General features: G+C 36.3%; 1 protein-coding gene across 5 annotated transcripts; it reads left to right on the forward strand.

The window, feature by feature from the left end:
- Window positions 1–752: 752 nt before the first annotated feature.
- Window positions 753–121663, forward strand: LOC149776048 (vigilin-like). 5 transcript variants are annotated; one of them, XM_089942289.1, is made up of 19 exons: window positions 753–924; window positions 1815–1928; window positions 12098–12205; window positions 26933–27037; window positions 51129–51207; window positions 51987–52126; window positions 53396–53614; window positions 59918–59996; window positions 60568–60707; window positions 60866–61087; window positions 64331–64409; window positions 64981–65120; window positions 67958–68179; window positions 74825–74944; window positions 84854–84911; window positions 93589–93672; window positions 96060–96128; window positions 114737–114806; window positions 120969–121657. In XM_089942289.1, exons 2-19 carry the CDS (start codon window positions 1908–1910, stop codon window positions 121147–121149), a joined length of 2136 nt encoding a protein of 711 aa, XP_089798415.1. In that variant the 5' UTR covers window positions 753–924; window positions 1815–1907; the 3' UTR covers window positions 121150–121657. The 5 variants fall into 5 exon arrangements, with proteins under 5 accessions (XP_089798415.1, XP_089798416.1, XP_089798418.1 ...); XM_089942290.1 differs by lacking the exon at window positions 12098–12205 and having other exon boundaries at window positions 120969–121658; XM_089942292.1 differs by lacking the exons at window positions 12098–12205; window positions 51987–52126 and having other exon boundaries at window positions 120969–121660.
- The last annotated feature ends 1576 nt before the right edge of the window (window positions 121664–123239 follow it).

Raw genomic sequence — 123239 nt, forward strand, 5'->3', positions numbered from 1 at the left:
TGTCGCGTGTTTTTGAAGAAAAAAACAAAAGGAATCTTGTTTGGTGGTGTATCAACAGTAAGTCTAGTTCCCTGGCCTGCGGACTTCCGATTTGACAGGATAATATTAAGGTCTCAATGGATAGTTTCGTATTTTGACCCCCCCCTCCAATTTTTAAGGTAGAAGGCATGAGTCTAATAATCACAATCCTAGTATTTATAAATTCACACAGAAGCTAAATCTGCAATGTGGTTTAGATTTACTTTGAGTTAGGCTTGAAAATAGGTTGGCTTATTGGTGACTGCATGTCACATTATGACGAGCACTGGAGATCAAATGCGTAACTTGGGCTGCAAATGAGTAGCCAACTTGGCTTACGTATTTACATGTATCTGCTATAGAGGTAAATATGTAAAACTCTAGATGGTTGAGGGTAGACCAACAAGTTGTTCTCCACCTTTTTTTTGTTTGTTTGACTGGCGGCTAATTTGTTATAGTACTAGTGAACTTTATTCATGTATAAGGCACATACTGATTCTTTTAGCTGCCTTGTCACAGGAAAATGTTCAAAATAGCTTTTTTCTGTCAAAAATGAAAGTAAAAATGAGGGGTTGGTGGTAGTGTTGGTTCTGTATAAAAGCCACCAGTTGCAAAAGGAATTAACCTTAACACCTCAGTCAGAATCTTAGAAGCATCCTTTTAACAAAAATCATTAGTTAGTTTTTGTTTGTATCTTTAATGTAATATTATTATTATTTTTCTGCAATAGGTCATCGTCGGAGGAAAATATGCCCCCCCCCCCCCCCGAAAAGCTGTCAAGTGAGACATCAACACCACTATGGGAACCAGACTCATCATGAAAACAAAAAGCAGTGACGTAATACACATATTGTTTTACGCGTGCAAGTGATGACAGTTGAAACCAGTTGGAACCAATTTTCATAGGTTGGACATTTTGAAAATAAATGCTACTTAAACAGATTAACGAACATCTTCAGTAGAAAAAGCGCGTTATTAAAAATTATTATCGACATGATTGTAAAATGAGGATTTAATTAATAAACAGCCAAGTTCCCTAACGCCGCCCCACTCCTCCCATTTTCTCGATGTCGAAGCGATTTTTGTTTCAATTTTTGGAGGTCCCTCAGTATCTCGCGCCTCGCTTATAGTGCTGTCAATGTTTGTGGACCCGGCTGTGCGCGAGTTATCGAGGGAGAGGTGTACATTTATGAAGAAAAGAATTTGTTAAAAGTGCACGAGTATTGATGCACAGTTTCCACAATTTATTTGAACAAGCATTTAGGTCCTGTCCCTTGTATAGTTTTCAAGCTGAATGATCCCAAGCCCCCAGGGAAACATCTTGGGGTTAGTCCTACAATGTATGACATATGACTGATTATGACATATGACTGATATTGTTTTTTTCAGGGTGGACCCTGGCATCATAAATATTAGTACTAATATTAGTACCCTTACTCGTACCTCGTCAACCACAACAAATCAAGTTGAGGCTACGACATCGTAGCTACATAAATATAGGATGTCTTACATTGTATTATTATGTGTTAGGAATACATAAAATAGAACTATAATAATCCATTTTTCATAGGTATTATTGTTCACCATTTTTGTGATGCCACTTTTCTATCATGTCAGTTTACTTAAGGCCAATTATATTTAATTGGTTCTGAATGAAAATGATTTGACCACCAACATAAAAGCAGACTTGAGTTACAGGTCAGACTAGCTTGTATTTTTGTACTTAATTGCACTTATGAACAGCAATAGTACATGCACTGGGCCCTTTGAAGAGTTCTTGTAATAATATATTTTAGGAGTGAGCATAAAGGTGAACTTGTATGGACACAAGGGTCTGACTAGTGGTCACTGGTAAAGAAGATCCGGTAAAGAAAGCTAAGCGTGATGTCATGGCACATTTACAAAAACAGGTATGTCATCATATCTATTATGTTATGTGAAGTTTTCAGTATTAGCACAGGTTTGCAAGAAGACACGAGCAGGAATTTAAATAACATGATTGTTATTGCAAAAGGTTTAAAAATACACACATTTTGCTATTGCCATCAACTGCCAATTCAAGTCTTCTTTATGAAGCATGAAGATTCATGTTCAAAGTTAATTAAATTGTCAAAAAACATATTCCTAATTACTGTGTATGCATAGAGGGTATAGATAAAGCACAAAGTTCTGTAGTTGTCAGAAGAACAAATAATATTTCACAGTATTTTTCATTATGCTTTTTGTTGTAGAAGGGGCATTCAGTGCTATTCATGTCCATTTCCCCATTTGTATGAAACAATGTTTCCACAGAAGTACTTTAAACAGACATAATGGAATTTAACAAAAATTGGTATGTTGACGATTAAGAAGATAAAGATTAAGTTTGATTCTGTTTTTCTGTAAAAGTTGATATAGTTATTGGCCCTTTTAGTGAAGTTCTTCTTCTTCATTTGTAGCATATTTGTGGGTAAATTTTTCCACTGGACACATTTTTGGATGCTCTTGTTTTTTATGTCATTTTTATCTTGTCACTTATGTTACATGGTCCATTATATGGTTGTGGAGTTTATTTCTAAAAAAAAGTCACATTGAATAGTCAGTGTGCAGAAATTGCTTTTGATCCCTCTCATATTTAGAAAATTAACACCCACCCCAATGTACTCTGCACTGGATGTGGGGGTGGGGGCTGTTGCAAAGGTGGCGCTATACAGTTTCGCATTTTGCATAGGGTTAGGATTTTAAAGAAAAAGAATTTCCCCGGCTTTCCTCACTGGTTATACTGGCTATTTAAAAAAGACCTTGTATATCTTAGGTATAATGCAAAGAACCTTTAATTCCCTTTATTTTGGTGTATGATTGATGGGTGTAATTTGGGTTATAGAGTATACAGCTTGGCCTTACTTCAAATGTGCACCTTTCAAAAAAGTGCTAGCTCTACTTGGTCATTTTCACTTCCTGAACTTCAGAGGTAAATTGTGTAAAAAAGAGCCGATAACTTTTTTTTACATTTTATATATTTGGTAATTCATTCATTGCACTTTCAGAAGCTGGCATTGTCTAGTCTGGCAAAATTAATTTTCCCTATTTTAATAGCTGCTATGTATAGTGTACTTTAGACTAATTCAGACTGATTTTTTAACACAAGGGAGCAGTCATTTTAGTTAGCAGAGTGCTTAAATCATGTAAAATTTCCAAAAGTACAATATCCAAAAGAAATATCATCCACATTACATTAATGTAGCATAGAGGTATGCAAACATTTTCTCCACTGTGCATGTTTTAAATGTGAACTACTTCACCTTACGTACGTCACTCTCTCAAAAGTACATATTATCTGGTGAGCGCCACCAAAGCTATTCCAGCTTGTATATTAATTGTGTCAGTCCATCCAGTAGCCTTGCATCAAAACTCTAGTTACGGATTTTATATATGTATTTTTTTCACACATTGTTGCTCATTGAGTCACCGAAGTTGGTCTATAGATGTGTAATGCTGAGTTCTTTAAGATTTAGTAAATCATATGTCACTGTGACCTGCATTTCATGGTTCAGCAAGTTTGACTTAATCACTATATACCTGTAAGAAGCCTAAACCAGGTCTTTTGCCCAATAAGTGGTCATTGGGCACCATTTACTCTGATTTGATCTTTAAACACAGGGGATGTTGTGTATGTGTGTGTGTGATTAGGATTTTTAATCTAGCTTTAAAACAATTTCAGTCATATTGCTATGATGTCTGCAGTGTGGCAATTTATAGTCATGTCTAGCATTGGGGCATCATGCCGCAAATATGTAGCATGATGTCCCACCCAGTCACATTATCCTGAAACCAGGTCGACAGTCCTATTACTAACCTCTTAATGCTGAACGCCTAGCGAGGCAACTGTTAGTACCATTTTTGCAAGTCTTTGGTATGACTTGGCTGGGGATCAAACCCATGACCTCCCTGCTTCCGAGGCAGATGCTCTAACCACAACGCCACTGGAGCGGTCAAGGGGGATGTTGTGATATTTATCAATTGTTAGCAGTATTTATTGTAATGTAACTTTGAGGCTCGGCAAATTATGTTGATAATTTGTATTGTATTTTCAGAATTATGAACTTGGTAACATCACATTTCTATACATACTGCAATATTGTCATTTATGTCACAGTTTATCCCCCAAAATCTAGCGGGCAATACTTACCATGGTTAACTTTTTTTCACAGCACAGTGAATTGTTTAATCTTTATGTTTAACTCTGTTTCTCAGATATTGCTGTCAGAGATGTTGTATAGCTTTTTATGTAGATGATTCCTGAGAAGTACTACACTTGTCAATTTAGACTTGCCACTGCGAATAATATTTCACACTGCAGCGACCCATATTAACCCTGCATTGATATGTTGTGCTGCAGTGATGTAACTTGATATATAGGATTAGTGATCATTAGTTCAAGACTGATTTACTAGTGATCATTAGTTCATGACTATGATTTATTAGTAATCATTAGTTAATGACTATGATTTATTAGTTATCATTAGTTCATGACTATGATTTACTAGAGACCATTAGTTCATGACTGATTTACTAGTGATCATTAGTTCATGACTATGATTTACTAGTGATCATTAGTTCATGACTAAGATTTATTAGTGATCATTAGTTTCTGACTATGATTTATTAGTGATCATTAGTTCATGACTATGATTTATTAGTGATCATTAGTTAATGACTGATTTATTAGTGATCATTAGTTAATGACTGATTTATTAGTGATCATTAGTTCATGACTATGATTTATTAGTGATCATTAGTTCATGACTGATTTATTAGTGATCATTAGTTCATGACTATGATTTACTAGTACTCATTAGTTCATGACTGATTTATTAGTGATCATTAATTTGTGACTATGATTTATTAGTGATCATTGGTTCATGACCAATTTACTAGTGATCATTCATGACTGATTTACTAGTGATCATTAGTTCATGACTAATTTACTAGTGATCATTATTAGTTCATGACTATGATTTACTAGTGATCATTAGTTCATAACTATGATTTACTAGTGATCATTAGTTCTGACATTGATTCTACATCCATACCACATGAGCCCTTACATAGATAAAAGTTATCGCTTTCTTCATTGCAATAATTTCGAGAAAACAATATTCTTAATATTGCATTTTTTCCCAAAAAGCTAGTACCACTGAAAACTGAAACAACTTTATGATTTCAGATTTCAATTTTTACACTAACGAGAGACATTCCCATGCAACTGAAGCTCTCTTAAAACTTGGTAATGTATAGCTGCTAAATTTCACAAAATATTGATATTTATGGTCCTTTAATAGCCTGTGGTGATGCATTTTGGAAAGCACTTGCAGGACAAGATTATGTTTGGCTAACAAATGTAGGCATTGACAATCACTGCTAAATGACTGATTTACTAGTGATCATTAGTTCATGACTGATTTACTAGTGATCATTAGTTCATGACTGATTTACTAATGATCATTAGCTCATGACTATGATTTACTAGTGATCATTATGTTTGGCTAACAAATGTAGGCATTACCAATCACCCATAAATGTTCTAAGGGCACTGAAAGTAAAAACAATACTCAACACATATGCTGATACAGATTAGGCTGATAAAAGCTAATCTGAATGATGGACATCTGAATGATGGACATTTGATGATGGACATCTGAATGATGGACATTTGATGATGGACATCTGAATGATGGACATCTGAATGATGGAAACCTGAATGATGGACATCTAAATGATGGACATTTGAATGATGGACAGCTGATGATGGACATCTGAATGGTGGACATCTGAATGATGGACATCTGAATGATGGAAACCTGAATGATGGACATTTGAATGATGGACAGCTGATGATGGACATCTGAATGGTGGACATCTGAATGGTGGACGTCTGAATGGTGGACATCTGAATGATGGACATTTGAATGATGGACAGCTGATGATGGACATCTGATGATGGACATCTGAATGATAGACATCTGATGATGGACATTTGATTGATGGACATCTGAATGATGGACACTGAATGATGGACATCTGATGATGGACATCTGAATGATGGACATCTGATGATGGACATTTGAATGATGGACATTTGAATGGTGGACATCTGAATGATGGACATCTGAATGGTGGGCATTTGAATGATGGACATCTGAATGATGGACATTTGAATGATGGACATCTGAATGATGGACTTCTGAAGTCTGGGCATTTGAATGATGGACATCTGAATGATGGACATCTGATGATGGACATCTGAATGATGGACATCTGAAGTCTGGGCATTTGAATGATGGACATCTGAATGATGGACATCTGATGATGGACATCTGAATGATGGACATCTGAAGTCTGGGCATTTGAATGATGGACATCTGAATGATGGACATCTGATGATGGACGTTTCAAACATTTCATCATGTATGATCGAGTACCTTGCCAATCTTTTATTGGCAGTGTTTACTCAAATTTTCTCATTTGCTTTGTGTTTTGTCTACTTGGAGCCAGTTTTGGCAGGTATGTGCTTCTGATGAATCACATATGATCATATTATACATGTACTTGCATTAATATCAAGGTGCAAAATAATTGATGACCTATCCAAATGTGTTTGTTTCATACATTTAAATTCTTTTTATGGCCATTTTAGAATTATATATTGTAAAAGATGTTTGAGTTTAAAATACAAATGATTCATATGGTAAGATTTGCTCTTGTACCATTCTCCTTTGAATATATTTCCCGATCAGAGTTACATTAGGAATATAACCCCTTCCTCCTGAATCCAGCTCTCCCAAAGATGAAAAATGATCTTTTTGGTCTATGTTTTATAGATAAAGGGCAATAGCTCTTGCACATATTGTGACCTACATGTGGTACCAGTTTTAAGCTTTTGCTTTGGACTGAAAACGTAATTCACATTGCCTACTGAAATCCATTGGAAATTGGTGCTACTTTTCATCCCGATTCCATTGAGGATTTTGTTATTTTCAGATGTATTAAGGATTATTTATAGGTTATATGCATTATGTTTTGAATTTTGACCATATTTATGTGAGTTTTTTCACCTATGCAGGTGTAGTGTCTGCACTCTCTGACCACAGGGCTTTGCATGGCTTCTTTGTAACAGAACATGTTGAATGTGTATGTGCACACTTTATATTTATTTATCACCCCTGGGATGGCAGGTGTCTCTGGCATTTTTAACACAGTTATGTATTTCTTTTATGTTTCTTTCCTTACTTTGTCATTTCAGAATTAACTATGACAACTTAATATGCTAAATACATGAATTCAAAACCCCAGGAAATCTAACTTAGGTCTTGTGTGCACAAAGTGTAGAATGTTTGTTATGTGCAGCATGTGCACCAGTTTATCAGAGAATAAATGGTCTACAGTTTTAAGGAAAACTGCAAGAAACAGGGAGCGATATGGAAAATCAAAGGACCAATAATACTGATGTTTTGAACACTAAGCTTGTACTGAGTCTTTGGACAGCCTGGTGGTTGATGCCATTACGTCTTGGGTAGGGGGAATGGATGAAGCTGTGACTTTTTCTTCACCATCTACACTGTATTTGGTTAACAGATGTGTTGTTTTGTTACACCAAGCAGCAAGAGAGGTGGTTAGTTCTGGCGAATTTTTCTGTCCTTCCATCTTTGTCTGGGCATGACCTTTGGGGTCGTTAAGTCCAGCTTTATAGAGTATACAAATGAAGTGAAAGCGCTATGCCACCTAGCTGCATCTCAGTTTTGATGCCTACTCACCCGCTGATCATATTGTCCAGTCCTCGATCCATAAAATCTAGTTGCACCTCAGTTTTGATGCCATTTCAGCTGTTGAGCATACTTTTTAGCCATCTCGTTCTTGATCCATGCAGTTCATTGATTTCGGTAACTTATCATCCTATGCCTTATCAGATAGAGGCATGGAATGTTAACATTACTTGGAGTCTTAATTATACAGCCATCTGTACTGCCATCTGTATGCCCAGCACCCAGGCTGGCTCTCTTTGTTTTTGACAGGCTATCTGTATCAGTTTTATGACTACATCCTGTGGATGTAGCTAGCCACTCATGGCTTACCCTCTTGGATGTTACTGTGGCAGTCTTATAACTACATCCTGTGGATGTGTTTGCCTTTTTACTCATGGCTTACCCTCTTGGATGTTACTGTGGCAGTCTTGTGACTACATCCTGTGGATGTGGCTAGCCTTTTTACTCGTGGCTTACCCCCTTGGATGTTACTGTGGCAGTCTTATGACTACATCCTGTGGATGTGGCTATCCTTTTTACTCATGGCTTACCGTCGTGGATGTTACTGTGGCAGTCTTATGACTACATCCTGTGGATGTGGCTAGCCTTTTCACTCATGGCTTACCCTCTTGGATGTTACTGTGGCAGTCTTATGACTACATCCTGTGGATGTGGCTAGCCTTTTTACTCATGGCTTACCCTCCTGGATGTTACTGTGGCAGTCTTATGACTACATCCTGTGGATGTGGCTAGTCTTTTTACTCATGGCTTACCCCCTTGGATGTTACTGTGGCAGTCTTATGACTACATCCTGTGGATGTGGCTAGCCTTTTTACTCATGGCTTACCCTCTTGGATGTTACTGTGGCAGTCTTATGACTACATCCTGTGGATGTGGCTAGCCTTTTTACTCATGGCTTACCCTCTTGGATGTTACTGTGGCAGTCTGATGACTACATCCTGTGGATGTGGCTAGCCTTTTTACTCATGGCTTACCCCCTTGGATGTTACTGTGGCAGTCTGATGACTACGTCCTGTGGATGTGGCTAGCCTTTTTACTCGTGGCTTACCCTCTTGGATGTTACTGTGGCAGTCTTATGACTACGTCCTGTGGATGTGGCTAGCCTTTTTACTCATGGCTTACCCCCTTGGATGTTACTGTGGCAGTCTTATGACTACATCCTGTGGATGTGGCTGGTCTTTTTACTCATGGCTTACCCTCTTGGATGTTACTGTGGCAGTCTTATGACTACATCCTGTGGATGTGGCTAGCCTTTTTACTCATGGCTTACCCTCTTGGATGTTACTGTGGCAGTCTTATGACTACATCCTGTGGATGTGGCTAGCCTTTTTACTCATGGCTTACCCTCTTGGATGTTACTGTGGCAGTCTTATGACTACATCCTGTGGATGTGGCTAGCCTTTTTACTCATGGCTTACCCTCTTGGATGTTACTGTGGCAGTCTTATGACTACATCCTGTGGATGTGGCTAGCCTTTTTACTCATGGCTTACCCTCTTGGATGTTACTGTGGCAGTCTTATGACTACATCCTGTGGATGTGGCTAGCCTTTTTACTCATGGCTTACCCTCTTGGATGTTACTGTGGCAGCCTTATGACTACATCCTGTGGATGTGGCTAGCCTTTTTACTCATGGCTTACCCTTTTGGATGTTATTGTGGCAGCCTTATGACTACATCCTGTGGATGTTGCTAGCCTTTGTACTCATGGCTTACCCTCTTGGATGTTACTGTGGCAGTCTGATGACTACATCCTGTGAATGTGGCTAGCCCTTTTACTCATGGCTTGGATGTTACTGTGGCAGTTTTAGATATGATGGCCACCCCTCGTCTGTGCCTCAGGGAATGTTATATATGGATATTGATCTTAATCTTGACCAGGATGACCTGTACACTGAGTCTTAGGATAAGCCTGATAATGATTCATGATCAGATTCCAAAATAGAATTCATTATTTCTTTAAGGTGGTAATAGAGGAATTTATGGGGTGTTGCCAAACTCCCTTCTTCTACACTGGCATGCAGGTTGAAGGCCTCATGTTTTTGATGAGGAGGAAGTTGGCTCTTCCTTCCATCTTCCTGCAGAAAATCAAGGAAATTGCAGAGTGTCAGTCTGCGAAGAGCAGTGATGCAGCCTTTCTATTTTTGTGAGTCAGCTTACAGCATTCTTTGCAGTATTGAGATACCTTCTTTGCAGATCTCTTTGTGTTGGACAACAACTAACCTGTGGTCAGTCTGACTACACCTGGTTCTGTATGGTAGATAAACACATTTTGCACATCACTTTGAAGCTCATTTGCAATATTGTGACTAGAACTTTGTTATTGGATTTGTGATAACAGGAGACAAGTAATATAGAATCATTTGCTGCACAAACCCCAAAACCAGCCATGATCAAATATAATACATGTAGACAATTTGCTAATTAGTTTGGGAGGCAATTGTATCAAGGGGATAGGAAACAAACTTTTCCTACCCAAATGCATTTGCTCTCTTACCATTGACTTGGACATTCATTGAGAAGCAGGTGGTGAAGATTGTTTGGAATCCACGTTCTCCAGAGGTTTTCTCCTAGTTTTTTTTTGGTCAGGACAGTTAATGGCATTTAAGACAGCAAAATCAATCTGCCTCTCCATCTGTCCAGATAATTTTGCCATCTGTCTTGATCTGATGGATGCATATTCATGTTCCCATTAATCTGTCTTTATGGAAATTTTGTGGTTTACATATGAGGAAATTGTTTCAGTTTGTGATCTCTCCCAGCTTGAACATAAGTCCATGGGCTTTTACAAAAGTTCTCCACCTTGCTGTATCCATGTTCCATTTGACTGCATCTACTTCCTCAGTGGAGTATTTTTCAGAAACGTATGATCATTTCCATTATAGACAAAAAAAATTAGTCTGATTTCCCTTTTATACCATCTAGATTTTCATATCAATTTGGGAAGTCTCTTTGTCCAGCCCATCAGTTCATCCCTTTGGGTATGGATTTTCTCACTCATCTCAGCCTTGTACTTCTTACCAACCATTGGACTTTCCAAATCTTCTTCCTCACATAATCCATTCCCTAAATGAAATGGGTCACAAATAGGTTCTGCAGATTGTTTGATGCAGGTGCAAGTCTTGTCTCACTGGGTGGTGTCTACATGCACCCGCCGAGTGGTCTAAAGCGCTCACTGTTCCGGATCACTGCCATCTCACCTCTGTCTGCGTGTGTTCGAGTCCAAGGCTCGGCTAGCGTGGGTACGTGGGAAAGCCTGCCAGTAGCTTCTCGTGGGTCAGTGGTTCTTCCCTGGGTTTTTCAGGGTTCTTCCTCCACCAGTTATACTGGCCGCCATATATAGCCTATCTTGTGCTGAAAAATGGCGTTAAACCCTAGAACAACAACAACAACAACTACATGCACCCATGTCAGATGACCTTGTTATGTCAAGAGTGTTCCTCTTCCATGCCGCTCAGTGTAATGGTTAAAATAGTATAATTCCTGGAACAGTGGCACAAATCAGGTTGGCTCAAGATAGGAATACCTCTCAAACAGCTGCAACCGATTTGACCGTGTATGCAGATGAAAGCACCTATATTTGGAGAGTCTATCTTTTACCAGAAATCGACACTGCCAGTGACCTTTGGGGTCCAAATGACATTTTATTTTTGGAGCAATTGTTTTAAGAGCATGGTCATGTGCATCATGTCAGAAACTCAGTGGTAGAAGCATACCTCCTCAGGCAGTGCAGTACCAATTCCACCCAAATTCATTCTGGTCTTGGCATTCCACCATTGGTGTGAACACTGCAACATCAAAATGTGGATCAGACATATTCTTGGCAGACTCATTGACTTGTCCCTCCTTCTGTTGGTCTTTGATCAGATTTGTCAGCTATGTGGGCATCTGATGGTCAATCTTTCTGCAATTGGGTGGAATCACAAACTGTCCACCTTCATTTCAACGGTACTGGATCTCGAGGCTTGGTCCATCTATACTCCTTCTACTCCTTCTTTCAGTTGGGAGGGTCTGTTGGCCTTTGCAGACACCCCCAGCAATATTATTTCCAAAGATGGCACCAAAATAGATATGCCAGAAGTGCAAAATGATTCTGATTTCATCTTTCTGCTGGGGCTTTTCCTGGATCAATGATCTCAAACTAGTGATAGATATATCCAGTAATATCCAAGCCAGGCCATTTCTTTTTCAACAGCCTTGGATGTATACTATTTTTTAAAATAGAAGAATAAATAGGATTTGAAGAAGAAAAAAGGTTATTGTAATTTATACTTTTCAGGCAAATGGTGTAATTCATGCTGATGTTCATGCACCAGAATGGCTGCATAAATTTATCATTGGCAAGAAAGGAGAAAATATTAGCAGAATCATTCAAGACTGTCCAAAGGTAAGAGAAACTTGTACATGTTGCTAAGGTAATGTGGGTCTTTTGGCAAACACCTCTGGTTTATAAGCTGCAAATATTTAGTGGTTTTTTGTGTGTGGTTGTTGAACTTTTGTATGCAGATTAGAGTTCTGGCTAGCACTGCTAGGATCTTGGCCATAAGGTTTGTGACAAACTACTGATATATGATAGCCAAATATCACATTGGTAATGGTGCAATTACAAAACAGTTTCCCATTGTTCTGAGATAATCATGATATTTTGGCAACATGTATGTTCTACTTGTACGCTATTATGCTGAACCATGTTTGACATTAATATTGCCAAGAAAGTCATAGTTTTACAACATAGTAGCCGAGATTTTTAAAAGTTAATAAGTCCTCTTACTAAGGAACCAATCTGATGAAGGTTGCAAATTCTCTTCTTTTCATATTGTAGCATGTGCAAAACATGAGATAATAGCATAGACTACATGCACTTCCAGTGCCACTGGTTTCAAAAGACAAGGGGCATAGATGTGACATCTTTTTTCATATATACATTTTCTAAAGAACAAGTTATACATGTTTACCACTCCTGCTTTTTATCATGCAGTTTACTGTGGACATTGAAAATCTATCAATAAATCAAAGGAAACAAAGTGGAAGGAATAAATAGAAATTCATAATTATTTGCAACAATATTTATCAAAGTTGAACATTCTTTCAAAATAATAATAATACCAATGAGGACTTTGTATAGCGCTTAATCTTTAGAAGCTCTAAGCGCTTTACAACATTAGACAACACCTATAAGATAAAAAACATATAATAATATTATTACAAAAACAAACACCACGAAATTAGAAAAACATTAAAAAATAAAAAACATGCTGAGAATATTTCAGGTAGGAAACATTATTAGGTCTTTAAGATTGTTCTTGCAGTCGAAATAAGTGAGTTTTGAGAGCCCTCTTGAATGTGATCACTGTGTCTTTGTGTCTAAGTTCAGTGGGCAATTCATTCCACGTTGCTGGGCCTTGGTATGCAAAAGAAAGCTGTCCATATGACTTTGTTTTCATAGTGGGAATAATGAGTATACGATTGTCAGAAGAGGAGCGTAAGTATCTTGCTAGTGTGTACACATGGGTGAGATCGGATAGGTATGTTGGACTAGAGTCCGACAGTGAAACGTAGCACAGAGAACAAATTTTGTGTTTGATTCTGGATCAAATGGATAGCCAGTGTAGGGTACAGAGCAGCGGGGAGGTGTGCTCTCATTGTGGTACTCTATGTATGATCCGAGCAGCTGTGTTTGGAACTTTTTGAAGTTTTTGGAGTAGATATTGAAATGAACCAGACAGAATTGAGTTACAATAGTCCAGTCTTGAAAGTACTAATGAACACACAAGTGTTTAGTGGCATCAACTGAAAGACATTTGCGAATTGAGCTGATGCGTATCAGCTGAAGATATGCAACCTTGCATATGTTCATGACATGTTGGTGCAATGTGAGAGTACTGTCCAGAGTAACACCTAGGTTTTGTACTGATTGTGTGAATCTAATGTTGGCATTGCTGATATTTATTGTTTGAGGTAAAGGATGTGACTGAGAAAGTCTTTGTGTTGTGATCAGAATGGCCTCAGTTTTATCATCATTCATCTGCAGCTTGTTCCATGTCATCCATGATTTCACATCAGAAATGCACCTCTCTGCAACTTGGATGGTAGCATCAACTTCAGTTGGGTGGCTAGATTTGTATATTTGGGTGTCATCAGCGTACAATTGGTGAGACACTGGATGATGATCTATGACACTTGAGAGCGGCTGAGTGTACAGAATGAAGCGAACAGGTCCAAGAACAGACCCCTGTGGAACACCACAACATAGTGACTAAAAAGACTATTTGAATTTAGATGAGATACAAGCTGGGATAGAACAACCTTTTCTAAGATTTTATATATGAATGGGAGATTAGAAACTGGGCGGTAGTTCTTTAAATCGTTATGGTCTAGTGTTGGTTTCTTTAGCAGAGGCTTTACAATGGCAGTTTTGAAAAATGATGGGAATTCCCCGGATGAGAGAGAGGTATTAATAACATCAGTTAGTGAAGACAATACTGGATCTGAGCACTCAAGCAGCAGTGATGTTGGAATTGGATCAAGTTCACATGACTTTGGTGCACTCTTCATCAGGATTGTACGTACAAAATCCATAGAGACAGGTTCAAATGCTGCTAATGGTTGCTGCTCAAATTCTGTATCCCAACTGTATGGTGATGACGAGTCAATTGAAATTGTGGTGTCAAGCTTATCTCTAATGGTTTGTACTTTGTCACGGAAGAAATTTGCAAACATGTCTGGAAGGACGACTGGAGAGAAGGCAGTTGGAAGTGGTGTTGATTTGTTCCTTGACATTAGCTTGTTAGTAGTCTCGAAGAGCTCTTTGCAGCTGGAACTTTGCATGATCTTAGTAGTGTAGTGGGCTGATTTCGCTGCATGGACTATATTTGTAACATTCTTCTTAGCAACTTCATAGATTTGCTTATGAATAGTGAGTCTGGTGGAAAGCCAGAACCTCTCAGCTTTACGGCGGTCTCTTTTAGCAGTGCGAAGCTGGTCCCTAACACTGCTATACCATGGAGAACACTTTTGAATTGATACTCTGCACTTGGTAGCTGGGGCATGTTTGTCAAGCAATGAACGCAGACAGTTATTGAGTTGTTCTGCGGTAGGAGGTAAGCAAGTTGTTAGGTTAGCTTGGATGTCGTGCATTAGTTTGGTTCTATTTATCGTACGGAGGTTTCTCTTAGTAGCAGATAAAGGTGGAGGGTTAGGGACTGATACGTCCAGATGGCATATAATGCAGAGGTGATATGATGCAAGGTCATGGGATACCAGGGAGGACCATTGAATGTTATCATCAGGTCTATGAAGAATCCAGTCTAAAATGTGACCATGTATTTGAGTTTCCGGGACAGTCAGAGTGAAAGTTGAAATCTCCAAGAATAATCAGGTTGCTCCAGTGTGAGTGTGGTTTGGACTAGTTCAAATGATGTGTGGTCGAAATTGAATGTTGCGGTGTAGTTAAGACGTTTTATCATGGTATTCTTTGAGATGACAGCAATTCCACCTCCGCGAGAATTACGGGGGAATGACTTGATGGAGTAACCAGTGGGTGTTAGATCCGCACACTTGGGTTTATCGCCTGATGTTTTTAGCCATGTTTCTGTCAAGAAAAATATGTCAACATTTTGGTCGTTGATAAAATTAACTATTTCTGTGCTCTTTTCCAGTGGTCCTACTGACTGGGCATTGAATAATGCAATGTGCAGAGGTATTTCTTGGATAGTTGACACAAAGGTTGATGAATTAATAGGGATTTGAATTAGGTTATCTAAATTAACAGTCTATTTTTTAAAAAAAAATTTAAATTTTTTTAAAATTGTTGAGCTAAAATAAGGGAGGTAACTGGGAATCATCTTCCTGTTCTACGCTGGCAAGCTTTGAAACAACGTTTCTTTTTTCGCTTCTGTTTACATTTAGGTAATGATGAATGTAGTCCTAGTTCATTTAGTCTAGAGCACAATGTAGAGTGGAAAGCCAAGGAGTGATCATTTAAAGCAATTAATGAGGGTCCATTTTAGCATAAACGGGTTGACTGGCGAGTGTCACATGATGGCGGTTTGTTCAAAAACAGTGGAGCAAGACAGCTGAGAAAAAGTCTAATTGCTCTCATTTTCAAAACAAGGAGATGAAAAAACACATACGAATTTAACAGCCAATACATAATGAACAAAATAACGAAGATGAAAACAGGCAACAAGCACAGATATCATGAAAATGGCACTAAAAAACGGAACAGCTGCTTCAAGCCGGTTAAGTGATAGCGGCCATCTTGTTTATATTTAACACAGATATGTAATTATGACAATTAGTGTTTGGCAAAACAGTGTAAGAATTTATTTTTTTGTGTTCAACATTCCAAAATCACTTAACAGTTTTAGACACATATCTAATTGTTTTTCTTGGCCATGCTTTGTTATAAAGATCCTAAATTTAATATTACCTGTTATTTCGGAAGGGCTGTAACATTGTTATGAAATACCTGATATGATGTGTCTGATATGTCATGGACTACCAGATTATCAAGGTGACATTGGGTACACTGTAGTTTTTTATTTCTTAAGTTTACTCTTGTTTTAATGTATGCATGGAAATTAAGATACTCGAGTCGTCTGCCTTGGACATGTGAAGTACCACCCACGTGCATGTTTGGCAATAGGTATAACTGAAGTACAGCACCCAGCTACATGTTTGGCAATAGGTATAACTGTGAAGTACAGCACCCAGCTGCATGTTTGGCAGTAGGTATAACTGTGAAGTGCAGCACCCAGCTACATGTTTGGCAACAGGTATAACTGTGAAGGACAGCACCCAGCTACATGTTTGGCAACAGGTATAACTGTGAAGGACAGCACCCAGCTACATGTTTGGCAATAGGTATAACTGTGAAGTACAGCACCCAGCTGCATGTTTGGCAATATGTATAACTGTGAAGTACAGCACCCAGCTGCATGTTTGGCAATATGTATAACTGCAGCAGATAGTGCAGGAAAGGGTGCAATTTATGCCTAGTCGTCAGATTGTGACTGTCATTAGGGTTGAAGTCTTTCTTCTAGTTCGAGCTATCAAGTTTGGTGGGTTGTGTTTCATATTATTATGTTTGAAATTGGTGGACTTGTTTTCAGTTTCATATTATGCAGCAATGTGCAAGTGTTTTATTCTGAACAATTACTACAGTGTTTTTTTATGTAATGTGGTTATTGTTGATATTTGTGGTTCTATTAGTCATAAATATAGATATGTGCATCTGCAAAACGCAGCTGAATATCATTTAGTTTGTTGTAATGTTAACTAATAATTAATGGGATGTTGTTATATGTATTAGATTTTGAAAATTTCTAATGTTAACTAATACCTAATACTTAATTAGATGTTGTTATGTGTATTAGATTTTGATAATTTCTAACCTGACTGTGACCAGGGTGGCCCTAACACTTGTATCCTCTGCACCTTTTATGCTTAATGGTATTTTCTTACTAACATGTCACCATATTGCATACATTATGGGTGAGTAAATTTTTCTCAGACAATAGAGTGACATAATTCATCCTGTTTGGTAACTGCCGGATTATTCCGTAAATTACCATAATGTTGAGAGTTTAGAGGTATATCTCTTTGCACACATGAACATAGAAATTACACTGCTTGTTAAATCCATGTGAAAGGCAAATTTGTAGTTGTCATTCATTTCCTTTGCTTGATTTGTCATTGTAAATATCGGCAACAGATGACATAGCATTTTCCTTGTACGTACATGTGTAGTCATGCATTTGTCACTTCGCTGAAAATGGACTTGTCCATTTTCTGAAAATGACTTTTGAGCAGGATTGTCTTTTACAATGAATACTTCCATTTGGAATGAAATGCATTGATGACATTGGTGTTAGGGACCCCTAGGCATAATCAGGTTTGAAATTATAAAACAATAAATGTACTAAGTTCTGTGCATCTTTTGTCTCATATGTGCTTTTCATTTTTAAATTGGTAGGGGTACAAACAAACAGGGAGGTATATTCAGACTATAGTGTTTGCCTACTAAAATTTTGCACAGTACTGTTTGACGACATAAGTTTAGCACAGTAGTGGTAGTATTTGACTACTTGAAGCAGTCATTGTAGTATTTGACTACTAAAAATAATCACAGTAGTATTTGACTACTAGAACCATGAATGGTAGTATTTGACTACTAAAACTAATCACAGTAGTATTCGACTACTAGAACCATGCACAGTAGTATTCGACTACTAGAACCATGCACAGTAGTATTTGACTACTAAAACTAATCACAGTAGTATTTGACTAATGAAGCCAGTCACAGTAGTATTTGACTACTAAAGCCAATCACAGTAGTATTTGACTACAAAAGTCACTCATGGTAGTATGACTACTAAAACTAATCACAGGAGTATTTGACTACTAAAGTCAGTCGTGGTAGTATTTGACTACTAAAACTAATTACGATAGTATTTGACTGCTAAATCCAATCACAGTAGTATTTGACTGCTAAATCAAATCACAATAGTATTTGACTACTAGAACCTATCACAGTAGTATTTGACTGCTAAATCCAATCACAATAGTATTTGACCACTAGAACCAATCACAGTAGTATTTGAGTGCTAAATACAATCAAGGTAGTATTTGACTACTAAAACTAATCACAGTAGTATTTGACTGCTAAAGCCAATCACAATATTATTTGACTACTAAAGCCAATCACAGTAGTATTTGAGTGCTAAATCCAATCAAGGTAGTATTTGACTACTAAAACTAATCACAATAGTATTTGACTGCTAAAACTAATCACAGTAGTATTTGACTGCTAAAGCCAATCACAATATTATTTGACTACTAAAGCCAATCACAGTAGTATATGACTGCTAAATCCAATCAAGGTAGTATTTGACTACTAAAACTAATCACAATAGTATTTGACTACTAAAGCCAATCACAGTAGTATTTGAGTGCTAAATCCAGTCAAGGTAGTATTTGACTACTAAAACTAATCACAATAGTATTTGACTGCTAAAACTAATCACAATAGTATTTGACTGCTAAAACTAATCACAGTAGTATTTGATTGCTAAAGCCAATCACAATATTATTTGACTACTAAAGCCAATCACAGTAGTATTTGACTACTAAAGCCAATCACAGTAGTATATGACTGCTAAATCCAATCAAGGTAGTATTTGACTACTAAAACTAATCACGATAGTATTTGACTACTAAAACTAATCACAGTAGTATTTGACTACTAAAGCCAATCACAATATTATTTGACTACTAAAGCCAATCACAGTAGTATATGACTGCTAAATCCAATCAAGGTAGTATTTGACTACTAAAACTAATCACGATGGTATTTGACTACTAAAACTAATCACAGTAGTATTTGACTACTAAAGCCAATCACAATATTTTTTGACTACTAAAGCCAATCACAGTAGTATATGACTGCTAAATCCAATCAAGGTAGTATTTGACTACTAAAACTAATCACAATAGTATTTGACTACTACAGTCTGACACAGTGATATATGATTACTGAAGTTAAACATTGTAGTACTGACTGCTATGTACAAACATCATATTTGTCAAATGTTAAGTACTTTACATTTATTTTAAGAAAAGCAATGAAATTACTCACTTAAGACCTTTGAAAAAGATTCACAACCATTTAAAATAAAATGAAAACAAAATCAGAAGAAAACTTCATTTCCAAGACCTATGAACTTGCTGTAGTTAAAGCTCATTGTAGGAGGACAATTATCTAACATGATATACAATTTCCACTTTTGTGGGAATAATTAGGGATTGATAATTTAATTTTCGGTGTGTGGGAGTAATTAGGGATTGATAATTTAATTTTCGGTGTGTGGGAGTAATTAGGGATTGATAATTTAATTTTTGGTTTGTGGGAGTAATTAGGGATTGATAATTTTATTTTCGGTGTGTGGGTAGGGACTTTTTCAAATGATATGATTGATTTTTTGTTAGACAAATCAGATTAGTGGTATAATATACGTGTTTAGAATGCTGCATTTTTTCTTCTTCAAAGCAGAGTCAAACTACAACCTTCATGCCCCTGCAATGTATGGGATGGGTGCTATTCAAGAACAGGACCCAAAGTCCCAAGTTTGATTATGGATTGGGGGAGCAATCTAAATTTTTTGCATGGGGCCCAAAATTTTGGATTATTGCACTGCTTTAAACGACATGGGAAGATGCCTGCCTTAGAGTAAGTGTGCATAAATGTGCTAAATTCTGTTGTCTGAGACAAAAGCAATGTGCAAAGAGAAACTAGAAAGTAATAACAAACTTGCATGTCATTTGTTTATCTTGTCACTATATTGTTGATAATAGACAACACTATATTGCATTGATAACTGCAGTTTGGCAGGTGGAGCAGTAAATAATACTGATTTGCAGAATGATTGACTTAAGATTATGAGGCTCAACATAATAAGATCATCTTGTTCAGTCATGGGGATGGGGCCAAACTGTACTTCAGCAGTAAAAGGTGCCTGTCTGACACCAGCCTGCACACCAGAAAAGTGAACCACAATCTTTCTTGTAATTCCCAACATGATAACTCCATGACCTTCCTTCACCACAATTATCATCAGGTCACAAGATCAGTATCTGCTCATGTTTTTCTATGGCTTGCAATAAACTTTGCCAAATTAATGAACATAATTGTTACAGATCTTTGTATGCATTGTCCCAAATAATTTATGTGCATATTTCATCATTAGTAAACCAGTCTCCAGGCTGTCAACAAGGGAAACAATCACTCCAGGCTGTCAACAAGGGAAACAATCACTCCTACTATCCACTATTTCATTTTGTTATGTAATTTTATTATTTTTTACAAATTAAATTTGTGTAGCGTACTCATTTATAGAATGTAAGCAGAGAGGGATGAAACTGTCTCGGAGAAAACAAGGATTGTTCCAGGATAGATTAGTAATAATGATAATAATAATAGCATTAACACCTATGGTAATAAAGACAGAGCTAAGTATAACCTGTCTGATTATAAGCAGAAATTGAAGAAGATATTATTAAGAAAAATGGAATTTGATAAGTAATTATTTATTTTGTTTCCCTTTTCTGGTAAAAAACTACTTATTTAAACATTGATAGTAGTTGGAAAACTATATTATTGGAAATAAAATCAGAGGCATTTAATTTTCTTTAATCAGAGTTTATTGCTATCAATATTATTATTATTATCATTATTATTATTACACGTTTTTGATAATTGACCACAATGATAAATTTAATATAAATCTTGTAATAATAATAAATACCTAACAAAATGGAATAACTGTCAAATGATAATATGTTACGTTTAAGGTATTCAGGATTTGCATACATATTTATGGTTCCCACAAACTTACATATATATATATATATATATATATATATATATATATATATATATATATATATATATATATATATATAGTATCAAACTCAGCTTCTGATATGCACTTGTTTCTTAATATCACTTATGATGTTTACACATTTTTTTTACAAACATAAAAGTCTTATTGACAGAAGGAGATGACATAATTTGAAATACTTAAGGTAACAGTTAGAAAAAGTGTCCTAGTATTTATAGATTGTAATGTTTCTTCCATGACTGATAATTTGCAGAGAAAAGAAGTTTTGAGAAATCATGGGAGAGTTGATTGAGGATATATTAGATATCTCCAAGTGAAATCTCTAGATCATGAGCTTTAGACATGTCAGGGTTATTTCATTAGATAAGTCAAGGTTATTTCATTAGATATGTCAGGGTTATTTCATTAGATATGTCAGGGTTATTTCATTAGATGTGTCAGGGTCATTTTCATTAGATATGTCAGGGTTATTTCATTAGGTATGTCAGTCTTATTACATTAGATGTGTCAGGGTTATTTCGTTAGATATGTCAGGGTTATTTCATTAGATGTGTCAGGGTTATTTCATTAGATGTGTCAGGGTTATTTCATTAGATGTGTCAGGGTTATTTCATTAGATGTGTCAGGGTTATTTCATTGGATGTGTCAGGGTTATTTCATTAGATGTGTCAGTGTTATTACATTAGATGTGTCAGGGTTATTTCATTAGATATGTCAAGGTTATTTCATTAGATGTCAGGGTTATTTCATTAGATATGTCAGGGTTATTTCATTAGATGTGTCAGGGTTATTTCATTAGATGTGTCAGGGTTATTTCATTAGATATGTCAGGGTTATTTCATTAGATAAGTATGGGTTATTTCATTAGATATGTCAGGGTTATTTTATTAGATATGTCAGGGTTATTTCAAAGAAACTGCTTAGTATTGAACCAGGATACATCAGGATGTCACAACATAAGACTAGTATCTTTCTTCATGCAATGCCTGGAGATATATTTGTGTTGGGATAAATCACTTGTAAGACTTAGAATTGGTTGATTCTGAAATAGAGACATAAGTGTTTATTGAGCAGACATATTTATTTCTTTTTCAAAAAGGCAATGAATATAAATTAAACTATGAGCAGATTTTATTACAATAGGCAGCTTTTGGTTTTTTGAAGATATTTTTCAATTTGCAGCATCTTTCAAATTTTACATCATAGTGAGTGGAAAAAGTTTAACTGTAGCTTGTGGCAGATTAATTTCTTCCAGATTGAAATCAAAATTGTTTTCAGCATAACTGCACCAAAAATGCAACAGTGCTTAATTTTTCTGCGTCATATGTTCATTCAGATCAGTGTAAATTTAGCATGCTTGCTGTATGTATGCATGATACAGTACACACTGGGACAATGTACTGTAATTTTCCAAGTCTGTTTAGCATGACTGCAGTGAGCAGTTTGAGCAAGCAAAGCAATTCATGCTAGAAATCAGAATTGTTGTGATTTTATTAGGTCATTGTGATTTTATTAGGTCAATTTAGAATGACTGAAGTATGAATATTTAGCATGATAGTAATCCATGCTGGAAGTCAGCTTAGGTGAGCATGTGTGTGATTTAGATTTTTAATGTAGCTCTAACAATTTTAGCCACATCACTGTGATGTCTGCAGTGTGGCATTTTATAGTGATGTCTAGCACTGGGGCATCATGCCACAGACATGTGGCATGATGTCCCACTTAGTCACATTATCTTGACACCAGGTTGAGCAGTCCTAACACTAACCTTTTAATGCTGAGCACTAAGTGAGGCAGCTGCTAGTACTATTCTTATAAGTATTTGGAATGACTTTACAGGGGTTTGAGCCCATGACCTCCCACATGTGAGACAAGTGATCTAACCACTTAAGCCTCTGGAGCAGTCACAGTGTTAATGTAGGAAATGTACTGCAATGTTACAGTATAGATGCAATATTTGACTGGCACAATTACTGTATGTACTGCGCTTTGAGTGCATGCTGCAGTATTTAACTGGCACAATTACCGTATGTACTGCACTTTGAGTGCATGCTGCAGTATTTGACTGGCACAATTACTGTATGTACTGTACTTTGAGTGCATGATGCAGTATTTGACTGGCACAATTACAGTATGTACTGCATTTTGAGTGCATGATGCAGTGTTTGGCACAATTACTGTATGTACTGTACTTTGAGTGCATGCTGCAGTATTTGGCAAAATTACTGTATGTACTGTACTTTGAGTGCATGCTGCAGTATTTGACTGGCACAATGACTGTATGTACTGTACTTTGAGTGCATGCTGCAGTATTTGACTGGCACAATTACCGTATGTACTGCACTTTGCATGCATGCTGCAGTATTTGACTGGCACAATTACAGCATGTACTGTACTTTGAGTGCATGCTGCAGTATTTGACTGGCACAATTACTGTATGTACTGCACTTTGAGTGCATGCTGCAGTATTTGACTGGCACAGTTACTCTATGTACTGCACTTTGAGTGCATGCTGCAGTATTTGACTGGCACAATTACTGTATGTACTGCACTTTGAGTGCATGCTGCAGTATTTGACTGGCACAGTTACCGTATGTACTGCACTTTGAGTGCATGCTGCAGTATTTGACTGGCACAATTACTGTATGTACTGTACTTTGAGTGCATGATGCAGTATTTGACTGGCACAATTACAGTATGTACTGCATTTTGAGTGCATGATGCAGTATTTGACTGGCACAGTTGCAGTATGTACTGCACTTCGAATGCATGCTGCAGTATTTGACTGGCACAGTTACCGTATGTACTGCACTTTGAGTGCATGCTGCAGTATTTGACTGGCACAGTTACAGTATGTACTGCACTTTGAGTGCATGCTGCAGTATTTGACTGGCACAATTACTGTATGTACTGCACTTTGAATGCATGCTGCAGTATTTGACTGGCACAGTTGCAGTATGTACTGCACTTTGAATGCATGCTGCAGTATTTGACTGGCACAGTTACCGTATGTACTGCACTTTGAGTGCATGCTGCAGTATTTGACTGGCACAGTTACCGTATGTACTGCACTTTGAGTGCATGCTGCAGTATTTGACTGGCACAATTACTGTATGTATTGTACTTTGAGTGCATGATGCAGTATTTGACTGGCACAATTACAGTATGTACTGCATTTTGAGTGCATGATGCAGTATTTGACTGGCACAGTTGCAGTATGTACTGCACTTTGAATGCATGCTGCAGTATTTGACTGGCACAGTTACCGTATGTACTGCACTTTGAGTGCATGCTGCAGTATTTGACTGGCACAGTTACAGTATGTACTGCACTTTGAGTGCATGCTGCAGTATTTGACTGGCACAATTACTGTATGTACTGCACTTTGAATGCATGCTGCAGTATTTGACTGGCACAGTTGCAGTATGTACTGCACTTTGAATGCATGCTGCAGTATTTGACTGGCACAGTTACCGTATGTACTGCACTTTGAGTGCATGCTGCAGTATTTGACTGGCACAGTTACCGTATGTACTGTGCTTTGAGTACATGCTGCAGTATTTGACTGGCACAGTTACCGTATGTACTGTGCTTTGAGTGCATGCTGCAGTATTTGACTGGCACAGTTACAGTATGTACTGCACTTTGAGTGCATGCTGCAGTATTTGACTGGCACTGTTACAGTATGTACTGCACTTTGAGTGCATGCTGCAGTATTTGACTGGCACAGTTACCATATGTACTGCACTTTGAGTGCATGCTGCAGTATTTGACTGGCACAATTACTGTATGTACTGCACTTTGAGTGCATGCTGCAGTATTTGACTGGCACAGTTACCGTATGTACTGCACTTTGAGCGTGCTGCAGTATTTGACTGGCACAGTTACCATATGTACTGCACTTTGAGTGTATGCTGCAGTATTTGACTGGCACAGTTACAGTATGTACTGCACTTTGAGTGCATGCTGCAGTATTTGACTGGCACAATTACTGTATGTACTGCACTTAGAATGCATGCTGCAGTATTTGACTGGCACAGTTACAGTATGTACTGCACTTTGAGTGCATGCTGCAGTATTTGACTGGCACAGTTACAGTATGTACTGCACTTTGAATGCATGCTGCAGTATTTGACTGGCACAATTACCATATGTACTGTGCTTTGAGTGCATGCTGCAGTATTTGACTGGCACAGTTACTGTATGTATTGTACTTGGAGTGCATGATGCAGTATTTGACTGGCACAATTACTGTATGTACTGTACTTTGAGTGCATGCTGCAGTATTTGACTGGCACAGTTACTGTATGTACTGTACTTTGAGTGCATGCTGCAGTATTTGACTGGCACAATTACTGTGTGTACTGTACTTTGAGTGTGTGCTGCAGTATTTGACTGGCACAATTACAGTATGTACTGCACTTTGAGTGCATGCTGCAGTATTTGACTGGCACAATTACTGTATGTACTGCACTTTGAGTGCATGATGCAGTATTTGACTGGCACAATTACTGTATGTACTGCACTTTGAGTGCATGCTGCAGTTTTGTAAGGATATACCATGCTGAATGTGGCAATCCACTTATATAAACCTTTTTTATTTATGTATGTCTTAGAGCTGGAGTCCCTAGCCTATAACACTGTTTAAGGCATTTAACTAGATGTATTGTTGTAATAATTTAATTATTGACCAATTACTGAATACTTTAATTTCTTTTTCTTCTTCAAGTACTCTTTATTTTTCATCCAAAACATGTAAGTAATTGATACCAGAAAGGGAAGTAAATTTAATATGATTGGTTAATAATAGTCTTCTGTCATTCATTTTGAATTCAGTATTTCTTTTGGGTATGTTATGGTCATCACATAATGGTTGAAAGAAAATTTAAGAAATTGTTCTGGTTGTGTTGTGGCAAGCTTATATTTGTATTCATTAAGTCTTCAATACAAATTCGTCCAAGTAATGCATCTGGTTGTTAACAGTGCACGATATTATATATAAAATAGACAACAATTATTGGTGCTTTAACTAGTTAACCAATTGATTAACCTTGTATTTCTGATTTGGTTGTGATACACTTTTATTGAAAGAAGGAATTATACTTTAAGAGTTACTTTTCATTTTATTCTGGCTAACACTGCACTTGGGTGTCATTTGCCCGAAGAAAAAATGGTATGTAAAGTATTCAGGCAGACTGAGCAGTGCCAGTGTCATTCAGTCTGTGTGTGCTTTAAAATCTGTTGCCCCTTAAGGTTGTGAAATATACAGTAAAATATGTATTATCCAGATTCATCAAAATACATAGATTTCATCCTGATAATTGATTATCCAGATGATCAAATTTTGCTCAAAATGTAGAACTATCAATGAAACCTTCATAACATAGTTTTGCTATACAGTGATTTCTTCTTTGGTCTTTTGAATACATGTGTCAGATGGTTTTGTTCAAGGTAAACTATATTGACCTATATTCTATCCATGCATTTACCAGTAGGTGAATAACTTTTATCATAATTACATAATTATAATTGCATGATATTATCATAACTTGTTTCTGAGTTACATTCTTTGGTTCTATTTTGACATCTTGATTAGCAAATTTGTTTTATTTTATATAGATGTTTATTGTAATGAGTAAATTTTTACTTTTTGGTAGTGGGAGGCATTCTTTCATATGGTTGCAAATAAAAATCCTTTTAATTTATATTTCTAGGTTCTTTTTGAATTCTTGCAAGGCAAAGACAAAATCCAAGTTGAAGGGCCACAAAATGAAGTCATGCATGCTGTTGCTGCCCTTCAGGATAATATTAATGAGTTGGTGAGTGTGAAATTTTAGTGGAAACCTATTTCTGTTACATGTTAATTTGCAGTGTAAACCATCTCTGCAAATTTTAAAATGTTAATTTAATCCATCTCAGTTATATTTCAATTAGTCTGGATCCAACCCTTCAAAATTATACCCCATTTTTGATATAGGAAAACAATTTTCATGCACATTTACCTTGAACTCAGTGTGGTTTTATCTCTTTAGACCTTGAAATTTAGAACCATTCATTCCTCCGTCTGTGCAAAGTTTTGTTATTTGGAAGAATTAATGTGAACAGCATATGAATTGTAAAATCTGTGCTATTTTATTTAGCTCCCCTGCTATAGTACCAAAAGAATTCTGTAATGGCCCGTTGTCCATTGTCAGTTTGTATGCCAGTTAGCACAAATAATTATTTGCTGTAGTAGAGTCAATAGCTTACAACATGGTGTCATTCTTCACAAATTTGTCCATATTACAGTTGATCTTTTGAGTCTCTGCTATGATAGACTAATGTAGGTCATCAACAACTTTGAATTTTTGTTGGTTTTCATTACTTTGATGATATTATTCATGCAATTTTAAAATTCTTGTTTAAAAAAACTTAAAATGTCAGTTTTCAAGTTTCTGTTGTCTTCCATTATTGACAAGAGGACCATCAGCAGCATAACCGTGTTTTATTTGTTTCTTCTTACAGTACATTATCTTTGCCTTTATTTAAATGTTTCACTTCATCCTTCAGCTTACTGTTTTCCTCATCAAGGATAGGACAGTAAGTCAGTGGATGGCTAAGGTCATATTTTATTGTTTTGTTGGCTTTTTCATTTTTACAGCAATTCAGCTTGACCTTGACATTTGAAAATTGTTCAGTTAGCATGTCAGTCTTTTGCTGACTAGTATTTTGTTTTCAAACATGTTGTTTAGTTCCTTGGACCTTCAGTTTTGCAATTTCCTCAGGCAGTGATTTATTTTCCCTTCATAATGGCTGTAACCTTATCACTGCCCTCAGGAACCCCTGTCAGCAGAGAAGTGTTTTCTGATGGAGCTTCATCTCCTATGCAATGCCTGGTTCAGATTGTAGCTGGTGAAGGGGACATGGTCTCGATGGACTGACTGGCTGGGATTTCAGAACCACAAACTTCCATACCTGAATTCCCAATCAGGAAAATATTTATTTGATCTCCAGTTCACTCAAAATCTATATAAAACAAATACCACTTGATGAACTTCCATACCTGAATTCCCAATCAGGAAGATATTTATTTGATCTCCAGTTCACTGAAAATCTATTTAAAAAAATATCACTTGATGATGTGGAAGACTGGTTTGGGGTGCTACAGTCCTGAAATATATTTTAATTGCTGTCATAGTTACTACCACTTGTTTTAAAATAAATATTTTGAACGAGGAGCTGAAATTCTGTGTTGGTCCAGTCCTTGTAATTTGGTCCCTTGGTAACACAGGTACATCCCAGGCATACTGTATATGTATATGCCTTACTGATTTTGTTAGCTTGGACACTGATTGAGAGCTGATGGTTTATGAACATTGATAGAAAATTTAAATAAAAAAAGCACAAACATTGCTGCAGCAGCAGGGAGGGCTAAAAAAAAATCATTTAGAAAAAAATCTTTCTAGCCAACTGAAATCTTTCTCTAATTGGGTTTGTTTACCTTGTAATGTGAGCGGCTATTTACCTACATATTTTTCCCACACCAAGTGCATCACCATGTGAATCATGTCAAGTGTAGTCAGTCAAGCGGCAACAAAACACCAGCATTCTTAGTGAGTATGTGGATATCAGCTGTGCTAACCAGAAGATTGCAGTTATCTCTGATCACTTTAGGTATTTGTGTAATTAAATCATTATTATATCAATAATGGAATCTCGCACAGCTAAGTTAGGTCAGCAATGACTAGAGGCAATTAAGAACTATCTTACAGTCTGTGATTCTGTAAAACAAAGTTTACAAAAGCATCAGACTCGCAGGTGGAATTTACAGAAGGTGCAGAACAGTTATTTAAACTGGTTACAAAGGCTACCAAAGGAGTTACAAAGGCTACCGAATTTCTTCTTCCCACATTGGGGCAAACCACTAAAGCAACTGGAAAAATAGCAGAAAGAACTAAAAAAAGAAAAGATTCGAAGAGAACTTCCAGGTGAAATAGCTGCTACTCGACCAATGAAAGAAATACTTGAAGTATTGACCAAGCTTGTGCTGAAATAGATGATATAAAGGATCGTATCCAGAACAAAAACCAAAACAAGCGAATTAAAAACGTTAAATTGAGTAGTAGATTTACCAAAGGTGGTATTAACTTCATAAAAGAATTTAAAAACCTAGATGAATTATCTGCGCTTGCCATGGTAAGTTTTAATAATAGAGATAAACTATTAAATAGTAAATATTGCTGCGTATAGTTACGATGAAAGAGAAAAATATGTAAAACCCAAATATGTTAAATCTCTGAAGCATGAAAATTGGATTAAAGATGTATATATTGTCGCTAATAATCTTCAGAATATCAGATATGATGATCAAAAGTTTGCTAAATTCCAACAGAAAGTAAACGAGCATAAAAAACAAATGGAATCAGGCTTTATGTCAGATGATATAGTAGAAGAATATTCAGACATGATTTTTTTCCATTTTAAAGCTAAATCCACTTTTCTTCTGACTTGAATCTGATTTTTCTTGATATTGCCCGTCTTTTTAATCATCTCCGATCTGGTTTTTTTAAAAATGGTCTGTTTGGTCCCATTTCGCAACGACCCTTGTAATGTATTCGTTCCATGTATTAGTTAGCTCACGACTCTCGTTAAGAGTATTCTGATTGGTCAAAAGTTTAAATTCATCCACTGAATCTTCATGTAATGGAAATTGATGGCAATGGAAAGAAGAAGCATGCTTGTAAAAAATGGCATCCCAAGTTGTTGAGAGCAACCCTGACAAAAAGTTTAGATAAAGGTTTCAAAAATGTATGGAATTGGGAATGGATGGAGCGAACTGAACACTGACCTCAGCTGTACCACAGGGGTTCATTACAAAGAAAATTCGCAGTATCTGTCCATGAAACAAGGGATGGGGCTTATAACCTGTAACACTGACGTCCTGTATTTATTTATAACTTATTTTCAGTTGGCCAATGAGAAGATAGTATTCCATTCAGGGCAATGTTTTTGCATATTAAGTGGGCACGATGAGGGCCATGTCAAGCGGTACCATGGGAAAATGACTTGGCATTCCTTAAAGGTATGATATTAAGTCAAACTTTTGATAGGGATACACAGTCAAATGCCTGAGTTAAATATCGGTACCAAATTTATTGAACTACGCAAAGCATAGCTTGAAATATCAGTGTTTATTCTTAAATAGGTCACGCGAGCAAGGAGACAAGTGTCCTCCCTTGTATTAGGGGCCCTGAGTGGCCGAGTGGTCTAAAGCGCTCTCCGTTACGGATAACTGCTATCTCACCTCTGTCTGCATGGGTTTGAGTCTCGGATTTGGCCAAGGTGGATATGTGAAAAAGCTTGCCAGTAGCTTCTCGTGGGTTGGTGGTTCTTTCTGGGGTTTTCCAGGTTCTTCCTCCATCATTAATACTGGCCCCCATGTATAGCCTATTGTGTGCTGAAAAATAGTGTTAAACCCTACAACAACAACAGTCTCTTGTAGTAATTATATAGTACATGTATAACAGATCAATTTTAAGCAACGATACGAGCCCCTGTGGGTTGGAAGAGTTTGGAACAGCACCTACAAAAGAAGCTGCATACAGAAAAAATGAAGCTCAGAATTCATCTGGAAAAAGTGCAGTTAATTACTATAAGAAGAAGATTTCTTGCATGAGAGAACAGATATAGCTCTCTGTCAGAATATGCTCACTGCATGTCGCCAATACAAGCACCAGCTTGAAAGGAAAAAGGCTCTCATTCAGAAGGAAAAGAAATGATTGCACATTGAACCAAAAAAGTCAGTCAGAAAGGAAGGCTAAACAAATCTTTGCCAAAGCCACAAAAAGAGCTCAACTGGCATATCAACAGGTTTTGTCCATTGGATTAAAGACAAGTGAATGTATGGGGTTATTTGTATATAGTTGATATACCTGGATGTTTATTTTACAGATATGAAAAGAGAGAAGTATAATATATTTGCTGCAAAAATTGACAAATTATTGTGATTTAATTACGATATGAACACTGGCATGCACATGAAATAACTTAAGCACCAAAAGTATTGGAGAACAAATTCATGTGACAATAAATATTGTGAAATTATTAAAGTCAAGCTGAAATATTTTTGGTAAGTTTGTTAGTTTTTCAAATGATTATTTTGTTATAAATTATGATCAAAAGTTGCACCAGGAGCAGTTTTTTATGATTGTAAAATGCATTTTTGGCTGGGGGCCTTTGGCCCATTGGACCCCTGGATCAGGGGCATTGCCCCTCAAGACCCTGTTGGGGGAGGCCCCCATACCCCCCCTTTCAAATTGTCAACTTTTTTTGTGGAATATGAAAATCATGTTTGAATATTTTGATATAGAACCTGGTCCCAGTGCCACTGGAAATGGGTTTGCTGCTCAAGGAAGTGGCCTTATTGCTTCATGTCCCAATAACGTCCTTGCTGATGTTGAATGACTAGACATCGAATTGGCGAAAGACATGCTGGTATTCCCCAGAAATCATTAATGAAGCAACTGCTATTTGTCAGAGTTTATTTACAAGCAGTATCATGGACATTAACATTTATCGGTCCATCATCGATGAAATTGTTGATGATTACCACAGTGATTGAGGGTATGCAATTAGGTCAGTGACAAGAAAATAAGATGATCATACATAATGCTCATCATGGGCTGATCATGGTCAGGGTGATAAATTTGCGATTACCAGCTTATAAAGTTACCTACAGAGATAGACTTGGCGATGTTGTTCAGGGTCTATTCAGAAGGATAAAACAATACAATTGCAAAACAATTATCAATGAAAGTTATTGACATTCATGATAAGCTTATTGGTGCTGTTGGTGATGTTGCCAGTAAAGCATTCTCAGCATTAATGGATAGACTAGCATGATTAATAGGGCAAAAATCACAGCCAGTAAAATTACCCAGTGCTGAAGTTATGCCTGCAAATGTCAGTAAAATAATAAATTGAGCTGCAAATCAAAAAATAGCTGAGTTGGATGGTGATCCTCTGTCAGAAAAAGAAAAAAATATAACTGCTAGTCAAATAGCAGGAAGTGGTCTTTGTGTTAGATGATAACAATTATAATAAAATATCCAGACGTGTATCTGATCCAGCATTTGACCTAGATGCACCAGTTCTCAAGGATGAATCGGTGCACGATAATCAATATTATTCTTATGATGCACGAGAGCCAAATCAGCATGGATGAATCGAATTGCAAGTTCAGGATACAAGTAGATATTTCTTACCTGTTGAGGCATTTGTTGAAGTAGAAGTGAAATTTTTAAAACAGATGATACTGAATATGGAGCTGATGTTAGAGTTGGTTTTGTTAATAAGGGCATTATGGCGTTATTCACCACCGCTACATGATTGATGAAAGAAATATTGAAATATGTTAGAATGATGTTGACGTTGCCACAACAATATTGGGTCTAGCAAGATATTGCGAATCAGCTGGTCCAGCAGTGATGTTTGTGAAGGATACTTCTGACCACCCTGACAACAGGCTGTATAATATAAGATGACCAAGAAACTTTGCAGACGCCGCTGACATGGATGTGTGGCCGGTGGTTCATGGTGCTAATCCAGAATTCAACATAGGATTCACACCATGTCGATCAATGCTGAAAGATGGAAGTAGAAGGTTTTCATGTGCAATTCCACTGTCACATCTTTGGATTTTGCATTTCAGAACAGTTAATTTTTGAGCGAAACACAAAGTTATGGAGGGTTATCATAGACTGCACAATGACTCAGGAAACCACTGCTAGCAATGACAGTGATATGGTAAGGAAAAAAGTAGCTGTTTATTAGCAGTCTGACAAAAAATTATACGTGACTTTAATTTTGACTTTAATCTTGATATTGAATTTATCATGACGCTGAAAAAAAAAAGCCAAAATAATCATTGTGCTTGTTGTAACACAGTAATGTTATGCAGTAGTCTCGTAATGACCCATGACAGTTTACCAAGAATAGAATTAATGGTAGTCTTGGTCACACATGCGAAAAAGTGATGTTGATCTGTCTTGAGTGTAATCGATGTAGGGGTGCTGGTGTCCTGCTTTTACAGAAGTGAAGGTGGTGGTAATTGTGTATCTTCAGGAATTACTTGTAATTGTTCATGTACAAATCCATGTTGAGGAGCAGTTGAATCTAGTCTATAGATTGCAGGTCTACCTGTGGATCTTACCATGCTGGAAATTTTGTGTGGTTACACTCCAGGCTGGAACAGTCACTCTTCACTTACCACCTTCAAGTTCACCAGGTTCATATAAATATCTGACAGTCAAACCTAGTAGTAGTAGCAGCAGGGAAGTTCTACAGACCAGACGTTCCAGACCAAATAAAGCCTCCTACGAGAACTTTCTCCGTAGAAGCCTCAGATTTCAAAAATAAGCCTTCCTACGAAAATTAATTTGCGTAAATTCAACCCCGATTGCAATTTTTGTGTGCAAAATCAATGATTCCGGACAAAGAAAAAACGAAGATTTTGGGGGGGGGGGGGAATTTATTCTGGTGTCGATGAAGTTTGCGAAGATTTGGCTGCGAGTCTCATGAATAGATTTGATCAAGACCAATTCGATATCTACTACGCGGATCATGAAGATTAATCGTGATAAAACCATGCGGTGTTGCCTGGGCGCGGCTGAAGAAAATTTTGAATTTGTTTATGTCCATATCGCCGTTGCACCAGGTCTGATGAATATTTCTCAACGTGTGAGTATCGACACCATTGAAAACCGACAAAATGTTACAATTGTCCCTAATTACCTTTGGAATTTGTGTATATCGCTGCGTCACGTAAATCACATCGGTGTTCTTGTGTCGGCCACGCGAGAATATCCTAGCCGGATTAGTTTGCTTATCCAGCATAACATCATCGAATACAACAAGATTATTAACATCGCCGTCTAAATTTTCCACGGATGGAGCTTCATTGATGTCTGTGATGAATTCTATCGTGCCCTCGTCGGTATTGTCGCTAAATTCCCTTAGCACTTGATAACAACGCTGATCATCAACGGACGGTGCAACCAAATACAACTTATCCCATTTTAGCCATCGCATTATCAAATTTAGCAACAATTGCGTCTTTCCAGAACCAGACGGGCCAATAATTATCATCCTAATCGAATTTGGTAACACCGCGTTGTGTTTCACCTGCTCGCGTCGCTTCGTGGCTGAAAAATCAATTACATTCATGTTACTAGAATACATGGATCTATATTGTGTTAAGTGTCGCACTCACACAGCTACGATAAATCCAATCGAAATCGTCACACGCAATAACAGGAACGCAATTGCAGGAGAATGCGAAGTTTGTAAGACACGCAAGTTCAGATTTGTAAAAAAAAAAATAGAAGAACCGGAGGAGACATTACCGCCTCCATGAAAAATCTACCTGGGCTGCCCTGGGCGAAATATCCCGGAGAAAAGCATCTGCCAGGATACAATTACTGCGGACCCGGCACGAGGCTCGATATAAGACTCAACAATAATAATCAACCAAATCCCGGCGAGGATCCAGTAAACGCCATCGATAACGCGTGTTACTATCACGATCTTGCGTATCGCAGCGGAGATTTACAACAAAGGCATCTCGCTGATATTAGGCTAATTCATGCAATAGACGCGATTCCTGACAAAAGTTTCAAAGAGAAATTGGCAACTTGGTTGATAAAAGGCGCGATGAAAGGTAAATTAGTATTCGGCGCTGGTAAATAATAATGGAGCAAATATATTATTCTCCGCGAGGTTTTTGGCGAGGAAAATCAGCAATAGCCAAACTCGCCAAGGCAGCAAAAGTAAAACAGTCCGTTGCTGAATCGTGGCTATCGAAACAGGCAGTCTGGCAAATTTATCTTCCCCCACCTAAGAAAATACCGTACGCGAGTTTCACCGTCAGTGTCCCTAATGAAGTCCATCAGGCTGATTTAATGTTTCTTCCTTACGATACCGTCGACGGAGTCACATATAAATACGTGTTAACGGTTGTTGATATCGCAAGCAGATACAAGGAAGCGGAACCGTTATCGAATAAAACAGCAACGGAGATCGCTAAGGCGTTTAGCGAAATTTATTCACGATCTCCATTAACATGGCCGAAGCTTCTCCAGGTTGATCCAGGTCGAGAATTTCTTGGCGCGGTTACTTCACTGATGAAAAAGAATAATGTTAAAATCCGTCGCGGTATTGTAGGTGTTCATCACAATCAGGCTATCGTTGAGAGATTCAATAAAACTCTCGCGGAACGATTATTCGGATACCAGTACGCGCGTGAATTTATTCAAGATAATCGATCTCATGATTGGGTATCGAGGTTGCCTCATGTGATTAACGCACTAAATAACGAGACAACGAGAACAATAGCAATGAAACCTGCAATTGCAATTACAAAACCAAATATACCCCTAAAGCGAGATTCCACAATTCCGCCTGTGCTAGGTAGCGTCACGGTCAGGTATTTATATAAAGAAGGCGAGGCTGAAGGAGGAAGAAAAAGAGCAACCGATCCAACCTGGAGCGTAACAACACATAAAATATCAGCCGTAACAAGATCATCGGGAAGACCGGCAATTTATTTCCTAGATTCGCTAGCGCCACAACGCGGATTTACCAAGGAGGAATTACAAATAATACCGAAAGATACTCAACTACCGCCAGCGTCATTAATGTGAAACCGAATTCTACCTAACTGAGATAATTTTCTTACTCTTGACACGGCTAAATAAACTAAATTTGACCAGGAAATTCTATCATCGACGATCCAAACTTGACCATCTACGGTCAATCCCTGCGATGAGTGTATCGTTGTTGCGTAGCCTAATTTCCATGGCGATCTTTCTGCGTTTATCGCGTCATTAACAAGATTAATATCAACAAGAATAATATCGTTCAAGACCAGGATCTTTTCCTCTCCGCAGGGTAAAGTAACACTGATATTTTGTTTTCTGGTATCAGCGAGCCTGTAACACAACGGCACCTGCAATGTTGGAAATTTCTCACAATGAAGCTTGAATAACATTTCCTGAATAACATCGCGAACAATTTTCCTACTAGCAACGATCAAAATGATCGGGACGCCACAAATTTAGAAAAATATCCATCGGAGTCTCGTCGATTATTCTTCTCATCACATCGCATTGAATTTTATTCGGTTGTAATCGAATTATTTTCTTAAATTCAGTCAGTAAAATATCATCGGATCTATAATCAGCGTCGATTTCCTCATAATAGTCAACAAAGTTCCTGAGCCATTCGTGAGGAGATTCACCATCAATCGGATCAGGTTGGCCATGATCTCCGCACATTATCACGGCTGTATTTTTCTCCTCCAGCCAGGTTAGGAACGATTTTAATACAACTAAATTTACTGTGCAAATTTCATCAAATATTATAATTCTGTTGATATATTTATTTCCCATGCGAGCCGAATCCCATAATCCACCGCTGTATTTGAAATAACTGTGATACGTACCAGAATCAACGCCGCGTTGCCTTATTTCTCGCGCTAATCTGTGAGTTGGAGTCAATACGATCATATCAGATTTCGCAAATAAATTTATCGCTCGCGTTGTTTTACCGCTACCCCCAGGACCATTTAGGTAAACGAATTTGTTACGTGAAATCGGGTCAAATGCAGATGCAGCCGTCGATATTTCCTCGCATTTATCTCGATGAAATTTATCGCAATCTTCGACATCAGCGTCCTCACAATAATCTAGAATATCCTCGTTTTTTATCCTCCAAGTTCCCCAAGAGCCATCGGAGATTAAATTCTCCAGCCTATACTGATATTTCTTATCGATATAAAACGAGTCCGTTGCGACCCTTACCGCGATATCAGAAAATTTATTTATCATCGACAGTAAATTTATACTCACATAAGCGAGCATCGAAGACCTCAAATGCGTATACTGCGCTGATTCTCCGTCGAGATAACTAATTACGGTACCCAACTTTTCTCCGTCAATGATAATATTCTCTCTGTTGCAGAATATTCCTCGCGACACCGTATCGGCAATAATAAAGTCCATTTCGGCATCGTTGATAAACAACCTAGCGTGTCGGTGTTTGTGATCAACGGATCCTCCTTGAGTAAATTTGCCAATTATTTTTCTTCCGATATCCTTCGCGTTTTCACAATCCGTCGGCAACCACACTTCAGTTTGTTTTCTATACGATATAATCGCCTCGCTAACCGTCAACGATACTAACATTGACGAATCCAGCATATATCTCAACAACACTATAGGGACCCAACGACGCTGCGATAAATGCCGACCAAACCAAATATAACAAATTTTATGTAAATTTTCAGCAAACTCAAATGAAGTTACATAAGCGAATCCGGTCATAACAAAATCTGGCAACGGTCCGTTAATTGCCACTCTTGTCATCTCGCTGGTGGGATGGCCAAATTTAGCAAAATAATCTGCACAATCGCCGTATCCGAGGAAACTTCCAGGATAGCACGCGCTCATGTCAACGGATATCATGTCTTCGAAATAATACTTGGTATTCCATAATCCGCCATGGCCGTATTCGATACAACTAAGTTGAATATCAGCGAGGTATTCGTTCCTTGTAGGTTTCCACGAATTTCTCTCTCTGGCAGCGTGAGCAGCAACAGATGGAACAGTAAAACAATTTGTCAGTAACTGATCAGGATTTGACGAATATTTCACCGCGATATTTTTCATAGATTCATGTAATTTTTCATCACGGTAAATATCTCCTCGCGGCAATATAAACTGATCGTATTTTTCTTCGCTCGAGAATAACCAAACCGATATCGGATCAGATGCGGCTAATATTTTGATATATCTGAACATGGCATCGGCGCCTTCCACGGGATAAAATTTAACAGCGCGATTTCGCGGGAATATCATTACCGATTGCGACCACGCATGTGAATTATGATCAACAATTTCGATTGGAACTCCTCGAGATCTATACGGCGACGAATATAATATTTCTCCCGATAAAGTTTTCACGGTAATAGGAAATTTAAGTTTCTTGCTCAACACAGCAACATCGTCAATCGATGCGCCATCAACAACTGTCTTCGCCCACGCGTTAATTTTATTCAATCTCAACTGAGTCAATCCAGATCCACGACGAGCGTTTTTCATATGCTCGATAACGCGCTCAGCCACGCAGTTTATCATCGGAGATTCTTTCATCGCAGGTAGATTTTTCGCATCCGGGTTGTTATTTAGCCGATAAATTCCATAAATAACAGCGCTAGAAGGATACGCCCTAGCATAATAAGGACCATCGATTCCCAATAATAATCCTGGCTTCGAATTTTTATCAAGAACGACGTTTTTCTTACCGCCACGCACGGGATCTCGTTTATCGCGAATAATCCAAGTGTCGTCAGGCATTTGTGCGATGAATTTTATTCCAAAGATAAATCGTTCTTCCTTGTGTTCGAATTTTATGTGCTCGATTATCTTCTTGGCCCGTTCCAGGTTCATCGTAGCATCAACAGAGTTCGTTTTCCACGTTGACCAAACATGAATCGCTCCATCATCGAGGAATTCTCTCTTGGCACGATCAACCTCAGGAATGATATATTCTGCCTCATCAAGATCAAAAATATCCATTATTATATTTTAGACAAATATTTAAATTATAATATGCAGTGCAAATGGATACCAATCGGATCAACAAAATCATGCGACAAATCCTGCAGAGGTGATTATTGTGGTGCTCACATATATGCGATTCGACGAGGCAGTAAAGGACCACAACGGTGTTTAGTTTGCCAAGTTGGCACTCGAGGAAAGACTCGATTGTGTTTATCCTGCGGAGGGAAAAATTATCGGGAATTACTCAGATATTACAAAAAGAAATCTTCCTCGGTGATAACCTGCGAAGAGGATTATATTAATCGATTCAAGGCAAATTATGATTTAGACAGATAATTATTATATAATGGAAATGAAATCGACGATTCCTGCAATGAAAATCACGCACGAGTATAGATCTTATCCAACTATCGAGGGTTACGAAGCATCATCGGATGGTACCGTCAGAAATATCAAAACAAAGAAAAATGTTGGTTTCGTTTGTAATTCAGGTTATCTCATATTTACTTTTGGTCCAGCAAAGAGAAGAATTGCGTATTCCAATCATAGGTTTGTATACGAGTGTTATTACGGACTAATAAAAATCGGTCTTGTTATCGACCATATCGATGGAAATAAACTTAACAACAAACTATCCAATCTTCGCGCGGTTACACAAAGCGTAAACTGTAGATCCGGTAATTCTGGCAGGCACCCTAAATACGCCAAGGCCGTCAAATCGATAAATCAAGCAACAGGCGAGGAGATGATATTCGAATCGATGACTGCCGCTGCGAAATATTATGAAATTAACTCACAATCGGTGCAATTTGCAGCAGAAAAAAAATATAAAGCAACATTTTCATATAATCTCGGTGAATGGATCAAATTCTCCTATATCCCAATAATATTCGACGAAGAATAATTGAATATTACAAAATTAATATAACATGGATGAACAAACCATAAGCAATATTATCGAAGCTATCGATGATCTAAGGAAAAAAATAAATCTTCCCTCGGAGTTGGACACGAATAAAATTCGATCCGAATTCGAGACGATTGTTCATGGGAAACTTGAATACAAATACACGCTGCCGTCAGAATACAAATTAATAAAGAAAATCCAAATTGCGATGTATCAATCGCTTGCGACTGTCAGCGATGATCGCGTCGAGGATTTTGTTAAATTATCTACGCTGGTAGAAAAAGCTAGATTGATTTTATCCGACGAATATGAATCAAGAAAAATTACAAGTTCACGCATCAGACAGCTGAAAAAACTTGTCGATGAGAGCAAGGCCAAGGAAATCGCAGACTCTTGAATTTTCCTGAATATTTTCGCAAACAAAAAAAAACAAAAATTAAAAAAATCTTCCAATTTTAAAATTTTCCCTGGATTTTATTTATTTTTTTGGCCCATTTTTCCATGGCAGATGGATTTACGATTTCACCAGCAGATTGATACTAACAGTTTCCCCGCGGATATCAAGCAAATTTCCCTTCTGGTCCGTCAGTTTGAAATTTATCCTTGACAACAATCGATTATGACATCGCAGATAAAACGGATTCACCGGCTCCTTTATTATCAAATAACCCGGAGAGGCGCTAGGTGAAAACGAATACAAGATAAATCCCTGCTGCGCTTGATTTGACTCTGACGAATCAACATTGTAACTCCCCTCGACAACATCCGCGTGAAGATAAATCGCGATAACTTCCGTTATATTAACGATACCTGGCGAGATATGCCGCCCCTGCCCGGCGGGATCATTATCGTGTCTGAGAATCGATTCTGATTGTATTTTTTTAGTCCACGCGGCATGTAACTTCGGAAATAAATCATCGATGGTATCAGTGACGGATTTTCTCAATTTATCAACATCATAATCGGGAAATTTGAAATTTGGTAGCGTTTCCTCGGTTAATCCAAATACTCTCATGAATTTTTGTTTTTCTCCTGAATTTCTGATCAACTCGAATTTGCTAATAGGAAGAACATAATCGGCAATTGATATATCGTCGACTATCGCCTGAATAAACATTCCATGATAATATTCAACATCATTCGCGAGTTGATTTAAAATTTTCACGCGTTTGATAATTTCGCTACATGAGCCCGATTTATTTAAGATGCATTCATGAAAGGATTCCCGCAATAAATTTAATTGTATTGTATGTTCTTGAATAAATTCGTCGAGGGTTCTTCTTACCAAGATACCATCTATGGGGGCTATTATCCTGTAAATGTGGGTAGCGTCGAAGATTTTCACACCGGGGGGAATTTTAGGAAGAGGCAACCACGAGAGAATTCTTTCGTTAATAAAAGTAAAAGCGAATATTACCAGGTTAATTTTGTGGTTATTCATGAGGTTGATGGCGCTATCGATCAGAGGTTTGTGTTTGATATCTCCATACCATCCTTCGTCAGTGGTAAAATCAGATTTTTTTGGTTCCGGTAGTTCTGGAGGAGCTTCCTCGTACCAACCTGGAATAATAAAATCTGATTTTTTTGGTTTTGCTAGAGGTGCGATTTCAGGCCAACCTAATATGGTCCTAATCGATGATTGGTAAATATCTACTATGTACGGCGATTTCACCTCTATCATCGATGATAGCGTTGGTTCGTGCGCAGATATCTTTATTCCCGGAGTAGCATCGCCGGTTATATTTGATATTCTGGTGGTAAATTCCTTATCCAGCTGATCAATTTCGTAACTGCCTGTTGGTATGCCAACGACGATCCAATCAGGTGTTCCATCGGGTTTGTTTTTGTTGGCAAAAACAAGCGAATTATTCGATGATAATTTACCCAATGACGTCGATCTAACATTAGGCCAGCTGTTGTAGACACGCAATTGTGTTAACGCAATTTCTTTGACGCTGATTGGTGTTGGAAAATTGATGCTAAATTCTGGCTTAGTTGAGCTTAACGATATTAACGTTGTTGTCGGCGGTGTCGTGTTTGTCACGATCTGGGCTAGTTCGGACATTATTAATATTCATTTGTTCAATCTCCGAGTAAATACTTATCATTACCGAAAATTCTAGATCGGAGATAACGCCATCGTTGAGACTCTCCGAAAGCAACGATGATAATTTCGAATACGCGTCGTTGATCTTGGTTAGTTTGTTTTTGTACAACGATAATTTCTCACTCGTGCACGAGGATATCTTTTTCGCTACGATATTGAGAACACCTGCGATTGTCGTTGTTGACGAGATTATTATCGTTGCAACGATTGGTGCGATTGTTGTTACCGCGGATAAAATTATTCCAGCACCAGCGACTACCGCAGATACCGCGTACACGGCGACGTCAATGATAACTAATCTACGCTGGTATTTCTTTATTTTTGTTTGATATTCGTCTAGTAGTTTTTTTATCGAATCCTGCCATGATCGCGCCTGATTATAACGATAATCCGATGCGGTCATTTATTAGTTATTTATCTAGCCAATTGATTGGGGATTCTCTATCTCGGCAACTTTAAATGGCTCGGGATCCTCCTCTTCGGCAACACTGACCGTCTTGGGGGGATTGGTCACACCCCAACCAAATAAATATTCGAAAATTACAAAATAATGCACTGGTCCCATGTTGGTTCTATCCGATGGCGTTAATTTAAAAGTTTCAGTTTTATTTTCATCTATGGAAATAACGAAAAATCCAGGATGGTATTCATAAATTTCACGAAGAAGAGCCGTCACGTTAAATTTTATTAATGACTTCGAAATAATATATACTCGATATACACCTTGAATTGGCGCGGTAAAGTTAAAAGAATCATTATCGGGTGTCCAGGTAAAATATTCTGACCTCAGCACAAATGGTATATTGAGAAGAAGATTTGCTGTATATACCTCCGGTGGTACCGTAATAAGCCCCAACGCAGTAATATCCAACGGTGACATTTCTACTTTGATTTCGTCGACGCTTGTTGTTACGGCGAGAAGTTTCGCGTTGATTTCTTGAATTTTTCCGTCGCTCACTGATGCATCTAACTTTTGACGCGCTAATTCACGTACCGCGTTAATTTCATCGTTAATTTTAGTAATATCCTCGTCGATTTTTCTTGTTTTCTCATCTGTCGATTCACGTATCGCGTTAAACCCCTTGGTAAATTCGGGAACAACAAGATCGTTGAGTTTATTAATTTCCTTGTTGAGATCGTCGATTGTTGCTCTCTGACCTAACGAGATATTTATTTTGGTAATTTCCTCGTTAATGGATTTTACTCTCTCGCTGAGATCGTTATGTGATGTTCTATCGGTTTTTTGAAATATTAGTGCACGTGCCGATTCAATATCTTTGTTGATTTGGGCGATATCTTCGTTGATTTTTCTTGTTTTCTCGGTAAGATCGTTATGTGATGTTCTATCGGTTTTTTGAAATATTAATACACGTGCCGATTCAATCTCTCTGTTGATTTGGGCGATATCTTCGTTTATTTTCTTTGTTTTCTCGGTAAGATCGTTATGTGATGTTCTATCGATTTTCTGACCCATCGCGGTATTTATTTTGGTAATTTCCTCGTTGATGGATTTTACTTTCTCGCTGAGGTCGTTATGTGATGTTCTATCGGCTTTTTGAAATATTAATGCACGTGCCGATTCAATCTCTCTGTTGATTTGGGCGATATCTTCGTTTATTTTCTTTGTTTTCTCGGTAAGATCGCTGTGTGTAGTTGAGGAGGTTTCGATGAATTTTTTTATATCCTCATCGAGTTTTTTACTGAGATTTTTTGATGTATCGTCTAGTTTTTTAAGATCGTTAGTTAGCTTGGTAAATCTTTTTGTCACTCTGTCCTGAAGATCGTCGTGTAATGCTTTATCAGCCTTCAGAAGCAACGTTGCTGATAACTCCTTGTCGGATTTTTCCACATCCGCGATATTGGCCTTTAGTGGTAATACCGCGATAATATCGGTAATATCAGCAATAGATTTTAATACCATCTCCGATTGACGAGTAAACTGACTGATATGATCGCGGTATTCGTCTCGCTTGATTATATCAGTTATTTTCACGTTGCTGGTTTGTAATCTTCCTTCGGTATTTTGAAAAACAGCAACTTCGCCAGGGTCCACCTCTGACAGCGATAGAAGATTGTTAATATCGCTCTTGGTTGCGAACTTTGATAGATCGACGTCAGTCACTTCTGCCTTTTCCTTCCTGTAGATAAATCTACCGTAAATATCAACCATGATATTTATCTACGGCGTATTCAAATACAATTTTGTGATACGGACCGGATGATTTTGAAATTGCGTCAAGAACATTAATTGACTCTGGACCGCATATTGGCGGATCCGCTAATGTCTGCGTTGGAAGTGTCGAATACCAAACCGGAAGTTTCAGCGAAGACACATAGTTGATAAATTCATTTGGCGGTGCTAATCCGTACGAATCAAAATAAACGACTTCGCGAGGATTAATTGCGTAGGCAACCCAGTGCGTGCCAGGGCCGGTATTTTTATCGAGATTAATTATTCCCGTCTCGGTAGGGTTTGGTTTGTTTGGTAGTTGATCTCGCATAAATACGCCTCTGAAAAATTTTATTTTTTTTTCTTTGCTTCGCTAAGTAAATCTAAATTTGAATAGGCCGTGCTAATCTTAGGCCTGATCCGTATGGGGGCCGTCTTAGATAAAGGCCTGATCCTTTTTGTTGTTTTTGCAACATTTTCGCGATTAAGGGAGAGAGGACGGGAAGTAACCCTCCCTTTTTTTTACTGTATCTCCCTCCCACCACCTTCTCTCCTAATTTGGAACCTATGCCCGAGAGCGCGCCTAATCCTATTGTCTTTCCAATAATCGGAAGGGCCATTTTTATCAGGGGAAGAAAAGGAAGAAATCCGCTTGTTTTGACCATGTCTCTGATTGCGCCTATTGAGAGATTCACATGAACACCGGAATTCGCTGATTTGGCTCTGGTAAATCGCTCACGTTGACTTCTAGTTAGCGATAGTTTGTTAGGTCCACCATGAATTTGATCGTTTTTCAGGGTTAAATTCAAACCGCTTCGCTTTGATATCGCTGATTGGAGCTTTTTTATCTGACCCGGGGTCAGAGTTACACTGACGTGTTCGTATGGCATATTAATAATCGCGTAATCTAAATTTGGAATTTGTCACATGTTCTCGACAGGAGCATCGATGACTCTCATTCTGCCGCTGATTCCTTCCAAGATCATTGTTCTATCACTGAGGATTACCGCGATGGCTCTTGCTGCTCCGGCTGTGTTAATTCTAGCTTTGAAATGAATATCGACGACGGATTGTTTTACCAAGTCGAGATGTTCCAGGGAAAAGTAATAGATAGGATAGCGAGTATTAAAATCCAACTGTGATATTTGCAATCCGGTATCGATATTTTGATCGCGGCCCATGAAACTTAGCAAGCGATGATATGCGCGGGCAGTCGAATAGTTGGCAAAATCGATGGCTATTTCCTCTGATGGTTCTTGCTGGCCGTTTATTCTCAATGAAACGTTTGTTGCCGCGAATTGATCGAATATCATATGACTGTGTTCTTGATCGTATCTGTTTGCATTTTGGAGAGCAACAAAGATGTGTCTAGGTGCCGAAGCGCCCTGTTGTGACGCAATTCTCCAGGTAAATATTCCGTTAATATTAACATCGCAGGAGTCGGTCATCGTTGTCAACCAGGACATGACGGATTTTCCGCCTTGATTCATGAATGATAATAATTTTTCTTCCTCGAGCATCGATGGAACTATCGCTGGCATCCACAAGGTAAATTTTTCAAGGACAACTTTACCGACATTAGCGGCATCCATGCTCACTTCTCGCCAGATGGCTTTGTCACTGCCAGCAGCGTCTCGAACGAAAGTTATCGTGTGTTTTGCTCCGTAAATAACTTTTCTGAAATGCCTGCAAAATCCAAAAATGTGAGATAACGGAATTGCACAGGAAAATCTTCGTTCATCTCCCTTTAGCATAGCTCTTCTCGTGGCAAATCCAAGGTTATAATTGGAATTGGCGTTAATAATCATATCTTCGACGTCAGCAGCAGCAGTTTTGGCGTTATTTTGCGGTCTCCTGACGTCATACTGGACATGATCAGCGTGATCAGAATTATCCTTGGCGAACATCATGCTAGGGCCAGCTGACCTGGTAAAATCATCCGAGTATCTCGCTAGTCCTATTATCGTTGTTGCTATATCAACATTGTCGGTAATTGATTCGATCTCTCTTCCATCGATCATGTAAGTGGCGCTCTTGAATAAAGCCATAATGCCGTTATTGACGAATCCGACCTTAAAATTTGCTCCAAAGTTGGTATCGTTTGTCCTAATAATTCTCCCAACAACCTCGATATATGCCTCAGATGGAAGAAAATATCTCGTTGTATCGTGAACTTGAATTTCCAAGCGATTATTTGTATTTGGGTCAACCGCATCGTACGAGAAATACTGGAAATCCCGCACGGATGTGTCTCTGCCTACAGGCTCGTCCATGTCGAACACTTCATTTGACACTTGTGCAAACATTTATTATTAAGAATATCATCTAAAACGAAGACCACTGCCTGAAATGAAGCTTGTATTTGCTAGATTTGTCTTAGCAATTTCCTTTGCTAGATTTGTCTTAGCGACTTCCTGCGCTAAATTTGTCTTAGCGACTTCCTGCGCTAAATTTGTCTTAGCGACTTCCTGCGCTAGATCATTTATTTTTTTATTTGCTGCGTCGTTTATGGCTTTACTGATTTCGGGCGGCATTTCTCTGGTGATGGGTAATTTGACGAGTTGTTTTTTGCGCACTAAATTTAATATTTTACTTTTGACAGCATTGAAGCCTTTACTGGCCAAATTACCGATACCAGAAATGGCAGTCTCGCCGATTTTTCCTATTGCTTTTGACGCGAATTGTTTGATCGTGGGTCCAATTTTAGGTATTATTCGCGTAACGAGACTTCCAATGATATCGCCGAATCCATTGCCGTGTATATATTTGTATACCGGCAATCTAGAGTTTACTATGCGGACCTGTTTGGGTCTGCGCTGATGTTTGTGAACAATCATGTTATTTCAATTGTGTTGTTTTAATCGATGAGCTCATCGACAAGTTCCTTGTAAATGTGAGAGTCGATGACACCACCGCGGAATAATCGCTGACAAATATCCGAGGCTTCGTTGATTATTTCACGGGAGTTATTTCCAGCTCGTTTTCCTCCGATTAATACCTCAAGGCGAGATACATCGTTGACAACACTGTCAGGACAAACGGTATATCCGCTTCCTGTCTTTGGTTTTGAAAATGACGATGGCGCGTCCTCGAATTCCTCTTCTTCTTCGCTAAATTCTCTCACAGCCTTTTGAAATTTTTTGAATCCAGGTTTATCAGGATCGATTTTCTCTCTCCATGAAGCAAAATACACAGCGGGAACCCATTCCTCGGGGGTATATTTTTCAAAGGCTGCGGGACGTAAATATTTGCTTTTTTCGTTGTAACCGTATTTTGCAATTTTGACCAGGTCGCCTTCATTTAATTTTTGAATTCCAACATTCGTAAAATCTTCCTCGGGTCTTCTTCCAGCGATATTAGAAAATTCCATCGGTCCAGTAATTTGAGTAGATGCAAATTTCTCAAAATGAACAAAATTCACATCATCCACCCTGGCCTGAGATTTGCCAAATTTTAATCGGTATATTGCCTTATACCAAGAAAGTCGTGAACTATAAAAATTTGATCCCACATCCGTTAAATATTGATGTCGATCATCAAAGCTGCGCCTCGCAAAATATCCGAGCTCATCAAGATTATTAGGATTAATTTTGTCTAATTCCAAATTCATTTTGATAATACCATCTTCTTTAAATTTATCCTTTATATTTGCAACAGGATCGGTTCTTTTTTCCTTCTTTTCTTTTTTTTCTTCCTTTGGTGTTTCTTCTTGTCCTTCTTCTTCTTCTAGTTCTTCTTCTTCTTGCGCTTGTTCTTCTTCCTCCTCTTTTATTCGTTCTCGTTGTGCCCGTCTCCTTTGTTGTTCTTCCCTTAATTTCTCCACATACCGCTCCTTCTCATCTTCTTGTTGCGCTTGTTCTTGTTGTAATTTTTTATCTTCATCTAATTTTTCAATAAGTTGACTCATCCTCAATTCTGCTTGTGTTTTCTGTAATTGTTCTCGTAGCGCTTGCTCTTGTTCTCGTTGCGCTCGTGTTTGTGCTTGTTCTTGTTGTGCTTGTGCTTGTGCTTGTGCTCGTGCTCGTGCTTGTGCTTGTGCTTGTGCTCGTGTTTGTGTTTGTACTATTCGCTCTGGTAATAATCGAGTGTGTTGCTCAATGTCTCTCGTCATGGGAATAAGCCCCTTCTTCCTAAGTTCCTTATCTTCCTTTTTGTCGCCGTATGCAACCTGTTCGATCGCTTCAGTGACTGGACTCAACAACTTTGACGATATCTCAGTAATTCCATATTGCGAGTCTTCGTAATCACGAACCTTTGTCTTAAATAATTGTTTAGCCGGAATAAGTTTCTTTACTGCCGCTAATTGCTCTCGCGCTAATTTGGCAGAATGAGGTTCTCCAACTCTACTAGCTTTCCGACTCATATTATTTTCAACTATATTGTTTTAATGCGAGGTAAAATTAGGATCAGCAGCCAAATCTTCGCAAACTTCGTCGACACCAGAATAAATTTCCCCCCCCCCCTTTTTTACTTGTCCAGAATCATTGATTTTGCACACAAAAAATTGCAATCGGGAACGAATTTACGCAAATTAATTCTCGCAGGAAGGCTTATTTTTGAAATCTGAGGCTTCTACGGAGAAAGTTCTCGTAGGAAGGCTTATTTGGTCTGGAACGTCTGGTCTGTACAACTTCCCTGCTGCTAGTAGTTGTTTTGAGAGATATTCATTTTGCTAAAACTGTATGTGTTTTTTTGTGATTACATTAATAGGTTTCATAGAAATTTCACTTGTAATTTCATTATTTAATGCAGCAATCACACTTGGTAGTCTTGCAATGTATTCATAAGATCTCATGTCTCTCTGAACTTTATTTAGGGATATTTCTTTCACGTTTTGGTATCCAAACAGTGGCTCAGCAAGTGCTTAATGATTGTTTATCACGATGAATTGAGGTGTGTTCTCGCCTAATTTTGATGTTATGTTGTTTTTTCATCAGAGATGTTATTAAACCAAGAAATTCTTTGCCAGGATCAACATGTAGCACCTGTGGCCATCGTAGACCACCTTGTGCTTTGTGTCCTCGTTGGTAAATTCGTTCTAATGCTGATGCAACTTCAGTTGCTGCCTTTGTTGATAGTGGTTCTGCTTCTTTATATCCACTTGCAATGTCAACGACAGTCAATGTGTATTTGTATGTGCATGATTGACATCAACATATTTTAATAGTATCATGTGGTAAAAACAAAATATCTGCTTGATGAACTTCATTGGGAATACTGACATCAGAATGTACGTACTGAATTTTTGTTAGGTGGTGGAAGATGAAATTGCCATATTGTCTGTCATGCTAACCAGTTTGCAGCAATAGAACGTGCAACACCTGCTGCATCAGCAAGTTTACTGATCGCTTCTCTACCTCTCCAATATCCTCTTGGGCTGTAATAAATCGATTCCATAAAATAGTTATCTATGATTAATTACCAGCCCCTAACACTAGTTTACCTTTCATCGCAGATCTTACCAGCCAATTAGATAGTGATTTTCAGAGATTTTTTTTTTATACATGCTTTAATGATGTATCAAATTCACATTTATATATGCGATCTCATGAATGTAACACACTTGATCAATTACATTTATTGGATCTTCTTCCAATTTTGGAATATTTTTTCATCAAGTTGGGTTCCAGGACCACAATAATTATATCCAGGAAGATGTTTTTCTCCTGGGCATTTTGTCCATGGTGCTCTCGGTAATTTTTCCAGTGAAGCAGCATTATCTCCTCCTGATTTATAGAGATAAATCTGTATTTGCTTGTACCACATTTCACACACTTGTCTGCAAGTACACGCTTTTTTTTTGTTCTTGTTATTGTTGTTATTCCACTGGTGGCTCTGCATCGAACACAATATAAATTAATATTATTTATTATATTTCTACAACATGGATATAATTGATTTCTCAGTGGCACCATCTGTAGATGAGCAGTGATGTGCTTCAAGATTTTAATGAAGAACCTAAGTTGTGGGATGAAGACGGTAATGATATTATCACCAATATTGATGATGCACCATTTGTAGATGACCTCAATGGATTAATAATCTCATATATGATGATGTGATGCTGGACAAACAATCAAATCCAGCTCGGACATTTTCCTGAGGCAGACACAAAAACAGATACTATATATGTTACTCAGCGATATACACAAATACCTAAAGTGATCAGAGATAAATGCTATCTTCTGTTTGTCTTTAGCAGAGTTGATACCCACACACTAAGAAACATCCATCAGACTTGGTGTTCAGGAGACATGGATATGATTAAGTTTAAAAATTCTTCTCGCACGTGCAAGCTACCCCACTGGATTTATCACAATAAATTTACATGATCCCAGATTGAGGTTTTGCATTGGTCTCTATCAACACAATATCACACATATTTGTTAAGACTGCATATGTTTTGTCCCCGCTTGACTGACTGCACTTGATCTGATTTGCATGGTGATACACTTGGCGTGGGAAAAATATACAGGTAATGGACCACTCATGGTACAAGATAAATAAACCCAATTAGAGAAAGAGTTTGGTCAGCTAGAGAGATATTTCTCTAATTGAAAAATGTGTACTATTTGCCCTCCCTGCTGATGCTGCATTTATGGCAGAACCTGTCTTGAAAGACCACCTTTTTTGCCAAAAAATTATGGTGTCTCAGGACAGATGGTCTCTTATAACAGGTCACAATGCAACATAATAAGATTGTGCATCAAGAATGTGGTCTCTCAAGACAGGTGGTCTCACATAGCTGAGGTCTTTCAATACAGGTTTTACTGTATTTCCAAATTTTCATACAGGGAGTTAAAACTCAGCTGGCTGGCTTTTCAACCAGTTTCTATTAAAACTATGGCATCTTGAACATGAGACATGATTATTTTAGTGAAGTGAACAATGAAATTGTAGAAAACTGTGCTGTGATCAGACCATACTACGACTGATGCAAGGTTTATAATGCTGGAAAAGTGAATATTGTAGGAATGAATAAATCCATGATGTGAATGACTGTGATATGTGTTTGATTTTCTTCAGTAAACAAAAAACAGGTTAGGATATCTTTTTAAAAAATATTTTATCCATTGTTTTCATTTTTGAAATGAATGCAGGTAGCAAGTTGTTCAACTTTTATTTTCAGGAAAGTCGTATGGATTTTGCAGAAGTTGAAATTGAACAGCAATTTCACAAACACATCATTGGAAAAGCAGGTGCTGATAGTAAGTATTGAGGGCAGTTGGTTCCATTGTATTGGCTGAATAACATGATTTGCTGAACATGTTGACAATCAGTTTTGTTCTAAAAAGTGCTATCACACTCCTCATATCTTACATTATTCATACAACCATACAAGGTGGGGGCCCTGAGTGGCCAAGTGGTCTAAAGCGCTGACCGTTCTGGATCGCTGCCATCTCACCTCTGTCTGCGTGGGTTCGAGTCCAAGGCTCGGCTAGCGTGGGTACGTGGGAAAGCCTGCCAGTAGCTTCTCATGGGTCGGTGGTTCTTCCCTGGGTTTTCCAGTGTTCTTCCTCCACCTGTTATACTGGCCGCCATGTATAGCCTATCTGTGCTGAAAAATGGCGTTAAACCCTAGAACAACAACAACAACCATACAAGGTTCCTATTTAAATAGCATGCTATAACTGAGGCTTATGCTATGTATTTCCTTTTTGCCTTATGTCCATCTCTTTGTCCATGGGTTTTTTTCTATATCGTTGCAGTACTTTTGTTTCAGTTCCAAGTTGATTGTGCTAAAACTTGTTTGATATGATGATTATTGGACCCACATATGGTGCAGTTGTTTATTATGATCTGATAGATTTGTCAAGATTAATGTACCATTTAAAGCAAGTGCCATCAGTCTTTTTTGAAATCATTTCTAGGTTTAGACATCAGCATATTGAGTGGAAATTCTTGTAGTACAGGCACATTTCTGGATCTTGTAAAACAAGTGAAGAAGGCCACAAGAAAGCTGACTTGTTTTGATTTCTTTACTTAGTTAGAAGGATCAGGGATGAGACTGGTGTGGTGATTCTTATTCCCATGGACGCAGACAATAGCAACATTATCCGCATTGAAGGAGATCGAAAGGGAGTCGAGAGGGCAAAGCAACAGGTCATGGAAATTGCATCAAGGATGGTATGTTTACTGGCTGCAGTGTAAGCACATTTTGTGTACCAATTGTGTGTTCTTAGGTGGGGTTTTTTGGTGGGTTTGACAAGCAAGCTTTCTTATATGCCAATGTTATTCAAGATGAGACTTGAACTCACTTGGACAGAGGTGAGATGCTTGAGTGATATGTTAAGGCAAGTGCCTGAGACTGCTTGTCAACCTGTGGCCCTGTGTTTTCTTAGTATATGATTAGAATTTTATGTATATCTGTATTGTGTTTAACTTTTGTCCATGGTTGTAGATTGGTAAGGTTCATTTGTAAACAACATATTATAGAGCTACTTTTTGTCCATGATGGTAGCTTGTACTTGAAGACAATATTTGTAAACATCTTTATCTGGATTTTTGACCTGAGAAAGTCCTGGAAGTGAACTTGTAACCCACATCCTGGTTATCATATTGTATCTTAGGTTTTGTATAGAAGGTTGTCATCAAAATGATAAATACCTAAGGCAAGTGCTTTAGCCTGCTTGTCAACCTGTAGCCCTATGTTTTCTTAGCATGTGATGTCGAAAGGGAGCCGTAACACATCACTCAAGCATCTCACCTCATGGAATCACTTTTAGTTGTTTTCAGATATAATTTAAGAGGAATTATTTATTTAAATTACTCATCGGAATTGCAAAGTGCTCACTGACCTATTGGGATTATTGTGAATTGATTCATAGACATTCTAGATTATATAATTGTAATACAGCAAGATTATTGGTACATCAGCACATTCAAGATTGGAATTCATTTGGAACATTCCTTTCTTTGTTATAAAACATTTAGGATTATCTTTGATGTAATTTTCAGTACTGTAAGTGCACTTTTAATTTTCACTTTTTAACTTAGATAATTAATTTATATGTTGAATTTGAAAAAAACTTGTTCGTTTTTGCTTTGTCTGTTACTTAGTTTAAGACCACATAGTTGTTACAATAGGTGCATTACAATTCACAGTACAGGTGCTTCACTGGAGTTTCTTTTATCCTTATTCTACGCAAGTGTTTGGTCATCCATATCTAAAGGGATAGAGTTTGTAAGTACTGATTTTGAGAATTCAGCTTCTTAGTGCATTTAATCAATGAAGCACATGATCGAAAGGAAATATGACCTTTGGAATGGCTTTGGTTAGATGTTTATCACCATATTTTGGAGGCATCAGAGTTGTCATTGTTATCATCATGCTGAGCTTCTGTCATACAGGTACTTTAATAAGCAACAGTCATGTTATCTAGTTTCTCTCCACAGGAAAAAAACACAAAGCAAGAGGTCATCATTGATCAGCGCTTCCACAAATTTTTTATTGATGCCAAAGGAAATACTATTCAGGGAATCCAACAGCAGTTTAATCAAGTACAAATCACTTTCCCTGATCCAGGAAAGAGGAGTGACATTGTAACCTTAAGAGGTCCAAAGAGTGATGTTGATAAGTGTGCTGTATACCTTGACAAGACAGCTAAAGAACTAGTAAGTAAACCTTTCTTGCTGCTGGTAAGCAACATTCCATGTATAATCAATCAATATTTTGCTTTATACAATTTCAGAGTTTGGAAAGTTTAATGATAATTGAAGTAAATTAGATGACAAAAAGTTAACAAAAAAAAATTAAAATATTAGAGTAAGTGCAAAGATCATGCATATAAATTTTTTTGCATCTTTGAGTCGAAACTTTAGACAGATTTACAAAAGTAATGTTGCAAGGCACAATTTAGTGTTACATGTTAACTCATTAACCCCTGGAGGTTTTTGTCATTTTCACCTGAAAGGTGAGTAGGAAACACATTTTGGGGGCTATTTCTAAATACATCCTAATACATTTACTTCCAAGAGATTTCCCATTAGCCTAATGCCTAGTTCTGTTAGAAACATTGTTTTCCATTGGTTATTTTGCTCACACATGAGCAGAAGGGTAAAAGGTGGAATTCTTATTTTGTTGTTGTATGGAGACCACTCTTTATTCTAAAATGCCCACTCTATCCTACTTTTTGCAAAGGTTCACCTGTCTGTGTGCAGTTCAGACCAGTCTGTCTTAGATCTGATGCCAAAAATTCTAAAATGTGGACACAAAATCAGATTCTGACCAGAAGCGAATTTTGGGTGAAAAAAAAAGAATGGGTCTAAAAAATTAGGTTTTTTCCTCTTTATTTTGTAGTGCAACCCGATTAATTAGTATCATTGTAGAGCTACATCTGTCTACCTTTCTATAATACCACCCACTTTAGTGTATGACCTTGACGCTGCAGAGCTTGGCAGTAGGCTACTGCCTTCTTCCACGTAAATGTGGTACCAGGGGTTAATGATTTAAGGTTGTCAGCAGTTACCAGGCCCAAGTTCATGTTTTTAAGGACTTCCACAGGAACATTATTGGAAAAAATGGTAGAACCATCATGGGGTAAATCATAATCAGTGCAAAATTTCTGTCTCCAAATATTACATTGAAATCTGCTTGTAATGCTCACCAGTATGCTGTTATGTTCTGTTAACATTTTCATTCACCAGTGAAATTACAGCATTCATATTTCTAAAATTAAAGAACATCATTTGGAACATATTGTTCCTTACACTAATTCCTAGCATGAAATGCAAAGCTTGGGCTGATAGGCAACTAAATGTAATTGGACCAGGAATGTTAGTAAATTTGTATGTTAACATTAAATTGTTTTAAACAATAAAATAAAGATTGTTTAGAGCAGTATGTTTACAATTATAGTAAAAAGATCCCTGAATAGCAGTATCTCTGGAATTGTATTTCTGGATTTGATCTTGTGTAATTAGTATTACTCCAATCCATCAGTGTTGTCAATACTTTGATTACAGTCATTTGACTAAAACTGGCTACATTTGGCATAGGAATACCAATCCTCTCTGTCAAATACATTACCCAGTCATATTAATGTTACAGATTACTTCTGCTACCTATAGAATACAGCCTTCTGATAGAATTTAAAAAAATCTCGATGTCTTGTTTAGACAAACGAGAGTACTTCTTACATACTATGTGGTACACTGTAAGTGAGATGTGGCCAGTTAAAACTTTCGCTTTAACATTTCAGCATGTCTGTGAATCCATTGTAATTTTGATATTAAACATCCAGTATTTCTTTTTAGTGGTATGAATTGTCCTGAATTAGATGCAAAAGATTGAGAGAATCTTCCATGTTATGTAAAGTAACCAACTGACTAAGTTGAGTAAGTAAAGTTCATGATTAGTATGTTTTGAATTTATAATCCATTCTGATTCATTTAGGAATGATGGTTAGGAGACTAGTTATTAGGTTCCACTGTAACTATAGTCCAAGATAGTGGAGTGTTGGCACTGTTATTGCCAGGAATCATAATCAGCATTGAACTGTTATGCAAGACATAAATAGAATATTGTACAAACACATAGTAATTGACAGTCTGATTGTAGGGTTCATATAATTTGAAAGTTTCTTGTACACTAAACCTGCCAATGGGCTATATGTAATTGAACACAATGACAAAGATAATCCATTTTGAATCCAACTGTTCATGTCTTGATGTTAACATTGCTTAAAAAATAAAATAATACTAACAGTCATTGAGTCTGAAATGTTAGAGAGATGGTGGACGATTATTCCTTGAAGTTTGAATTGAATACACCTCCACACTGATGAGTAAAACAGAATATCCATAGAACAAAAGAATCACAGTCTGACATGTTGAATCTGACTGCTGGATGAGGAAATGTTCACATCACAAAATAATTCTTGCATATCGCATTCACTGAGAAAAATAATGTCAGTGATTCATAAAAAGCGACACAATGTAGCAGATTTTCCTGGATTGTAACGGTTGCCTTCATTTCATCTGAGTAAAACTGATAAACTGTCAAGGAGCTCCAATGAATCTTGCTTCTTTTCTCTCTTTTTCTGAATATTTAGTAAACCTCTTGAATGATAATAAAATGTTTACTGCACTGTATTGTACTTGATAAAACTCTGATCATTTCTCCTTAACTGCTGTGAGGATTGCCATGAACCCATTATACATAAACACTCATACAAAGGTTTAGTTGGTCCTAAATGTTCATTGTGCCCCTTGAATATGCATTGTGTTGGCAATTTTTAAATTGTTTCGCTTCTTCTCCTGAATGGATTGTTGTATTGACATGGGGTTTTCACTAAAAGGCATCTTATGATGTCTAGTTGCTTCCAATGAAAATGGTGCTTGTCAGACATCCAGTGTCTTGGTCATGTTGGCCAACTGAAAATCCTGCTATTGCTACCTTCCAGACAATCTTTGATGCTTTTTGAGATTCAGAATTTGTGTTTGAGTGTACATGACCTAAGAAAGCAACCTCATACAGTGTTATCAAGTTCTGCTTCTTGGAAGCATTGAATTTACTTTCAGGTAGAAATTAGTTGGTAGACTTGCTATTGTCAAATAACGTCACCATATATAATAGACATAATAACAAAGTTTCTGTCTTTAAAATCCATGGGACAGTCAAATACTGTCTTATGTAACTAGATTGCAAACATAGTCGTAGTAGTTAAGTGGCATTTGGGATGTGACACAAGTGTCTCAGTGTTCATCTTTTGCACTCATTAGGTACTAGATGGTACTGTTATTCAGATGTGTCCAAATATCTTGTTACATTTTTCTTGGCGTGGAAAATATTCTTTGCATTACTGTGAAGGAGTGTCAAACATGCAGCAGCCACACTGTCAGATCTTGGTTTTTATGAAGGTAGATGACAGATGCCTATTTCTGCCCATAGATAGCTCAGGTAAATTGTTTCATTGTCAAAGTGTTTTAGCTCAGGTAAGTTGTATAACTGTCACTGTTGTAGCTCAAGAGGTGAGATATGTAGTCTTCAGTCTTTAGTCCACTCCAACCAAGAAGCTTGTTTGTCTGCTGATGTACCCCAAACTTAACAGCCATATCTACAAAAGAATAGTATCGGTATCACTAAAAATGTGAAAAGGAACTTTTGTTTCAGATAAAGTGGCTTATTTGATTTGGTTAAAATGTAATTATGCATACAGAGTATTTAATTAACATGATTTAAGTCAGTACATTTTAGAAATTAAAGATCTGTAATTCATGTTTTTGTTGCTAAGTAAGTGTCTTTTATAGATATTATTAAAATTGTAATTTTTTTCTTATTTTGTAAAGTTTAGTTTAAAAATTGTTCCGCATTCTTACTGCTGTAAATATTAGAAATATATTACTAAGCTGCATCTGTGCGTATGACAGTCTTTTGTTAGTTACTGTTGGGATTAAGTGCTGCATTCGTGTACTGTCCCAAGGTTGTAAGTTTTGCAGTGTCAGCAGATGTCACACCATAAAATGAGTAATGTTGATATTGTGTTCACATTATATACAAAGAATAACATAATGCCCCTTGCTGCTGTGCTTCACAAACTCAACCTTAATGAACAATGAATTTTGAAATTTTTGCTAAGTTTTGCTTGCTTTACAGATGGGTTATCGTTCCCTGAGTCACAGTTGTGTTTCAGCAGTTTGCCATAAAAAGTGAATCACGCTTCTACACTGTTCCATAGCTACATTTCCTATCAAGATCACCACTCTGAGTTATATCTGTGCAGGGTATGATCAATATAGACTTCTCTGCCCAGTTGGGTTTTTACCTTTGAAAAGGAGAAGAATGGATTGTGGCATCTCTTCCCATCTATTATGGGCTCCACTGATATTTCAGTATCCACAGTTTCCAGTGGATTGTGTAGGTATTTATTATTCACGTGAATCAAGTCCATTAAGTTAGGGCTATCACTTCTTTGGAGATGTTATGTGAGCCACATTTTGGTGGTCACATATTACTTTCTCATCCTTTTACATTTGGTCATTGTTTCACCAGAGCAAAAACATATTTTCTTTGGGCCAAGTAGTCATGACACAAAAAGATGTTTAATCTGCTGGCAATTAACATTTGTATGAGGCTGAGGATATAAATTTTATACCAGTTTCTTGAGGCCATCAGTCTTCTTCGGAACTGGCAAGCTGTGGAAGGTAGTAATGAAATGTATTCTACTACTGCTATTAAAATGTTGTGTGTGTGTGTATGTGCGTGTTGGGAAGAGGTAAAACTAATTTATGTAATACTTGCCCGTTACTATTGCAACACTCCCCCTCCCAGACCACTCTGATGTCCTGAAGTGTAGTCTAGGTCCAAGTAAAAGGTATCCCACATGGGCCTGTGGATGTCAGTCAGGGTCTGTGTTCTCTTTGTTTAGGATATTCTGGAATTTTCAGTCAGATGGGAGGATGGAATTATGATCTTGGACAAAGGTACTTTTGGTCCTGGAAAAGGTAACCAATACAATTACGACAGGTAAGTATCACATAATTAAAATTAGTCTCCAGTGCCCTGCACTGGCAATACATTTTCCTAAATTGCCTATAATTTTCCTTTCCAGAAACAAATTAGATAACTTGTACAATTTCCCGTTTTTCACAGTAATTCTTTGTTATGATTATTCTATTAATGGAAGGAAATATATTACATGGTTTATTTTAGGCTTTGCCCTCATGTCAATTTTTCTCATCATTGGTGCAAGAAAGTTGCTTCTCTCTCACCATCAGGAAAAAAAGACCCATGCAAATTAAGATAAAAGATGATTTTCATTTTAGATTGTGTTGTGTGTATTCCGCTCATACTAAAACAAAGTGTTCTGAGCCATAGAAGCATAAGACAATCAATTTCATTGGCTGACAAAACTGTCATACTGATTTTGTTTGCTTGGTCATCAGTTGAGAGCTTATGGTGTATGATCTTTGATATAAAATATAAATAATAGAAGCACAAACACTGCTGCTTTTGTCTCCAAACTGGCATACATTGAGTTAGAATGTAGACTTGTATATCCAAAATAAATTATAGAGCACAACGATTACTTGAGCATCAGGAATTCAAGTCCTAGTATGGAGGGCTTATGACAGGGGAGGCTGATTATGGATGCAGGGGGTCTGGTAAATGATTTAACAATTTCTGCAATAAATATGAACTTTACCATTACATATTTTGACAGTGTCAATGAGTCAGACAATAGCGTGGATTTCTACAATTTCATGTCCACTAAAGGTATTGCATCCATAATATGGACATGATTATTTTAGTGGACACTTAAATTGTAGAAAAAACTGCTGTAATCAGACCATATCATATCTGGTGCAAGGCATATAATGCTGGATAAGTGAATATTGCAGAAATGAATAAATCCACGATGTGAATGCCAGTGATGATAAGTGTTTGAATTTCTTAAGTAGAAAAGAAATGGGTTAGGTTTTTTGCAGCCACCATTTTTTGTCTTCTAAATGACTCTGTATTTTCCATTTCTGAAATGACTGTGTGTATGAGTGTGTGACTTGGATTTTTAATGTAGTTTTAACAATTTTCTGTCATATCACTACGAGGTATGCAATGTGACAGTTTATAGTGATGTCTAGCACTGGGGCATCATGCTGCAGACACGTAGCATGATGTCCCACCCAGTGACATTATCGTGACACCAGGCCGACCAGTCCTAACACTAACCTCTTAATGCTGAGCGGCAAGCAAGGCAGCTGTTAGTATCATTTTTGTAAGTCTTTGGTATGACTTGGCCAGGGATCGAACCCATGACCTCCTTCATCTGAGGCATACCCTCTAACCACTAGGTCACTTGAGCAGTCTGAAATGAACATGCGTAGAAAGTTGTAAAAAAATGTAGAACATGCCTTTGGGTAGAATGTTGTACAATTTCAAATTGCCTTTGGGTAAAATATTGTACAATTTATTTCCAGGAATGTGAAATGGATTTTGCAGAAATTGAAATTGAACAGCAGTTTCACAAACACATTATTGGAAAAGCAGGAACTGAAAGTAAGTATTGAGGGCCGTTGGTTCCCATCTGCTAGCTGAATAATATTATTTGCTGAACATGTGAAAAATAAGTTTAAAAGCATGCTGTTACACTACTATGTTACTGTATTCATCCATCGATACAAAATTACTATTTCAGCAGCATGCTATAACTCTGGCTTAGGGCTATATATTTCCTTTTTGCCTGGGCCATAATGCATTAAATGATAGACTACCCATTAGTTATTATGTCCATCTCATAGTTCATGATTTTATTTATTTTTGTGCCAGATTTTTGTTACAGCTTAAGTTGATTTTGCTAAAGTTTAATTGATATGATGATTATTGGATCCACACATACTTAAATTGTTTGTTATGATCTGATAGAATTTTTGAAGAGTAATATCCCCTTTAAAGCAAGTTTTATCAGAGTTTTTGTGAGGTCATTCCTTGGTTTACTTGACCAACATAACTGATGTCATATTTGAGAGGAAAGCACATTTTTAGACCTTGTGATCAATTTATATGGATAAGTGAAGAAGCTAGACCACAAGAATGCTAACTTGGTTAATACTTTGATTTCTTTATTCAGTTAGAAGAATCATAAATGAGACTGGTGTGATGATTCATATCCCCCCAGATGCAGAAAACAATCCAATTATCCTCATTGAAGGAGAATCAAAAGGAGTTGAGAGGGCAAAGCAGCAGCTCATGGAAATGGCATCAAGAATGGTATGTTTACTAAACATCAATCCCCTTCTCTGCGCTAGCAGATAATGAGACATTGTTTAATGTTGTGACTTACAGTGGCAGCTCTGTAGGCACATTTTGTGTACCAACTGCAGGTACTTTAATAAGCAACAGTCATGTTATATAGTTTCTCTCCACAGGAAAAGAAAAAGACAAAACAAGAGGTCACCATTGATCAACGCTTCCACAAATTTTTTATTGATGCCAAAGGAAACACTATTCAGGGAATTCAACGCCAGTTTAATCAAGTACAAATCACTTTCCCTGATCAAGGAAAGAGGAGTGACATTGTAACATTAAGAGGACCAAAGAGTGATGTTGATAAGTGTGCTGTATATCTTGACAAGACAGCTAAAGAACTAGTAAGTAAACCTTTCTTGCTGCTGGTAAGCAACATTCCATGTATAATCAATCAATATTTCGCTTTATAAAATTTCAGGGTTTGGACAGTTTAAAGATAATTGAAGTAAATTATATGAGAAAAAGTTAATGAAAAGAATTAAAATATTAGAGTAATTGCAAAGATCATGGATAGCAATTGTTTTTGCATCTTTGAATCTAAACTTTAGACAAATTTACAGAAGTAATGTTCCAAGGCACAAATTAGTTTTACATGTTAACTTATTATGCCATGGAAGTTTTTGTCGTTTTTGCCTGAAAGGCGAGTAGGAAACACATTTTGGGGGCTATTTCTGAATTCATCCTAATACATCAACTTCCAAGAGATTTTCCATTAGCCTAAGGCTTAGTTGTGTTAGAAACATCATTTTCCATTGGTTATTTTGCTCGCATGAGCAGAAGGGTAAATGGAGTTCTTTTTTTTTTGTAGCTTAATGGACCCATTATTTTCTTATCGAGACCACTCTTTATTCCAAATGCCCACCTTATCCTAGTTTTTGCAAAGGTTGACCTCTATGTGCAGTTCAGACTGGTCTGCCTTAGATGTGAGGCCCAAAAAGTCTAAAATCCGGATACAAAATCAGATTCTGGCTGCAGGCAAATTTTGGGTGAAAAAAAAAACGGGTGCAGAAAATTAGGTTTTTCTCTCTTTATTTTGTAGTGCAACTAGAATGTCCAGATTATTTGGTATCATTTTAGAGCTACATCTGTCTGCCCTTCTACTTTAGTGTATCATACATGACTTTGACACTACAGAACTCGGCAGTAGGCTACTACCTCCTGCCACGTAAATGCGGCACCAGGGGTAATGAGTGTAGGTTGTCAGCAGTTACCAGGCCTAAATTCACATTTTTAAGGACATTCACAAGAACATTATTGGGACAAATGTAGAATCATCAGGGGGTATATCATAATCAGTGCAGAATTTCTGTCTGCAAAATATTACATCAGAAATCTGCTTGTAATGCTCACCAGTATGGTATTATGTTCTGTTTACATTTTCATTCACCAATAAAATTACAGCTTTCATATTTCTAAAATTATTGAACATCATTTGGAACATATTGTTCCTAACACTAATTCCTAGCATGAAATGCAAAGCTTGGGCTGATAGGCAACTAAATGTAATTGGACCAGGAATGTTAGTAAATTTGTATGTTAACATTAAATTGTTTTAAACAATAAAATAAAGATTGTTTAGAGCAGTATGTTTACAATTACAGCAAAAAGATCCATGAATAGCAATATCTCTTGAATTGTGTTTGTTGATTTGATCTTGTGTAATTAGTATTACTCCAACCCATCAGTGTTGTCAATAATTTGATTACAGTCATTTGACTAAAACTGGCTACATTTGGCATATGAATACCAATCCTCTCTGTCAAATACATTACCCAATCATATTAATGTTACAGATAACTTCTGCTACCTATAGAATACAGCCTTCTGATAGAATTTAAAAAAAATCTCGATGTCTTGTTTAGACAAACGAGAGTACTTCTTACATACTAGATGGTACACTGTAAGTGAGATATGGCCAGTTCAAACTTTCGCTTTAATATTTAAGCATGTCTGTGAATCCATTGTAATTTTGATATTAAACATCCAGTATTTCTTTTTAGTGGTATGAATTGTCCTGAATTAGATACAAAAGAGTGAGAGAATCTTCCATGTTATGTAAAGTAACCAACTGACTAAGTTGAGTAAGCAAAGTTCTAAATTAGTATGTTTTGAATTTATAATCCATTCTGATTCATTTAGGAATGATGGTTAGGAGACTAGTTATTAGGTTCCACTGTAACTATAGTCCAAGATAGTGGAGTGTTGGCACTGTTATTGCCAGGAATCATAATCAGCATTGAACTGTTATGCAAGACATAAATAGAATATTGTACAAACACATAGTAATTGACAGTCTGATTGTAGGGTTCATATAATTTGAAAGTTTCTTGTACACTAAACCTGCCAATGGGCTATATGTAATTGAACACAATGACAAAGATAATCCATTTTGAATCCAACTGTTCATGTCTTGATGTTAACATTGCTTAAAAAATAAAATAATACTAACAGTCATTGAGTCTGAATGTTTAGATAGATGGTGGACGATCATTCCTTGAAGTTTGAATTGAATACACCTCCACACTGATGAGTAAAACTGAATATCCATTGAACAAAAGAACCACAGTCTGCCATGTTGAATCTGGCTGCTGGATGAGGAAATGTTCACATCACAAAATAATTCTTGCATATAGCATTCAGTGAGGAAAATAATGTCAGTGATTCATAAAAAGCGACACAATGTAGCAGATTTTCCTGGATTGTAACGGTTGCCTTCATTTCATCTGAGTAAAACTGATAAACTGTTAAGGAGCTCCAATGAATCTCTAATACCTTTGAATCCTGCTTCTTTTCTGTCTTTTTTGAATATTTAGTAAACCTCTTGAATGATGATAAAATTGTTTACTGCACTATATTGTTCTTGATAAAACTCTGATCATTTCTCCTTAACTGCTGGGAGGATTGCCATGAACCCATTATACATAAACACTGATACAGTGCCCTGCCCTGGCAATAATAATATATAATAATAATAATAATAATAATGACCTGATTTAAAGAGGGTAACACAGTTAGCTAAGTACTACCTTGAGGCCCTCATACAAAGGAATTTATTTATTTTAGCAGCATCTCCGAAGCCACTGGATATATTGTGTTTGGAAGAAGGAAATAAAGAGTGGGCATTTCTAATCTCAACTGGAATACTATTCCAGAGCAGAGTTCCAGAGTATTGGAAACTTTTTTAAAATAACTCCTTATTTGGTTTGGGAATTTTATACTGTTTGGTAGACATGGATCGCAGGTGGGGAGTATTACCAGGTAGCCTATACTGAATAGTGATTGTAAATATTCAGGAGCACTATTATGAGATATCCTGTACATTAATTTGGCTTTTCTCAAACAGATTCGGTCTTTAATAGGTAATATTTTTAACCTACTAGCTTAAATCTTTGTTATGACTTGGCCAGGGATCGAACCCATGAACTCCCAGATCCGAGGCGGATGCTCAAACCACTAGGCCACTGGTGCAGTCTGAAATGAACATGGGTAGAATGTTGTAAAATATGTAGAACATGCCTTTGGGTAGAATGTTGTACAATTTAGAACATGCCTTTGGGCAGAATGTTGTACAATTTTTTTTTCAGGAACGTCAAATGCACTTTGCAGAAATTGAAATTGAACAGCAGTTTCACAAACACATTATTGGAAAAGCAGGTGCTGAAAGTAAGTATTGAGGGCAGTTGGTTCCCATCTGCTAGCTGAATAACATTATTTGCTGAACATGTTGAAAATAAGTTTAAAAGCATACTGTCACACTACTGTGTTATTGTGCTCATCCATTAATACAAGATTACTATTTCAGTAGCATATTTGCTATACCTCTGGTTTAGGGCTATATATTTCCTTTTTGCCTGGGCCATAATGTATTAAATGATAGACTATTAGTTATTATTTCCGTCTCATAGTTCATGATTTTATTTATTTTTGTGGCAAATTTTTGTTACAGCTTAAGTTGATTTTGCTAAAGCATAATTGATATGATGATTATTGGATCCACACATAGTTCAATTGTTTGTTATGATCTGATATAATTTTTCAAGAGTAATATCCCCTTTAAAGGAAGTTTTATCAGTGTTATTGTGAGGTCATTCCTTGATTTAGATGACCAACATAACTTATGTCATAGTTGAGATGAAAGCATATTTCTAGACCTTGTGATAAATTTATATGGATAAGTGAAGAAGCTGGACCACAAGATTGCTAACTTGGTTAATACTTTGATTTCTTTATTCAGTTAGAAGAATCATAAATGAGACTGGTGTGATGATTCATATCCCCCCAGATACAGAAAACAACCCAATTATCCTCATTGAAGGAGAATCAAAGGGAGTTGAGAGGGCAAAGCAGCAGCTCATGGAAATGGCATCAAGAATGGTATGTTTACTAAACATCAATCCTCTTCTCTGTGCTAGCAGATAACAAGACATTGTTTAATGTTGTGGCTTACAGTGGCAGCTGTGTAGGCAATGTTGTTGAAGATGAGACTTAAATTCACTCAGACAGAGGTGAGATGTTTGAGTAAAGTGTTAAGGCAAGGGCCTTAGACAGCTCATCTGTCTGGGGCCCTGTGTGTTCTTATTATGTCATAGGTGTTTTATATATATATATATATATATATATATATATATATATATATATATATATATATATATATATATATATATATATATAGTATGTTTAACCTTTGTTCATGATTGTAGTTTGTATGGGTCATTTGTAAACAACATATTACATTATATACCTTTTGTCCATGATTTTAGGTTGTACTTGAAGATAATATTTGTAATGATGTTTACATGGATTTTTGACCTTAGAAAGTTCACAAAGCAAACTTAGAAGCCACATCCTGATGATCTTATTGGTTTTTATATTAGGCTGTTGTGATCAAGATTATTCATTCATATTTTAGTATCAGTCTTTGTGGAATGACAGTTGCATTCAAATCTAATTTGAGAGGAATTATTTATTTAAATTATTCATTCAAATTACAAAGTGCTCATTGATATTCTGGACTATATCATTCCTTTGGGATTATTGTGAATTCATTCAAGGACATTCTAGATTATATTATTGTGATGCAGCATGACTACTTGTACATTGACACATTCAAGACTATTGATACATTGGTACATTCAAGATTGAAGTTTATTTGGAACATTCTATACTTTGGGTTTTGTAATAAAACGTTTAGGAATTTTGGGGATTTAATTAACAACACTGTAAGTTCCTCTTGAAATTTTTGACTTTGTAACTTAGAAAATTGATTTATTTGTTGAATTTACAAAACTTGTTGGTTTTGTTTTTTTCTGTTACTTAGTTTTAAGACCAGAGAGTTGTAAGAATAGGTGCGTTACCAATTCACAGAATAATTGCTTCATTGGAGTTTCTTATATGCTTGTTGGATTGCTTGTATTTTCTTCACAAGTTTTTGGTTGTCCATATCTGAATGTGTAGATTTAGCATGTACAGACTTTGTTAATTCAACTTATTACTGAACTTAATCAATGAAGCACATGATCAAAAGCAAACGTGACCATTGGAAAGACTTTTGTCATGATGTTTGTCACCAGACTTTGGGCTGAGCTTGTGAATTGCAGTAGAGAAAGGTATGAGTTGGGTTGCATCAATGTTATCATCAACAATGTAACCTTTTATGTTTTTGATAGTTGTTCATGTAGATTGTATGTATTGTTTTCCTTATTGTATGTACAGTTTCATATATTTTATATCATCACACATTAAAGTATCACTTTATGTGATTCTGATGGTCCAAATAATTTATGTCCATGAAATTATTGTGCATTATTCTTTTTACTGATTGGCTGCAATTGTTAGAAAACTTTTGGAATTTTTGTTCTCAAATGATCATTTTTGCTCACCATTTTTCGAATTGACTTGTGAAAGGAAATTGGGGAAAAATGGCTATGTCTGTTTCAATATTGCTAATTTGCCCCAATTTGTTATGTCAGGTATAATACATCATAACACGAAAAATGACAAAAACAATAACAACAACAAGTAAAACTACAATTATTGCTTGTGTGTGGTGGGTGTTGAGGGAGGTGGTATATCTGTAGCATGGAATCCACCCTATATACAAGCGTGGTTTAAATATTAACTTATAGAAGTAAATAAACTCACCCTTAGTCACAGAAGAATGTGGACATAAACCGGTCTCCAAACTGAAAAGAAGTTATCCAACTGCTGAATATTCATGTGGTAATTATGTGATGCAATTCAAAGTCAAAAGGAAATTAGTTTGCATATTCTGTAGTCCACTGTTCCAAATCAAACACTCAAATATCTGGTCAAAATACATAACAGTAACTATGGGAATTTCTACATCCAGTAAACAGTCTTTCACATGAATATTGCAATATCAACTTAATGTTTAGTTGTGAAAGTGACACTTTAAGGTTTTATAAACATGGATTGTCAGTTGTATTGGTAGTGCATCAAATAATGTGATATCAAACACATTAGGCATTTTATGTAGAAAAATGATTTTCGCTGCGTAAAATGTTCTGTTGGAAGGACGCTTGTTTTTTAATTTATAGTTTGTAAGAAAAGTTTAATCTACTTTTAAATGTCAATACTAGTTCAACTTGGGTTAGGACTATTTTTTATGCACAACAAATGAAATGTGCAACGTCTGTCAGAATGAATGAAATTCTTCGTTCTTCTTTCCATTTAAATAATTTGGGCTGAAATAAAAACTATGTGATAAAAAGAACCTCAAATGGGTAATGATCTAATATTAAATTTATGAAACTCATTTAATAATGTCCAGCCTTTGCTCACCAAGGCTTGCAAAAGCTGGACATTATTCAACTCATTTCCTCTATATCTGATGGTATTCATTTCAAACTTCTAACTGATCTGCTGAAACTCGTGTCTTACTTAGGCTTGACACCACATGTCTTGCTTTGGCTTGACACCACATTCAACAGCACAATTGTCATTGTTTAAATTTGAAACATAATAAGATCAAGAGTTAGAGACTTATTAAAAGTTTGGAAAGAATTAAAAATTTACAAGAGACCCCTTTTTTGTTAAGTCTGCATTTTATTTAACCAAGTTGACCATGAAAGTTAATGAAGGGTGGTGATGGGCTTACATGCCTATAGAGGCCAAAGTGGTCACTGTATTGAGCTTCTGCCATAGAGGTACTTTAATAAGCAACAGTCTTGTTATCTAGTTTCTGTCCACAGGAAAAGAAAAAGACAAAACAAGAGGTCACCATTGATCAGCGCCTCCACAAATTTTTTATTGATGCCAAAGGAAAAACTATTCAGGGAATTCGACGCCAGTTTAATCAAGTACAAATCACTTTCCCTGATCAAGGAAAGAGGAGCGACATTGTAACATTAAGAGGACCAAAGAGTGATGTTGATAAGTGTGCTGTATACCTTGACAAGACAGCTAAAGAACTAGTAAGTAAACCTTTCTTGCTGCTGGTAAGCAACATTCCATGTATAATCAATCATTTCTTTGTTTTATAAAATTTCAGAGCTTGGGAAGTTGAACAATCATAAAAACTAAATTATGTGAGAAAAAAATTGACAAAGAAGCATTATTAGAGTAAGTGCAAAGATCGGGTTTTCGGCAGATACATACTCATCCTGAGGTTTAACATTTACTGGCATCTCTTCGAGTCTGCCCTTAGTAATTTTCCAATTCATGATTGGTTTAACATGTTCAGGTTGTCATCAGTTACCAGGCTGAAGCTCACATTTCCTCCACAAGAAAATTATCGGAAAAAATGGTAGAACCATCAGACAGCTGGTTTACATAACAATCACTGCTAAGTTCATGTCTGCAGTAATTAAAATTAGAAATCTGCTTGTGATACTCATCTGCATGTGGTCATGTTCTGTTAACATTTTTATTCACCAATTAAATTGCAGCTTTCATTTTTCTAAAAGTTAAGGATGTCATTTGGAATGTATTGTTGCTAACAATACCTTTTGGCATGAAATTCAAGGTTTGGACTAAAGGAAAAGGAATTATAAGGTCACCGGGTCATAAACTTTTTTTTTAGCAAGTCTGAAGTCTAGATGTTTTGAGATTGTTCCTGTATCATATCCAAGGAATCATTTTCCATGTTGTTCTTTTGTTTTGGAAATTCATGATGTTTCTATGTGTCTGTTGCTAGTCTGGTTTCTGCACAGTAACTCAAGTTGTCCTCCAAAGTTTTGGTAAGGACGAATCTTATTGATTTTGAATGAAATGCCCAGTGCTCAAGGTCACGATGACTGAAATAAAAAAATGATTTCCACACAATGACTCAAATTCTCCGCCATTAAAACTTTCAGGATGTCTTGCTCTTATGTTAAGGAAGAACTATACAGGTAAAACCCATTATAATGCAAAGAATAACATCATAATATAAGCAGGATTTCATTAAAAAAAAATTCTAAAAGCTTCCCCATAGAAAATGTGCTTTGAAATTTCAATGTCATCAGATTTAACTAACGTCTTGATTATATATCATTTGTTTTGCTCGCTGGGTTTTATCAGACTCAAATTTACTTCAGTTTTGATGGAAAATGGTGCACAGTGAATTTAAGGCAACATTAAAAACAGTGCTTGGATTAAAAATTTGTTATGGATATGAATAATCAGCTTTTCTGAGAACATGTATTTATGATGTTAAAGAGAGAGGTCACCTTAAAGTAGAAAATGGGTAGCCATGCTGCCATTGTGTTATAAGCAGAATTGCATTATAATGAATCACGTTATAATGGGTTTTACCTGTATTGATTTTGGGTGAAAAAGTCATTGGTCATTGAGACTGAAACAAAAAAAATCTTTTCTGCATAATTTCTTTAGCTCTCTACCATTTTCATTTACCATACTTTGTAGATAGTTTGCAAGAAGGAAGCCAATCCTTCTCTGTCAATACATCACTCAATCACATTAACATTACAAACTATTTCCTCTATCTCCAGAATGTAGTCCTTTTATTGACTTGATAAAGTCTCCTTGTCTTTTTATATCACCTATCTTTATCACACTAGGTGGCACACTGTCTGCCAGATATAGTGACTTGAGACTTTCGCTGTAACCATCCAGCATTTCATTTTGGCAGTACAGTAAGTCGGACATATATGTAGTACATAACTATGTATTTTGGTAAATTTTCAGATATTTTTGTGTGACTTTATTACTGGTTTGTTTAAAAACTGTATGTTATTTGTAACTCCATATTCACCTTTGCCTAATATTGCATTACTGTTTTTGTTCATTTTTTCAAATATTTGAACATAATCTCATTCTTAGGATTTTCATTACTATTGTCCATATGATTCATCATCATCATCAATCTCTTGACTTAGTGTGGTTGTCGAGGCGCTGAACTGCTGAACATCTGACCAGTTCCCTCCACTTGTCTCGATCATGTGCCAATGCCTGTGTCTCCGCAAAACTTTTCCTGGTCCATTCTGTGATGTTGTCACTCCACTTTTTTCTCTGTCTACCTCTTCTTGTGCCACCATGGATGCTGCCCTGCAGGACTGTTGTGGATAGATTGTTGGCTATAGTGACATGGCCATACCATTTCAGCTTTCTCTTTTTGATGGTGGTGAGGAGGCCTTCATATCTCATTTTCATAACTAACGATATCGGCAGCCAACACCCTGTCAATCAACTTGGAGGGAATTGGTGCCTTGGCCTTTTCTCCATTGAGTCTAATTTCGAAGTTAATCCAGCAAAAGAGGGACATGGATTGCAAGATAGTCATGATTGCATCTTTCTGATGGGATAAGTCATAGGTCACTGACCTGCTCAGCGTGGCAGCTGATTAATCCAGGAAAATCTAAGTAACCTCTTCTCAAACATCCCAGTTGCCAATGTTTCATTAATGTCCAGGGAAACTGCTATTTCATGCATGGATCTTGTCTGTTATACTGTGTGCAGGAAAAATTTCAAGTCTTCAGTTGTGGAGAGTATCACAATAGCTGGATGGTCTTCCACTCTGAAAGTGCACAAGGGGAAATGGCAAATTTTTTCATGAGAGGTTGTGCAAAGGATGCAATTCCTCTTTCAGCCTTCAGTTACCAGCTTGACAGCTTCTTTTTATTTTTGAAAGCAAGATGCTAGCACTGATAACTGTCAAGGGTATTGCTCCATATCTCTCACACATTCAGGCATCATGGGAGTCTTGACATTGGTCAAAATATGGATCTTTTGGACTCATTAACTAGCTTTGATCTATCCTGACCGTGCTTGTAGACACTGTTCCTAAAGTGAAATCTCATGGGTTTCGACATGGCTCAACTTTTTAAGTTCAAGCTTCTGTGCTTCGTCCCATGAAGCAGCTATCATTCAGGATGTGCATTCTGATAGCATTAGTATTGAGAGTAAGCAAACTCCATATTCTGTCTGGGGATCTGAATCATCTGCAGTTCTGTTTTGACAGTTGGCTAAAAGGTAAACATTCAATTAGCATTTTCTGACCTCTCACATGAATGTTTCAATTAAAGACATATTGGAATGAGTAGGTTGGTATGCCATATCCACTTTTTTGCACTTTCTGTTTGTGTGATATAGCCTCACGTAGCACAGAGTTGAATCTAGTTGGTCCTCTGATTGCTGTTGAGACAGTCATCAAACCATGCATCTCTTTACATCCATGGTCTTGTGTATGACCAGTCAACATTTGCTGAATTTGTCCAAGAACTTTTGTTTGTATTCAGGTCAAGTGTGGCAACCCACAGTATTTCTGTGCACAATCATATGTACACTAATCTAGTTGTTTCAGCTTTCATTAGAAGAGTTTTATTCGACAAGTTCAATGTTCTTTTACCCTAATGGCATGTTTAGGTAGAGGCTTGATGCTGTTCATTTCCTCCATGTCTTACTCATTTTCCTGATGTTGATGTGATTGTGTAATGTATTTGATGGAGACAAGAAATTGTACATTAAATTATGTCTCTTCAAAATACCCAACCAATCACATTTGTGACCCGGGTCATATATTAATATTACCTTGGAATGGTGAATGAATGTGATGGTAGCTAAGTGATCTTCTGAGGAGAATCTGTTGGGTTCGAATCCCACTGGTACAGACCTAGATTAGTCATGGTAGTACCATAATAAGAACGGTTATAATCAGCATAGTAATAGAAAATTATTCTTGTACAATTATGTCCCAGGTTTGGTGTTGTGTACCAAGTTGTTTGTGGATGCAAACCTTCACCTAATTGCACTTTAGTGAGCTATATTTAGCTTGCCTATAGTCTGTTCCAATGTTTATGTTTGCAGTCTTTTGTGATGTCAAGTACATGGGTACTGACCAATGTGCATGTTTATTAGGAGTGAGTGATTGAGTGAGGGATCAATCACAGTGTATGAAGTGCATGATTGGTTCAAACATCGATTCCTCCTCTTGACCTTGCACAGACACCACAGGTCATTCCACCCTTACATATGAACAGCACTTGTCTGTCACTTGAGTGAAAAAAGGCAATCACTATAATTCAAAAGAATTATATCACTTCTACACTTCAAGTCTGGTAAGACATTTATTTTATTGTGCTAAAATTATGAAATACTGGCAAGCAGGTTGTGTAAATGTATTTGTCTTGTTTGTAGTTACTCCTAGTCTTGTATATTAAGTATTAGCTCTGTATTGTTTTAGGTTCTTTGTCCATTAATAAATCCCATGACCAGCAGCAAGTGTTGTAGTTCATCATTTCGCTCGATATAACACCCAGCTCACACATTATTATAAATCGCTTGTATGCCTCCCTGCAATTCAAGCATCCAGTCCCTGACAGTGCTTGAGTTTAAACTGGCTATATATGGCATATAGTGTGCCATTTAGATGGGTAAATAGAGGTTATATGTAAGAGTTCACTCCTCTTAGACTATACAATGTTTAGACAGGACGACTTTTTTAAAGTTCATGAGCAGGCTGGATTCCAGAGGTTGCAGAATTAATTTCTAATGTTATTATGATTTGATAAGCATTGTCAGAGATAAATAACTTATTAATATCAAATTTCCTTTTTTATTCTTCTGGTATACTTGACTCGTAAAATTATATGCCAGATATGGTTCATACAGATTTACTTAACATATTTATCCATATATTTATGTGTGAAGTGACACAAAGTGAGTATAAACAAGGAAAGTGTCACAGGAATTTTCTAAAATGCATCAATGCATGAGTTTGATAGGTTGAAAGGACTAAAAGAAAAAAACAATGCTTTCAAGTTTCATGAGTGAAAAGTGATTCTGCCTGGAATTTTTTCTCAAGACATTTTACATCTTTCTTTCAGCCATTATTTGCTATCTTGTTGGATTTCAAGCAAAATAACTACTTGATTTGCATGATACACCTTAATTGTTTTGGCAGTTTATTTGAAAAACGTGTTGTAATGTTGTCAAAGTTTAAATGTTTGCACTTTATAATTAATTGTCTGCACGAAAATGAAGCATCCTATGATATTGGAGTAAATACTGATTTGTGATGTTCATATTGAAGCAAGAAGGTAGCAAATATATCGTGTTCAGACAGAACTATGAACTGAATTAATTTCAGTTAACAATGGCAAGCACCTACCACACTGAACCAAATTTGCTGTAAAGACTTGGCTGGTCATTGCATGTTGATCTTGCTGGCCAGATGCAAAACAGCATGTACAGTCAACATTAAAGTGCAATACACACATATGAGAATTTTCTCTGAATTTGAAGATTTCCATAATAATTATTATAAAAATGGAGTAATTATGTAATTTGAGAAAATGTGTGTAGTTGAATGTGGGCAGGGTAGTACCTTTACATGACAATTGAAAAGGTCATCATATAATATGGTATGGAATTATCAAAATGGATGTAATTTTACCTTGACAATAAGCTCTTTTTCACTGGTTATGTGTGCATCCATGCATATTCAAGTACATTATACTTTATCTCTTCAAATCTTGTAGCATATAACCAGCCCAATTATTTGGAATGGTGCAAAATGGAAATCTGTGTTATGGGAACCTTGTATGTTACCATTTAAACACGAGTGCTAGGTATTTAGTAAAAAAAAGGTGGAATTTAGCCAGAGACAATGACAATGCCCTTTCCTTCTCAGATTGATGGTAGCAAAGTTTGTAAAGATGATAGCAAAGTCTGTCAAGAAATCATTTATTTGGACATTCTTAGAAGAAAATGCAGAGTTTGTGTTCCATGGTAAAAAGAGTTATACTCAAATAGCAGGAAAATAATACGTACCCGGTGTGGAAAACTTATCAGTTATAACAGTAAATAGTTTGGACTTCTTACAGATCAAGTCAAGAATTTGAAGAAGAAAAAAAATCATTTTGAGAAACTGTCACTAATGTTTTGTCTTCTGTCAGCTCACTTATTGAATGTAAGTATGTACCAGATATGTGGATCTATGAGATTAAATAGCAGGTAACAAACTGTCACTGATGTTTTGTCTTCTGTCAGCTCACTTATTGAATGTAAGTATGCACCAGATATGTGGATCTAGGAGATTAAATGGCAGGTAATAAACTGTAACTAATGTTAAATTTGTCTTCTGTCAGCTCACTTATTGAATGTAAGTATGTACCAGATATATGGATCTATGAGATTAAATGGCAGGTAACAACTTTTATCAGCATTGATGATATATAATAAACAAATAGTTGCCTGTTTGTGCAGAGTATTTGTGATTAATATCATTATAGTATGAAGCCAGTCCAAGTATTAAAGGATGGAACATGGATAATTAGGGTTCAAAATTACTGGAAATCATTGGACCTGGCACATTGCAATCTTGACCTCCATTGCCTTTATTAAGTCTCACATACCCATCGTCAGATATTCAGGAATTTGACTAGTTTACCATTCCCATCTATGGATGCAACTGTTAATGTCAATCTTAAATGCAAAAATTGCTAATGGCTCTTTCCCCTATAGTGTTGAAAAAGCAGAAAAATACTTCATTTTGGTGCTTTTTTATTCTTTGTCATTTTTGTCTCAGTTACTTTTGTAATGTTGCCATTGGGACTCCGCTTTAAAGAAACTTTAATGTATGAATAGTCTTATTACAAGGTATCTGTTTTCTTTCATAGATCCGTGAAGAGACAAAGACCAGAGTAGATCTTCCAAGTGAAATCAGCTATTCTGATGTGATCACTATCACTGGCAAAGAGGTAGCTCATACCAAAATCGAGAAAATTAAAAATGAACAGGTAAACTCTTTTTGACTTTTTTATTTCTTTATGTATAAAGTTTACTCTCCACATCCATCGAACTCTCTTGGTCTATATTCAGTCTCCAGCTTGGTGTATTTCACCAGACCATCATATTTCAACATCTGCTGTTAATAATAAGCTGTGAATTCATTAGTTTTTACCTGGTTACCAACATGGATGGATTTTGTACTTGCTACAAGTTAAGAATTTAAAAACCCTACAAGCAACTTTGTGTGGAATCAATATGAACCTATCCCCAGTTAATAAATTAATGTGCCCAAACTTCAGAAATCAATTGCCATGACAGGAAACAGACTTGTCTTAAACTGTTGGCAGGGACCAAATAAATTTGATATGTTTCTGTTTAGTCTCCAAATCTGCCGCCTCTTATGATTTAGCGATATGTCTTACGGAAATGATCCTTGAAATTAAGACTTGTAGAATAAAAGCACAAATTACAGAAATATAGAACTGGAGAACATTATGCCAGCCAGGAGGGTCCTTTTCCTTCGTGACTGGACTTAACCATATTCCTGATTGCAATGGGTTACAACCACAATCAAATCAGTCACCAGATGGATGAGTTTTGTACAGCTGCATGACTCTCATAATGCCACTAGGCACTTCCAGTGCATGATGCCAAGCTAAGTGCCTCAGTATCCAAGAACCCGGTTTCATGAGCCTAGTTTATACAGGTACTCTCATGGATCAGTCTAACCTGCATAATGCAGCCAGACACTTCCTGCATATGATGGCTGGTTATACAGGCACTTTCATGGAACATTATAAGCCACATAGTGTTGTTTGACACTTTATACATATGATACCCATCTTGGTGCCACATTATTCATGAGATGTTTAACTTGTTTCCAAACTTTCTTAGTCACAGGGAGCCTGTACTTAGTGACAGCTCGGAAGTAATGGTATCTAAGTCAGCTCGGAAGTAATGGTGTCTAAGTCAGGCCATGCTGCAAGTATAGTGGCCACCATCCTGGACATTTTTCTACAACTACTTTGCAGGTAGTTCAAAAGATGTCGGCAAGTCCAGAGATAACAAAATCTAGCTCTCATGTCCCCTTGTTGTCATTAGATCTATCTATGATGCATGAAGTTTTCCACCTGCTGCCATCCAAGTTCTTTCCTCCTCCACCCTCACAAGCAACTGCTTAGTCTTCACTTTTGGCATCAGTTGATTATTGGCTAAGCGAAGAATTTCAATTCCACAGTCTGGCAGAGTTAGTGACATTTTGGACAGCTTACATTGTCAATTACAAGTTTCAAGCATCAACCAACACTTTTTCTTACAGATGCTTTCCCTCAACTTTGGGTTGGAGGTTCTTTAAGTTACACACACCAGTTTTACATTTGGATACCCAGCATTTGACCAAGATATTATAGTTTTGGGGATGACAAAGTAATCATTTGCATGCTAGGATCAGAAGTTTTAAAAAGAAACACTGCAGTTGGTGCACAACATCGTGGCCATGGGCTCTGTGGTGGATCTAGTATCTGTGGCAATCTTTCAACAGCTGGAACACAGCTTCTTTTCTCTAACTTTGAATCACTCAGGATATATGATCTGTTTCTAGAATGGCATGCATCTTAAACATTGTGGCCCAACATCCTCTGGCTAATGTCATAACAGCAGCTACGAACTTACAACTTTTGGAATGAAATGCAGTGCTCTCTGCATCCATCTTTCTTAAAGATCATCATAAGGCCAAACTACTCTCACAACCTTTATCATCTAATTTCCTCTTTAATAATGAGGTTGACAAAACCTGCAAACAAACTACCAAGGACACCAATTTCCCTCCATCACTGTATCAGGTGTGATTGCATGGCAGTTAACAAAAGGATCGCAGGGACGTCCCTAGAACACAGGATACTGGGAAACAGTCCTACCCATTTTGCCACTATCAAAAACATTTCTCGTGAGCAAAACTGGACAAGAGGCAAAAAGGGGGCGATCATTTTTGCCATTGTTCTCTCCATGAGAGCCTCACTATCTCAGAATGACATCATCTTCATGCCAATCTTATCACAGATCCTGTAGGGGTAAGGCTCCAATCCTTTGCTGCTGAATGGACAAAGATTTTTCACGACAACATATGTACCCAACAAATGATTTCCAAGGGACTTATTATCACTTTCAGTACACTTACTCCTTTGTCCAGGGTTCCCATAGCTAAAAATGTGGCAGTCTTCACCTGGTCATCAACCTAAGTGCACTCAATCAACTCCTAAATGCCCCTTGGTTCATGGTGGAATACCACAACAGGTTCTAAATGCCATCTAGAAGGGAGACTATGTAGTTAGTGTGGACTTGTATGACGCATAGCCTCACTTCTCCTCTCACACAGCTTGCAGGAAGTTAGTGCAATTTGCCCATAAAGACTTTATTCTGCAAAAGCAGCAGGTGAGTTCTGTCTTGGATGTGATAAAAGTTCAACGCTCAAGTAAACAGAGTATGTCTCCATTAGAAATGAGCATTAAATTAGTAAATTTTTGGCTTCCTTGCCTTTACTGAACTATCTGCTTTCCATAGAATTATTTCACCTGCTGCATTTGTTCATTGCAGCAGCAGATGTTTTACACCCAGGTCACCTTCTTATATATGCACCAGTTTCAAATGTTTCTGCTGTACAAATTGGAGGCTGAGACTTTGCCTGTTGAACCAGCTTCTCATAATCAACACAGTGATGGCGAAAACTCACTTGGAGATACCTCTAACAATTTCAGAGGATGGGGTTGGAGGGCACCTCCTTCCATCGTTCTGGAAAGCCAGTGGAGTGCGGCTCCCTCAGGGTTATTATTTACATATCAACATTTATGAGATGAAAGCCATTTTGGAAGCTTTTCCATTAGTGGCAGGAGAATCTTGTTGGTAATTGTGTTCTTATTTTGCTTGGCAACACCACTGTGGTGACTTATCCTAAATGGCAAGATAGAACCATGTCCCCAGACTTTTGCGTTCTTTTTTTTGAATGTCTAAAGTAGGATCTTCAACTACAATTCCACATCCAGGTTTGTCTTATTCCAGGCTGGCTAAATGTATTAGCGGACTCATTGTTTTGGAAGAATCAACTAATATGAAAGAAATGGTCTTTTTTCCTTCGGTTTTCACTCAGTACCTGCCTGATGGGATTGACGAATCTATTTGCAACAAGGTAGAATGCCAAACTCACAGCCTTTGTCTTACGTGTTGGATATAAAGGCCTGAACAGTCAATGCTCATTCTATTCTTTGGAACATCCTGGTCATATTCACTTACTCTCCAATACCTCCAGTTCTGAAGGTGATGGAGAAGGCAAGAGAATCAGGGTGTCACCTCATCTTGATTTCTCCACTCAAATGGGAAAAATCCTGTATCAGTGACCTCATCAATCTTGCAACAGAATTTCTAGGAAAACTGAGATATTCCCTCATCTGCCCTAGCAACCATAATCCAGATTTTCTGGAGCTTATCAAGCCCTCAGGAACATTCAGTCCTCACATCCAGTGGTGGAGAAATCACTGCGGTGAGATGGCACTGAGCCACTTTAATGGCATATGTAGGCAAATATAATATCTTTACAGACTGGTATGCATAAGAACGCTTTCTACCACTGCAGGCATCAATACCTCAAAAGCTAATTTAACATCAATAAAAATTGATTGCCACCATTCCATGATCATTGCTTCCTGTGTCATCATGGAAGAGAGGATATATTACAAAACATAGACCTATTCAATCTTCTATCCATTTTGCATGTCCAGTGACAATGAATCCTTGCCCACGTTGAATCTATTATGGGTATTGACCTGGCTGAACAGGACACCGTTTAAACCGCTTATATGAACTTCATTCATTCACTTCATATAAGACCTCCTTACTGCGTTAGTGAATGGCAGGTAGAATCATCAGAGTACATGCTCTGTCAGTGGACCTGAACTACACGCAGTTCCAACAAGATTGGTCATTATCACTCATGATGTCCACTGCTTTCATTGCCAAGAAGAGGCTCCTATTTATAGGGAATCAGACTTTGTATCGAATTCCTGCCTTAATCTCGGGAGCCAGTGTGGGCTCTGAGATGGTACTTAAGAAAGACCAGCCATCGTGTCAAGGGAGGTAATGTCAGTTCTTACCCTTCACAGATGGATATGATGACATATCAGCACAGACACTTTCATCTTGGATAAATTTGTATATTTTTTCCGCACTTCAAAAATAACCCCACACCTAGTGAATTTACTTTGTATCTTGGCTTAAAAGCTTAGGACAGTTGCCACAGACGTCGCATTTGAGCGAAACTATTCTCAGTTGTTATTCATTTCATGGGATAGAGATCAGAACCCACTTCTCCAGCTTTTATTCCATTAACTGCTGGGTGAGAAAGTATTAATTCATGGTCCACAAGGTGTAGAAAATGCTAGAAAGCAGCTGTTGGAATTCATTAACTTAAAAGAAGGTTGGAGAGAGAAAATGAAGCATATTTTCTTTTCTTTACTTTGGTCTTTCCAGAAAGTGAGACAAATGCATCACATCCTGCATGTACTTATGTTGTTGATCTTTTCTTCAACAATTAAAAACTTTTGAATTGAAAAGTTTGAAAGTCATACTTTTTCCGCATCAGTTGCTATATTCAGCTTGATCTTTGTTATAATATTACTATAGATCTAAAGCATGTACCCAAAATTGTTTATTTATATGCAGAAAGCAATTTCATGATCGTGTTGTTTGCAGGCAAGGCAGTGTAAATTGGTACAAAATAAAAAAAGATAGATTTAACAAATCTTTTATATTTTGTTGCAAGTATTAATGTCACATGATATCAGATACTTTTACTGATCTTTTTGTCTTGCCTGTATGGGCATGATGAGGTTAAGTACCGTATTTACTTTCTTAGAAGTCAAGTCACACTTCAAGCAACAAAGATCTAGATATGGTGTTACATAATGAGCCTGTAGATCAGGGTCTATGTTGTTTGTTCTACTGATTGTTCCTAACAAACTGCACAGACCCAGATATGCCAATGCATTATATGATGGCAAATCAGTGTCTGTGCAGTTGCAGTTGAACTCGACTTAAAAATGCTTTTATATGGTATTCATTTCTTTTTCTGCTGCCAGTGATAGGAGTGTCAGCAGTATTCATGGTTTGCATTAAATTTATGTTTTAAATCAGTTGATGCAAAGAGAAATTCAGATAATGTCACTGGTCTAAAGATGCCATGAGAAGCTAGCAGTTCCTATCTTACCTCTATCATGCTTTCAAGCACAATGGGTGAACAATGTCCAAGTTTTATGTTTTAAGTTTTTGAAAGCATAGATCATCAACATCAGGGCTTCATTCAACTTAGACATTTGTATAATATTACACTGGGTCTAAAGTTTGTGTGTTGTTCTGCAAGGATTTCCCAGATTGCTTGTTTTATTATTGTTACAATATTCAATTTTTGTGAAGAAATCTGCCTGTAATTAATACTAAATATTATTTATCTTGCAACACAAATTTCTGACACTGTGATGACTACTTCAGTTTTACCAGTGCTGGAGTTAGAAATGAAGGCTGCCAATAGCAAGACAAGCAAAGAAAACAATCTTTATGTGATCTTGCTTGTTTTTAAACAGTGTAATCTTCACATTCTATAAACTGAGCGCTGCAACAAAAAAAAAGTTTATCAAATACAAAATGTGTACTTAAAAGTTGGGTCATAATAAGGACTTTCAATCCAAAATGGTGGATTCTCAAATGATTGCTTCTAAGATCTAAAGTAGCATGTATGTAGGATATGCAGCATGTTAATACCAGTAATAAAATGCTTCATATTGGTGTAGGAAAGAAATATTGAATTTTTATGGCCAAATTGTTGAGTTGGATAATCGGTGTTATATATCAAGATATGGCAATGAATCTTTGATGAAGTATTAAATGATGACAAAACCAGAAAAAGAAACATGGTAATGAGGCAGATTTTATATTTTTTTACTATTAATAATGTTCTCATGAGACTGGAACTCGCATCCCTAACTTGTGCGTGACTCATCACACTTGTAATAAGTGCATCGAAGAACAATTATTTTATTAGTGTCCATATTATAGCATGAAGTCATTCACTACACAGAAAAGCTAGCTTCTGACATATGAGATTTGTGATAAATAGATGAATGAAAAATATACCAGCCTAATGCAGAATCAAATGGAATGACACTTTGTATCGGATTTATCAACATTTAACTGAGAAGGATTCTAGTGTTGATGTAGTTCAATTGTATGAGATTTTGTTGAAAAAAGATCAGATTTCCTATGAATGTTAATTTGTTTGACTGTTTTCTTGAAACTTAATTGTGGAGAAAATGTACCAAAACATTTTTTATGGTTTGTAGGCTGTTGAGTAAGGCTGCTCTTTTATCCTTCCTTTCTCTCTCAGACACACATATGCACCTGTTTTGATACGACTTAGATGTACTTATATGCCTATATATTTATTAAGCAAAACAAAATATGGCATTTCAGTTAGTGTGCTGACAAACTCACATTTGCTGCCAAAACAGAGTCTGTATTTTACAGACTCATCCTTTGAAGCATATGACATATGGCAGTTCCAGTAAGAGAGTATTCAGACCCATAATATTACAGTTACAACATGCATTTCAAAATGGTGGCTTAATGTTAAATTCCCCTAATGTCCTGTAATTTTTGTCCTGTTTAACTTGGTAGCCCCCTTATGCTTATAATACCACATACTACTATATTACATGTGTTATATATGTATCTGGTATACCAGTTAAATGGCATGTAATCTCAGTTGTCATTGGTAACCTATTCTTAGTAAAAAGTAGCATGTTGCTTTCTCAAATGTGATGCATTACTTTTGCAACAGGAAAAGAGAAATAACACATTGATTTTAGAACATTTTCAGTTGGTCTTCCCCATTCCTAAATTATCTATACAGGTTTCCAATGAATAAACAGGAAAAAGACTATTTCATTGTGCTATTTTGGCTCCTTATGCCTAGACTAGCCACTAATAGAAATACAATAAATGTTTTAGTTTATTAAATTTATAACTGTTGTAGTATTGAAAGAATATTACATTTTTGAACTCACTGATATTTACCTAAGATTTTTATGCTTCTTGTATGTGAAGTCCCCACTCCCATCTCTTTCTTTCTCCTGGGCTTTCTCAAGTAGTACTTTCTTTCATTGGCAAAGTAGCTTGACCGATGTCATATCTAGACTATCTTCTTTTTGTCCTTCCATGTATTTGACTTGTCATGAGATATTGTTTGTAATTGTATTATATCATAATCCATGTACAACAGTTGTAAGGCCTTCATGATTGACCTACATGACATCAGTGTTACAGCATTGGAAATTGGTATTTTTACTGTTGCCTCCTTGAAACTGTGTTATTATTATTATTATTATTATTATCAGGGCCAGGCGTAGGGGTAGGCAACTTGTGCCAGATGATTAACCACATGTCCATGTTATATAGTGCATGTAAGGACTAGTCATTGTAGAAGGGCTTGATATAAGTGGTGAACCTGATTTATTTGCACTTATGTCAACTATTTTTTATGAATAGGCCAGTTTTTTCCTAAATAGATTTTCAACTCCATACAGGTTTTGTTTCGTAGTTGACAATTTAGCTGTCAATCATTCTATCTTAACAGTGTCATATTGCAGTGAACTTCTCTGTAACAGATTCAACCATTTGTCAATTACAGTGTGACCCCACTATAACACAGTAGTTGGGAGCCATATAACCTGACTGTGTTATAGACCAAACCATGTTATAAGCAACCAGGTCAGTTAGCAGAAGAAAATTATGCATGTACCCCAAAAATGTTGCACAGGGGGAGATGTAAGTAATAAATGTGGGCGGTAAAATATGTACTTCACTGGCATAGTTACCATCTTATATCAGTGCATATTAAATGGTAAATACACATGTAGTGAAAACAGAGAAGGCATATATAATATTTTACTTTATTTAGGGAACCAGGGATTGGTACATACACGTGTATACTGCTTATATATTCATGTCCACTGTATAGCATAAATAGAGTATCAACATTGTGTACTTACCCATGTATCTCATCACATACTTGGAATCCACAATACAAGTAATTCCTTCGAAAATATGCACACAGATTTAAAATATTCAATAATTTTGTCACAGGCTGTATTCAGTGGATAAACATAGCACAATCACGTAATGAATGATGAAGAACATTTACTTTCCAGTACGTCCCAAGTTGGTAAAAGTTAGTTGACATTTTAAATTGCTGTTGGTAGTGTTTGTAAGCATAAACTTTTTCCCTGCAAAACGGAAACCTTCACAGCACAGTAAAAGTGTTCCAGTCATGTTGGAAAATGACAAAATGCATCAAATTCCATTGCTTTTATTTAAGTTTGGTACTGACATCCTTGGAAGAAAAGTTGTTTGTTTTTATTGAAGATTGTAGTTGGCTTTCTCTGATGAATGGTGCATGTGTTATTGAAGTCACCACTAAAGGACAGCATTGGAGAACCAAACAAATGCCTATTTCTTTTTGTGGTGGCAATATGAAATAATCGTATTGCATGATTTAGACTGGTTTTTTCTCTCCATTTGCTGAGTACATTTTAAAACAGTTGGTGCTTCAAAGATAATCCGTTTTCTTTGAAATTTCAGCAAACTATTTTATCTGGGTACATTTCTTTAAAAAGGAATTGGCTGTCGTGTGGATGATTGTAGTTGCTATTCGTCCCTGCCTATTGAATAGACCAGCAATATTTTTTTTTACATTTTTGGTATTGGAGTGATGCTGCCTTCCACGCATGCATCAGAAATTAAACAAAGGGTCAAAAAACAAACGGACAATAGAGACGCAGGTGTTCTGGTCTGATGACAAGGATTAGTACAGAAACTGTGAGTGTTCTGAAAGATTTAATTCTGAGTGAAAAGAAGAGGAATTTTACTTACCATCCACTTACAAATGTCAGTCTGTATAAATATATTAATTACTAGCGAGTGGCCAAAAATCCGACGAAAGATAGATTACGAGATAAGGCCTCGTCCGCTTGATCTCAACTACCAGAAACGTCAACAACAAAAAAAGTGGATATCTCACAACACAGTACTCATGCTTGATGTCAACATAAGCAGATTATGATATAACAATTCACTGTTAAGATGGTTTGTCAATATGGACAAAGAAATTGTTTATGTAACAATAGATAAATTTCAGTGCATTTTATATCAAGTTTGCAGCTTCTTTTCATGGGGCCTCTGAATTTCTCCACACCAAACCAATAGTTGTATATACAAGTTTAAACAACCAACATTGTAGCCGATAAAAAAATTGCCACATGGTATATTTTGCCGATAAGGAAAATAAAATTTTTGTTTGCGGCATTGGCGAAGCCCCTACTTTATCAAAAGAACAAACTCTTTACACGTTTTTTGTACAATTAAGAAGAAAAAACTAGTTTTTTTTTGTGTATGAGACAAATACATATAAAATTTCAGGAGCCACATCATGATTGTCTTGTATTATCTATGTGCGATCTCTTCCCCAAAATGATAATTAACTTTTTATGTTGTTTTTGTACTCTTAAGAAAGAATTTATTTTTCGTGTGCAAGAAAAATACATGTATATAAAATTTTGGGAGCCACACCACGACTGTGTTATATCCTCATTCATGTTATAACAGAGCGTCCTGTAGTGGGGTCACACTGTATATAGTGAATTCAGTTGTATGTGGGTTTACTTTTTGACATTATACATAATAACAAATAGTCTGCGAAAAGCTGAGGAGTTGCTTAATATTATTTGCTTGGCTAAAATAATTAATGCTTATTAATTTCAAAAGTATCAATAATTTTGTCATCTTTTGGTCTCTTATGTATGATTTTTTGTTTATTTCAGTTTATCACTGAGACTGGTAAAAGACGTATTATGATTGGAGAAGTTTCACGCAAAAGTGGTACGTAGAGAAAGGTTGTTGAATATAAATTCAATTCATATTTACCCCATAACTAGCATATTATTTCCTTTAGAATATATCACATCACTATTCTTCTAGTTGTGGTAGGCAAGGTAAACATTGGATTGCATGGACTGGTAGTAGGACTTTGTGGACTCATGACCAGAGAGTGGCATGAATATTCATGAGTTGCACTGATTTATTCAAGCTGGTAACATGAGACAGTCTGGTATCTACCTAGGCATTGTGCTCTGATCCTTCACCCCAACACAAATATAAAAATATCTACATTGGCGTGGAGAGGGACAGAGGAAACTCAGACTAGGATAGCATTATGCATGATGCTAGACCAATAATTTTGTCCCTATAATGATCTTTTTTTATTCTCATATATACATTTCAATTCTTGATAGTGCCATTTACATGACATTTTATAGCTCACACAAATTTTCCCAGTATGTTATTATGGCACAGCTTAATAAGAATAGGAAAGGACTAATAGAAATATTAAAAAAAATAATAAAAAATTGATTTTTTAAAATATAAATCAAAATGCTGCTGCTACTACTACTGCTACTAGCATGCCTGTCAATTTTTCAGAAGCCAAGTAGGGAGATTGAATAACAAAAATAAGGAGATTGGTACCTCAGATGGAGAGGTTAATTGTAGCATTTTTAAAGCCCCATTTTCACTTAGTATTGACAGATCTTCCAGGTCCAGTGTGCACCATTTCTCGCTGGGAGTACCTTGTTTTCCCCAAAGACATGCCCTCTTTTCATATTCTGGCCAGCTGTGGCCAAACTGTACAATAGTTAGAAAACAAGCAAGAAGGCCAGTGTAACTAATTAACAGTTATTGTGTAAAAAGGACTCCTCCCCCCGACACTATTCAAAGAAACCATGTTCTGCAGTGTGTGCAGTGTTAGCACCAGTAACCGATTGGCAAATAAATGGTGCCTTATTTTGTTGTAACTAGTGGTATGCAGTCTCAAGCTGCCATACATGTGACAACTATTTTTCCTATTTTGTATATCCCACTTTATGTCTCTATTCTCAACTTAAAAGGCATTTAACATTGTTTATTAAAAAACATATTTATTCTGAATTAGTTTTTTAAGCGCACATAAACTGCATGGTATGTTTCTTCATTTCTCCTTTTAATTTATTGATGGTAATTAACATTTGTACGTTAATGTAAAATCTTCACTCGTGGAAGTTTCCTTGGTGGGAATGGAGATGCTACAGCATTCAGTGATGATTTTGATCATTCTTGGGATTGAAACTGATTGCTGATAATTTTAATGTTGTGGTTTGTCTTTTGTTGAGGTTTATTTTCTCGTTTTAGTATTGTTGTAGGGTGAAAAAAATTATTCCTAAATTGATGTGAATAATGTTTAAATTTAATATTTTATTTAATGAAGAAAAAATTCTTTGTAATGTGATAATTATTTCGTCACAACATTATTGACAGGTGATAAAATAGGACATGGCTTCTGTGGATTGCATAAGATACATCTATTTATATAGGATTTGTTTTAGGAGAAATGAAAATCAAGTAACATGATGTAATAAGTGGGAGATCAATGCAAAAATTGGAAGATATTATGAAATTAGTAGGTACTCCCAAATATTGGGAGTTTTTTTCTTCTGGCATGAGAGTTGATAGGTATATAATAGAGTTCAATATTTGTACAATACATATCATGAGCTTCTCTGTTGTGAACTTTACCCCAAGCTTTCAGCCACATGGTTAGGTCCCTGAGGCCAAGTGCTACCCCTGAGATAAAAAGGTGTACTGGGGATCTGCATTTGTATTTTTCATACTTAGTAAGTGTATATATAGCTTTAGTGTGAAGATCTCAGGTTGTGACCTAGGAGCTATAAGTCCTTGAGGGTTACAAGGATGGATTATGGGTGGGTGGGGGTCAGTGGCAGTTGCTTGTATATTTTGTGTCTTTTGTGCACAGTAAATGTACATATGGTTATAGAGTGGTGGTTTCATAGTTTCTATGTGATATCTGTCGGGCTAAGTTCCTTGATTCATGGAATGACTCTAGGAGACAGCACCCATGTCTTCTAGTCTAACATTTGTCAACATTTGGACTGGTTACATGTGCCAGTTCTTGTACATGTGCAACATAACAGCTGAGGAGTTATTGGAAGTTTGTGCAACCCCTATGACTGTGGCCTGTCCTCAGGGGATTGATTTTTAAAAGTTCTGTAACAATCTACACCCACTACTTCTTAAAAAAGGAGTACTAATAATAACAATTATTATTAGTATTATTATCATTATCATTCACTGTCATCTTCTCTCATACCCATTTTATAATAATAATAATAATACAGAATGATGCCATATTTACCATATATTTTGGGACAACATAAATTAATTTTTGAAGTAATTTTTTGTGAGCACATATGTTCTGTGACACGTTTTTTCTAGTCGTATGTTGTGTCAAACCTTATAAATCATTCAAAATTTACATGTCAGGAAATGCACTCCAACTGAAATTTTATTTAATAAAATGTAAAAGTTTACTTGAATTAAAGTCTTTAATTCACTGAAGCAGCATCTCAACACAACCCTTCGCATGCATATGTGCGATCCATTTTTTCATTGCATGAATTTTATTTGTTCATGCTGTGAAAAATTATCATTGGAGGTAACACATCTCCTGAAGCTACAATGACTAAAGTCAGATTTTAAAAATCTGCAGCAGTCATGCTAATTCTCACAATTTTAACTCCCCATCTTATCATAGTCCACCCAGCAGTGAGATCAAAGTACACTAGAATTCCATCCATGTTAATGATCATATTGTCGGCAAAATCATCTTCTCTTCTGGTCCTCACGAATTTGTCAAATGATTTTATTTTCTCCAAATCTTCTGGGTGATGCTGGGTCATCGATGTCCATGCATGTTCCCTTGTTTCAATTTATTTTTAATATTGATGAGAATACTGGTGAAAAGGAGCCAAAGTTAGCTTCCATATCTTAGCACACTTTGTATATTAAAAAGAAAAAAATTGGCTTAAAAGTATTCAAAGTCAGTTTCTGAGGTTGGCTTGCTTTTTAATAAAATTATCCTTTCTCTTTGATGTCCTGTTGGTAAGTTTAAAGAGTTAGTTTACTGCTTACTGCCAGTTGTGTTTGTTGACCACCTGGGCTTCTTTTGGTTTGGCATCTGTAGTTATAATTAATACAGATGGGCATTGATTTTTGTGGGTAAATAATATACACAGCAATAACTTGCTTTGATAGTACTTTTCTAACCCATGCTAGGAAAAAGAGTTTCACTTGCACTTGAGTGAATGTATTTTCAAATAATGATTTTGTTTGGTGATATATTATCATATAGTTGACCAGGATATAATTTAATCTTGGTTATTTTGCATCTAACACTGTCATGCATGAATGGCAGATGTCTTCAAGCATTCAGTTATTTCCTTCTCGCTTTTGATTTTCTTGGATACAGTTTTCAGTTGGATAACATATTCAAACCTTTGAGCACAACCAAACACTTAGTTTCTCAATGTTTAGGCCAGTAAACAATGTGTTGTATTTTATCAGAGATAAGCGATGCACACTACAGTATGGATGCCTATGCCACATAAATGGAGTTCATGGGTATATTTTATTCTTTAATTTTCATGACGAAATAAAGAGGAATAAATTTTAATAATACAAGGTTAGTTTCTTTTATGTTATTATCAGACAAGCATTTTTAAAATCTATTTTATTGCAATGTGCAGTGGGGGGGGCACTAGTTGAAAACAAATTTATTTTGTTTATTGTCTTTAGAAGTATAACTGATGTGAAAATAGTTTCACCATAAGTTCTGGGACAGGAATTTTGTTTAATTTTATTGTTTCTCGATATATATGGTAAATACATTAAAAATAACTCAGACAAAGCAAATTTGAACACTTTTAACTGTTATATGAAGGTGGCAGTTACTTTGGATTTTACTCTCTATTTTGCATTCCTTGAGTCTGAATTGTAATTAATATCCCATCTATAAATGGAATATTAATGAAAATGGAATTATAATAAATAAATGAGGAATAGTTGTTATCCTCCTCCTCCATTTTGTCTTGTATAGTCTGTTATATTCATGCATCATCGTCATTATCATCATCATTATCACATATATTAATGACACCTATACTAATCATCATTTTGGTTGTTGTTATTATTATTATTGTTGTTGTTGTTGATCAGGCATATATGGGAAATGAAAGTAATTTTTATAAGAATAATACTAATGCCATTATTCCTTTGAACATTAGTTTCACTCCCCTGTTTTTTAAATTTGTTATTTAAATTTGTTTATTTTGCAAGCTTTATACATACATTGTAAAAAATCTCAAACTATTAATGAGCTTAGTAATCATTATTCTTACCATAACAGTATCAACAATAGCAATAATAATTTCAAGAAAAGGAACAACAGTCATCATATTTATCATTGCTGTTATTAATAGTAGTGGTAAGAGTAGCAGTACAGTTGTTGTTAAGGATTAGACACTTGCCTATTCGTATTGTTGTTGTTTATTTTGTTGTTATTTTTAGTAGTTCTGTGTAGTAGCATTGTTGTTTGTGTTGTCATTGTTGATTTGGATTGGTCCCTTATCAGTGTTAGCAGAACACGAATGGAAAATGAAGTGTTTGCAATATCAATTATCTTCTACCATCAGTATTGTTATTGTTGCAGTTATTCTTCTTAATGTAATTGTTCTTGCATTTATTATATTTGGAATATTATCATTTTTATTAATATTATTGTTAGTAGTAGTAGCATTGGTAGTAGGAGAACTACTAGTATTATTAGGGTTAGTTTGTTGTCTGTTACTGAAAAAAGTATAAAGATCATGAATATTTTGGTAAATGGAATACAGATTGCATCTTTATCACCTGTGGTAACTTGTGCTGAGGATTAATAGTTTTTCATTAGTATGCATCTGTAACAAGATAACCGGGTGGGATATTTCGGATTGACAACAGAACACGTTTTGATGACACAGATATATATGGTTTAATGTGGTGATTGATGTGAGCAGTTGGTTATGAAGATGTGTGCGTATTTATAATCCAAATATTGGACCTATTTAACATAAAAACGCACAGTTTCAAAGATGGAAAAAATATACAAATAAATTAGTTCAGTAACACTAAAACATAGGATAAATGATGCACAAATGATTCAATAATGGAAAGATGAATATAGTTCACTCAAATAGTAAACAATGCAAGTTTTTACACAGTAAAAATGTATTCGCTCAGGTAGCGAAATTATGTCACATAACAAGAACGGATATGTCATCTATCCTTCCAGTCCTGAATGATACACTGGGTCTTACAAACCCAAAATTAGCCTATAGCTAATAAACTACATGTATGGAGATACACTCCGTTACCCGTGCACCATATCCGCTCCACAGCTCCTACGAATCAATTTCACAACGGCTATAAACTCCTGACCCTTGGAATACTATGTCCACTCGGAACATTAGACCCTCCGGACACCCTGGTCCTTCGACGGCTCTACAGCTGGGTCACCTTAGTCACTCCTGACATTAGACACTCCGGACGCTAAACTTTAGACACTCCGGCACCTTAAACGCTCCGGACAAACGGATGTTTCTACACTCGGACAACACCGGACACCCCGGATATTCCTACCCTCAAACACACACCGGACACCCCGGATATTCCTACCCTCAAAAACCACAGCTGAAAATATACCCGATACAGTGTACTAAACTTGATACGGACATAACGTAAGGACGTTATACATGGTAAGTTATAAAGATTATATTATGGCAATTACAAAACTAGAGGTTCATTAGTAAACCTAACCCTGCTCGATAAGACAATAGTAAATAATTCTTTATAAAAAATGTAGCTTTACATTACCAAGATAAATCCTGTACTACGTTGCAACAAGAATTAAAAAAATGCACGCATTGTGCTGTATAAAGAAAACTATATGACAAACATGCAAAGGTAAATATAGTAACACACTAGTTATCATTTAAGACCGAAAAATTACCTACCCCTACAGCTGGAGTTGTGCGAATCCTTTAAGCAGGCCGCTTGCTGACAAAACCATTAGTATTGTACAGGTCCTTTACATGCAGTAACGTATTTATACCTTTAGAATTATCGTTTTGCTGTATCGAAAGCACCCTGCACGTGTGGCATAGGACGAATCGTACTCACAATTTTGAAATACATAGACCATATATATATAATCACCCTCGGGTATCATTGTACAGAGAAAAGAAATGAAACCCGAGTACATGTATTTAATGAACAACATTTACACCATTCCGTGACAGCATCAACAAAAATACATCATCAAGAACACAGTGTAACAATCTCCTGCACACCAATGACATAGCCAGTTTTATTAATCAATAAATTACTATGCTTGGAAGAGATACTTTAATTGTCTCATTCAAAAAGTATGTACGGTCATTTTGGGTCACAATAATGAGAAAAATTTGTATTGTGCCTGCAGTGATTGATTAAGCAATTTTATGCATTTTCATGAAAAATGTTGAAATCTTCATACAGGGAGCCTCTTTTTATAAAGGAGTGTGATAACATTTTTCTGTTGTTGGTTACAAAAATTTTCTGTGATTACTTCTTACAGTGTTACTCCTCAATAGATCTGAAGGCAAATAAGATTCAAATGCAAGTAAAACACTGGAGTTAGTTGATAGTCTCAAGTTGCAAGATTCACTGTCAGTCTCCATCAAGGATGCTCAAATCTGATTGGCTTTCTGCTAGATGGATGAGCAAGAATGTTGTGTTTAGAGAGGTAAAATGTTGGCCTTTTAAATAAAACTGTGTGTGAATAAAATTGGTATTTTTGTGTCAGATTACTGATGGATGAATAGAAAAATGACTGACAATTGTTTATGAGAACTGTAAGTGTTATTTCTAGTTATGTACATGTAAAATTGCCCTCAACACTTTTAAGACCAGGTTTGGCCTGCCTATAGATTATTGTATGTACTGATATCTGCCCCCAGGTATGACATCAGAAGTTTTAAGAGATCATTATGAGGACAGATATAACCAAAGTCTATTAAGTCCTCATCATTGAATGCTCTGCACCTTAAATATCATTAAGAAACTAAAGGATGAAAATTATCTATCACTATTGGCATTCACAATGGTGGCTAGGTACTAAACTCATTCAAGAAAAGAGCACACGATGATCGAGTTTAATCATCACAATATAGGTTAGTATGAATTTGTTTATGAACATGTGTAGCTTCTATTGTGACATTACAGCATATGATATTCAATCACAATTGTACTAGATTACATCTTTAGGTTGATCTCATCCAAAATAATCCACTTTCTTTTAAGAGCGATTTTGCCCTATGTACTTTTCAAGGGGTTATACCGGTAAATGCAAGGAATATATAGATGTATAGGGATCCAAATAAAGTGAATAATTGCCATTTAATGGAATGTATTATCAGATTCAAAAAAATGATGTCATTACTGAAATGTTGAATGTCTAATGACCTGTATGACTTTTACTATAACCATGGGAAGAGGAGGTAATTCATAAGAGTTTGTTCTCTTTGTCTATTTTGTATATAGAGGGAAAAGACAACCCTTTGCCATTTTGGGAGTACTTGATCTGGGGGATAGCCAACTTTTCTTTTAAATGTTAATTTGATTGGTAAGTATTCTTGGCAAAACATAGTTTACTAATAACTGCTGTTTAGAATGTGACTGATACAGAGATAACAGCATATGGACTAAAGAAGGCAATAAAACCATGGTTGTCAGTGCATGACTGAACATGTTTTTCAACCAGTTTAATACCCGGCAGGAATAGGAATAAACAAATGACGTTAAGCTTGTTTGAGCTATTTTTTCAACACTTTACAAGGTAATTTGCTTGTATAGTGAAATTACTGATTGTTGACTTTCTTTAACCAATTTTCAGTGTGGAAAATACCTTTTTACAACAGTCATGACAGGTGAAAAACGTTTTTCTGCTTATATGGAAATCAAATTAAAGTATAATACTGTAAGATTGCTTCATTTTATTTTATGCTAAGCAGTGAATTACTCGATTTTCTAATTAAAATAATATTGATATTTCACTGCAGTGAAAAAATAACAATATTTTTCACTACAGGAACTACTTTTTTTGGTCAGAACATACTTACCTCCCTTTGATTTTCTGTCGGTGAACTACTAACATGTCATTGTTATTATGAATAATTCCTGTCTGTTATCCTTGAAACTTGTTGTTCGTTAGTCTGGAAATATCAGTTAATTTTTATCACTCTGATGTGGAACTAATTTTGTGCACAGGTACACATAGCACAGCAGAACATGTACAAAAAACAGCTGACATTACCGTAAGAAATCTGCTAATTTACTGTGTCACAAACTTTAGGTAGCCAACTTATGTTAGCATAAAATAAAATGAATATTTGCTTGAAATGAGTGAATAACGGATACATTTCATCTCGTGGGTGAAAAACTCTAGTATTTTCATCCACTCTATGAAATATATCCGTCATTCACTCATTTCAGGCAAATATCCTCTATATATTCAAAGCATGCTGTATCTTTAGATGGGTACAGGAATAAGTTCTTGGAGAGCACTGTAAAAAATCCTATTTTCATTTAATAGATCTGCGATCCTATCATTGCAATGTTTGTAACAAGAAATTCTCAAGAAAGAAAAGGATGAAGAAACATAAGAGATATCATAAAGGTAAAAACAATGTATTTTATATCCATAGCTTGCAAATTTCATTATTTTAATTGTTTCATTAAAAGCCAAGAAACTTTCATGCAACACTTCTTTGAAAAGTTACTTTAAATTCCTTGCGAGCACTGTAAAATCCTCTTTAACACATTAACCCCTGGTGACGAGTATACTCGTCGTACTTTACACCCCTGATCTCCCGCGAGCCTCGCTAAAGTGGCTGAGTTTGCATAGCTTGTCTCCCGAGCGCCGAGTTTAAGAGGCAGTATTTAGCAAGGCCTTTCTCCCGCACGACGAGTTAACTCGGCGCAAACCATTGGTTGATTTAAAGCCATTTCCTACTAATGCAGGCAGTTTAACCAATCAAATTTTAGCTTACATAGATAGAGCGCATATTGATGAACAGCGGGAATTTTTTTTCACTTCGATATCAGTTGATTTAGTGAAAATATTTTGATTTTAAATTGATGCAAATTGATGAGAATCAGCCTCTAGGAGCAGACTTTTACTTGACGGATTCTGATGGAGAATTTTCTGGATTTTAATCAGACGAGATTGATAGTGACATCGAAAAAGCTACTGAAAATAACAGCGGTAGTGACGAAAATGAGAATGTTGAAGAAGAAGAAGAAAATGAAAGTAGAGCTGATCGATGATCGTAAATGATAAAACACACATTGACAAGAAGCTATACCAAGGACCAGCAACGGATTTAGACCCTGATGCAAATGCATTTGATTTCGTGGAGCTTCTTTTTCATTTGAATAATCGTTAAATAAATGTTTGGGAAATATACGTTGTTAACATGAGTGTTCATAGTTCAAGGTTTGTTAAGCGTTTTATTAGTTTTAAAAATTTCAGTGAGAGTTCTTAGGAAGAAAGGTAAGTAAAGAGCGAGTAAAATATGCCCATTTGTGTACAGTATTCACAGGATGTTGAGTTTACAAGAGACGACAAGTGGAATTTTTGTGTACATAAAATATAATTATTTCATGTGTTGATGGTGTTAATAATTCTTTGTGAATTCATAATGGATTTTATGGATTATTCACGGCAAGATAAGCAGATTGGCAAGTACATTATTTGTTTTCACCATCATGCATTAGTTTTATTTCTGCATGTAGCATGAAATTTATACCATTATGTATGTAAGTTTATTGAGAACTGCCGTGCCAAATTTCAGCTGAATTAAATGAATACAAATAAAATAATAACAATTTTATTGCAAGTAGCCCACTCTATAAAAATCTGCAATCCAATTGCTGTCAGCTAGTCTCAGGGATACAGGCACTGGAAAGGCTAACACTGCTCTAGGTGATCTCTGCAAGTATGCTTCAGGGGACTGCCTAGCTGTTTGGCTCAGGGGTTAATGTGTTAAAGAAGTAAAATATTTAGAAAAAGTTACCCTGGTATCCAAAAATCCTAATGATTGGTTACCCAGTTACCTGATCAAAAGGAAATTATATTAAATATGAACCTGAACTGCTTGGTTGTAAGTTAATAAATGTCAGTGCCCCTCGAGGTATAATTGTATTTATTATTAATATGAGTGGCAGGAAAGTGCTGTCTGAGCATAAAAAGAATAATATTTATATTACATGCCATATTTACAGAAAACTGTATGAAAACATACATTTATTATTGCTGCTTACCTGGATCTGCAGTTAAAATTCTTGTAACACATTGGCTAAATCTGTATGGATTAGTACGAGAATACAGACACAAAACAAAATGATTATTTATACATATCATTCACTTTAAATAGTCTACATGACATGTTTAATTTTCACTGAAAAGTTGTAAAGTCTTGCTGAAAGGTCCACAAATTCTGAATGCTTTATTACATTTACTTTGTTCTTCAGTTTAACAGAATTCCCCTACTCGACAGTTTTTAGTAATATAACATCCACGAGTCACATCAAAAAAGCCTGTTTCACTTAATATTTGAAACCATTTTTTTTAAAACTGGTCTGCTACTTAAGTGTGTATCAAACTATGATGAATCTGTGGCACATTGTTTCAAGTTCAGGAAACCTGTCTGTTTTCTTGGAAACGTATCATGTATAGTTACTATAAATAGAAACATAGGAAATTGTTTGATATACATTGCCAAATGGTCGTACATGTTGAAAATACAAGATCATTAGATGAAGGTCTACAATGGATCAGTGTCACAAAACATGAGCCTCAAACTGTACTTGTTATTCTGTGTCTTGTTCCCAGCATTGCCAGATATAATCTTTGAACTTGGGAATATGTTGTGTTTTTTTTGTTTCTTTCTACATGGACGAAACGGGTACCCTGTAGCCTAATTTTATTACCCAGGTAATTATGAATGGGTGAATACCTGGGTACCCATTGACACCTTCATTCCTCTTTTGTTTGTATAACAGTGGTTAGACCTTTGGTGAAAAGATTCCCTAAAAAGAAAGGCGTGAGGCAGTATAAGAGAGATCGAAAAGGTAAGAACATTTAATTTGAAATCCATATCTTGTACATTTCATTTCTTTGTTTTAATAGTCTTCTCTCAAGTTAGGCAATTCTTACATCAAACTCACCTGCAAAGTTGGCCCGTACAACATTTTCCACATAGATCGGATATGGAATCCATATGTACTTTTACAGAAATATCCATATGGACATTTTTATTCTATAGCTGAACCACTCTTATGGATTTCAGTGTATCCATATGGAAATGTTATGGATTACTTATATACTTCTTATGGAAAATCTCATGGAATATGCAAATTAGTCCGTGAGATCTGTAGGTTGTCCATATGGAATAAAATTAAAATTCCATATGGAATTTGTGAATAATCCATATGGAATTTGGCAGTAGTCCATATGGAATTTGTGAATAGTCCATATGGAATTGGGAAATATACCATATGGTATTTGTAAATGGCCCATATGGAATTTGGTAATAATAAGTCCATCTCATACAAAATTTTCCAGACGTACTTAAAGCGGATTTCAGACCGTTTTTTTGAGCGCTTTCTGCCTAAACCATACAAAATCTCAGATTTCTATTAAACTGCCTAATGATTCTTAGACATTATTGGGAATCAACGATAAATATTCACAATAATTTTTAAAATTGATTATTTTGACAAAAATTATCAAATAAGATTTAGGATTTTCTTGTCCTCATTTTCTTTCTTGCATACAAAACCTAATCCAAGATGGCATCAAGTTTTTCTCATTTCACTGAAAAGTTATGTGAGATTTCACAAGTATTTCGACCAAGACTTTCATTGAAATATTTGTGAGGTTTCACCAAAAATTTTATTAAAACTTTTGAGATTTCACTAAAATTTTGATCATTATTTATTATTTTACTGAAGTTTCAGTAGTTTTTCAGACATTTCAGAAGGTTTCAAATTAATAATGTATCTGAATTAAACAGGACTTTATTAACCAAGGTGATATTAAATTTGCATGAAAAAAATATATACAGACGTTGTAATTATATGACATCCAAGGCAAGAGATATGCAAGTTAATAATAATAATAATAATAATAATAATGACTTTATTTAGAGGAGGTAACTTAATTAGTTACAGAAGTAATCTACCTTAAGACCTTCTAACTGTTATGTACAATATATGCAGTAGATACTGCCATATTGGCCTATTCAGCACATCGGGTAATTCTGCGCAACGATGCATCATTTCTGTAAACATTTGATCACATGCTATTTTGGGTCAAAAATCCATTTTGTATCCAGAAAGAAGAATAGTACATTAATTAAGAAAAGTGATATTCATAAAGTGCACAAAAGTATCCAAATTTAGACTCTAAATGCACACAAAAAAGTGATTTCTAAATGGCAGTGTGAAGACCCACTCCATGACCTTATTGAAGCTGTAACCCAGAAAAGTCGATTTACTATGCATCTTTTAGAATCATACAAATAAGTGCATTATATAAAAGATGGAAATATGTACCTTAAAACAAAACTGTATTTTAATCCAATTCTGCAAGAAGTCCCACACATACAAAATTGTCTACTTCCCAATGTGCCTACTTGCTGCTTGAACATAAATTCTCAACAAATTCCCCGGCATATAGTTGGTTTCTAAATTCTGTAGTAATTTTTCCCCAATAAGACATTGTAAACACGTTACACCCTATTCATTGTTGTTTCTCTTCCACGTAATAGCTTATTTTTCATAAAATGTTGAACTTTACTAACTTTTTTACAAGATCAGTTTAGTTTGCTTAACATCTGTTGCCATTTATTGGCATTTTTATGTTGAATTTTGTAAAACAAGCTATAAATCTGACCTAATTACTCGACTGAACTGCTGACAGAAACAGTCCAAAGTACAGTGGTTCCTTGACTTACGAGTTTAATTCGTTCCGTGACGGAGCTCGTAACTCAGATTACTCGTATGTCAAATCAATTTTCCCCATTGAAATGAATTGAAATGCCATTAATCCATTCTGGATTCCCAAAAACACCGCAATTTTTTTGATACATGTTTTTAAATAAGAAAAATGTACTTATAAATAACGAATATTGTATAAACACAATGCAATAGAATGTACTGCAATAAACTGGTTTTTTTAAGTATAATATACAGCATTTACCTTGGAGATCAGATGACTTGAAGATGCTGATGGAGGTGGAGGAAAAAGGCTGAAGTGAATAACTGAATCTTATTCGCTGATTTTTGCCCTTTTCGCCACTCTTTCCTCACTTTCATCTGTAGGGGTTTTCGATAAAAACCAGTCCAATGAGGTTTATTTCATCCTCTGTTTCAGAATGTTTCTGAAATGAGTTAGGCAAGTATCATTAAATAGCACTGTCACATGCCCATTTGCAACTTTTTCTGGGTGTTTCTTTTGAATAAAGTCTGAAAGTTTCTCCCACATTCTCAACATTTTCTTTATCTCACTTGTAGAGATAACCCCCTCCAACTCCTCCACGTCACCTATTTCCTGCAAAACCTCCGTGTGCTGCTGCATCTGTAGCTCCTTTAGCTCCTCTGTTGTCAGTTGCTCGGAGTGCTCCACGATGAGCTCGTTGATGTCACCTTCATCCATGTCCAGGCCCATGGACTTGCCGAGGGATACAATTTCCTCCACCACTGCCGCTTCAGGCTCGAGTCTTTCAAAGTCCGTTTCAGACACAACCTCAGGCCACAGCTTCTTCCACGCAGAGGTCAAGGTTCTCTTTGTAACACCCTGCCAGACCATATTGATAATTCTGAGGCATATCACGATATTATAGTGGTCGTTCCAAAATTCTCGAAGGGTGAGGTTTATGCTCTCCGTCACCTCAAAGCAGCGGCGGAACATGTTCTTGGTGAAGAGCTTCTTGAAATTAGAAATCACCTGCTGGTCCATGGGCTGCAGGATAGGGGTGGTGTTGAGTGGAAGGTTAAGAACCTTTATAAACTTGAACTCTTCGAGGATGTCATCTTCGAGGTTAGGTGGGTGAGCAGGTGCATTGTCCAGGATGAGAAGGGCTTGCAGGGGTAGGTTATTTTCCTAAAGATATTTCTTAACGTCAGGACCGAAGACCAAATTCACCCACACCACAAAGAACTGCCTGGTGACCCATGCCCTCGGGTTTGCCCTCCACATAATCTGCAGTTTTTCTTTCAGAATTTTATGTGACTTAAAGGCTCTGGGGTTTTCCGAATGATAAACGAGTAGCGGCTTAATCTTGCAGTCACCGCTTGCATTGGCACACAGTGCGAGGGTTAGCCTATCCTTCATGGGTTTGTGGCCTGGCATCCTCTTCTCCTCTGCCGTTATATAAGTCCTCCTTGGCATCTTCTTCCAGAAGAGTCCTGTCTCGTCACAGTTGAAGACTTGCTGGGGTATGTATCCTTCTACTGCTATAATTTCAGCAAAAGTTTTGAGGTAATCCTCAGCTGCCTTTATATCCGTGCTCGATGCCTCACCATACCTGACAGCAGAGAGAATACTGGTCCTCTTTTTAAAATTCTCGAACCAGCCCCAACTGGCTTTAAACTGCTCACCCGATGCCTCGTCCGTTGAAGTGCCTGGGGTCTGCTCCAGCAAATCAACGTAAATAGCTCATGCCTTCTCGCAGATTATTGCCTTCATCACGGTATCTCCTGCGAGCTGCTTCTCTGTCAACCACACCATCAGCAGCTTCTCCATATTTTCATGGATAGATGTCCGCTGTTTAGAAATTATTTTAACGCCCTTGTCTGGCGTTATAGCCTTTATCGACTCCTTTTCCTTCAGTAGGGTGCAGATCATAGAAGTGCTACGCTTGTACTGCTTCGCCAAATTGACTACACGCACACCTTGGTCATGTTTTTCGATAATTTCTTTCTTTAATTCAATGCACATCATCCCCTTCTTCTTCTCAGCACTGTCCTTCACACTCACTTTCTTTGGATCCATGGTTGGAAAAACGAAGTTTTGCAAAACAACTGCAAGCACAAATGCGAGCACAACACTGATGCTTCCACTGCGAGCTAACTGCTTAAAGTAAATGGGTGAGACACGGGATGATGGGCGGATGTTGCGGCGGTCACTGTAGCGTTCGCTGCGCCAACTAGCAATGGGGTATCTGAAGATGGCTTGTAACCCGATTTTTAGCTCTCAACTCAAAGCAAAATATCGGCTGAGAGACAGCTTGTATCTCAAAAAACTCGTTAGTTGGGACACTCGTAAGTCAAGGAACCACTGTAATATATTTCATTTCTATAGCAAGATGGATAAACATTACTTCTTTTAAAAGCTATGCGCAGAATAGGCTGACATATCGCAAGTCAGGAAAACGGGGGTGGTATCCCCTGTGTCCAAAGTTAATATTATTTTGAACAGAATATTCTGGTGACTATTGCATCTTTTCAAATGGTAAGCATTGCTGTATTTTATTTTTTGTCAATCACTCAAATTCTGTATGCATTTTGCTTCAGTATTAAAAATGAAAATCTTAGGTGTGCAGAAATGCCTGACAGCATTGTACAACATGATTTGAAGAATCTGGCTAGACACTAAATAATTGATTTTAAAAATCAAAGTATCAAACCTGGAATATATGCACAGACATCCGTGAACACATAAATGTATATAAAATATAAAATATTAATCTGCATTGAAAAATTCAACTGTGAAAATAATGCAAAATTACAGAAAAGCATTTATTTGAGACACCAAAAGAAATGCTATGAGCCTGCCAGACTCGACTTTTGATTAATGTACAAAGTGTGATGCTTTGTGGTCTCTTGAATTAGTCCTTGTTCCATTAGCAGCCGTGACAAACGTTTATCATGATATAATTACTCTTATTATACACTGAATTCCAACACACCTAGAATATTTTGATAACATACACAATAATGCCTCATGATATTGAAAGATGATTCTACGTGTGGGCCAAGAAAATTCTGCAAAGATATGACGATATTTGATAGACATGGGTATCTGGCAACAATTCCCACCAGTGATCTGTATGTTGTCCTTAAATTCATTCTGGAAGTTAATCAGTTTTGAGTTATGAAACTTCGAAATCATCCTGGTTCAATTCCTTGTCATATTTAGCATGTTAGCCGCTACTGTGAAGCTCTTTATGGCATAAAAAGCAAAATGCTAGTCCTTGCGTTCAGTTTTCATACAGACTGACCAACTACATTCCCATCGACTTTGCATTCAAGCAATTCTCATTGCCGCACATTTTTCAAATGGTTATTCAAACTTGTATCCCACTTGAAAATTCGAATTGCCATGTTTAGCATTCCCATCAGTTTCCATTATGCAGTGATTCATTGGTTAAGTACAAAATTTTGACCAATCAGAAAGTTCTTTACAGCAATCATCCTTTAAATAAAAACGGAACAAATACTTATTAGAAAGCATGTTGTGGAATGGGACCAGATAGAGCATTATTTAAAAAAAAAAGTTTCAGAGACGATATTAAAAAAAGGGTCTATATCGAGGAAAATCAGATTCAGGCCAGGAGAAAAGCAAAATTCTGATTTAAAACAGAAAACAAGAAAACTTGTTTGAGGGTAGTTAAATCCAGTTTAAGTTTAACAAAAATACAACAACAACAAAATTTGATAAAGAAATATAACAAGGAAAGATGTGGAAAGAAGTTAATGTTCCCAAAATAAACAATACAATTACAGCTATCAGAAACAGGAAATATAAATGCTGCTGAAAATCATTCAAATTGTACAAGAAACAAAAAATACATTTTATTATATCTTATTGATATTTTGATTTACTGAAATGTCAGTGATATTACAATCACAAAATATCACTATATTTTCAGATTCTTTTGGACAAACTCTCAGTGAAATTTCAATCACAAAATTCCCACTGATATTTTCAGAAATATTGGTAAAATCTCCTAAAATACCATAATTTTAGTGAAAAAGGACATTTGAGTGAATGTCAAAAAATGTTCAGTGATTTTGCTGAAATTTCAGTCACATTTTATTAGTGTATGATTTTTGTAGAGCATATTTTAAAAGGAAGCCAACACAGTTACTTTTCAGAGTAAACATCAGATCAAGCCCAACATCCACCTTGCACCAAATTTTCAAGTCCAAAGATTCATCTATGCTTGTACTACCAGATATTAATTTTCTGATCATGTTTACATTTTCTCAACTTTTTTGGTCATGTCTTTGTCTGTTTTTAAACATCTGTGGAAATAAATTAAAAACTGACATGCATGTGTTTCTTCAAATTTATATGTGTATATATTCATCCTTCCATATCAGCTACACTGACATATACATGTACTCTTAACTCCCACCAATATTTCTATTTGAATCAGATAGTCTAATTTATTAATTCTTCAGAGAGTATTTTCCATGATGCTATAATATATGAGCCTGCTTTCCATATGGAAAAAAGTGCTTATGGATTAAAGTTGCAACTTTATTCCATATGGAATTTTCACTTGCTGTGAAGTACTTAAGGAATTTATATGGAATAAATTGTCTGATTCCATAAGATTTTTAGACCATATCTCTTCCATACGGATTCCTGAATTATTCCATACTGAATCCATGTCAGAAAAATTTTTGTACGGGGGGGGGGGGGGGATTCAAAATCTAATTCAACTAACAGTGACAGGGAAAAGCTTTTATTCATCCTGTTAATTTCAATAGAGATTGACAGTAATTTTAGGGAAACTGTTTTCCACATTGTTTCATTTACTCTATACATTTCTCTATTACAATTTCCAAGACCTGACAGAAGGATCATGACTTTTTCTGCAGATGCATCATGTATCCACCATGGCTAACAAAAAAATTCTTAGTGTAAATGTGTTATTTTCTTTTCTTTAATCAACACAATGTGAGTTGTATTGACTTGGAAAACAAAACTGATTATTTACATAAGAATCAATAACATTGGAAATGATATGAATTCAGTTTGGAGTGGAAAGAAATGTATTTAACTTAAGAATGAATGTTAGTTATATCTGGAAATGTGTTAGTACTGTATTACCATATCAGTGATATTGGAGTATTAATTAGTTCTGCAGGAAAACAGTATTGTATGTCATGTATATATTATCTTTCCTGATTATAACACTGTTCAATATGATTATAACACTGTTCAATATGATTATAACACTGTTCAATAACACTGTTCAATATGATTATAACACTGTTCAATATGATTATAACACTGTTCAATAGCATTTCCCTTCCAAAATGTACAGGTAAAACCTGTTACATTGTGATGCTCAGGGTTAAAAAAATAACATTACGATATTAGCAGGATCGCCTGAAAAACATTTTTGAAACACTTTGCCCATGAAAAGTTGCATCATATATTTTGTTCACCAGGTTTCATCTGACATCAAATATACTTCAGTTTTGAATTGTATACATGCCAATATGGCGGAACTGGTGCATGTCAAGTTAAGGCAACATTAAACGCAGTGTGGGGATTTAAAATTGGCTTGGGATACAAATAATTGGCTTTTCAGAGAGCATGTATTTAGGATGTTTAAGAGAGAAGTCACCATAAATTAAAATCTGGGAGCCATGCTGCCATCGCATTATGAGCAGAATTGCATTATAACAAATTGCATTATACACCACTCCCTCGATAACTCGCGCACATCGGGGTCCAGAAACATCGACCGCACTATAAGCGAGGGGCGAGTTATCGAGGGACCTATAAAATAAGCCCAAAACCAATAAAGTGATTGACGACATAACGGAAAAATGGGGGGGGGGGGTAGGCAGATTATACTGTTGAATACTCACTTTATAATCGTTCTGAGATTAACTGTTAGTAAATATCTCTTCATAACGGTGTACTTTATTATTTTCTCATAGGACAACATTAAAAATTTCAGGATCAATTACAGTATATTGAGGCGATCATCGAAAACATTATTCCACGTGGTTTCCGTTCGCTGAACATGTGTACCACTTCACACATTGTGTACTACGTCACTAAGTTTTATGTTGAATTGTATACATTCTAGTTTTATTGTTTGAGCCAAATTAGAAGTTTTTTATACACAAAAGATCGACTCTTTTCGAGAAACAGTGTCGATCGAACGATAGATAGATAGATAGATTTGAATGCGATAGAAGTAAAATGGAAAAAAAAAAAAAAAAAACAAGAGTTAATCAGTACTGACATATTTAATTGGTCTACAAATTTAAAACAACGTAAATTAGAACAAGTTAATACTTGCCGTTTGTGCCACGCTTGACAAATATCAATTCACTTTTTGAAAAAATCAGTTAATTTTTTTTGTGTGTGAAACTCCTTGGTTTCTCTGCCGCCGAGCAAAATCCCTCAGATTTCTCAACTGCATGAGCTTTACGTAGTCAACATTTTGGGTCTCCAGCCACCTTATGGCAATATCAAAATATTTGCTTCCTGTGCAGAGGGGTGGGGGTGCAACATCTGTGTCTGCATCACTTTCAACACTTGTATTACTCCAGTTAGAATCGTCTTCTGCTGCAAATTTGTTCGCTATAGAAATAATTATAGTTTCATCTGACATGTATTCGGCTGTAGGGCAATCATTGTCAGCACAAATCCACTCCTCCATCAAGAGAAACGCCCATCTCAGGACCATGAGTCTTTACTAATTTCTCCCAAACAGCCTCGGCATTAATGACATCAGTTTCACTGAAACATTCGAAGTCACTATCGTCGTCGTTGTCTCTGTTACTGTTTTGCTTTACGTCAAAGGCAGCTCCAAGACCCTTAATTCAGCACCCGAGGTCTCTTGTAATCGATTTTTTTTTTAATGCAACAAACACTTCCCCAAGTTGTTGATCAAAACAAAGCCGGCATGTACATGTAATTAGGTTCTCACAGAAGTACTCACGGGTTTCGATGTGACGGTCGATTGACTCTTTTCATGTTTTCAATGAACAGACTATGTTGTGATTATAATGTTTACACTGAAACGGAATTAAAGGATTAGAACGTGACTTTCACACAGGAAGTCGTTTAATTGGTGTTTATTTCATTCTCTGTTGCCACCTGTTAACATTCACCAGAAGTTTTCATTGATCGCTATTTCACCAGACTGTTTATTTACAGTATAATGACAACTATTTATCCTAAAAACTTACATAATATATGATATCTTTAAACAGAGGTCTCACTAGGATTTTAAAACTGGGTCTTTCTGCCTCTGAATTCAATCACTAAATATCAGTATATTTTCTCACTCGGCCGCCAAGTCAAAGCCTTTGAACTAGCCGCCTAGCTGTTGCATCATGTTCTTTTTTTTTTAATGTACTCTTATGAAATAGCAACAGTACATCAAAGAGTCTTTCAGTCACTGAATTCTGTCATTGTAAATATCAGCACAGTAAACTGATCAACACATTTTCCCACAAAGCAGGTGGCTGAAACAGGACCGGCAAATCTTTGAATTTTCCCGCGCACCTATTACATGCGTACGGAGGACTCCAGCCTCAGTGATTTTCAGCGTCCCAGATCAAAAATTGGCGTCCAAATACGCGTAATTAAGCGTTTTCGAGATCTCTGAAATTAATTCTTCTCTAGAGCTTGCAAATTGCAAAATATGGATTATATTTTTACGGGCATTAATCACCATTTTCGATGATAAAACGAGCAATGTATCAAGGTGTAATTTATCAATTCTTATCGTGATGTTTTTTCATGTTCAGCATATTTTAAAGATATTTTAAATACATTTTGTCTGGAAAAAATCGGGAGCCAAGACGGACACCGCGTTATAAGCGGGATCGCGAGTTATCCGGGCGCGAGTTATCGAGGGAGCGGTGTAACAGGTTATACCTGTATCAAAGGAATGGAGCATGTATCCTTTTGTACAGGACATTTTTTAACTATATGAGAACATCCTTTAAAAGTGATGAGTTGATGAAACAAAATGCCATAATTTTTTTCCTCATACCTCATGTGTATAACTCGTTGCTTCTGAACACATGCTAGTTTACTGAGAACAAAAGGTAATTATCCTGCCTGCCCAGAATATACGTATAGAGATGTAAGATAGGTAGTGATGTAAGAAAATGAACTGTTCATAGTAAGAATATATATTGAACGTAGTTCATGTGGGTGTAAAAGTGGCATGTAATGCTCACTATTATTCATTGCTGACTACTTATATGCTTGCGAATTGTTTATAGCAATGCAGCCACTTCACGGAAAGGATGAAATTCTTTTTCATATGTGGTATCCTCATGTGGGATGGACTCGGTGATCATCTATTCTGTGTAACTGTCATATTCCTGGCTCCATGATATTGAGTGATGCAGGTATTTTATTTATTCAAGAGTAAGATGGATTTATGTGATTTCAGGGTTTTCTTTGTCATCAACAAGAGGCTCTGTCTGAATCTGTTCAACTTTAATTCACCATCTTCGTTCGCAGAAGGAATAAGTATGTCTAAAAATCCACTGTTCTGTATATCACCCTACTGTGTGGTTTCTCAGAAAAATAGGAGAGACAGTTTTTCCTTTTTGGTTAAGGTTCATTGTTCAAATCTTTATGAAAATCATAAAAACCAAACCCGTGTGCATAGCATTATAAGTAAAGGGTGGCATTGTGGCAGGTTATCTACTCAGAGACTTAATCTGATGAAACAGACTGATCTTTTTACCCTGTTGTTAACTGTAGCACAATGTATACATTCTATATTGTTTATACCACTAACATTTATTCTTAGCTTATAGATCTATTAAAATCAAATTCAAATGGAACAAAATTTTGTTATTTTGCATCATTACTTCCACAGCATATTGCATTGTATGAAATATTAAGGGTTTTATTACAAGAGATCAGTGCTACTAGAGTGCATTGTATGATCGTTGTTTCAATTAACAGATTCATGGACCATAAATGCAATGTTTGCGGGGAGGCCCGGAGTGGCCGAGTGGTCTAAAGCACTCTTCGTTATGGATCACTGCCATCTCACCTCTGTCTGCGTGGGTTTGAGTCTCAGATTCGGCCAATGTGGGTATGTGAGAAAGCATGCCAGTAGCTTCTCGTGGGTCGGTGGTTCTTTCCGGGCTTTTCCCGGGTTCTTCCTCCACCATTAATACTGGCCACCATGTATAGCCTATCGTGTGCTGAAAAGTGGCGTTAAACCCTACAACAACAACAACAACAGTGTTTGCGGGAAGAGATTATCTACAAAGAGGAAGCTGAGGCAACAGAAGAGTTACTTATTTTCCATCCTTAACATACATAGTTCATTTCATTGCTTTAAACGTCTCCTTTGAAATCAGGCAATTTTCACATTGTATGTCCTGGCTTGATATATCCGTGAATGCCTTATAAGTGATATTTAAACAGCAAGAAAATATAATCATCAAAGTTACAACCTCCGTATCTTTCCAATATAACAGTGACCAAGAAAGCAATAATGTTCTGCTTATTTCAACACACGTTGTCAATATTTTCAGGTATTATACTTGATCCGCTTTCCGCATTCATCTGGTATTTCCTATTCTCAATATCCTTACTATACTTTATATTAATATGTGAATCTTGACAAATGGTTTGTGGCTATATTTACATATTGGCGCAGTATGAAGGTGTGGTTTTATCTGGAATCTACATATAAAGAACTTTGTTGAAGTATGAAAACAATAAAAGTTTGCATCACATTGGATATTATAACACGTTCATTTTGTGACCAATTCTAACTTAATAACTAATATGCTAGTTTACCACGTGCAACATTTAATTATGGTGGTTGTGTAGGAGGATATTCGATATCTCCAATTAAAAGATGAAAATACAAAATACATGTAAATGTAATTTCTCGCGCACAATAGGTTTGATTAAAAATTTCAGTTTTTTGCAGTTGTTGCGATTCCATTTTAAGGAAACGTTTTTTTTACTAAGCAACACTATTCATTGATGCCATTATGAACGATGCATGTTAGACAAGAAATACATAAAACAGTGATATTATAGTTTTTGGTAGAGAATCATGCATTGGTATATATACAGTGTGACCCTGCTATAGCAAGCTCTGTTATAACTTGAATTCAGATAAAACACGTTCATGGTGTGGCTCCCAAAATTTCATATACATGTATTTTTCTTGTACATGAAAAAAAATCTTTCTTTAAAGTACAAAAAAAACCCCATAACAAGTTTATTATCATTTTGGGGAAGAGTTCGCATATGAATAATACAAGACGATCGTGGCATGGCTCCTGAAATTTTATATGTATTTGTCTCATACATGAAAAAATAGATTTTTTTTCTTCTTAAATGTATGAAAAAATAACAAGTAAAAATTTTATTCTGGGATCGTGTAGGGCTCTACCAATGTCACAAACTTGATTTTTGTCCCTTATTGGTGGCAAATATACCATCTGGCGATTTTTTTTATTATTGGCGACATTGTTGGCTGTTTAAACTTGTTGACATTTCTGGTAACAAAGATCAATGGACAAGGCATTATCTTGTAATTTATCTTTTGTTGGATTTTTGGCCGATTGCTAATAATTAATATATTTACACAGATTGAATTTATTTGTGGATGGTAAGTAAAATTACATTTCTTTTCACTTGGAATTAAATCCTTCAGAACACTCACATTATCTGTACTAATCCCTGTCATCAGACCAGAATACCTGCTTCTCTATTATCTGTTAACCCTTTGTTAAATTTCTGACGCATGTGTGGAAGGCAGCATCACTCCACTACCACAGATGTAAAAGAAAAAACAAATAAAAAACCCAACTTACTTGTTGGTCTGTTCAATAGGCAGGGAGGAACAGTAACTAGAATAGACCACACGATGGCCATGTCCTTTTTAAAATGTACCCAGATAAAATAGTTTGCTGAAATTTCAAAGGAAACAGATGACCTTTGAAGCACTGATTGTTATGAAAACGTACTCAGCAAATGGAAGAAAAAAAAATCAGTCCAAATCATGAAATAAAATTATTTGATGTTGCCCCCACAATAAGAAATGGGCATTTGTTTGGTTCTCCAAAGCTGTCCTTTAGCAGTGACTTCAGTAGTGCATGCACCCTTCTTCAAAGAAATCTGACTAAAACCTTCAATAAAAACAAAGAACCTTTATTCAAAGGAAGTCAGTACCAAACTTAAATAAAAGCAATGGAATTGGACGGTTTTTTGTATTTTCCAACGTGACTGGAACATGTTAACTCTGCTGTGGAAGTTTACTTTTTGCAGGGAAAAAGTTTATGCTTATGAACGCTACCAACATTGGCTTAAAATGCAAACTTAACTGTTACCAACATGGGATGTACTGAAAAGTAAATGTGCTTCATCACTCATTACATGATTGTGCTATTTTTCCACTGAATTCAGACCTATATGACCTATGACAAAATTACTGAATATTTTTAATCTGTGTGTGTGCATATTTTTGTATATTTTATACGGAATCACTTGTATTGTGGATTCAGTGTATGTGATGAGATTGACAGGTGAGTACACGGTGTATATACTCTGTTCATGCTATACATTAGACCTGTATATATAAACAGTTTACATGTATATGTACCAATTTGTGGTTCTCTAAATAAAGTAAAATATTACATATGCCTTCTCTGTTTTTACTACATGTGTATTTCTCATTTAATATGCATCAATTTAAGATGGTAACTGTGCCAATGAATCATGTATTTTACACCCGCATTTATTATCTACCCTCCCCACAGATGTTTTGGGGGTACATGCTTCATTTTCCTCAGCTAACTGACCTGGTTGCTTATAACATGGTTTGATCTATAACACAGTCAGGTTCTATGGCTCCAAACTACACTGTACTGTGTTATAGTGGGGTCACACTGTACATGATTAGGAAATAGTGGAAACAGTTTGAGTACATGACCAACCAATCTCATGATAGTAATTCCAGGAAAAATGTGCACAATGAACTATAAAAGAACTATAATTGAATCTAAATACCTAATTTCCTTCTGATACACTCACACTAACTTTGAAAGTCTCTTCTTGGAAATATTCATATATCCTGGACATGGATAAAATGACCAACAATAAAATGTCTGAATATGACACTGAGAGACTCTAATAAGAAACTCAAACTTAGGTATGAAAAATACTTGTAAATGAAATTCATAAATGGGAGTGATCCATTCTATTTCATGGGTAAATTTAGCAGTCTCCCAAGAAAATAGTTGAGTCGGTCTTAATAAGACAGAAGAAATAATAAAAAATACCCCAAAAATCCTATATTGATTGAAACAGTTGATGATAATTTTGACTTTGCATTTACTGCAGAGCAAAAACAGAGAGTAGCGTTTTAGATTATTCAGATTCCTCCACCATCATAACTTAAATGTTCCAGTTATTGTTTTACTGTAGTAGATGTAACATTTACATTGCAATGACAAGTTGCATGTGTCTTAGTGATTCGAAGCTGATAGAAGCATTTCTGAGTACTTTAAGTAAATAAAAAAGGATTAGGTCAGATTTTAAGCATATGAATGTAGAGACATACAGATCTACAAGAAAGACACAATATGGCATTATAATGATATACTTATGGTGTTACTAAAACTGCTCTTGACAATACTGGTTATATATTACTGGTTATATATTTATTTCAACACTAGCATTGTTGTGTGTATGACTTGGATTTTTAACATAGCTTTAAAAAACATTCAGTCATATTACCACGATGTCTGCATTGTGGCAGTTTATACTGATGTCTAGCACTATGGCATCATGCTGCAGACATGCTCACCCAGTCACATTATCCTGACACCAGCCTATCCAGTCCTAACCTCTTAATGCTGAGCACCTAGTGAGGCAGTTGCTAGAACCATTCTGATAAGTCTTTTATATGACTTGGACAGACTTTGAACCCTTGACCTCCTGCATCTGAGGCCAATGCTCTCACCACTTAGGCCATTGGAGCACTGTCAGTAGCATTGTTTGATGCATGAGATTATATTATAACAGTTGAATGAGCAGGCATTTCAAATGCATTACCAGGTCAAGTGAGCAGTAGGAAGTGACTATTTGTTACAGCCCAATTCAGTCCTGTTTAAAAGATAAAAAAACATCTTTTCTGCTATATATCTTAGGTCAAGATGTAGATATAGTTCGTGTATGCAGCATTTGTATTTCTCTGGTGAATTTATTTATATTTTTACATTTTTCCCTGGGTGTTATAACATTGCACTGTTAAAGTTTGGTTTATTAAGCACACGCACTTAAAAGGCCATGAGGACAAAAATAAGACATGCCTGGCTTGCACATAATGTTATGTCTTATCCTACTACCCCCACCAACCTAGCATGTGTGGAATATGGGCAGAAGACATTTAGTTTAACATCTTGAAAAGGTAATATGTTGGCAGTGAGCAAAGGACACACTCTAAATGTACGAGCATGATGTATTGAACACTCATTCAAATTTGGAAGTTTTATCTAGTTTTTTCGTGTCCCATCAAGATGCCACCCCTACCCTCCTCGAACATACTGATACCTAAAACAGCTTGTGCAGCAATGATCTCTTCAGATCTAGTTGAAGGCAAACCAAGCAATTCCGCTGAAGCTATCCAGTACGAAATATATACTACAGTGAGCTCTGTCATCTAGAATGTTGACAAGCGGATTGGACAAAATTAGAACCATTTGTAATTTGATATGGCAGCCGGGTGTGTGGGATCACCATCTGACTTTGCTGGCCAGACTGGTCAACAAGTTATATATCATTTGCCATTATGCCATCTCTGCTCCCAACCAACTGGTTCAGCTGTCCAGAGGTACAGTTTGGGCATTGATCACTCTGTCATCTAAGACAAGGAAAAAGGATGTTGATTAACAGTTGTTGAAGCAATGGCATCTTATGCCCAGCAGACCACCCTGACTAACCAGCTGGCCAACCAGTTTGACCTACCATATCCATGATACCAGCAGATGGCAAACCAATAACATATTTGAAACCATCTGGCTAGACATTACTGTCATTGTCTTATTAGATTAGGTTATCAGATGTAAAACATTTTAGCATAATCAGTGCTGAACAGAATGCTATAACCCTGGATGCAGAAAGTACGGTAGTGGGACATTACCAAGTTGACGAGGGGAGCCACACAGATTTTCCTGAACATTCTGATTTAACCATGAAAAGGACAGAATTTAGTTTTAAGGCTGCAGTGAAGAGATGTACAGAATTTTGCTTCCATTGGATTGTCTTCTCTGCTGGCAGACAATATCATGTATAAAGTCATAGACGTTTGAGCCCTTGTCTAAATTTCCACCTCACTGAAAGAATTATCATGCAAGACTTGTTTACTGATACAACTATTATTAGCTTGCAGGGTGAGTTAGCTGCATGCATTATTAGTGGATTTGAACTATAAACAATCCAGTCTTATGGATCAATCATACTAATGGTACAATCTGGTTTTGACTCTTCTAAAAGCAGGTTACCATCAGTAGGCAGCCAAACAAATAACTATTGACTTGTTCTCCTGATTGATCTGTTGAGAGAGTCAAGGCTTATGACCTTTTACGTACCCTCATATGCTACATGAGGCGCATAGAGAATGTCCATGGTGGCCATCAGGTTCTTCCTACTGGCTAAGACAAGAAAGCAAGATATAAATGGCTGGCCGCTTGGCTAAGGGGGGGGGGGTATTAGATTGGCCTAATCTGAACTCTTACACAATCTGGTGTGACTCATAAAAATTTTGGTTCATGAAATACAAGGGCATTTCCCCAATACTGGCCTTCAAACATAATGTCGAGACATTGTTTAGTCATTTGACTGGAACACTAAATCTTCTGCTTTAATTTGTGTGAATGAGCTGAATCGAGTCATTGTTAGCTGCCCAGACGGTTACCATGCCTCATTCATGACAGCACAATTTCACCCCAGGGCATGATGTTGCATCCTTCACTGGATTTGCCTGGGAAACTATTGAATGTAATACAGTAGGCAAGTGTGAGATCTCTCAAGATTAGCCCTCACATTTGTATAAATGCGTAGTCTGTGGTTGTCCTAACTTTATTTGGAAGTTCATCTTCTCAGTATTGCAGTAATTGCATTCATAAATGATGGTATGGATAGAGTTTGGCTGTTCAAACTTATCCACCTTTTCTGCTAATGTCAAAGTAATCAGGTAATGTATTTAACTGAGATATAAACTTTGTTTCAGTTAATTGTTTTCTCCAAAAATACTTAGCTACTTTCAGTGCCTTCCACCTGCCATAAATGTGTGCCTGAAGTTATAGTTTTCACTCAAGCTTAAACTAGCAAGATCTGTGATATGGGTGGCCACTTAGTGTGAACATAAGGAGTAAGTTTGTGAAGAATTGCTTCCCTTTCTGTGTAATATATAGATGGAAAGACATTATTTTGTTTTTCAGGGAGGGGTGGACTCGATTGTAGCATATGGTAGTTTCCCCATTAAATAATGTGATTGTGTAAATATAACATAAAGTAATTTACAAACAAAATTTCATTTTCTCTTAATTAGGTTGGTAAATTAATGGATACATAAATTTCACTGAGAAACATTTTCCAACCTTTTCACTGTTTGGTACATAGTTATGTATACCAGATGACAGATCAAATATGTGTTGGCTATTTTTTTAAGCAATGACTATACACAGGATGCATTGCTGAAGACAAACACAGGGAAGACTGAATGATGTTATTGTTGATAGTTCAGTACTAATTAGGTTTAAAATTGTCATCTTTTGTCTTTCAAAACTAAGCTAAGATCACATGCAGTGATTATCTATTGAGACAACTGAAATCAACATTCACAAATTGAAAATTTGAAATTCTTTATTCCTGTAATACAGAAAGCAGTGTTAAGACATTTTTTTTCTTCAAGAATACAACACATCTTGCCAAGTTAACGTAAAATTTCATCAGCCATGTCACAATAATGGTGTATTGTAATTTGTATTGTAATGAAGTGTGTTATAGCAGTGTCCATGTATTATCATTCTTCATTACTTACACATTGTATTGTAATGAAGTGTGTTATAGCAGTGTTCATGTATTATCATTCTTCATTACTTACACATTGTATTGTAATGAAGTGTATTATAGCAGTGTCCATGTATTATCATTCTTCATTACTTACACATTGTATTATAATGAAGTGTGTTATAGCAGTGTCCATGTATTATCATTCTTCATTACTTACACATTGTATTGTAATGAAGTGTGTTATAGCAGTGTCCATGTATTATCATTCTTCATTACTTACACATTGTATTGTAATGAAGTGTGTTATAGCAGTGTCCATGTATTATCATTCTTCATTACTTACACATTGTATTGTAATGAAGTGTGTTATAGCAGTGTCCATGTATTATCATTCTTCATTACTTACACATTGTATTATAATGAAGTGTGTTATAGCAGTGTCCATGTATTATCATTCTTCATTACTTACACATTGTATTGTAATGAAGTGTGTTATAGCAGTGTCCATGTATTATCATTCTTCATTACTTACACATTGTATTGTAATGAAGTGTGTTATAGCAGTGTCCATGTATTATCATTCTTCATTACTTACACACTGTATTATAAAGTTAGAAATGTAAAGAAATTATGTTCTGGGACAATTAACACTGTAAAATCTCTTTTTTTCTTCATTTGACAGATTACCAACACTATGTGTGCTCAGTTCATAAAAAGGATGACTCAGAAAAGACAAAGCTGTGGCACCATAAAGGAAAGAACAATTCCTTTTATATCCTCATCTTAGTTTGTTTGATTACTTGATGTCTTTTATTTTATTGTCAGGATGTTTTATAATGCAGGCACATGGAAAATTGGGACTACTAATCTAACCAACATAACAATGACCTAGAATACTAATATTCTGCAAATTCACTTAAGTGCATTGTGTTAGTAATTCAGGTGTACTGTTTCACACTTCCCTTAATACTCTGGTATCTCCCATTTTGGAAGTCATTAATTTTCTTTATAGGAATGCATGAGTCTAAAGACAAGAGTCATTGCTTTATCCACTGTATACAGTAAATGTGTTTTGCATTGAGTTCATCACCAGATAACATCAACATTAGGAAAGAAGCTCCACTGCCTCTTGCATTCAGCAATTGGAGAAAATAAATAAAAAATGTTCGTCTTTCCAGTCTATATAATATATCAACCGAGGCAGGAAACTCTTCCTAAATACCCAGGGGCCCCATGTAGCCAAGTGGTCTAAATGCTCACATTTACTGGTCACTGCCATCTCACCTGTGTCTGTGTGCATTCAAGTTTCGGACTTGGCCAATGTGGGTATATGTGAAAGCTTGCCAGTAGCTTTCCATGGGTGACTAGTTTTTACTGGTGTTTTCCTAGGTTCTTCCTCCACCAGTTATATTGGCTGCTATGTATGGCCTATCATGTGTTGAGAAATGATGCTGTACCCACAACAACTTCCCAACCCCCCATTACCTTCCCTTACCACTTCCATGTGGCTACAGTTGTTTACAGTTGTTTACTTAATATCAGCTTTTGCTGGATATAATGTGTGTCTTATCCCGTATCATACCTGTCAACTTTTAAAAGCCAAGTATGGATATTGAATTAAAAAATAGGGAGATTGAGACCTAAAATAGGGAAGTTTGTTCGCAAAATTTTTAATGCATCTTTCTCGCTAAATATTGCTCATTTTTGAAAAAAATACCAGAAAACACATTTAACTTTAAATAGTTTTTTTTATTAACAAAATTATGATTATGGTACAAAACACATTTTAGAAAGACATTCAGTGTTAATATTCAAATATTATCAATAGATGTGTGTAAAGAGTTGTTTGCATAAAATCTGTAAGCATTTTTTCTTTTCTTCACAAGATCACTGTCTGGTGACCACTGATGACATTGTTATTAATAAACTTCACACTTAACAAGCTCTCATTAGTTCTCTGGTCCATATTTCCTCTTGAATCACTTTGGATTTTGCTAAGAAAGGAGAATGCCCTCTCTGTATCAGCATTAGGTTGTGGCAGTGATAGGACAATCATGCTTGGCCTGGAAAAAAGTTCTAACTTCAGTTTTCTTGTTATTGGGTTTGTAAGGTTGCTGACTGCTTTCAAACACATGTCCAATGTAAGTTCACCACAAGGAGGATGTTCCCGACTTGGACTTTGTAACAAGATAACCGTGTTGGATTTCAGATTTACAACAGAACACTTTTAATGGTGATACAAATACAGTGTTTAATGATGAATGACTTGAATGGGAAAAGAATTATGATTAATACGTGCGTGTATAAGATCCAAATATTGGACAAATAAACATAATCCGCATGAATGAAAATACAAATAAAGTGATTTCACATGATGAAAAGAATGATTTGTTTTACTCAAATAGCAAAAAATGTGGTACTTTGCTCATATAGTAAAATGTATTCACTCAAATAGTGAAAAAAAGAAGAGATATTTTACTCATATAGTAAAATGATGAAAACAAATGGACAGATATTCCAAATATCTGTACAATCCTAAAACATTTGGTATAACAACCCACCCACAAATTAGCCCATGGATAAAAGATTACATGTATGGAGTTACACACTCTGTCAACAGCACACTTGGCTACCAGTCACACTGGTCAATCAAGCAGTCGGCATTCCAGGTAGTCATCAACCACCATTCAATTCCTTGGTCATTCAAGCAATCGGCACCCACCAATTGGTCAGCAATGCCCAATCACCTGCTACTTGACCAGCAACACTGTTAAATCAGCTCTATGGTTGCTATGGTTCAGTTTTACAGCCGCTATGGTCAGCTTCTGTGGTTAGCTCTACAGCTGGTACCACATCGACTCCGATCAGCTCTACAGCTGTGACTCTGATCAGCTCTACTGCTGCGACTCCAGTCAGCTAAAAATACATCTAACACCTTGTACTATGCATGACATGGGCATGTATAATAAAATGTAATGGCGTTTTATATGGTAAGTTATACAGATTACATTATTGGCACAATAATTACAAAACAATACACAGGTTCAGAAGTAAACCTACCCATGCCCGATAAGAATCCTACGGTACTAAACGTTTCTTAAAAATGCAACTTTATATTGTTGATATAAATTTCATGCTAAGTCACAAACAAGAATAGAAAATATTTGCATTATACTATGTAAACTGAAGCTGCTTAGAAAATATACAAAAATATATGTGGTAGTCCAATAGTTATAACTTATACACAAGAAATTAATAGATAACTCACATACCTCTACAGCTGAAGATGTGCAGGTCCTTAAAGTAGACCTTTCACTGACAAGACATTCCATAATGTGTAGATTTAGTCTTACGGTGAGGCATTTATACACAGACAGTGTCGCCATACATTGTCTTTGCATTGGAAGTATTCGGTTCTTCCCATCGAAAGCACTTCGCGTGTGCGGCATAGGATGAACCGGACTCACTGTTTCAAAATATTGTACAATATTCATAAATCACCTTCGGGGAAAAGGAAACCTGAGTACATGTGTTTAATAAATAAAAGGATTGATACAATTCTGTGACAGACTTATTAATGTATTCCTGACCCTCATCCTCAAGGGCTTCATTCTCTTCATTGCTCAGATCCAAATATCTGTTAGCTGGTTATCACCACTGAAAATAAGACAAAATTGTTGTTGTTGTTGTTGTTGTTGTGGGGTTTAACGCCATTTTTCAGCACGATAGGCTATACATGGCGGCCAGTATTAATGGTGGAGGAAGAACCCGGAAAACCCCGGAAAGAACCACCGACCCACGAGAAGCTACTGGCAAGCTTTCTCACATGCCCACATTGGCTGAATCTTAGACTCGAACCGCCGCAGACAGAGGTGAGATGGCAGTGATCCGTAACGAAGAGCGCTTTAGACCACTCGGCCACTCGGGGCCCCAGACAAAATTGTAAAGATTGATTTTGACATGAAATGAACAATGCAAAGATATGTGATGTAATTATGTTTTATGAATAACTTGTCCCAAATGTAAAAGTAATTATCTTGCAAGATATTTTTAACTGATATATTTTATCTAAGACTTAATATTTCTACTCAAACAGGTCCTTTAAATTCCTTTAAATGTAAAATAAGTTCTTTAAAGTCCTTTAAATGTCAAATAAGTTCTTTACAGTTAGTGTGTTTGTTACAGAAGAATCCTTGCCCATATGTGATGGTGTCTGCATATCGCTGGTGTTATCATTTCTTCTCCAAATACTGTGTTAAAATCTACTGTGCATGAAGTACACAGTGCTAACTCATGACCTGTACTACTTGTCTACACCCTCTTAAAATCTGATTTCCAAGCATTGTTAAACTCTTTGTAGTATTTTGTAGCTGGTGGTTTCTGAACAATGGGAAAAGGCACACATATTGGCATTTTGCCACGATCAGAGCAAAACAATCTTTAGATGTTCCTCTTTGAACACCTTGAACACAAGACAAAAAGTCAAAATATCAGAATCATTATTTTTATTGTTGGTCTCTCTATTTCATCTTCCCTCTGACAAAGTTTGGCCAGTTATTATCAAAGACTGCATGCATCTTTGCATTTCATAAATTATTTGAAGCTTTAATGAACACAAATAAGGTTCAAGCTCTAGATAAAATACTCAAGTTTAACAATATATTGCAAGATGATTAATTTTAAAGTTGGATAAATAATTCATAAAAGCAATTATAATTTCTGTACCAGCTGAACATGATTGTCTCATCATTGCAACATTCTAATGCTGACACTGACATTGTCCATTCTTCGCAAGATACAAAGTGATTCAAGGGGAAACCTGGACCAGAGCAGTATTGACAGCCAGATTAATAATGACCACTGACCATCATCAGTGGTCATTAGAAAGTGAAGGAAGCTAAAAATGCTGTTGGATTGTATTTTTAAAAAAAATATATTTGCAGTGATGTATAAGAGAAAAAAAATCTGCCTTATTCAACTCTTAATAATTAATTATTATTATTATTATTATTGAAAGATAATGGGGCTGTGTTAAAACTTTGCTGTTTCATTGTAGTATGAAAGGAATGCATATGACAGTAAATGCACTTAATTTGTTTTCAATCCCCTTAAAACATGAAAAATGTATGCCAATAAAAAATCTACTGATTTAGAAGTCAGTACACTGATCAAAATCTGTAAATCTATTATCTTGAAATCCTGGTACTGCCATATGTATGAGACTGTATAACATCATCCCTGCTGCTTACCAGCCAGTTTGCTGGTGATAATCATCAGTGACCAGGAACCTGTCACTTTGGTGAGACATTCTTTATACCAGCTGGCCACACCATGGTATGTAGAGTTGTATCAGGATCTGGTTAGCTGATCTGTCCATTTTGTTGCAGGTACGAATCAGGTGGTTATCATGTCAGTCTTTCATAGACAACTGGGCTTCTCATCTTGCCAGTAGCAGAGCCATCTGTTCAGCCAACAATCAGGCTGTCCATGCAACCAATGCCTGAGCTGACCGACTGACACACTTAAAGTCAATTCATACCAGAAAACTGTCTATAATACAAAAAATGATGCCAATTCACTTTTGTGGGGAAAGAAAAGTAATGAATAAAAAAGAAAATGCTTGCCGTATGTGAAATCTGCTGTTATTTTGATAACAGCAGCACTGAATTTGTTCTACAAGAGAGCATTTTCTTGCCAAATATATACCACATTAGCAGCAATTCCATCTCCTCTTCATGCCAAAGGAATAATGTATGTAAACTATAAATATAAATAAATGGCCTCAAGGGAAATTACCTTTAAAGTTTTAAAATTTCAGAAGCTAAATGCTTTTAGGACATTGTTTGATATAAGGAAATGTAAAATACATGTGAAAGTAAATTCCTCAAACACATTACAATTGATAAAAAAATTCTGATTAGTTATACAGATATTAGGATTCCTTTGAAGGATGCTTACTTAGCATTTGTTTATTTAGCAACATGAATCATCCACATTTAAAATAACTACTGTTTAAAATCTTTTGAAACTTGTATGATATTTATAACACAATTTTTAATCCTTGAAAACTGAGACAAATTTGTTTGCAAGCATGTTTTAGAATCCAGGTTTAAACAAGCAAAACTTACAGTGTGAACATAAAAGCACCATGTAATATAAATCCAGTATGTGTCTCTATGATATATTTCAAACGTCCTATATGATTAAAAAGTGTGACATAAGCAATGCTGCCACTTCATTCAAGAATAAATATAACTTTTGTGATCGCTTTGATAAATTAATTAGCATTACGTTTTACCATCCATTAAAGTGTTCTTTTGTTATCCACAAGAGGACCTACTGAATGCCATTTAACTTTAATTGACAGTTTGAATAAATAGGTTTCAAAATCGACTGTTCTGCATCTCTTTCTACCATGCAAGTTTTCAGAAGGGAAGTATAATGATTCAAGTTTGGTTAATTATATCATTTGCAGTTTACCCAAAGCATAAATTCTGCACTATGTTTATATGAAACTAAACAAAAACAAGTGGTCACACTGTTATAGGCAAACTGACCATAGGCTTGATTTGATGAAGTGAGTGAGTTCATTAGTCCACTTTGTCCCATCTGAGACATAAAGATTAAGTGAGTCAACCAGCAGAATATAGTTTCTTGCCCATGTGTTTAAAGAAATGTCTTTGGCACACTATCTAAATCATTAAATTACTGTTGTTTGTTCATTGTTAAAGAATATTGTATCTGACCTGCTTCAACAAATAAAGAAATGTATTTTGATTCTTCAATGCCAATAAATATCCAGTTAAGGAAGATATTAACAACAGGTTTCATTAGTTACATATTATATTGTATTGTTATAAACTTTCATTAGCTGTGTTCTGGCACAGTATTCTAAACTATTCTTTTCATTTAATAGATTTCAGACGCTATGACTGCAGCATTTGTGGTGAGGAACACTTAATGAAGAGGGAGCAATGGCAACATTTGCGTCATCAGAAAGGAAAGAACAGTTCATTTTATTTCATCTTACCTATTCCATTTAATTACTTTAAATGTCTTGAGGCAATGCACCTGCATAAAGAGATGGGAGTATAAATCTAGCCAACATAATAGTGACCTATATAGCTGGCTAATATTCTGTCAATCACACGGACTCTAATACTGTTTCCTACTTTCATCCAAAATATTCCGGTGTCTTCCATTTTTGGAAATCATTGGTTCTCTTTATATTGATGCGTGTCTCTTAAGAAATGGGTTGTTATTTTATCCATTGATGTCCATTGTACTTAGTATGGCTTTTGTATTCATATGTTCTTCTTAACTGGAATGACACAGTATGAATTTTCTCAGCATTAGAAAATAACCTCTACCTCGAAATCCAGTCCTCAATGAAAGATGAAAAACCTCTTTCCATCTATTTATTATATACATGAAGCAAAGTAACCCTTGCAGACTAACTTCCCTCTCCCCGCTAGGTGGCCATCCATAGATCAAATGTTTACCATTTAAGCTTTCATTCAAGACTCTTTGTAGTACTTCCATAATCCAGTGTAATTTTCATATTTTTTAGACATCTTGTAAGTGTTCTCTGCAATTGCACTAATTCTTTTTCGGTCAGTTTATTCATATTTTTTTTTGCCATTAATTATAGTCCATGTGATATAGATTGGTAAGACCCTCCATATCTTTTCACCATTTCAGATTTGAATTTGTGCTGATAAGCTTTGGGTTTTTATGGATTTCATGGATATGTTGCCTCGGTAATGCAAGTTCACCCAATTGAATATATTGTATATTTGTTGCATCCACTTGTTTCATTCTCTGTCAGAAATGCATGTCTTCAAAGTAGCAAGAGATAATGAGACATGCCTTCTATGTACTACGTGTCCATTATCACACCCATGCAGTAAGCATATGTTTTGGTTAGAGGTAAGTTGTTTAATGTCCTAAAAAAGATAGTTGAATGGCATGTTCCAGATTATTTGAACACAATGTTCTGATTATTCATTCCAATTGGAATCAATGTAGGGCATTATGGGCAAGTGGCAAAAATTCCCATAACTGCATCAGGAATGACGATCATTTCTGATGCAGTAGAAGCAACAGCAAGCGATTCTGCACGTTTTGTTGGAATCGCAGATGTTACATATCATACATGAAGCTTTGTCTTTAAGGTCGTTAACACGCAATCTGGATGAAATAGAGCAGATTTTAAGTAGTTTTATCAGTCCTGTAAGTCCCCATTCTGACCCATACAAAGAACTGCTGCCACGGCACACATAAATGCATATCATACAAACATTTTATGAATTTGCTTACTTGGAAAGCAGTGTTGCAAATAAGTTAGTCACACATATAAAAATGCACTCTGCATAATAATCTAGAAAAATACAGGTAAAGATAATTATCCGATTGAAGCACTTTTATTCATTTAATGCAGATGTAGGTTAATTCAAAAGTATGCTTGGAAATCCTGCTAATTTATGAAAGTTGATATTGCAGACAAAGATGGCTCTGCTGAAATGACCTTTCTACTTCAATTTAGTGCTAGCATAAAGTGAACGGCAGAATGAAGAAAGTGTAGGATGAAATGGGGTTTCTCACCAAATGGAGAAATATCATTCTAAAATGATGTCAGATGCTGGATTAGATAAACCACCATCATTTAACCCCCAAAAGATTTGATGCATAGGTTAAGAAATCATGGTTGTTAAAGTACAAATGGTTTTGCACACCGCCAAGAAGGTATATTGTATAATATCTGTACAGATTGTGATAAAAATACCCCTTTCATATCAAAAATTAGTTTGAATTTTAGGCTGTCAACTCTCACATGACATACCAAGTAACCAGATCACATAGGTCACATAGAATTTTGGAGCAGAGATATTTATGATACAATGCACGTGAACTGTGGAAAATTATTTCTCATGATATAATTCATGTGAACTGTGGAAAATTATACAAAACGACCATAAAGAACTACTCACAGGCAACAAACATTTCCAGGCCTGATGAATTATAGGTGGCCATATGCTACTAACTTTTGCAAGCAGGCTGGTGGTGTTGGGGTGTGGGAGATGGAAAACAAATTTTCTCCACCCCCATTCCTCCTGCCAAACACAATGAACTGTCATCCCTTCCATCTTCCTGTGAGCACAAGACTCCATCTGTTTCACCTGACA

This window comes from Sinohyriopsis cumingii, chromosome 18 (assembly GCF_028554795.1).
Source record: "Sinohyriopsis cumingii isolate HCF-2022 chromosome 18, ASM2855479v2, whole genome shotgun sequence".
In the NCBI taxonomy this organism is placed as follows: domain Eukaryota; kingdom Metazoa; phylum Mollusca; class Bivalvia; order Unionida; family Unionidae; genus Sinohyriopsis; species Sinohyriopsis cumingii.

Coding starts and splice junctions, on each gene's coding strand:
- LOC149776048 (XM_089942289.1), top strand. CDS start 1,908: ATGGCACATTTACAAAAACAG. Junction 27,038..51,128: donor AGGATAATATTAATGAGTTG/GTGAGTGTGAAA, acceptor TTTTATTTTCAG/GAAAGTCGTATGGATTTTGC. Junction 60,708..60,865: donor TGGAAATGGCATCAAGAATG/GTATGTTTACTA, acceptor TTCTCTCCACAG/GAAAAGAAAAAGACAAAACA.